The sequence below is a fragment of the Lethenteron reissneri genome, chromosome 27 (assembly GCF_015708825.2).
Source record: "Lethenteron reissneri isolate LAM-NWPU_2019-01 chromosome 27, ASM1570882v1, whole genome shotgun sequence".
Taxonomy (NCBI): Eukaryota; Metazoa; Chordata; class Hyperoartia; order Petromyzontiformes; family Petromyzontidae; genus Lethenteron; species Lethenteron reissneri.
The window spans coordinates 6,445,927-6,590,105 of NC_083805.1; the positions used below are offsets into that span (position 1 = coordinate 6,445,927).

The 144,179-nt window shown below is 41.3% G+C and overlaps 4 protein-coding genes across 6 annotated transcripts; 3 read left to right on the plus strand and 1 right to left on the minus strand.

The window, feature by feature from the left end:
* The first annotated feature begins 990 nt into the window (after positions 1–990).
* PLA2G3 (phospholipase A2 group III) lies at positions 991–11,799 on the plus strand. The gene is made up of 4 exons (XM_061561266.1): positions 991–1,497; positions 4,716–4,848; positions 6,797–6,931; positions 7,600–11,799. The coding sequence occupies exons 1-4, from the start codon at positions 1,116–1,118 to the stop codon at positions 8,369–8,371; spliced, it is 1,422 nt and encodes a 473-aa protein (XP_061417250.1). The 5' UTR covers positions 991–1,115; the 3' UTR covers positions 8,372–11,799.
* Positions 11,800–15,659: 3,860 nt separating this feature from the next.
* Positions 15,660–37,935, plus strand: ERCC6L (ERCC excision repair 6 like, spindle assembly checkpoint helicase). Its single transcript, XM_061561267.1, has 30 exons — positions 15,660–15,866; positions 16,734–16,821; positions 16,957–17,079; positions 17,498–17,685; positions 17,987–18,112; positions 18,276–18,438; positions 19,323–19,451; positions 19,925–20,017; positions 20,490–20,677; positions 21,006–21,123; positions 21,591–21,712; positions 22,208–22,283; positions 23,690–23,815; positions 25,761–25,874; positions 26,107–26,243; positions 27,842–27,943; positions 28,972–29,120; positions 30,658–30,755; positions 32,053–32,209; positions 32,679–32,794; positions 33,210–33,279; positions 33,659–33,748; positions 33,916–34,153; positions 34,251–34,325; positions 34,991–35,054; positions 35,200–35,289; positions 35,990–36,071; positions 36,199–36,672; positions 37,290–37,521; positions 37,815–37,935. The coding sequence occupies exons 1-30, from the start codon at positions 15,847–15,849 to the stop codon at positions 37,918–37,920; spliced, it is 3,954 nt and encodes a 1,317-aa protein (XP_061417251.1). The 5' UTR covers positions 15,660–15,846; the 3' UTR covers positions 37,921–37,935.
* A 12,867-nt stretch (positions 37,936–50,802) lies between these two features.
* Positions 50,803–84,194, minus strand: STK36 (serine/threonine kinase 36). 2 transcript variants are annotated; one of them, XM_061561269.1, is made up of 31 exons: positions 84,112–84,194; positions 81,860–82,089; positions 81,504–81,644; positions 80,750–80,827; positions 80,519–80,649; positions 79,837–80,086; positions 79,610–79,703; positions 73,882–74,048; positions 73,569–73,771; positions 73,113–73,251; positions 71,537–71,680; positions 70,737–70,916; positions 70,299–70,396; positions 69,830–69,935; positions 69,459–69,606; positions 68,508–68,614; positions 67,866–67,973; positions 64,937–65,035; positions 64,050–64,144; positions 62,990–63,053; positions 62,539–62,649; positions 62,122–62,196; positions 61,651–61,822; positions 60,653–60,797; positions 59,826–59,997; positions 59,289–59,500; positions 58,604–58,682; positions 57,441–57,728; positions 56,688–56,888; positions 55,912–56,083; positions 50,803–54,309 (listed from the first exon to the last, which is right to left on the minus strand). In XM_061561269.1, the coding sequence occupies exons 2-30, from the start codon at positions 81,941–81,943 to the stop codon at positions 55,925–55,927; spliced, it is 4,050 nt and encodes a 1,349-aa protein (XP_061417253.1). In that variant the 5' UTR covers positions 81,944–82,089; positions 84,112–84,194; the 3' UTR covers positions 50,803–54,309; positions 55,912–55,924. The 2 variants fall into 2 exon arrangements, with proteins under 2 accessions (XP_061417253.1, XP_061417252.1); XM_061561268.1 differs by having other exon boundaries at positions 83,986–84,168.
* Positions 84,195–85,632: 1,438 nt separating this feature from the next.
* Positions 85,633–100,818, plus strand: RSPH14 (radial spoke head 14 homolog). 2 transcript variants are annotated; one of them, XM_061561272.1, is made up of 7 exons: positions 85,633–85,758; positions 85,889–86,094; positions 87,798–87,900; positions 88,211–88,329; positions 96,036–96,261; positions 98,132–98,268; positions 100,331–100,818. In XM_061561272.1, exons 2-7 carry the CDS (start codon positions 85,893–85,895, stop codon positions 100,567–100,569), a joined length of 1,026 nt encoding a protein of 341 aa, XP_061417256.1. In that variant the 5' UTR covers positions 85,633–85,758; positions 85,889–85,892; the 3' UTR covers positions 100,570–100,818. The 2 variants fall into 2 exon arrangements, with proteins under 2 accessions (XP_061417256.1, XP_061417254.1); XM_061561270.1 differs by having other exon boundaries at positions 85,659–86,094.
* The last annotated feature ends 43,361 nt before the right edge of the window (positions 100,819–144,179 follow it).

A 144,179-nucleotide genomic window follows, 5' to 3' on the forward strand; every position in this document is an offset into this window, starting at 1 on the left:
GGGATTTGGTTTTCTGTTTGTTCGTGGTCCTCGTTTTAGCCACTTACAGGACCCGCTCCCCCCAGCGTCGGATTATCCACAGCGATGGGCAACGTCGTCGTTCAGAACGTAGTGTAGGGCTCGGCTCTCATCATCGTCTGCCGTTTGGTTCCTGCGTGCAGATATAATAGAGGTAGGTTTTTATTTATTTGCTTATTGCAGGTCTGCGCTATGGCCAATTCAAACAGAAATTAATCAAGGTTGCAAAAAAAAAATAAACGCTCAAATCGCCATGTAATGTTAACGTTCGACTGGTTACAGAGTGGCACTCGTTTAAAAAAAACGCGGTACACACGTAAGATAATATAGCATTGTAAAATAATTACACGTAAGGAAAGTACTTCGAGTGTGTGTATATAACCTTCAATAACGAGCCACTTATCGTCGCCGTCTTGTATGAGACGGTGCTTAATGAACAAAGCCGTGACACGCGCAACAGACAGCCGTCCTCACAGAAAGACGTGAACTCCCCGGGGGATTCGCCGCACGAAGTGCATCACGATTCGCCGAAACAATGTCGCGCGCCTCTGATCCGGGCGCGCAAATCGGGGGAAAAGTTTAAAACTTGAGCGAGCTGATCGGGAGGACGCCACGGGTCGAGAGCCCCACGCCGCCGCCGCGCGCGTTTTGTGCGTCCGCGTGTCGTGGGATGAATCCACGGAGGCACTTTCTTCGAGAGTACGCACATCGGGCGCGTCGTGTCGTTCATGATGCGATCCATGCGGTGTTTACGTTGACAAGCCAACAGCACGAAACGTGTTGGGTCAACTCCCAACATTTGTTGAGTGTGTTCCCCCCCCCACCTCCTCGTGTTCCTCTCTCGTCTCTCTCCCCTCCCGCCCTCCCCCACGCCGTGCCCGTTTGACGCATCCAGGAGCTCCGGCTATGGGCAGCTGGGGGAGCCGTCACGGCTATAAATACGCAGAACTCCTTCGCAGCCCAAGACAGACACGTCGCCCGCGAACCTTTGCTCCGCTTCCTCGTGAACAAAACAATCGCCACCACCTTCCATCGCGACCTTGTTTCGCTCGCATTATCAGCAGTAGACAAGGCTGCTGCGGCTGCTGCTGCTGCTGATGATGATGATGACGACTCAGCAACAGCTTGTGCTGCTGCTGATGGTTGTTAGCAGTGCCGGCGTCATCACGCGCACTTCTGCAACATTTTTGCTTGAAAATGCGTTCGGCAAAAGTGCCGCTGCCGATGACAAATTGGACTCACCCGTCCGACCTCACGCTCAAAACGGGAGCGCCAATTATTCCAATTTTTTCACGGCCCCATCGTGGAGATTCCTTGAGGCGTCGGGTTCAGCCGGAGTTCTGATCAGCGGCGGCGGCGGCGGCTCTGATGGGGAACCCGGAGCGGACGCGACCCTACGTAGGGTCAGGAGGGGGTTCATCTTCCCCGGCACCATGTGGTGCGGTGCGGGCAACAACGCCAACAGTTACGATGACCTAGGTGAGTGAGCGTTCGCTTTGCCTTGCGACAACAACAACAAACAAACATCCTCTTCATTATCATCATCATCATCTACATAATAAATCTACAGAGCAAGCCATATGTCCATAGGACAATGGATGTACATCCACGATGAGTCCGTAAATAAAATCATCTCTCTTCTATAAACAACTTCATCCATCATCGATCCATTCATAAACTAATCAGTTTATGTAAAGCAATATATAAATCTGTCATTGGTTTATAAAGCCTGTAATCGATTAGTATATCTACACATGAGTCTCATCGCCATCTATTACACTGGTCAAAAAAAAAAACATTTTTTTCTGGCCTGGACTTTTGCAGCTGTTTTAGACTAATTTCAGGGTGCTGATTCCAAATATGATCTCAGATTTGCTCTATTACATCTCATTTTATGCTATCGGCATACCCCATTTTCATTGATTTTACCCGAAATTAACTCTGTCACTTATGATTGCAAGTTGTTGCGAGTCAGTGACTACTTTAGTGTTAAAATATGGTGCTGTATTTTTAGGATAGTGTGTTTATAATATTATTTTATGTAGATATCCACATTTATTGAATATTTTTCTTCTGCAGTTTTTATTGAAAATGCAATATTTGATATCTCAAAAACCTGATGTGATAGACAAAAACTGATGCCAGATTTGGAATCAGCACCCCAAAATTACATTAACACCGTTGAAATACCTTATGCCAGAAAAAGTGTGTTGACCAGTGTTATCAATGTTCAGTTGTCAAGCTATCATTGTGATCGTCATAATTGTGAAACATCGTTAATCGGTCACCCATCGCTATTAATAACGCCACCAGTCAACATCATTGGACGTGTAACATCATCTCCACCCGTAAATATATCAATGTAAAATTCGATCACTTCTAACGTTAATTTACAGTGGCATATAATTGGATTAAGGTCATTGCAGGATTAAGATATGCCACTCTCTCCTGATTCCATTCAGTTGCACATGTGCGTGGCAGTAAAACCACAATAATAAAATGTTCGTGTACAACCCTTTGCCAATCCACTGCTGGATGAAGGCTTCCCCACGGCGTGTCAGTCACGCGGGTTATTTAGAGCATACTTCACCATACGGATCCGTGTGATGTCAGCCATGGCCGAAAATCTAAATTTAGCAGTAATCACATTCTTTATTAAATTATATTTTTTGTACTCAGCCGTAGCCCTTTTTTGTCTACCTATTATCCAGATGAAAACCCTCTCTCTTCAACTTGAAACTAAATATTTGACTATGCAATATCATCATCAGCCATGATCTATCCATCGCTGGATGAAACTCTCGCTCGGTCCCGTCGCCTTTCCTCGCGGCCTTGTTGGCTACGTACGGTGCGAAAGAAATTCAACATACGTACAGGGCAAGCCGTTTAGCGCCAACGCACGAAATTATTTTTGCATCGTTCTATCTCCGCGTCGCACGTACAACTCGGGCATGTTTCATTATTTGGACCCCACTTGCTTGTAAGTCTCGACTGCCGGGTCATCGACCCTACCAGCGGCGAGTCCTGGCCCAAGTTCACTCGTTACCGTTTTCTAACAAAGGTCGAAAGCGGGGAGTGCATTCGCTTTGTCTGCCTGGCCGTCCTTTGTCGCTATCGCTAATGAAATGCATCAGGTGATCAATTAATGTTGAAGAAGAGTGGTCAGGATTTCCCATCCACGTGTTCCTCTTGTGTGTCTGCCTAATCCCGAAAAGGCACTTCTCCACGCGCACTTGTAAGTCTTTGTCTGTCCATCTTTTAAAATGTTTCCCTTTTTAATTCCAGTGCTTAGTGTCAGCTATCTTGTTGTTACTCGTGTGGACTCGGGTCCGTTTGGGATGCGGGGTGGTGCTGGTGGCATGACAGCTGATATGTTGACCCCGTCATAACAGTGACACACCTCCCAAAAGCAGAGTGAACTTGGGTTGGTCAACGGGACATGTGCTGATGCACAGCCCACTCTACCATCCTCACGGCACCGCCCATGGCATCGAAACCTCCACGCATGTTTTGCTACGGCCGACAGTAACCCGATGCTGCTAAGTTTTGATAAGATCGGAGGACAAAGGTGGTCACCCCACAATACATTCGCCCCCGTGCCGTTTGAAGGTGCGTGCTTTAACTTTACCAGGCGCTTGCGAACGACCATATCGCCAGCAATCGAAGTAGGCAAAAGTTTAACGGTATCTTTATGAGCTGGCAAACTGTGAGCTTTGTTGACACGTGGAAAGTAGTGCACAAGGCAAGAGGAAGTTCAGCAACAAAAACATAAACTTAGAATTAGTGATGGCACAGTGATTAGTGTACTGTGCTGTGAGCCAAGGAGGCCTAAGTTGTAATGCCCCTGTCGAGGCTAACATCATTATAGAGACCTGAACTAATTCCTGCCTTTTCCAACCCAGTGTGGTGAAGTATGGTCAAATTACGCCCACAAGGTGGTAGGGGGGGGGCTGCAGTTTATTATTGTATTAACAGGCAGAAGATTGTCAACCATAAAATCGAATTATTACTGTTATTATTATTAGGATTAATTTCCTACATCATTATTTCTGCAAGTGTGTAGTCACCCCTCGTATGGCAAACGTAGTTTCGCTGTAACGTAACATAAAAATGAAGCATCGAATTCAATTTACGTTATATTCCATTTGTGTTTACGGCATTTTTTATCGAAGATTATAAAAAAAAAAACATACTGGGCGGGGATGGGGGGGGGGGGGTCCCGGGGGGGGGGGGTGTCAAGAAATAAAAATCTGGTCTCACGCCTGCACCCACCTACCGGATTATAAGACGCACTCACGACTTGAGCTTTAATATACACCCAGTATAAAACTGAGATGTGCCAATTTAACTAAATCTGGTGAATATCCAAAAAGTGGACTTGTGTGTTAGCTTGCCTCCAGGTCGTGCAACGGTCAGCGCGCTACGCTACGACCAACACCAGCGATGATGATCTGAATCGGTCCTGGGCCTCCCCTAGGTCGACTCAGCCTCAAATGAGTACCTGGTGCGGTGTGTAAACATCATCACTAGGGAGACAAAGGCGGCCGGGCGTGGTGGTGGCCACCCACCTCCCTCTCGTGTGCCAAAGTGCCCGACCTTCATGGGTGCTCCTCGCTAACAGCACTTGCCCCAACAGTCTGTTACAGGCTACACGGGGGCAGCGGGGAGGTAAATCTTTATCTTTGCCTTGCCTCCAGGTGAACTTGCCGAGACCGACCGCTGCTGCCGTGATCATGACCACTGCCCGCAGCTGATCGGCGCCTTTGAGTACAAGTACAGCTATCGCAACTACCGCTGGCACACCATCCTGCACTGCGACTGCGACGCCAGGTAACCCAAGACCCGTGGTGCTGCTACTGCAGAAATTATTTTTTGCATGCCCCCCACCCCACCCTGCCCTGCCGCGACCCCTCCACCCTGTCCGGCCGTGCCCCCCTTTTAAATAAAAAAATCCTACTGGGCTGACAGAAGGTGATATAGACAAAGGAGATTATATAAACGAGCTTTTTTGCACGTCCAAGGACGGGCGTATATTTTTCAGTTAATCTGAAATGTTCAATAGAAAAATTGTTCAGCTCATGATTATTAATGAGGGGGGGGGGGGGTTTGCCCCATGTGGAGTGACGTCACCCGCTAATGGTTATTGGGGAGGGGTGCGGCACGTGGAGTACGCAAACTTCTTGTGCGTTCGTGTAAATTTCCACGCGGGCATGAATATTAATGAAGGGAGGGGGGGGGCTCTTTGAAGTGACGTCACGTACGGATGTAGCACTGTGCTGTGTAGATTTATTTTTTAACGTCACTTTCTGTAAAGAAACGTCACATTTGAAGCGACTTTGCGTAATAAATTACTTAATTCAGCTCGACCTTCCTCTGCGTTAGTGTAAAAATCCACTCACTCATGAATATTAATTAGGGGGGTGGGCCTCATGTGGAGTGACGTCACGCGCGGGACGGACAGACATTTCTGGGTGATTATAGTCGGTAATTGTAGTGAGGATAAGAGAAATGTAGAGATGTCGTAAGACGAAATTCGAGAGACGCAGACCAGCTAGATATGAGAGATATCCATTGGCTTGTGTGTTTATTCGCCTTATCTTGTTCAGGATTTGCGTTCTGAGCTCATATTTGATGCACCCATAATATTTCATAACTCCGTGCCCCTTGACCCACCCGGGGCCCCTAATCTTTTGCTTGGTTTACTTTGGCCTCATGCTGCTATCGTAAACAAACAACACCATCACCATATGTAGGATGTTTTTTGTTTACCAGCATTGCAAGAGATCAACGAAAGGCACACGTTGAACACACAGTTGTTTTTTTAACTACCCATATTTTTTAAATTGTTGTAACAAACGATGCTTACGCATCCGAACAATTGTAAACACAGAGTAATTACGTGACTGCAAATCGATGTTGCAAATTCAACCATTTGTGTAACGATGTGGTGATGAAGGTGAAAGGAAAAGTCATCGCACGGACAATTATGACCATCCAACAGAGAAACGCTTAATGGTCAATGATGGGATTTCTCTGCTTTTCACTGCTCCGAATGTAATTGAGCACGTGTAAGAGGACTTGCAAATTACTTACAAATGGGGAGAAATCATAACAACATCCCCCTCCCCCACTGGCATTATAATGCCCACCTGCAGGGGGTTGCTGTGTGTACACCTTGCGTGCAGCATAGGGACAGCTGCCACTTGGGGTTCCCTCGGCTAGACTACAGCAGGAATGGCTGAGAGGTGGTGTGATGCACGGTGCTTTGAGCTGCCGAGGAATTTAAGCAGCGCCATGTAAATGCAAATTCGTTATCCCTAACCGGTAAATGCGTCTCTTCTTTTGAAATGTCTTACCTAATTGTGCGTCCGTAGTAAATGTAAACCTTTCGCCAACGTGCACTGATCGGAAGTGGTGAAGGATATGTCGGCAACCCCCATGACCGACATGGCATGTGAGGGGCCTTCATCCAGCAGTGGGATGACAACGGTTGTAAATAAATAAACGATAGTACTTACATTTTACAATCGTGCAACTGAATTTCTGTACGGACTACAACTGTAATCCCGGCCACACATTCATTTTCAGCGCGCACACATCAACGTACTGTGGATAAGATTTTGCTCATACGTTTCTTCCGTGTAATGAAATTTACGCAACTTGAAAGTTGCCTGATGCGAGATGTCAAGCTGAGTTGTAGAGAGCCGTGAAGTGCTCTCTAAATAAGGCGAATGCACTTTTGTTCCATTTTAATGTATTCCTTTTCGTGTGATGGCAGTTTTAAACAATGTCTTCGCGACTGCAACAACACAGCATCCAGGAACGTGGGGCAGGCTTACTTCAACATCATAGGCATGCCGTGTTTCACCTTTCACTACGAGCAGCGGTGCACAGAGAGGATGTGGTGGGGGAAGTAAGTGTTTTGCCGCTACCCGAACACTTTGATGCGAGATATTAAAACTGCATGTTTTGGATACGTTGATTCTCCTGTTGGTAGAAATGAACATCTCAATGGAAACATTTGGTGTCCATCATAGCCAGTGAAATTTTTGTTTATTTACAGTATTCACTCTTGGTGTTTTTTTTTACATAATGGCACTAAATATAATTATGGTCATTTGCAGCCCTTTGTCAATGCACTTTTTATGAAGGCTTCTGCATGCGGTGCCAGTCATGGGGATTGTTTAACCATACTTCACCATGCTGGTCAGTGCGGGTTGGTGGAAGGGCGCCCACGTGACCGGTTCAGAATATCACTGGCCACGATGTTCGTCGCGGCTGACAATTGACCCTCGATTGCTTGGTTCATAGTACACTTGTGCCAAACACATAACCCACTATTGTTAAATAATGATGTGTTACTACCCAGATGTAAACAAATTGATAATCTTATATGTATTACAGTGATTAAGAAATACAATTGATATTTCAACGACCCATTTTATTCGAATGTACAAAATACGCTACTTTACACGACACACGAACAAGACCATGGCCATCAGGTGTGAAATCACCGATTACTGAGTAGTGAAACACTTCAGACAGAGCATTGCTGATGTAACTGATTTCTTTTTTCTCTAGGTGCTTGAAGTATGAGGAGCTACCTGTGGCATCCGTGCAAAATCAGAAACCTTTTGACTATGAAGGAATTGAGGTCAGCGGTGAGGTTGAGAACAACGTTGACCCCACGGATGGAGACACAGCGCCAATGAGTGCCCAGCCACTGGACGTTACAACCACGACCGAACATAACCACCGGTTGCCCGCTACGACCGGCACGACTTCACCTCCCAAAACCACGGAGCCAGAGATCCCTCAGCCCAGTGTCACGATTAAAGGCGGCGCATGCAAGAACAAGCAAAGGCACGGGAAAAATAACCGAAAGCATGGCAGAAAATCCATGAGAGGTTTTGGCAACCGTGATGACAACTTTGTTCATCATTTGGAAACAAATGAGGTGCGGGTGAATTCTACCCTTCGGCAGTACACCGGGTCTAAGCGGCGAGGAGGCGGCGGCGGCAAACGCAGAGGCCAGCAGAGGAAGCATCTTGGCAGGAAGAAGGGCATCGGGAAACATCTAAAGTTCGAGCCGTCGATTATTAAGGGGTTGAGCGTAAGAGGCCAATACGGTGCTGTTAATGCCGGAGCAGTGTCTTTGCATGCAGATGTATTTGAAGAAATGTCAAACAGTATTTCTTTACCGACGGTTCAACCGAAACGCTTAAATAGGTTGCGTACAAGGGGCAGAAGGAATGGCAGAAGGAAGGCGGCTCGAAAAACTGGATCGCTGCTAAAACTTATTGCTTGGGTTAGCTCTGCGTTTTCGGGTTGTGCTGCGTGTTGTTCGCCATGAGGTCCGGCGTTTGCTTCACGTGCTGGGAGTGGAACTGAATAGATTCCCGTAGGACAAATCAAAAACAGTTGGACAACACGCGGTCAACAACCTGCACTTGCGGCAGTAGTTTTATTGCTTGGGTTACCTGTTGCGATATAAACCAATCACGACGCTAAAATACATTGAGCTTAACGTATCGTTATTGCTGCCAGTTTCAAACCGAGTCGATGTGATTTCTATATTTACTTTGTGGTGCCTTCCTGGCAAAGATCTGTGCTATCCAAGGCGCCGTTCCATTGAACGCAGCAGCAACAACAACAAAAACCGGCAAAAAAAATATTTTTTAATATAAGTATAAAAATCCTGAAGGGGGGGGGGGGGGAATGTGAGCATGTTAAAGATTATTAAGTCACTTAAAATAATCACCCACAAATCACCACCGTTCCCACACAAGAAACGTGGTTCGAAGTTAAACACGTCCCATTGTGACGCGATCAGCCATCGACGCTGTCCATGTCACGTGGAGCACGTGTACAACACGCACGTGCTGAGATCTCTAGATCTTCATTGGAATTCGTTCTTAACGTAGACGACTTGAAATGCTTCGAGCCTCAACCGAGGACATTTTTAACAATCGTCGGGCGTGCAAGCGTGAAACAGCATAGATTTGTGCTTTGAATTGGGGCGAGGGGGGGGGGGAGTACATTGTTAAACGCGGAAAAGCGTCGCGTGCTGGGTCGCGAGAAATTGAGTTTGGGAACTCCTGGTCGAGTGGAATGCGAAGGCTTTTTTTGGTTGTATCGACAAGAGTCGTGCTAAAGTAGAGGCGTTTACCTTGCCCCTTCTCTTGTTTGGTGGTTGTTTGTGATGAGTTAAAGTTTTTGCCGCACGCTTTTAGTTTTACAAAATTAATTGCAAGCCATGTTTTGGTAGTATTTAGAGCCGATATTATTGTATGACTAATCCGTGGATCCTGGTGTGATAGGGAGGTTTGTCGTCTGCATAGAGGTGATTGTTGCAATCCAAGGGCAGTTATTTGAGTTTTATCAAAAAGTTAATCGACAGTGGTCATGTGGTAGAGCCCCTGAAGATCTCTAGAGGAAATGTTCAAAATGGGGTGATGTGTGGTTGTTAAATGTGAGTGTAGCGGTGTGAAGTTTTTTTTACGTAATTTGTCAACCCTCTGAGAACTTTGTGATGTAAAAGTCCTTGAGTACGGTGCCAATCTGCCGTTATGTGGTGACGGAGGATGATAGCAGTGGGTGTGGCATTATCCATATTTCTAAGTGCTTCGTTTCACGCATCATGGCTGTTCTCTGTGCAAAAGTTCGTGCGAAACAATCGTGGTTTCAATGTAGAAGGTTTGTTCCTATTGATGTGATGGGGAAAGATGTGAGAAAACAATTTCTCCAGTATTTTTTAAATGGAGGGTAAATTAGATTACAAGTTTGTAGCTATTTGGGTCATTGATGTCAAGTGCAGTTTTTTTATCGCAGTGGTATGCTTTAAACGTGCTTGGAATCTTAGTAGGTGGGTAATGAAATATTCACCAAGTGTGCGTTTGCTGGGGTGAGTGTCGTGTAAGGAAGGTTGAGTAGGTGTTGGGATCTGTGGGTTTATCCTGATTGATGTTGTTTACTGTGCTTCGTATGATATTGGAGCAAAATGCTGAAGTGTCGCTCAGCCAGTTTAGCAGCGGATTGGTAAGTTTTTCCTCGGGTTATAGGAGTTGTGATTTGAATTTCTGATATTGTCTGTTTTGTTTTCAAGAAGGATAAGAATTCTATCTTGATTGGAAGCTTTCATAGAATAAGAATTCTGTGATTTGTTATGATACTGTTTTGAGTAATTGATGGGTTTTGGCTGAAAATAATGTAAAAAAGTATTTTTGTAAAGTGTGTTTTGTCGTTGTTTGCGTCTGATTTAATTGTCCATCTCGAATTCCAGTTTGGTTTGGCATTAGTGTTTTTGTTGTAGAATGAGAGTGCTGAATGACGGTTTACTTTGTCACTTGGCAATTAGGGGATATCCTCCAACAACACTCCAATTTGCAACATTGTTGTTTGAATTTGAGTTCCGGGTTTACCATCTATTTGTGTATTTTGTTTGTGCATGTATGTTGAACTTCCTTTGCACCGTACGTAACCAATCGTGCTAATTGGAGGTGCGGGGGAAGGACAACCAACTAAACACAAAAATAAGTTATGAAGAAATTAGCTTTCAATATAGTTAAACGTGCATAGCTCCAGTTGCTTCCTAATATCGGAAGGAAGAGCGTTCCAGACGGCCGCAGAAGCGGACCTCAAAGCGCGCGATGCTTGTGTATGATTGTAGCAATTTGTATCTTTTTTCGATGTGCGAGAGGTATGAGTTTATTGTTGTGCTTTAGGTGAGATCAATTGGTCGGTTGTGCATTAGGTTGCGTGCGTTCGCTTCGCAGTGATGTGGTGGCATATTTTCGTGCAAAGACTTGGCTCAGCGGTCTCGATGCGAGCCCCATCGGCGTTCTCCGTGAGTCCACGGGAAGCGCTTGACGTTGGAGCGCCATCGGGCGCCCTCCTGCTTGCTGACACGGCGGACGTCGCGACGGATCAGTGGCCAAAACACGGCAGGCTGTGGGCTGGGGACTGGGGAACGGCGCCCACAGCGCCATGGGCGACTGGCAGCAATGGAGACGCGCACGTGGCGCACGGCAGTGCCCCCATCGGGACCACGTGAATGGAAGTCCATGCGGGAGCGGCAGTGCGGAATGTCGCCCGCGGTGCTGTTTGCTGCCCTTCTCCAACCATATAAACTGTTGTCGGCTCCGTCTACTTGTGTTCTTGTTTCTGTGGGGGGTTTTCCCCCCACCCCATCCGCACAAGTGATGGTGTCTCCCTTTTGCAACGATTTTCTTCTCGCTGGCCCCTTTTACCACCCAGCACAGTAGTGGTCACTCGCCATTGTCATATCGCACGGGTTGTACTTTATTTGTGATTTAAATGCGTCCAATGCAAAGGCAAATTAACTTGGATTGCAGCTGCCAAGCATGGGAAAACTGCTTGCTTCGGATGAATTAGCGCTTCATTAAAGCTCCTGTGGTCCTTTTAAAAATGATGATGCTCTTGTGGTAAAGTTGCTCGGTTCATTTCATATTTATATACGGTAGTCTTGTAAATTAGCAGATTTTTGTGTATGTAATTGTTTTTCATGTGTTCATTTTCCCAAGTGGATTGTCAAGTGGTGTATTAAAGTGTTTATTTATTTTGAGTCCTTGAATAAATGACTCGAATACAAAAACATCGGTAAATTTCCAATGCTGCATTTACATGTTTAAAATCGAATGTCTCGCATGTAGATTTGTAATGTTTTTTAAGGCATAAAATACTGCAATGTTTATACCTATTTTAATGAACGGTTTTCTGAAAGTGCATTGTAATGTTAAGATGGCGAAAATTGCTACTGCGGCTCTTCTTGTTGTACAGTATTTAGAATCAAAATAAAATGTAAACATGCAAGATCTCAAACAACGTGGCTGTCGAGTGTTTGGCTAGAACCAATGGCACCTAAATGACCATTTGTTTCTAGACTTTAGTTGAATGCAAAAGTTTATACCTACAATTACATTTGACTAGGGGAATGCTGCTGTTGCGTCCTGGTTTGGCCAACAGATTTGCATTCAAAAGGTTCAAATCTATCATCACTAGTTGAAACAATGGGCTACTTGATTCAATCCTCAACTTCTGCCCATTCAGCAGTTAGTCAATCAGGTAGTCTGGTGTGGTTGGGTAAAGTGTAGCAATGTTCATCTCTTTCATGCTGTCGGGTTAGTGTGAAGAAGTAGGCCAAAATACCCTTTTGAGGGGATGGCTGGAGGGGGGGGGGGGTGCTCTCGAAATCCCTTTAGTGGAGGCACTTCTGCTAGCAGTGACGTTTAGCAAGATATTACAGGGCTGCACCTTAACGTTTTACCTTTAACTCTTGACCACACATACAACGCGTGTAAAGCAACATTGGGCTGGAACATCTTTTGGCTGATTATTTTTTTGCCGATGAGTCAACCCCTTGTCACTTTATTAATACCACTGCCCACATTTACGTCGCTGAAGGCATGATTCGTCCTTTCTTGTATCCGTCGCCTCGGCCTTCTCTGCTACCTACCCTGTAATTTGCTTTGAATTAGGTCGTTTAGATATTTGTCACACATTTCACGAATGCATCCCCGAAGTAAACCGGGGTAATTATTTGTAATGTTTGACCGATTTGGGGGAGGGTACCAAGAAGATCGGAGAACAATAGCAACCCTTTGTTATGTTTGAATGAATATCTCTCAAATTGGAAGATGGTTAAAAGTCAACGACATGTGGAGAGTGGTGATGGCACAAATCACAGCTTACAGGGTGTCCGAAAATAAAGATACTAAAAAGAACGTTGAATATGTTTTGGTTATTTGAGATACTGACAGAAATTTTATATGAATACATGTAATAGACTTATACGTCGTAGTTTTTGAAAGTATGTTTTAGATATTCTCTAATAATTAATGAACTTCTACATGTCGTTCATAATTCACTATGATCAATCTAATTCGGCGTTCAAACTCTGAGAAAACATTTTCCAACTCAGCTGGTTTGTTCATTTCACGCTGGAAACTCATTTGGGCTTGAATGATTGAACCACGTTAATGTACAAAACTCACAATTTTTGCTTTCTCTTGAGGACTTGTTATTATATCATAAAATCTGGCATCTCCTGGAACAGAAAGTAACAATCAATATTCATTCACAACAAACTGCAACTTCTACGTCTAGTGCATATAGTAATATCAAATTTATCTCAGTATCTCAAATAACAACACATCTGATTTAAAGCTTTCGTGACTGCAGGGATTCATACTCTTTGGGTCTTTCGGTAAAATCACGTAGATAGAAAAATAATTTAAAAAATCACGACGTTTCGATCGCAACACAAGCAATCGTCCTCAGGTGAAAAATATAGCAAGAGAGCTGCTGAAGCAGCAGGGTGTTATATAGGCCTGAGATGGGTGCAGCCCAAGGGTAAGTGGGCGGGGTTAGAGACGGAAGATGGAGGGCACCCCAAAGCTGTTAGGCTGGCCCTTGTATTGTGAGAGATTAGCTTATCAATATAGCCACTGCCACATCGAGGAATGCAACTCAGAGAGTCGGAAATAACTGCTAACATCGGAAGGTAGGATGGAAACATCACAGCCAGTTATGACTTAAACTGGTTAATAACGTCCTTCCAATGATTGCTCAGTTTGTACCCATCTTCTCGGTTGAAATTGTGTCTGTGTTTATACATCTGGATGGCTTCATGAACGAATCTTTGTTGATAGCCAGTAGGTTTGCAGAGTATCTTCGTCTTGGAGAAATCAATTTCGTGTGTGCCCACAGCAGTAAAACAATGATCAGCCACGGCCGAGGTCTTGGTCCTACCGTGTTTCAGATCTGCCTTATGTTCACGAACACGGTCCGAGACATGTCGCTCAGTTTCCTCAATGTAACTACTACCGCAGCCACAGCTCAGTTTGTAGACACCGGGGTATTGCATGTCAGGGATCACATCCTTCACAGATAGGATCAGATCACGAATTTTAGGTACTGTGTTGAATCGGACCTGGATCTTGTGTTTGCTCATGATTTTGGTAACCAAAAAAGATTTCCAAAATCATGAGCAACTCATTGTGTCCAGAAAGTAGGGGTTTGCAGACAGGAGAACGTGTCAGAATCCCCCCTCCCCCCGATCTGATTATTTTGGCGTGGAAACCCCTTTGGGTGTGCCAGAGTCATCAACAGTGGCGAGCGAGAGGATGCCTCCAAACCTTGAGGGACAGCTCATTACCCACAGGCGCAATACCTGAAGGTAAGGCAGGTCACCATGACTCTCTTCGTTATACTACAACCAGAGGTCGCAACCGGGTACCCGATACCCGTACCCTACCCGATACCCGGCTACCCGTACCCGGCCGGGAAGGGGTACGGGTAGCCGTTTGCGACCCTGGTGCGGCCGGGTACGGGTAGGCCGTGAGTCACTGGTGAGTAGCCGTTTGTCACTCATTTCGGGTCGGGTACGGGTAGGGAACGGCTACCCACACCCGGGCGGGTACGGGTACCCATTTGCGACCCTGGTGCGGCCGGGTACGGGTACGGGTAAGGAATCAAAACCCGTTTGCGACCTCTGCTCTAAACCTTGAGGGACAGCTCATTACCCACAGGCTCAATACCTGAAGGCAAGGCAGGTCACCATGATTCTCTTCGCTATACTACAACCTGTAGTTGAAGAAGAAATGATTGGAGTGAGGTGGTTCGTATGAAATCGTTTTTGTTGTGTGAATTATGATTTTGTATTAGGTTGCAACTATTTTTGTGTGAATTGTTATTATTGTTTAGTTTTTTTTAAATCAGAAATTTGGTATGTTTATAGTTTTTTTTATTTTAATACTTTATTGTAATTTTTTTCCAATGTATTTTTTCATGAAGGTATCCTAAAGTATTTGATTAACCTTCTTGGTTCTTTCGGTAAAGTCACGTAGAATGGAAATAAAAAATTAATAAAAATAAAACATAATAAAATAATTCTCACGACGTTTCGGCCACAACGCAAGCAGCCGTCCTCAGGTGAAGAACAGGTCTGTCGGGAAGACAGAGTCTGAATGAAACACCCCAGGCTTGGAGCGTATATTTAAGCTGGGTTGGAGGGGGAAGAGCGCCTTGACAAAATAATTTGCATATCAATAGGAATTTAGCATATTTATATGAAATGCAGATATGGGATTAGTACTACTTGTGAAATGCGTAGGAGGTGGTTTTATTATTTTCATTCTACGTGACCTTACCGAAAGAACAAAGAAGATGAATCCCTGCAGTTACGAAAGCTTTAAATCGATATTTGACTAGCATTCAGGTAACCACAACATATTCAGAACCTTCAGTCAATGTTTATCATATTGATTGTACATAGTTCGTTATTATCACCACTTAATTCTTGAATTGTCCATGCCATATTGATCGAGCAATAATAATAATAATAATATATCCTACAACAAAATAGATGGTCTGGAAGAATGTATTTTTCCGGGAATTTGGGATTCATATTCTTGGATTGCCATAAGGAATCGAAATCACAATCGATTCTTCGATCACGACTCCAAACGCATTGGAATCGCCCACCCCGAGTGCTGTTCTCAACGAGCCACGTCACGTGGGGGACGGGGGGGGGGAGTGTTGGTGCCGTCCAATTAAATTCAAACGTTCGCTGCCCCCCCGCACCCCCCAAGTATCGCGATAACTTGGGAGCCGCAGTGCAACGTATGGGGGTGCTCGGGCGCAGTTCTCGCGAGATTTCGCGTTCAACGGAGGAGTGGCCCACGAAGGCTGCGTGACGAATTGGCGCCATTTGTGTGAACTTTTGAATTTGTAAAGCGTCGAGCGCGGTCGTCTCCCTCGTCCGGCGGCTTCGTCGTGGACCTGCGAGGGCGAATTCTTTGACCGGCAATGTCGACGAGCGACTCCAGGTACACGTTAGCTTTTGTTTGGTCGCGGTCCGGCGACGTTTTGGCGCGAAATAAGAAACGTGGCGAGGAGGATGAGGATGAGGTCGTGGGGGTGACTTCGTTACATCGCCACCGTCGTCGCCGCCACGACCACAGGGGGAAGGAAGGATGGATGTGAGGGAGATGGAGCGTGCAGTTGCTGAGGTGGATCCTGCGTCCAGCAGTGGAGTGAACGCGGCCCCGTCGTGGCTGGCCTCGGAGCAAAGTTGGTTCGCTTTCAGATGGCGCTCGAAGGGTCTCTTCCGATACGAGGAAGCCGCTGTGGCAACTTTAATAAACAATCCCGATTGAGAGAGTTCAACGTACATACTCAAAGGGGGGCGGCGGATGGGGTGGTGTGTTGCCACTTTATAATGAGGCCAGAGCGATTCACCGTCTGCGAGCGCGCACGACTCTTTCATACAAATATAGGCCGTAAGAATCGGCTCATCATCACCTTCGGTGGTCGATAAATCGGGATGCCTCTGCGCTGCGTGTGAGCATTTGACGGTAAATGGGACCCCCCCTCTCCCATTGTAAAAGGGGGGCATTTGTATCGCTAAGCCTCCGGTGGTTTTAGCGCTTCGAAATGCACGGGGGGGGGGGGGGAGTTGTGGTGTAAATAATCCATCGTGATAATATCGATTGGGAATATCACCACCACCACTGTTTGCTCCTTATCACATGGACTTGTACGCTGTGCCTCCTAACCTTGTGATCGGCTCACAACGGCAGAACTTTGTGGGCTCTTCTAGACGGTACGCACGTGTTTTGTTGTTGGGATGTTTTGTGTCCTTTGTCATTCCTGACCCTTTCCTCTCTGTGTGCGTGTGCTGTGTGTACGTGAAGCAATGGAAGGGAAAGGGACACGGGTCAGATGTCTGGCCGTGAGATGGAAGAAGAAGAGGACAACCCTGACGCTGTGAAATACCGAAAGGTGGGGTGAAACTGTTTTTGCCCACAGTGGTCAACATGGAGATGACAAATCCACACGCGCGCACACGCAGCCATTCAATGCATTAAAAGGTTAGGGGTCTTGTTTTCAACGTTTGTGTGTGTGTTTTTTTTACAGTATGTCATGCGGTCCAAGGATGCCCTGCGAAGTGAAAACTTGACTGCCGCCGTGCATTGCTTGAAGAAGGCGTACAAGATCTATGCAAGCAAAAAGCTAGAGCTCAAGATAAAGACGTTGGAGGTTGTGGCCGCATTTACATGCATCTTTAACATCAGAAATGCAATCCAGCAGGCCACGTTTTGATGATATAATGTAATTTGCAGCCGTGTTAATCCATTGTAATTATTTTGGTATTGCCTATAATATAACCATTTACGAGGTATTTATATGATAACTTTTGTGCCGTTGCCTAAATATACAAAATAATGTTGTCGACTCAAACTATTTTCGGGCTAACATTAAAACTATTTAGATTGAATCAATAATTTGAATGTTACACATGCTTTTTCATTGTGTTTAATTTTTAAGGAATGCATGCCAGTATTTGTGACAGGATATTACTTTCCTGCACATTGATGGATAGGGTTGTTTGGTTATTTCCATGAATGCAGTGTTTGATGAAAGTTTACAAAATCTGTGAAATGGCTTTACATTCCAGGAAGTTTTGAAAGCTGCTATCAGCAGTGATGATGAAGAAGATGAGTATATCAACGTCCTTGGCTCAGGATTTCATTTATACCATGAACTTCATGACCAGCTGTATTCTCATCAGCTTGTGGGTGTTGCCTGGCTTTACAACTTATTCAAGAATAAGCGTAAAGGTGGTATACTTGCCGATGACATGGGGTAAGTGTACATCCAGTACTCCTGCAAATAAAAAAGTGACCATTTTTATATATAAAGTACCAAAGAATATTAATTCCTGCAGTCACGAAAGTTTTAAGTCAAAAGTGACCATTTCGTATAACTACAAGCAAGGTGTAGTGTAGGGGATTTTCGTCGTTGAAGGTTAAGTTTTTGTATGCATTGATCAAATTTGGTTGTTTTTAACGTTTGATTAATGCAAAAACATTAATTTCACTTCGTACGACATGAATACAATGTGGTGGATGGTATTGACTTGCTGGTGTTTTTTGTTTTTTCTTAGACTTGGCAAGACTATTCAAGTCATTTCTTTTCTTTCGGGCATGTTTGATGCTTCACTTTTTGGCCATGTTCTCCTGGTCATGCCCACCACTCTAATGAGCATTTGGATTTCTGAATTTGATAAGTGGTGAGTTATATATTTTTAAGAATAGGCTTTTTTTTATAACCGGCACTCTTTGTTACTGCTCTTAACAGTAATTGCATAATTTCAACAATTTTGTTTCTTGGTTATTCAGTTAAAATAGTAATGAAGAAAACATACTCTCTACTTCATACTTTCTGCCTCGCAGGGCACCAGGAATCACGGTCCGAGAGTTCTATGGCAGCAAAAATGAGCGAACGAGAAACTTGCAAAAAGTTCAACGGACGCAGGGAGTTGTTATCACCTCATACCAGCTCCTTGTGAATAACTGGCATGAGCTGTCCACATACCAAGGACACGAGTTCATCTGGGTGAGCAGTTGTTGTTAGCTTGCATTGTAATTTTGGCTCTGTTGTTTTTGGGTAATGTTTGGTTTTATATTACGTCATTCATGAAAATTGCATCTTACATTTGCTGAGGAACTGCAGACCGATACAACATCCCCCTGGCAACGAGGCACTGCCATCAATTAACCAAGCGATTCAGTCCTCTTGTTATATTAACATTTATTTGGCCAATTGATGAGTGTGTAGACATGTGTGATCAAACTGGAGCACCTGAAGAAACCCCACATGTGGGAGGTGGCAACACTTTTATCCCACACAGAAGGAACGGACGATATTAGGCCGCACTATGCCGTACCACATTCTACTGGCAACATTTGTTTGATTTGCCAACCCTTTCCTCCACGGTTCTGGATTACAGGCATGCTCCACCACTGCCTGCCTACTTAAAAATCCATTGACAATGCAAATCGAGATGTATTACCTCGTTTAAAGTGACCTCTGTGGCTAGCATATGGCTACTAGCTATTATTGATGGGATACGTGGCAGAAATGCAAGATGCATAATCGTGACATGCTGGTAAATTTACTGTGCCTGAGTAAATGACATTCACAGGTGCAGTGTATTTCAGCTTGTCACAGTAATATTATGTCAGTCACATTCATGTTATCTGAAGGGTTTTTTTTTCCCAAAGCATGGCCAGGACAATTTATACTGTTCACTTTGAAAATGTACTTGAGTAATGCACATTACATTTAACATGATGATATATATGGTTCTATCTGTTTATTTTTATATATGGTTTGAATGCGTTGGTGCATTATAATTCACAAAATATTACCTTGCCCTTTGTTCAGTATTGTAAATATTCACATATTTTATTTTTTTTGCTCACGATGTCATCGTCTAGGATGCAATGTTTCTGGACGAAGGGCATAAAATAAAGACGTCATCAACCAAGACGGCCAAGAGTGCTCATGCCATTCCAGCACATTTCCGTATGGTTTTGACAGGGACACCAGTGCAGAACAACTTAAAGGTTGGTGTGAAAGTGAAAAATAACTCGCTGTGTTTCATCATTACTGCTGCCTTATATATATATATAATCCAGGCCGACGTTTTGAACAATTGTTTTTCAGAAAAATATTACGAGGCAGTATTTATGACGAATGCGGTTTGTTTTGTTTCTCAGTTTAATACCACTGCAAACACAATACACAGTATCTGTATTGTTTTATTTTAATCTGAATGTTTGTTGTTTAAGGTATTCACTGCATGCAAGTTTATTAGATATTAAACACGCCAGTCTTAACAAAACTGTTTTATATAAGCAGCTGCATCTAATTATAATTCTACATTTGCAATAAAAATGCTTCAATCAAATGTTCAATAATTTGATCATGTTTTTGTAAATCCTCCAATTTTTAAACCAACATTTGACATTCGGCATGCAATTTATCGCTTGGCATTTGTTTTCTAACTTAATCTCCGTTTTAACCTTTACTTCTGTAGGAAATTTGGGCATTGTTTGACTTTGTGTGTGAGGGGTCACTGCTGGGCACATCCAAAACCTTTAAGATGGAATATGAAAACCCAATCACAAAGGTTTGTTTGTTTGTTTGCTGTGCAATGCTTCAATTACATGTTGTGTACAAATTGCTAAATTAAATTAACTGAACATTTTAATCTGGAACATGTGTGCTCAAACTGTATAGTTATTAACGATATGAAATAGCCACTTGATGACTTTCCTTGCGGGATTGAGTTGTCATTTTGGGTTGCAATTACGTTTATTTTTAGAACTGGGGTGAATGCAGCAGCCTGTAAATGGCTGGAAGGATCATTTGGACCCATTGAATAAAACATATAAATTAATAAATAAAGTACATGTATTTGCACATTCTTTGGTGAATGCAATGTGACCTTAAGAATTGATGTTCATGGATTAATGCACTGTTATGTAAAATGGTATATGAAAGACGGTCCTGGCTTGGTAATTTTTTATTTCTGGACCGAATTGCCTAACCGCATTACAGATGAGCACATGGACAATGTTGGCTGTGGTGTGTGGATTCAGGCACGCCAAAAGGATGCCACTGTTGGTGAGAAAGCACTGGGTACGAGAATGGCGGAAAACCTGCAAGAGCTCATTGGGCCGTATTTTCTTCGCCGAACAAAAGCTGAAGTACAGTCGAAGGAACTTCATGCGAAGCAGCTCCGGGATAACAAAGAAAATGATCCTACAGTAGGCAACGTGGATCAGAGGTATTAATGCTTTCCTGTAGAAGTGTATTGTTCATGTAAAAATGTCATTGACATTTATGATCTTGAGATTTGTATAATTTAGTGCTATTAGTATTAATAAATAATTATTCTTGGTTCTTTCGGTACAGTCACGTAGAAGGGAAATATTATTTTATTATTTCCCTTCTACGTGACTTTACCGAAATCACCAAGAATATGAATCCCTGCAGTCACGAAAGCTTTAAATCGAAATTGCAAAAAGTATTGCTTTGAAAAATGGATCTTGTTAACGGAACTATGAAAGCTGTATTCAATCGATTTTCCTTTTATATACATTTTTCGATGCCAGAGTTCAAATAGAGATGCCTACCCTGACAAGAAAAAACGACCTGATTGTATGGGTTCACCTAAGCCCAGTGCAAGAACAAATCTATCGAGACTTCCAAAATCTGGACGACATCAAAGAGGTATGTAAGACCTGCCTGCCCTTTAGAACTAAAGACCTTTAGAAATCCTTCAAGCAATGCACCAAGCAATTGTACAACAGACCTTTTTTGTACTTTCATTTCTTGGAATTTCCCTTTGGACAAATAAAGCATTTACTTCAAGAAACACTGGTGGAGATCAGTTGCACAAAGTATGAAATCGATTTTGTATAAAATAAAAAACATGCACATGGTTTTGAAGGAATGATACGTTTTTGTTTTGAGAAATGTCAAACTGATGCTTACATGGATGGAATTATAATGCACGCACTAAAATATAAGATGCATCTTTGCAATCGTGTAGCATAGTAACAGTTAATTTCCATGCATTTGGCAATAGAGTAAAATCAACATTACAATACGAAAATTCCCTCTGGTTCACTGACAGTCGAAAGTAAAGTAATTGTTGCAGACCAGCGTTACAGTTTGTTGTGGTGCTTGTCATTTAGCTGCTGGACTCCACACGCTCCCCACTTGTTGCACTTGGCATCCTCAAGAAGATTTGTGTTCACCCGCGTCTGCTGCCAGAAAGGGCCTGTGCTCAGCTGGGGCTCAATCAGCAGTTTGGCAGGTCAGTGTTTAATATTTAACTGTTACGAGTAATAAAATATAAATGTTGTGCCACTTAGAGTAAAGAAACATGATCAGTCCTTACATAGTGAAGAAAGCTGGACGCAAGCAAAGTAACACATCGCATCACTATGCATACCATAAAAACAAAAAATTAACGGTGCCAATTTTGATCTGAAATCGTTCAAACGGTCATAGTTTTTGTTTTATTGGCAGTTGGGGTGGCCTGTCCGTCAGTGTGCGAGCCATTGGCACAATTTGCACGAGGTCGGCGATGCAGTTTCGAAGCTATCCAGTAATCTCAAAGGAATTCCATGAAACGTCTTGGTTGTTTGACCCTATGACATGCCACATTCTAGTATAGCAAAAGAAAATATCTGAAAGATATCATTAACCAAACTAGCATTTTTACTTAATGCAATTGTTTTACTAATGTGTCTAAATGTTCATAATTTGTAAAGCTTATTTTAAAAGTACCACGTGAACTTTTTTTCAGAATTGCACCGGAGGGTCTTGAAAGTAACTGGTTTTTATCCAGCATCAAGAATGTTCCTCCCAAGACCTTGATAGAGGTAAAGGCTGGGAGCTACATACAATACTTGACATTCATAATAAAGGTTTTTGGGTTAGATCGCGTTATTTATTAATGTGTTGCAACCCTCCGCCACCCGACACGGTCAATCAGTAAAAAATGTGTCACGTTGACAAAAGACTATTTCACTAGTTTAGCGCACCGGTGTGTTGAAGAGTGGATCCACAACATTTAGAATTTGAGTAGTACGACGTTTCACTGGAAATTACATCCAGCATCTTCAGGCGATTTGCCAGAATAGTGAAGCCATCCACCTGCTTCCGGTCTTAAATAGTGCAGGATGACGTCATCATTGTTGAACCCCATCAGGATTCGAGATCAGAGGCGGAGATGAGGGTGTATGGAATTATGTAATTGATCAATAATCAGCCACTTAGCATGTGACTCACCTGTAAGGAATTGCAATGTGTTGTGTATTACTTAGCTATACTCAGCGCAGCCTGGAAGCGTATTATTATCACAGCGATTACAATTATTTTGAATTCTTCTCATTTTCAATTGATTCTCGGACTAATCTTGCCCAGTAATAATTAGTTCTGCACAACACTTAAACGTGATAATAATCAATTGAATGTCCTTGTTGGCAAGCAAGCTCTGCCACCGCTGACAGCTGTGTTTGGGAGAATTTAATGTTCCTTTGGTGTTCTTTTAATCTTACGCTAATGTTACCTCTCGTCTGTCCAATATAACACTTACCGCATAAGCAATTGATCTGTTGCCAACTTCGGTAATTCATCTTTAGTACAAGACACTAGTTTTTGAATTTTGTGTACCGTACCAAATCTCACTTTAATGTTTTGCTTTTGCAAAACACGGGCTAGTTTGTCAGTAACTCCCGAGATACATGGTATTTTAATTGTTTTGATAATCACTTTCAGCAGTATTGTTGTTCGATCTTGATTTGGCATTGAATGCTCTGTTAATTTGAGCATTATTGTAGCCATCCAGCCTTGGTGCTTTAACATGTTTGATCTCTTTCCCTAAACTTTCACCATCTGACACTGTCTTTTCCCGATGTATGAGTGTCTTGAGAGAGGATTTCTGTGCTGGGTGGTGATGTGGTGGATGGCTTCACTAATCTGGCAAATCGCCCGAAGATGCTGGATGTAATTTTCAGCTAAACGTCGTACTCAAATTGTAAATGTTGTGGATCCACTCTTCAACACACCGATGCGCTAAAGTAGTGAAATATTTGTCTTGTCAACGTGACACATTTTTTACCTTTTTATTATGAATAATACTGGTCGCGAAAGCCTACGTGTTAAATACTTGACATGTTAAACACAATTTTGTGATAACATCTAGGAACATTAGTTACATTGGAAGGCCTTTGGTAGTTTTGTACAAATGTGAATTGTGTACGTGTGACGTTCTTGTGAGTTGCAGGAGTCTGGCAAGTTGACGTTTCTGATTGGACTACTTGAGCGTTTGCGCCAAGAGGGTCACCGAACGCTGGTGTTTTCTCAGTCACTCAAGATGCTGGATATCATCGATCACATCCTAAAACATCAGGTGAGATTGGGTTGTGGTGTAATAAACCACTGCGACGACGATCTGTGTCTACTTTATTATTTATTCATTCCTTGACAGCTGGACAGCTCCGCGCTCTTCACCCTGACACGGCTGCACTCCCGTTCCGCGCGGTTAGATGTTGTTGCTCGCGCCGGCTCGCTCACACCTTTCCCTGCTCCTGCGCCGCCGCTGGCAGGCGGCTCGCAAGGAGGAAGCCTCCGGCCCGCCACGTGGCCGCTGGCGTTCTGGAGGCGCGAGACGTGGTCTCGCTCCCTGGCTCCACACACTGACCCCGAGCCCCTTCCGGCTTTCCCCTATATCCCCTGACCTACGTCACCAAGCCCCGCCTACAGCCACGCCCTCTCACGACCCTTCTAGATGGTTACTCCCCGGAGCCTTTGAGCCAGAGGTCGCAAACGGGTCTTGATTCCTTACCCGGACCCGGCCGCACCAGGGTCGCAAACGTGTACCCGTACCCGGCTGTACGCGTACCCTACCCGTACCCGGCCGGGTACGGGTATCGGGTACCTGATTGCGACCTCTGGGATGAAGCCATGTTGCAGGCGTGGGTGGGTTGATTCTAGGAACTTGAATTGTGAGAAGAGACAAGACGTTGGGAAATGAGTGACAAACAGTTACTCACCAGTGACTCACGGTCTACCCGTACCCAGCCGCACCAGGGTCGCAAACGGGTACCCGTACCTGGCCAGGTACGGGTAGCCGGGTATCGGGTAGGGTATCGGGTAACCGGTTGCGACCTCTGCTTTGAGCTCCGTCCTTGAACTTCGGCTCGTCCCTCTGATTAGTTGATGGCCCAGGCGGTGGATCCTATCCCAGCGATCGTCGGTGAACTCTCGTATTAAAGTGGTATGACTATTAAAGCCTAATTATTTGATGGTACTGCTTTGGCAGTGGTGCAAGAACCACAACTGGGCAAACCTTAACACATTGGAAAAATATGAAACAGGTGGTGTTTTCTGCCAATGCCCCTTAAATCGTGGATACCAGAGCACGTAGGAGGCCAACGTGCGAGGTATCTCTGGCCTGTGTTATGGAGAAGGGCCATTACCCAAAATATTGCTGATTGTCTGTTTTCCTTTTTTAAGGTAGTTTTATTGATGAATGTGAGTTTTAGTTGAAGCCAAATGTAATTTTGTGCATGCAGGATTCCCAGTGATACTTGTTCACAATAACTTTGTCACCGACATTTTATTGCAACCACCAATCTTTGCAACAGATTTGTTCTCCAGGACTAGTTTAATTAATTCTATGTTTTAAATATTCGGATTAATAGTCGTCGGTCTTTTTGTAAGTTGCAGCACTCGTGAGGGAGGTTTCCATTTGAAGCGAATTTTGAGGTTGTAGATTAATTTCTATTGCCCAGTGGACAAGTAATTTTAGGGGTTTTTTTTTCATGGCTGGATCATAAAATCTAGTTTTCCCAGATGTGGCTAATATAAGTACTCAAATTGTAAATGTTGTTGCTTCAACACACCGGTGGGCTAAAGCAGTGAACTATTTGTCTTTGTCAACGTGACACATTTTTACTGATTGGCCGTGTCGGGTGGTGGAGGGTTACGACACATTTATAAATAAACGCGATCTAAACCCAAAAATCGTTGATTATGAATATAATTTGTCCTATACTCAGAAGTTTTCTATGTAATAAATGTGCTTACAAGTAAATGTATTTTCTTCACTGGTGGTAATATTTATCAAACCTATTTTTTTAGAGAAGCTTTTTTTGTTAATGTATTACTTGTATCCCTTGGAGAGAAAAAAAACTGAAGTAAAATTACATTTTGTTAACATGATTCATGTTTTGTTTACTGCCAAGACTCAAAAAGCAATAACACGAATTAACATAATGTTGAATATTATATCACATTACCTTTCATCACTTTGAAGTGAATGCTTTTTAAAAATGTTTTGTTATGTTTTGAAGGGCTTTAAGGTGATGAGAATTGATGGAACAATAACGCATATCAGTGAAAGAGAGAAACGTGTCCAAACGTTTCAGAAGGACTCTGCATTCAATGTGTTTCTGCTCACTACGCAGGTAAGTGGAGTGTTACGTGCATTTTTTTCGAATATACCCATAGTTGGCTTCACCTGTTTTCAAGGGCAATACCAATTCACAATTGGTGGTGGGTGGTGGTGAACATCGGCCAAAGCAAATTAACATTTCTTTGTTATTTGGTTGTGTTAGTGATTTGGCACTTATACTATTTAAAATCACCTTAACTTTTCGATATTATTATGACTGATTTTGTAATATCTTTGCTCGCCAGGTGGGTGGAGTTGGGCTGACACTTACTGCTGCAAATCGTGTCGTGATTCTTGATCCGAGTTGGAACCCAGCAACCGATGCCCAAGCAGTGGATCGTGCATATCGCATTGGACAAACTGACAATGTCATCATCTACCGGTAGAGTTTGAGGTCTTGTGCGAGAAAACTTAACATATGTAACCTAGGGATGTTTATTTCATATGGCTTGTGGAAAATAAATGTTTTTAAGCTATAAAAATTTTGAATTTTGATTTTTTCTTAAGGGTAAGAGATATTCTTGACACGTTGATAATTACATTTTTTTTTTATTGTGTAACATTTTAGAGGGTAATGTCCAAGCCAAATTCATACATTTCCAGTATACTATACTCTTTGGTTCTTTCGGTAAATCACGTAGGTAGAAAAATAATAGATCACGACGTTTCGATCACAACACAAGCAATCGTCATCAGGTGGGACAACCACAGCAAGGAAAAACTGCTGAAGTAGGCGAGAGATTTGCCGTGGTATGAGGTTTACATAGGCCTCGGCAGTAGGGGGGAGAGAGAAGGGGGGGGGAGGCAGGGCAGAAAGTGGACTCTGCAGTAGCACCCGGGCCACTGGAGTGAAGTGGGCCACCGCAGCAGCACTGGAGAGGTCGGCTTCAGGGGGGGGGGGGGAGGAGGCGGGGCAGAAAGTATACTATTAATACATTATTAAGATAATCTTAATGGTACTTCATGTCGATCCTTGATTCTCTTGATCTCCCCAGCTTATCCCTCAGTCTACGCAACCTGGCTCTGTATATTACTATCTTCGCCAATGCCTCCATCTCATCCGGTACCATTGTCTTAGCTCTGAAGACTGCTGTCACTAATCCTGAAAAAAAAGACATTTAACCCGAACATCTCTTTAATACTCTGTTTGATCTCAAATCCCACCTTTACTTGGTGAGGTCCTCGATCGGGTTATTGTCTGCCCTTGTAACCGAACGCCTCTTCTAACATGATGAATTTTCCCAGTTCAGTCTAGTTTCTGCCAGGGGTATTTTAATGAAATTGCTCTCCTATGAGTGGTCGGTTATATTTTTTGGATTGGATCATAGTCTTAATTATCCTCAGCCTTTCTGCTGCTTTTGACACCACAAACCAACTCCCATTCTCCTTGATTGACTGAACTCATCTCTCTCTGCCTACCTCCCCCCTCTGATCTCATTCCACTCCAATCTATACACAGTCTACTCCAGGAACCAGACTTCCAAATCCCCCAGTCAACCTCAGAGGGAGGACACTCATTTTTGTCTGCTGTTCACATAGTCTTCTGTATAACTCTAGCTTTCCCCAGCCATTTGTGATGTTGACTCCATTGATCAACTTCTTGAGTCTTTTGGTAAAGTCACGTAGAAGGGAAATAATAAAATAATAAAAATAAACATAATCAAATAAAAATTATCACGACGTTTCGGCCACAACACAAGCAGCCGTTCTCGGGTGGCTTTACCGAAAGAACCAAGAAGATGAATCCCTGCAGTCACGAAAGCTTTAAATCGAAATAAAAATCCATTGATCAAGTTAAGGCTCATGCCCTTAATTTTCCTTTTGCTTATTGATGACTGTCTTTTCATAAATTAAATGTACCCATCAATGTAACGTACCCAGTGTTTTGAAACGCAGTCACATTTGGTTGCTATATAAATCCAAATTGTATTGTACCCAGCATTTTCTTGTGCAATAATGTTGTTTATTCATTGTCCCTAGGCTGATTACCTGTGGGACCATGGAAGAAAAGATCTACCGCCGCCAAATATTCAAGGAGTCTCTGATCAGGCAAACAACTGGCGATAAAAAAAATCCCTTCAGGTAATAGCTGTATTCCGTCACTCGCAGTACACCTATATTTTGACCCAGAGTGTTTTTGTCACCTTGGTTGCCAAAGAATCTCCCATTTCATTCTAGATTTGAGGTTTTCGTGACTGCAGGGATCCATACTCTTTGGTTCTTTCGGTAAAGTCACGTAGGTATAAAATAAATTAAATCACGACGTTTCGATTGCAACACAAGCAATCCTCATCAGGTGTGAAAACTACAGCAAGGAAATGTCTGTCTTGCCATTCAAATGAATCGAATTATTTGACTGCTTAAAGATTGTCCAGTATACCCCTTAAATTTTGAATGGAATGCAATAAAATCACCATTTTAAATAAATGTGAACTTTGGCACAATAGGGCATCGGCTATAGAATACCTATGCAATTCCTGCATCTCCATTAAAATTATGTAACGATTGCCACTAGATGGCATGCTAACCCTTTTAGAATAGTGTACCATTTTTTTGAATGGATAATATTTTAATATTGCTTATAGGAGAATCAAGGTTCCTGTAAAAAATCTCCCACAGTAGAACGTGGTAGAGGAGTAGGATTTCCGCAGGAATAGCTCAGCATAAGCTATTTCAAAGCATTTTTAATCGAAGTTCTTAAAATTACAACTTTTTTGTAACCGGTGAAAGGGCTGAAAGCCTATAAGTAATGAGTACAGGGACTCCGTCTACTTACGAAATGAGTCGGGTTCCAAAGGTTGGTCGTAAGTCCAACTTTACTCCTGTCGATTCCTCTTCATAAATCAGCTTGTAACAGGCAATAGCATTGTTAACAGATGTCAGCACCTGACTAAACCTTTCAGTGTTTGGCTCCTGAGACTCGAAACAAACCGGTGTTTGACACCGAACAATCGCTGCCATTTATTGTGCGGCGGTCGAACTTGCGACTCTCAGTCCGAGCAGGCAACTGGACATACAGACCAGGTTTGTTCATATCTCCTGAAAGTTCGTAAATCGAATGTTTGTAAGTAGTGGAACCCCCCCTGTGTCCTTGTTTTTGGCTGCTTTAGGTATTTCTCCCAGCAGGAGCTCCGGGAGCTCTTCATTCTTGAAGATACAAAATCGTCCAGAACGCAGATTCATCTTCAGGGCATGCATTCGGCACAGCGCAAGACTGACACTACTCTGGACGAGCACATTGCCTACCTCCATACACTGGGTAAAACTACCTTTTGTTTACCTCTTCATGAAGTGACTTAATTCCACTTCAGATTTATTTTGCCATTTTCCTTGCAACAAATATTCATCAAATTGTTAAAATGAGCAGATTTTGAGATGTTTAACTCTATAGGTAATTTAACCAATTCTGATATTTGTGTAAGCTAAAGATGTATAAGCAAACGTGCTAATTCTTTATAGAAATATTTTTGTTACATGTGACCTTGAAAATTCTCGCTTTGATATTGTAATGTGCATGAAAACGAATGGAGCAGTGCACAGTTAGAATGCACTTGGTTTGGCCCATCTTAGCAATGCTCGTTAGCGGCATGGTGTAAATTGTGGGAAAAATGGATGATCAAACGAATCCTTGACATTCACGACAGTTTATTCGGCACAAATATAACTCGGAATAATGCGATACATTTACACTTATTTCTAACAAAGGTTGCGATCCACAAGTGTTTTGTGAATATGCTATTTATTTCCCTTACCTTCAACTCGCATTGACAATATAAAAAAAAAGTAAATGCTAAATCGTTTTTTCTCTAGAACTAAGCACTGCTTTCTTCTCAGGACTCGCTTGTTGAAGCTACCATCCCACCTCTGCTTGACTGCGATTGTAGCCCACAGATCCGCTTCAAACACCCCTTAATACGTTAATGGGGTTTTTTTCCATTCAGCTCTAAGAGTCCCCGTATATAACTCATCACGGAGCTATTTTCTTCAGCTGATGAAACTCGGTATTGCATAGATATCGACACTGGTTGATCTTCATCTACAATGTTCTTAAATCCAGATCGGCTCATTGTGTAACTGACATTCTTCATCCATTCAAAACAAATCCTCGAAACATTAGATGCACTTGAATTCCTTTTGACCATTCCCAGGTCGAGAACTCAGACTGGCTCTCAGGGCCTTGCACAGCACCCACATATTGGAATGTCCTCAATCTTAATATTATGCATTTATCTTGAGCATATGTTAAGGCCCTGTTATAGGTTTACCTCTGCCACATTTTCTAATGCTGTAACCAAGCCCTGTCTGAGGCTGCATATTTGCATATGTCTGGGACAAGATTTTTGACACTTAAATTTGTTTTAAACGCTTGTTTGCATTCGATTTTGGCATTTCATGTACATATTTTTAGTTTCTGCGCATGTTGTTTGCACTTTGGATTATGGTCGTCTTTGTAAAAATACTTGCTCAGTGGGGCTCAGCAGTGGAAATAAATTCATATTTTATGTATTACATGTAGCAAACTTACAAATTTATGAAATTAACTCTTTTTTACAAGCGTTAAATGCTAAATTTGGGAGGGGAAAATGAACAATATTGAATTATTATTTTGGACTCTATGAAAGGAAGATTTTATAAACTGGCTCTTGCAGCTTTGCTGCTTAATGTTGATTGAATAAGTAGGGTTTTTTTACAATCATTAACTTTTCAAAATTAATACCATAAATCCAAAATATGCTATTGGTTTTTGATGGTGTATTTTTGTAATCACATGCTTTTTTCTTTTCTTTGTTTTAAAGACATGTTTGGGATCTCCGATCATGATCTTATGTACTCCTGTGAAGAAACGAATGCTGAGAATGTTGAAGAAGCAGGTGCGGACTACATTGAGAAACGGGTAAGGCACTTGAAGTGAGGGAGGCCTTGTTGCTGTTTTGTGATGAAATAAAAAATAATTTCTTTAAGTATCAGGTGAGAATATAATTTTCCTAAAATGGTAAATACAATGACTGTACATTTACCTATTCAAGGCAAACTACGAAATAATTTTTACAGGATATGCAATTCTTCTGTCAGATGTAAATAGCAACATTTACTCAGGCGGGATCAAGTTTTGATAGAAAGTCAGGAACATCGTCGTATACAAAGTTAACTTTGGTTATCATGCAGGGAAATATGATGCAAGGGGCAACTGTGAACGATATGTTCCATTGTTCGAGATTTGACAAAAGTAGTGTGCTGATTGTCTTTTAATCGCCACGTTTGCATCACATGTTTACATCATCCATGGGAAGTCCTAATGCGATTTTAATGATCACCGACTGCCGCTGGGATAGTGTGAAGCCAGGAGGTTCAACCGAAGGATATTCAGTTTGGTTCTGATGCCAGCAAGGGCCTCTGCTGTTGTCCGTTGGTTGGCATGATTTTATCCTCGCTGGTGGCAGGCGGGCAAGGTCTTTGTGGATGGGTAGTGTTGTGTTTGTAATGGCCTTTTTGTTTTCTTGCAACGTGGCATTCTCGCATCTGTTCAGCTGGGTATCGATCAGGTTCATGTGCAAGCTGCTTCCCCAAACTGCTGCGCAGTGCTTAGCTGGAGAGTATTTAAACTAAAGTATTATATTTGCAGGTAAGGCTCACTGAGCTATATAGCTCTTTTTCAGAAGCGACCTGGCCACAAATGATAGCTCAACAAAGTGGCTTATCACGTGGGTGATCCTCCTCCCATAGAAATGCACGTTTAGTGTGCTCTTTGGACATGGAACATGCAGTTGGACAGCATTGCCCTCGCATTTTCCGCTGCCAGTGCAGTAGCTGAGAGCTTCAGCAGGAGGCCCTTTTGCCAGACGGTGTCATAGTTGGCAGACAGGTCTGCACAGGCCACAGCCGTGTTTAATTTCTTCTCGTAGCCTATTTCAACACGCAATGCGAAATGTAAACACTTTGTCACAGCATCTTTTATTTCGTTTGAACCCAGCCTTCTTGGTGGTGTAACTCTCTCGTAAAGAGGGAGACACTCTTAAGAGCATGCATTGATTGCCATGTGGAATACACATTGGATATTTTTTTCAAAGGAGCCAATGAATTTGGCCACTTTATAAAATGAAGTCTAAAAAATAACGCCATCAGAAGGGCATGACCTTATCAAATCCACTATTGTGTGACTGTGTCGTTTGTTCATCTTGGTCACGGAACAGGTGCGCAAGGCACAGGAGATAATGGCAGCAGAATCCGAAGTGAACCAGCAGTTCCGCAAGCAAATTCTGGCCGGTACTGAACCGCCACGAGGCCTGGACACACATCAAGGAACAAGCAAGGATCGTACCAGAAAAAACAAAACAAAACCTGAACCAGGTAAGTCCTTGGTTCTTCTTGTCCAGTTGTACTATTGTCCAACACATTATACTGGTAGGAACCTCCTGGTTACACCAGCCCACAGGGGATTATTGTGTCCATCTGTCATGCATCCAAAAATGGGTGGGGAGGGGAGGGTGGGGAGGGGCTGGTGGGGAGGGTTTGGGGGTGGGAGGGGTGGGGCTGGGTGGGGAGGGGCTGGTCACCCCGTGGTGCCCTTATAAAACTCAACGTTTAACCTACTCACGCCGGCTTGTGCCCGCCTTCACAGTCGGGCATATTTGCGGTATACACCACGCCGCCGTTGACCCTGGCCATTGACCAAGCAACCCAACGTTCCTACCAGCTCCCTCCGCAGGAATGTGTTTTTATTGAGGCTAAATGCAACGATCTTAGTCCCATGGATGCACGACTGACAAACAGCTTTTATTTGAAAAGTTATTAATGACACCGTATTTTATCTTAACAGAGTTTGAGGATGAAATGGGATCTTATGAATCTCTGAAGGAGCCAAGCCACAAGCAGGAAGAAAATGACGTTATTGTAATCAGCCAGGATATGGTGGACTTGACTTTGGAGGATGAGGTTAGTAAACCAACAATGAAATCATGGATCCAGAAGTGTGCTATAAGGGATAGTAACTAATATAAGAATATTGCAGATGCATTTTATGAAAATGTAATTAGTTGGATAAAATGTTGGAAACTGAGAGACCTTTATGCCTCATCAACTTTGTAAAGTAGCTGACAATGATATATATTTCTTCAAGTAATTTTTTGCGTGTCAAACTTAGTTCGCATTGAATGTAGCCAACCATGCTAATGGGACGTTATTTCAATGCACATTTTTATTTGTTTCAATGCAGAGCCAGTAAATAAAATACAATAAAAATCTTTTTTTGCAATTGTTTGGAATAATGTAGGGGTTTAAATAGATATTTTTTGTATATCAGTTGAAAAGGGACATCATTGAGACTTTGAGCCTGTGTGTTGTCTGGCAGGTTGATCTGGCGAATCCGAACATCTCAAATATCGGAGCGCTTTCTAAAAAGTCCACCATAGAAGTTGAAGGTTTGTTGTGTGCTTCAAGTTGAACCTCATTTGTTGTCTGATGTATTTATTATCTTGTATTGGGAGTACTTACGGTCTCTCTTAACTATGGGTGTAATGGTGATGGTCTCAGAAAAAATCGTTAAATACTTGTATTGGTTATGATAAATGCTCATTGAAACCAATGCATTTCGATTATTTTTCAACCTGGGAACACGCTAAACTTTAACCAGGGTACTAATGTGAAAGTGCCAAAAGAAACACGCAGCCCTAAACTTGTTTCTGCTTTTGTTGGAGGATGAGAATGAGTCCCCTTCTCAGTTAATGGACCTGCACGTGAATCGGCTTGTTTGGGGACTTGATAGGAAAACCCCTAACAAAAGCTCTTTTGTTTCCCCAGCAAGTGCATTTAACCTCATCCTTGATAAAAGTGAGGAGGAGGAGGAAGAGGAAGAGAAGGAGGAGGAAAATGCTGTGGATGTTTCTCCAGGTACAAATTATTACATGCTTTGTGTAGGAATATGTTATCTCTTCAGGAAGCTTATATCACGTAAAAATGATTTTCACAATGAATATTAATATAAAATAAACTTTTACTTGACATCTTATTACGAATATTTGGAACAGAATGTAATTCGCTTGCGTGTTTTTTTTTAGCACATACCACTGGAGATGTTCATTGTGATACTGAAATCAACTCTATCTCCATGATAGAGGAGGAGTCCCAATCAGTCAAAAGCCATGCCAACTCGCTGTCCCATGTGGAGAGTGACATCCAAAGTGTCGCTTCGGAGCTGCGTTTGGCTGGACACAGCAAAGCGTCATTTAGTTCTGAATCCAGACATGAAGATGAAGATGACGATAATATAGTTTGTGTAAAAAAGACACGAATAAGGTTGGAATTGTCTTTTTTTTCCCCTTTGCATTTAAAAATTATGTTTGTCACCCTTAATATTTTTACATGTCCATTTAACATTGCTTTTCTTTCACAGGATTCTGGAAAGTAGCGATGAGGATGATGACGTACAAGAGGTTATGTCTGCATGCTTGACGAATCGTGAAAAAAGGTGCTCTTTTTAGATTACCTTGGGTCAAACCATGTACAGCACTAGGTAGTTGCTGACAGGTTGGATTTTTTATTTTTGAAAAAGTAAAATTGTGAGTTATTAAAATGGACCTTTTTTAAAGAATTCATGCGACCAGGAAACATTAATATTGTACTGTTGTAGGGAAATCCTGCATTTTCTCACTATCTCCTTGATTTTCAAATCCGGAAATAACAACCCCATGTCGTGTCATGTGGGTTATGGCTCATACTTCATTCACCATGGCGGTCAGTAAAGGGTTACCAAAGGGGTTTGGCAGGGACAAGATTGGTTCAGGTATTACACCTTACTAATAGTAGCCATGGCCGGTGATTGAGCTTGAGTTTCTGGGTTATAAATGGAGTGTGCTAACCACAGTGCCACCATGTTCTCCCACAGTTAAATACATAACAGTACCAAAAAATAAAACGTCTTTTTTTTAGTAAGTGTCGAAATGATATATGCATTTGAAATCATTGAGACACTTGGTGTGCTTAATGTGAATGTCACTTTTATTCTTGCTCTAATATCGCTGGGCTTTTTTACATCAAAAATTTGAGACGTATTTTTTGCGTGTTTTAAATTAAACTAAACATTGTTTTGACTGCAGCTTGACCCGATGTTAAGGTACTTTTTTCCATTTACAGACGAAGCCACACTTCGACTCCCACACGAGCAAATGTTCATGGGAACTCTTTACCTGCGTGCGAGGTTTGTTCAAACCAATAAGCCATTTCTTTGTAAACACATGGAATATCCAAAATCTCTGTGTATATTCATTCGTGGTGTAACAATGCCCTTAACACAATGACAACTATTGTATTATTTGCGTAATATTTTTCATGTTTTCATTCAGGTTTTGGCAGCTGAGCTTTCCTTCAAATTAAATCGACGGCGCTCAGTGTCATCTAATCTGTCCGTCTGCAAGATCTTAGATTCTGACCAGGTACAATCTTTGACAGTGCCTATTTAGAAGAAGTGTAGAGATGCGTCAACTGAGATTAGCTTCCCAACTATGTAAATTAACAGCCCACCATATTAAATGTGTATTAACTTGAGTAACATTTAGACAACTTAAATTTCGATTTAAAGCTTTCGTGACTGCAGGGATTCATCTTCTTGGTTCTTTCGGTAAAGTCACGTAGAAGGGAAGTAATAAAATAATAAATATAAAACATAATAAAATAATTCTCACGACGTTTCGGCCACAACGCAAGCAGCCGTCCTCAGGTGAAGACCAGGTCTGTCGAGGAGACAGCGAGACAGCGTCTCCCCCGACAGACCTGGTCTTCACCTGAGGACGGCTGCTTGCGTTGTGGCCGAAACGTCGTGAGAATTATTTTATTATGTTTTATTTTTATTATTTTATTACTTCCCTTCTTCGTGACTTTACCGAAAGAACCAAGAAGATTTAGACAACTTAATGCTGATAAAATGTTTGCAATGGTGCAAATGCACAAGTAATACAATTCAACATTTTTGTTAATAACATTTTCTAAAAGGAAAATGTACTCTATTTAAATGTATAATCACTTGTCTGGGGAACACATGCGAGTTAATTAGCAATTTTAGTTGTCGGATTATAATTTGGAAGTGCATTTAGAAAGGTGCATAGGTAATGCTTTTGTGTTAAATTGTGTGTTTAGTTTGGCAAAGCTTTGGAAGTCTCTTCTGAAGATGAAGATTCTCCAATAATGAAGATGCAGTTGTCAAACGATGTATGCAAAGGTGACTATTTCTATTTTAATTTCTATCGGTCATGTCAACCAATGATTTTAAAGTAGTTGAAAGCATTAGTTTTATTAATTTATTTCACTAGGTCTATAAAATCCATGTTTGTGAATTCCCTTTCCAGATGAAAATAATCTCCACCCATGCCACCGAGGAAATGTGGCGGAATCACCAGCTATTGACACGAATGATGACGTCGTGAGCTATCAAAGCAAAGACTTAGAATCTTCTGTCAGCGATTGCGAGTCTCGGAAAAATGGTTCCGCTACTCCTGTTGATGATGAGCCGTGCTCATTAAAACCAATGCAATTAGATGATACATTTTCAATGGAGAAAACGCCAAACTTTAACCAGGGTTTCAACGTGAAAGTGCCAAAAGACATTCACAGCCTTGGACTTGTTTCTTCTTTGTTGGAGGATGAGAATGAGTCCCCTTCTCAGCAGCTCATGGGCCTGCAAGTGAACAGGCTTATGTCTGAGACTCTGGAAAACACACCTCGCAGCTCATTTTCTTCCTCGGCAAGTGCATTTAATCTTGTCCTTGATGAGAGTGAGGAGGAAGAAGGAGAGGAGGAAAGTGCTGTGGATGTTTCTCCAGGTACCGATAAAAACATGCTTTGTGTAAGGTACATTTTCTGAGAATATTCTCGGAGTCCTAAATTGATAACAGTTTATTTTGCTCGCACTCTTCGAATGGTGTGTGTAAGAATCTGTTTCAATTTGTGTTGTATGTAATGGGTTGCTGTGCTTCCTACAGCTACTAGAGGTGCTACCATTAACCACGTTAACCACGTTAATGGTAGCACCTAGAATTTGCGAGGAGGAAAATTTTAATATATTGCTTGGTGCAGCATACTATTTCGGCCAATTTCATGTGCATACCCATTTTCATGCGTATTTGTTTACACCACACAACAAAATAATGTTTTAAAGTTAAAATCCTCCCTAATCAACTGCTCGCTGAGGTCTCCTGTAAAATCGAGTAATAATTCGAACGTACTGCTATTGATAATAAAAAAAAAGTGAAACAAAGTTATTCGTTTAATATTCTAAGTACAACTAATCTATTGATCAAGAATATCTCATTTTTTCAGGGAGACTAATTCTCTTAATTTTTTATAAAATAATTACATCAATGTAAAAAAAATTGTACTTGAGGTCTTGTTACTAATATTTGGAATGAAATGTTATTCTCACGTGTGTTTTCTTTTTTAGAGCGTACCACTGGCGACGTCAATCACGATACTGAAATTAACTCCATGATGGAAAATTCCCAATCATTTTTGACAAGCTATACAAGTTCGCTGTCCCATGTGGAGAATGACATTCAGAGTGCGGATGCAGCTTCGGAGCTGCCTTTTTCTGGACAGAGCCAAGGACCATTTAGTTCTGAATCCAAACATTATGACGACGATAGCATCGTTATTGTCAAAAGGACTAAAACAAGGTTGGAATTTCGATTTAAAGCTTTCGTGACTGCAGGGATTCATCTTCTTGGTTCTTTCGGTAAAGTCACGTAGAAGGGAAGTAATAAAATAATAAATATAAAACATAATAAAATAATTCTCACGACATTTCGGCCACAACGCAAGCAGCCGTCTTCAGGTGAAAACCAGGTCTGTCGAGGTGACTTTACCGAAAGAACCAAGAAGGTTGGAATTGTTTTTTTCTTTTGCATATCAACAGTATTTGACATTCTGAGTATTTTCGGTGTGCGTTAACTTTGCTTTTACTTTACAGAAGGATTCTGGAAAGTGATGGCGATGACGATGATGATTACAACGATGACGTAGAAGAGGCTACGTCTGCAATTTTGAAAAGTCCAATAAAAAGGTGCTCTATTTAAGATTACCATTAGGTCAGGGGTCGGCAACTAAAATAACGAGCCGTTTTTGTTATAATTTGGAACAAAAACCCCCTCTATCTAGAGCCGGTGGTCCTTAATAATGTCGTGAAGCAGTCCTTAAAGAGCTGCATGTGGCTCCGGAGCAGAATGTTCCTGACCCCCTACCCTAGGTCAAACCATGTACTGCATTATCCATATTCTTGGGTCTTTCGGTAAAGTCACGTAGATAAGTTGAAAGAAAATGACAAAATAACAAAAAACGACAACGTTTCAATCGCAACACAAGCAATCGTCATGGTCAATAAACCACATGGCATGGAGTTATGCTACAATATACATGTGTCAGGGTAATACATTAATTACATAACGATTGCCTGTGTTGCGATCGAAACGTCGTAGTTTTTTGTTATTTTCATTTAACCTATCTACGTGCCTTTACCAAAAGACCCAAGAATATTAATTCCTGCAGTCACGAAAGCTTTAAGGCAATGCATTATCCAAAATATAGGTTTTTGGGGATATATTGGTCGCGAAAGCCTACGTGTTAAATATACTGCATTAGTAATGCTGACAGGTTGAATTCGTTTTTTTAAACGTTAAATTATAAGTTATTAATGTTGATCATGTAAATATTTTTTTACCCTGACACATGTATATTGTAGCATAACTCCATGTCATGTGCCAGTCGGCGCAAGGTTCTTGAAAAGGGGTTGGGGGAGGACCAGGATAGGTTCATGCTGTTAACCCCACGGTGCTTACCGCTTTTTCCCCAGTGTTAAATATTTAACGCTGATTCACGTGTAGAGCACCAAAAGCATGCTTAATTTATTAAAGTGTCACTAATATAATATGGAGATGAAATGAATTGGATACTTTTGGTATGCTAAAAAGGTGAATGTCATGATTGTATTATTGCTGGAATGACTGGACTTTTATTTTTTAATTTTTCACATCCATTGCATGTTTTAAATGAAATGCAACAATGTTTTGACTGCACCTTGATTTTATATTAAGGTACTTTTTTTCATTTACAGACAAAGTAAGTGCTTCGATTCCCATACAAGCAATAGTTCATGAGAACTCTTGGTCTACAAACGAGGTTTGTTCAAGCCATAAGGCACTTGTTTGTAAACACATGGAATATCCAAAAGCTGTATATGCATCAGTGATGAAACAATGCCCCATATTCTCTATTTGCACCTTCCTTCAGTGCTAATAGACATGTGGAGCAAATACCCTTTTGAAAACAGGTCCTAGGATGAGTTTCCTTAGTTATGTTACGAAAAATATTTTGTCTCTTCCGTCAGCACTGCTTGCTGCGTGTTCTCACTTGTAAGCGCTGTTTATATTTTTGGATATTCTTGTTTTTTTAGTGAACACTTTCTCCAGGACAGAGCGCTATAACGAATTGGCGTTATACATGGCCTATGCTTGGCAAGGCTTGCCTGTATACAATAGTAAAAAAAAAAAATCATTTATTAAGTTCAGTTTTCCAAAGAACTCAACCTTCTGTCATGGGCCTCTTCATTTATTTATCTTTCTCTACATTTAGGTGTTTACAAATTTTTTTGGTGTTTTTCCAGTGGTCCTTCTGACAGAAATCTCCAATTTATTGGCAAACTTTTATTTTGCTCCTTTATCTTGAGCCCAACTTGGCAAACTTTGTTAAGGTCTTACATGTTTTCCTGTTACATTCGAACTGGTCATGACATCTTTTTCAGAAAATTTTAGATGGTTAATATTTTCCTAATTTATATGTATGCCTTCTACAATTTAATTTCCATAAAATATATTTTGTTCCTGACTTAACTTTCCTGACTGCAGGAATTCATATTCTTGGTTCTTTCGGTAAAGTCACGTAGATAGAAAATTAAAATAAAATAAAATTTCATTAAAAAATAATGAATTGAAATTAATAAAAGCAAAAAAAACACGACGTTGCGAACGCAACACAAGCGGTCTTCATCAGGCGGAGAGAAGAGAAAAAATATTTTTAAAACCCATTATTTTTTATTTTTTGTTTCAATTTTATTTTATTCTTTTAATTTAGTTTTCTATCTACGTGACTTTACCGAAAGAACCAAGAATATATTTTGTTCCTGTAAATAACTTCAGCTAGTGTCTTCTTGTCTAACTCTCCGATAATATAATAGTTTAGTAAGCATAAAGGTGTTGAATTGTCATTTTTATGCTGGTAGTTATTGTGCATATATGCCATATTTAAAGGTTATATGCAGACTAATTTATAATTAAATATTCCTCTGTAATAGTATTATATTCCAGTAAACAAGTCAGCAGTTCTCCTGCTGTGTTGGTGTCACCTGATGACGATTGCTTGTGTTGCGATCGAAACGTCGTGATCTATTATTTTTCTACCTACGTGACTTTACCGAAATAACCAAAGAGTATGGATTCCTGCAGTCACGAAGGCTTCAAATCAAGTTAATCTCAGTAAATATGTTCAGCATGAGTACCTAATTTAATATGTAATTACATTTATTAAAGTAGGTAAGTGGGGAATATTGTCAATTTTAATTTATTAAATTAAAGTGAGATTTTGTGGCCGAGTGGGCTACAACGTCCAAATTTTGAGCTGACATTGAGATCCTGGATTCGTATGTTGAAAGCTGCTCATTATTACAACGGTATTCAGCTGTAGACCGTTAGTTGTCTCAGCCCAGTTGGCAGTGACCTTTGTCGTCTTCCTCTGCTAAAGTGACCTGATCCTTTTGAGATTTAAAACAAAACTCACTGACTTACTACATTGCACAGGAAGACCCATCACTGTTCAAATGTGTTTGGAGTCATACCAGAATATGCATTTGTAAATTAAGTTTTTGTGTCCTAAATCCATGCATAAAGGCATTGTATAAATGTAAATGTGTGTCGTGAACTGCAGACCACCTGTATTTTTTTTCTAAATTTGAAAAAACTTTTTTTCTGACAAAAAAATACATAAAATCAACATTTTATTGAATAAAAATGTTTAACATTTTTGCGCTTCAAAAAATATGCTTAAAAAAATCCGGACAGAATAACAGACAAACTCACACTTGCTCCATTATCGTACGATTTAAAAATGGGTTCTATTCGAAGGGTAAATGAATCCAGAAGTAATTCAATTGCTCAGGTTTGATTGCTCTCTTGAAGAACATGTTCTTAATGAAAGCACTGTGATAGGTTCTCAATTTAATATCAACCTAATGTGAACATTTTTTACTTAAATCATTCGGGTACAGCATCCAAGGTGCATCCATTCCATGTAATCTCCCTGAATACAAGTACTTGGAAACAAAGACTGTTGGGTGTCGTGCTGGCCACACCACCCTCTCTTGCACTGTACCAATATTAATAGGTGCGAGTCAAGGGCATTTTTGTCCCAGCAGTCTATCATGCTATGCAGGGGATCATTCCCTGTTGCTTATGGTATGGTGTGGGTCTGTATATAATGCTTTTTTAAAATGTACCAGACCAAACAGCCTCGTACAGAACTGTCTGAATCTAAGACTTTTTTTGAGAAATAAATACCATCATTAGAGTTATGGTATTATCCTAAGCACCGTTTTATAACTTTATACACATTTGATAAATCGACTGATACAATCATATATTTTTTACAGGAGACGGAAGATAGTAATCTTGAAGAAGATAGTGCGAGTAAAGAGGAATTTTCAATTGAAGAATATACAAAGATTGAGCCTGAAAAGAATCGGACTGCAGAGTCTAAAGATGCCGAGGCATATGCGACTTTAAGAGACAGTGATTCGAACTTAGATTTGTCAGACTTTTCTAGCGAAGGTAAGCCCATTTTCTTTTGATGTTCAAACTGTGTCATGGCTTTAGTATGACCACTTGTGTTATTGCACCTGATTGGCAGTTTGCATTTCCCTTTGCTGGAGGGGTATGCATTTTTGCAGATTCATGTCTTGTATAGTGGACATTTTAATTGCTTTACAGGGGTGTCATAAAGTCCCTATTTTATTGAAATCAAAGCCGTTTAGGGTAAATTATGCAATAATATGATCAGAGGTATATTTATTAATAACACTTAAGCATTGGATTCTACACGAGCACCATCAATATCTCTGCACGGATAATTTGTCAGCTGCATTGCGGAATACAATTTGCAGCATCTGTCACGTTATTATTTTTGTAACTGTGCCACTCTCATCAGATCTTGCCGATCTGTTTGATACACCTCCGACTGGATAAAGTTCCATGCAACGAAAATCCGAAGGGGTTGAATCCGGAGATGGAGCTGTCCCAGGGCCAGTTGCCGCTGCATCCAATCCAGAAATTTGGAATACGTTCATTAAGCTACTCCGGAAATGTTTTACCCCTATTACGCGTTCGTGTACATTTCATATTAATAGGGTCCTGAAATGAAAGATATACCATTTAAAATAGATAGGGACTTCATGGACAACCCTGTATTCGTGTTTAAAAGTTGTCAGTACAGTAGTAATTTACAGTGAATAATAAACAATTATAATTTCTAGTAGCTGATTAGCAGGGAAAAGTATTTGCTTTTTGAAAGTTGTGGAGCTGTGTTGTCATTGTAAAGAACACCACTTTAGCTTCACAAACTGCACAAGGTAACGCATGACTTGCTGGATTTCTTCTACTTTTAATGAGTGCTTATTTCCACTTTGTGGAATAAACCCGGCAAGTAATGAGTCTCAAAATGTTTTACCTTCATTTAACGTTTTGCCATTAAAAGTGTGTGAATTGATATTTCACTGTTATTAGTGGAATGTTGTACCTGTGTGTCGGTGATGGTGCCTGGTGTAATACAAATAGAATGTTAGAATTATTCCTTGTAGGATTAGCTGCTGTTTGCAGAGAATTAAACACAAAATCACACGTGCCCCTTCTGGCAGAGGTTGCCTCGTCTTGTTATAAGATGTAGCCATCACAACATAACATAGCTGTAATGAATTTGGATTTAAAACTTTCCCTTCTACGTGACTTTACCGAAAGAAGCAAGAATATAAAGCTGTAATGGTTAACCAACTGTTTGTTTATTATCTGTGTTTCAGGCTAGCGAGAGGAACAGGTGGAGGTTGCAGAAAAAGACGACGATAGCTCTGCTGATTATTCAACCGATGTCAGCATGTTACACATTTCATTTCTTAACTTATGCGTGGAATAATTCCCCCCTGCACTAAACGATTAAGTATACTTGCTGTTTAGAGGTCACGATTTGGGGTAATTAAAAGCGACGTTGCATCCAATTACTCTTCTTGATGATGTTCAGTTTACTACATTACTTAGTTATTTTGTAGTGAAAGGTCTGACGACTTTGTCGAGTTTCGTTTGGCAACTTTCCACTGTAAGAAGTTGGCCACAATGGTGTGCATTTATTGAAACTCGGCACTGGCATGTTTGTCTTTTATTTTGAAGATTGTATTCTCCTTTATTGCAAAACTTACATAAATAAACGCATGACGGTGAGTAAAAAAAGAGCAGGACCAAGGCAGCACATACTTGGCATTGTGAAGCAATGAAGAGAAAATACTGATGTACCAACACGTTTAGTGCAGCAAACCAAACACTGGCAAAACTTAATCAAAATTCCTTCGCTCAAAGTAGAATATACCGTTTTCTATTCATTACTGCTTAATCCTCTGGCAAGGTTACAAAGAGGCAGAGGCGTGTGCAGAAAAGGGGTGTTACATCCGACTGAAGGTAGCATAATATAACCCTGTGGTTTTAGTACAAAACGATTTGTGCAATTGACAAAATTGTGTAAGCTAACACTTGGCCTAACTGATTTACCGAGGGGAGCAATAAAACAAACTGCCTAAGTTAGGAGAAAACTTTGGTGGGGTGGGGGGTGTGTGATTGGGACCAGCCTTAAGTCTGTCATTACTCAGGGCCCACACTTCTCACGCGCACGGACACGTGCACTATCGCAAGGACAGACGCATGCACAATTGCATTCAAATATCCCCCCCCCGCTAGCACGCGTTCATCGATACAAGCACACAAAACATGTTCTCATTCCCGTAAAGATATTCCCAATGCAAGTAACGCACGATTACGTCCAATTGCACAAATAAATGTACGTGAAATCATGCATTTTAAGGCAGTCATTTGTAGAATTAATACTGGAGAACTGACCGTTTCCATATGGGTCCCAGGTTTTTGGGTTAGATCGTGGGGTAGTGGGTTAAAAAACGTATATTTACGCGTTCTAACAAAAAAAAACATGGATAATATGCACGACTCACTATTATTTTGAGTTGCGGATGTAAGCACCATGCTTATTGCCTTGTCCTCAAGAGGTGTGTAACACATTGCCCTTGATTGTGGTTTTGCGAAGAAATTTTGGATTGAGATAGTGATTGAACCGCGAAGCTGTTATATTGAGGGTGTCCCGTTAATAAATGTTGGAGTACCCCGACCTTACCCCCCACGCTCCCAGGATTTATGTTTTGTAAGTTATTTACACCCCCCTCCCGCCCATGTACAAATACATACTTCCTTGGTGGGGTGGCGAACCCACTTTCGTCTCCTGCTTTAAACCCAGATGCATAAAGTTCGGGAATGGAGTCCGCGGATTTCCTGCATCCCCCTCCCCCCTGCGGCACGTTTTGTATGGGATCTGGCAGCATCCACCTTTCTGTAGAACACCCCCTTTTGGAGACTGGCTGATTTCATCCCAAGGATGTGTGAGAGCTTTGAATGGCCCAACAAGTTATTTGCACTATAGGTAAGGGCAGTGGGGGGTGGAGTGTTTTGAATAATTTCACCTTCAGTCAGGAGGCTGTAAAATTACCAACTTTGTGTAAATACCGAAACGCAAAACATCTAAATTGTTCAATTAATGTTACGCCTGTATGAACTGTCGCTCGAGCACCCACCACGGACTGTGGCATCACAGTTTAGATAAAAAAAACATTTTAATTACATTGCCTGAATTAATATTTATCCTACACTTTTTAAACAATTGCATGAATCGATCGTAACCTTCAATCGTGGTAATTGCTATTGAACAATAAAATCAAACGTTTAAAACCCTTGAGCAAACCAAGCTCCGTGGTTTTCTAGAACAATTTTTCAGTTGCAGGTACAACATTCTGGTTGAAGCGAGTCTACGGTGTTAAGTTCAAATGATCAAATCCTCCATCGCGCATGTCCAACGGTTGCTCACGGAACAACACTCGTGTAATTGATTAAACGCATTTGGCTTGCGTGCAGACTAAAGCTTCTGCTGTGAGGAATTGCGTTAAGAGAATCTAATCAACAACACGGGCGCTGACACCAGAGAATAAAATACACACTTATTTTCCAGAAAGTAATTTTAGAAAACAAATTGAATACGTCCAATGATGAACAAAGCGATGCATTTTCAAAACGGGTTCTGCTAGAATTTGTTTCGGCACTTGGAGGCGTGCTTTGTTATAAATTTGTCCATACGAGTGGTAGTTACATAAAAAAAAGTCCATTTATGGTTGTCTACCAAATTTAGAAAAAAAGATTTTGCTGGCTGGTCATACTCCGCCCAGCGTGCGTAGTTAAAAATGTTTGCAACATATTCGAACTAATAAATTCAAATGCAAATACATAGTAACAGAATATAACGTAAAAAAATCAGGAAGCAACGTATAAGTAAATGTAAAGCTTTCTTTTTGACATTTCTATATTTAAAATGGGATTTGTATAGCAATTGCCTTTGATAATGTCAAATTAAGTGAACTTTTGCCTTGTGGAATGACAATAGAAATTGGGATTTTATTTTGAGGATCACTCGGGATCAAAGGATGCCGCTGTTTATAGGTTTTTTTTCTGGCAACAAAACGTTAAAACACCAAACTGAAACATTTTACAAGGAATCTTGTCTGCATTAACCACAATGCTTGTGGTCAGAATTCAATCAAAAATCGTACTTTGATAATATGTGCATTGTCCTTGAAACTGATTGGTCCACACCAGAGACGAACGGTGTTAGACCAGAGGACGCCAAAAAGGCGTCCTCTGGTATAACACCGTTTGAGACGAGGCTCAAAAGAAAGCTATCTGTGGTGTGGACCAATTAGTTTCAAGGACAATGCATATTATCAGTGTGTTTTTTGTTTGCATTCTGACCACAAGCAAAAGGGGAAAAACCTATTATCATATTTTGGTACTGGCAAAGAAGGTCCCCATGATGATGCCGCCGTTGTCTTATAGTTATCACGCTGCACTTGGAATCCAGAGGTCACTGGTTCAATCTACTGGCGTAGCAGTTGAAACTGGGAAGGTTTCTTAATGCATGTCCACCCAGCAGTGTAAATGTGTGCAGCAGAGTCGATCGGCCGCTCCTGTGTGATGGGGTAAGGTATGGGACATGCTTCTTCCAAGCGGGCTGTATCGCGTGGAATCGTCGGCCAAAAAACCTTCAGGGCTGCACATTTCCTTTTTGTCATTGAGGATGAGACTGTCAGTCATCTTAGATATACATGGTTTATCTTTGAACGTTATGGACATGCAGTTCAAGTCTTGATTTGAAGCTTTCGTGACTGCAGGAATCCATCAAAATAATCTATCTACGTGACTTTACCGAAATAACCAGAGTATGCAGTTTAAGATTTAAAATAGCAAAGATTAATAAGCCGTTCATATTCCGAAATGTTTTTGCATGCATTTTTAAAATCTTATAATAAAGTTGGGTTCCATTTTTAGTCGTGCATATTTAAAAAGGAGTGTTGCAATGTGCAAATTAAAGTCGGTTTAAATATCCATAGTAGAGGTTTTTGGGTTGGATCGCGTAAATATATAAATGTGTTAAAACCCGCCACCACCCGATACAGCCAACTATAAGGGTTGTCACGTAAACAACATGCCAATTCGTCACTAGTACAGCACCGGTGTGTTGGAGAGCCAAGCCACAACATTTAGAATCTGAGTACGACGTTTCGCCAGTAATTACCACTAGCTTCATCAGGCGACAGCCAGATTTGTGAAGAAGTCTTACTGTTTCGTTCCTTAGAGGCGTAGATGTGACCACGCGAAAAACACATTTAAGCGATCTAACCCAAAAACCTCATGGATGACATTGGTCGCGAAAGCCTACGTGTTAAACGGTTTAAATGTCTTAATAGTTCTAGATTTGAAGCTTTCGTGACTGCAAGGATTCATATTCTTAGGTTTTTTCGGTAAAGTCACGTAGGTAAAAAAATAAAATTAATAAAAGTAAAAATAATTAATTTTAATTTTTTACCTACGTGACTTTACCGAAAAAACCTAAGAATATGTCTTAATAGTATACATCATTAGCCATGATATATCCACTGCTGGATAAAGGCCTCCCCAAGCCACCACTACAGTCCTGTGATGTAATGATCCACTTGGCATCTGCACATTAACTGGTTTTATTGCTCTATATCTGCAGTATACGGCCTCTTGGATGTGTTTCACTCCTCGGCTGCCACTCCTTTATTATTATTTGCCATTGGTCATCACATCTTGCGACATTTGATGCCCAAACCCAATTTTCTGAACCGATTAAATTGTGCCATTAACCTGCATATATTTTCTACCATGTATTCCTCATGTCTGTGTATATATACAATTCTATAACGCGGTGGTAGAATCACAAAGGTAAAATGCACTCCAGTTCCCACAGATTCTGGGTTTCGATTTAAAGCTTTCGTGACTGCAGGGATTCATCTTCTTGGTTCTTTCGGTAAAGTCACGTAGAAGGGAAGTAATAAAATAATAAAAATAAAACATAATAAAATAATTCTCACGACGTTTCGGCTACAACGCAAGCAAAATAACCAAGAAGAAGATTCTGGGTTCATTTGATGGACTAAGAACCAACAACAACGTACGTCCTGATAGCCAAATGGCGTATTGATTGCTTCTTGTGTCTGGTCCTGCAAGCATCCCCTTTTGTCGCGTTGATAAAACCCAGCAAATGTTGACTGTTTAGCCAATAGTGCACATTCTGGGTGGATTGTTCGGTGCCGCCGTCCCACTGAAGCTGGAAGAGGTGCTCTGGCATTGTTAGCGGTGCTGAAAGTGGCTTGGTGTTCGTCGATGCACGACTGCTGCCTTGTAAAGCTGAAAATGTCTCAGTGGCACTCTGCCACTCTTCTTTCTTGACAAGGCAAGGCTTTGGATTTAGCTTCCAGAGCGATGCGTTCTTTCATGTGGTGCATGGGAAAATGCGGATCAATAATAGCCACGCACTTATATTTACTTAAATCTTTTGATGGTCATTGAATCAAGTATCGTAAAAGGTTCATTCCAAACGTGTTTGAAATGTAACATTTCGATGCTCTATACAGTATTATGTACAAAACATTTGTTTAATGAATGCAATTATTATTTGGTGAGCAAGCTACAGTAGTTGAATCGTTCATTGTTGTCTTCTTCGGGTGGAGCGGTGGCACAGTGGTTAGCACAATGCGATGTGAACCCCGGCCAGATACCCAAGTTCAATTACCAGCCACGGCTAACATCAGTGGAGAGTTACATCTGAACCGGTACTGCTTGCTTCGCAACCCCTCTTCATCAACTCACGTTGACTCGCATGGTGAAAAGTATGGTGGGAAAAAAACACGTGGTGTTGGAAGGCATACATCATCAAGCAGTGGATTGCAAATGACTACGCGATATATTGTTTCTTGCCTAATTGCATCATTGAGCTGTGATTGATTGTGAATGTGGCGGCGTGTATGGCGTCCATTTACATATAGAGCAAAAACGGGGAAATGTTGGGAATTAGATCCCACTGCGGTTTCTAGAAAGATTAGATATTGCATGCAAACATTATCTTTCATATGGCCATTCTGCTATCACTGTTGTACTTCAATGAATATAAATTAATTTGCACTTCGAATGTACATAAGGGATGTGACCAATGATAAAAGTGTACACACAAGTTTTTAATAGTCCACTCCCTCATAGTGTGCACAACCACATTAATTGAATGCAGTAGGCAGATAAATGCAATGTACACATGAAAATTGCATGAACCCAGTTTTTTTTATATTAATTACAGTACTGTACAGCATTCCATCGTTTTTCACAAATCACATCAGGAACTCTACACGACTGTATCGAGAGAGAAAGTGATTAGATGTTTATTATAATGTATTTATGAAGGCAATTCAAAAGGCCAATATCACCTGCGAAATGTGCTAATTACGAACATCTCGGGAACGTGTCCATCGCGAATAATGGGTGCAATCCAAAGGGCTTAGTATGAGAGTGCAATCCAAAGGACATGTGAGCATGAGAGTGCAATCAAAGGCATGAGAGTGCAATGCAAAGGACATGTGAGCATGAGAGATCTAAGAGAGAGGCATAGAGAGAGAGACAGAGTCGGAAATAACAGCTGACATCGGCAGGTAGGATGAAAACATCACAGTCAGTTAAGACTTTACCTGGTTAATAACGTCCTTCCAATGATTGCTCAGTTTGTCCCCTTCCTCGGTTGAAGTTGTGTCTGTGTTTATATATCTGCATGGCTTTATGAACAAATCTCTGAAGGTAGCCGGTAGGTTTACAGAGTACCTCCGTCTTGGAAAAATCTATTTCGTGTGAGCCCACAGCGTTAAAACAATGATCGACAATGGTAGAGGGATTGGTCCTACCGTGTCTCAGATCTGCGGATTGGTCAGAGTATCTGTTCATCCTGAGGGCTTGATGTACGTGCTCCAACTCACTGGCTAGGTGGTGCTGGTCGGAGATGCAACGGGCCCTATGGTGTAGTGTTTTGATGAGGGAATTCTGGGCTGGATGGTGGTGGGAATCAGGCTTTAGATAGGCATCCGTGTGGGTGGCTTTCCTGTAGACAATGTCCCAACGAGCCATCAGGTCTCTTCTCGATCAAAACATCCAGGAATGGTAGCTTGCCGTCCTTTTCCACTTCCATTGTGAATTTGATAGACGGGTGTATGGAATTGATGTGGTTGAAACATTGGTTCAGTGCTGGCAGGCCATGTGGCCAGATGACGAACGTGTCATCCACGTATCTCTTCCACAAGGAAGGACGTAGGGTGGATGTCTGGATGGCATCTGTCTCAAATTTATCCATGAAAATATTCGCTATCACTGGCGATAATGGAGAACCCATTGGGGTACCCTCATTTTGTTTGTAGAATGTACCATTCCAGGTGAAGTATGTGTTGGTAAGGCAGTGCCTTACCAAAGTTGGTACATCTGAATTCAGTCCTTGTTGGATCAAGTCTTCAATGATTGCAATGGTGCCAGATACAGGTACATTGGTGAACATAGAGACTACATCGAAACTGACAAGCAAATCATCTGGAGACAGTGAGATGTCCTTGATTAGAGAAGCCAAGTGAGCTGAGTTAAGTACAGCTGAGGTGGACTTGCCCGTGAAAGGGAGCAGGGTCTCGGAAAGAAATCGGGCCAGTTTGTAGGTGGGTGAGTTAATGGTGGAGACGATAGGACGGAGCGGGGTACCTACTTTGTGTATTACGTTTGTTTCATAGCAAGTGCCACGTAATAATATATATGAAATGTACTCTTTAAATGTCTGAATTAGTACTTCGCGATCTTTAAAGTGAAAGCATTCCCATACTCCAAGGAGTCTTAGCTTTAGTCTAATCTTGGTGACAATATTTTTGCAGAAATGTTTAATACTTGTTGCAGAGGCCAGTTGGCCGGTTTCATAAAATGCCTCCAGTGAAATTTCCCGTGAGTTCACACTGGTATACATTGCAAACTCCGGGGTATATAATCACGAAATATATTGAAGAAAAATGACATGTGTTTGTGGAATCGGCATGGATTCCTCAGAGGTATTGATTCGTTGCAGATGAAGGGAGAAACAAAAATGCTTTAATCTGTTTTAAGCAATGCCACAGAAAACACGCTTTCAGTTTTCACCAAATAATATAAAAATGACAAAAAAATGTTGACCATTCATATTGGTATTTAATATTTATTAAAATCAGCATGTAATGTACAACATTCAATGCAAAAAATTGGCAATATTAATTTTTTCCCACAAACCTCACGAGCAAAAAATATATACTGTATGTAGGAGAATGTTTGCACATATGGTGTTGCGATAATTTATTTTGCTTCAACTGATAACCTCATTTGCTCTGTCTGGCACTGTGAACCATTGCATCAGTTGATGTGTATGGAAATTACAGATCTTAAGATATTTTAAAATATCACACAAGTCACCACGTTTATAATTAATGCTGCCTTGCAACATAAAAACATATCAATTTGAAAATATCAAGTACTAGCCCTTAAGACATCACACGTTATAGTATTGTATCTTAACCCAGGTGAAGAAAGTTGACATGGACATTTAAAAAAAGATCTAAGGTAAAAACGTAAAGATGCAGTCCTGGCATTACTGCTCATGCCACTGCTGGCAGGCGGGCCTCCACTAGAGGGAGCTCTAGAGTGCTGCTCTGAGATAACTGGTCGACACCTCCATCATAAAACAAACATGTTGGAAGAGCTTTAAACAGATGAGGACCAAACATCCACAGTCCAAGATGAAACAAGCTGGTGTAAATTGAAATTATGGACCAATTTGCATAATTATATCATATTGCCAGAGTGGCAGAGGTATATATTGCCTTTGAGTCCATTGTGAAGCCACTTTGTAGATAAAACCACGAGCTAAAATAGGCAAGGCCCACAGATGGCGCTTTTTCAGAAGCGACCTGGCCACAAATGATAGCTCAACGAAGTGGCTTATCATGTGGAAATGTATAGCAGCCAAATACTCTAAACGCACGTGTCTAAATGTGGAGAGAAAAACCGGAGGACCTGGAGAAAAGTTCACACGACCACATGCAGACGTCGGGGTTGGGATCGAACCCACGCCCTCCTGGACACCAAGACTCATTGCAAATACATTTTTCTACAAAATCTATATTGGTAAAGCTTCACAGGTTAAAACCAGCGTATCTTTAAAACCATACACATGCATTATACCTATACAGGCCAGGAAGAAAAAAACATTTCAATTCAGTTTACCCAAGTCATCTTAATTGAAGATAGGCTCCTAAATTTCTCCTGGAAGTTCACGCCGACCTGCAGAGAATTAAACAAAAAACACAACACTCCCAAGCTCGTCACATTAGACACCAACTGAGACCGTTTCTAAAGCCATCGCGTTACTTCTCTGTCGCTTAATTTTAGTTTGAGCCGTTTTAAAATCTTTTTCTAAATTAATTCTCAAGTAATGAACCTGGATAATCTTCATAGCAGCCAATGTATTCATGTAACTTTTTCAGATGTTTTCCAACAGAGAGTGGGGGGGGGGGACGTGATGCTTCTCACGAGTCTCCCGCAGCCAAATGTATGTACAGGCACCTCGCAGTCCCCCCTGATCATCACCGAGTCTGTACATGCGAACGTCCGGTGATATAACTGGTCAAGGAGCAGATGCTGTCCCCGTAGGTGCAGTATGCTGGGCCCACCGGCGTGTGGACATGTCCTGACACTCAGCAACAGCTCCCTCTGCTCTGATGTTAAAGGAGCAGCTGGGTAGTTGGCTCAAGAGAACCCAACATGAAGTCTCCCAGCTAACTACCCTGGCCTCCTGGCAAGAGACCAGGGGAATATAGCTGCCAAGAATTCCCCATGAGTGACACTACCAAGTACGTATTCATACCGCATCGCTCGTCGCGTGGGTTAATAAGGAGCACGCAGCCTGGTTTTTTCACCGGCCAGCTGTGACAAGTGTGCTACGGTGGACATGACCGAAAACCTCAAACTACGCAAACTATCTCGCATCGGCACCTGGAAGATCACAACCCTCTGCCAACCAGGTGCAATACACACACACACGTCAAAGAACTTGAGAGGGTGAAAATCCGTATCATGGACCTCCAGGAGGTACGTTGGTGTGGCGCTGGTGAAACCACTGGAGGAAACCACCATCCTGTGGTCGGGGCCTTCTGATGGTTCCCCCTCTACTTGCTGGGGTGGCTATTGCCCTTGAACCGACAGCCAAGTCAGCCCTATTAGAATGGCACCCTGTCGATGGCTAGAATCAGGCACAACCCTAGGCGATTTATCCATTGCCGTGGCATACGCACCAATGAACGAAGCACCCGACAACATCAAATTCCACTCCTACCAGCCTTTGGAACAGTCTGGAAACTTAACAAAACGACCGGACCTCATTATGTACCTCAGAGATTTCAATGCAGTCTCTGGCACTTTAGAGATTAACTCCAGATGGCAAGCTATGATAAATTGCAGAGTTTACTCGAGCTTGGAGTTCGACACAGATCATTGCCCAGTTATCGCAACCATCAGAATCAGACTAAAACGATTGCCGAGCAAGAAATTGCGAGTCTCCCCGATACTTAAAAAAAAACTGTCAGACCTGGCATTTGAACAGCAATTCAAGTGATTTCCCTCAATTTTTCTAGCAAGTCAAAAATACACTTTCAGAAGTGTGCTGCATGGAACAGGGTGGCTTGACACCCAGATGTTCCACCGTAGACTGCATCATCACATTGACCTCTCATACAAATAAGTGGAGTTTCGGTGTCCGTTCTGGGTAGCCTATGTATATCTCAAAGCTGCTTTTGACTCTGTCGACCGCAAAGCTCTTTGGATGTTCCTCACAAACATTGGATTAACGCAGATTGTGAATCTGAAGGAGCTCTACACAAACACAATCAGTTGTGTTCGTGTAGACGGAAAGTTGTCCATGTGGTTCAGCATCCAAAGTGGCGAAAGGCAAGGCTGCACCTGTTCCTTGCCCCACCAGATTGGATGCTGCAGTGCATGGTCCACAAGAGCTCAAGTTATTTATATTGTCAATCTCAGGGGGGAGGTGTGCGATGAAGAATGCCTGTATCTTTTTGACGTACAATTATCTGCACGTTGGCACAGGCCAGGAGGAAGGAAAGCGCTATCCTGTGTTCATTTTAGAAGGTTGTGTGGGAACTGACAATTCTTGGGGAAATACCATATTTATGTAAATACGAAATACTCAGTTCACCTAGCCCACCATAACATCTGCACAAGAAAACTTTTCAATACAATATAAAAAGGGTCTGGTCAAACTTTTGTGGAAAGTCTTACATCCATAGGAATTTGGCTGAGTTTCTAAAATGGGTCTCCCAAGAAATGGTTTCCTTCTAGACCAGCAATCGTATAGGTTCTGAAGGCCGTCCTGGAAGTTAAAATGTCTTTTATTTGCCCCATCACATTGGCTTTAATGTCCTCGTCTTCAACATGAGTTCCTTCCACGGCGAGTTTTGTGAAGCACGTTCACTGCGTAAGCTGTGAATTAACTTGGTTTAGGGGTTTGGATGACAACTACCCCATTTAACACACATTTCATGTTGCATCATTGTTCCTTGTACATTCTAACTGACAAGGCGCTTAATGCACAGACAGATCCTGCTTGTGCGATTGCCTTGCTTGAATTACTTGAATCTGTGTACACACAAAATTGCAGAGAGAGGAGCATGCATTACCGTAGGTCAGTGACAACACGAAGCTCATTATGTCTTTAATTGTAATAAAGCAATTACGTAAACTCTTTGACTAGAGCTCGTACTTGTACATACAGTAAGTATAATGATGTGTATATGCTATACAAAACATTCAAATGTGTAAGGAGGTGGGCAAGTGTATCCTGCATGTTGATGTATTTACGAGTTCCACAACAACAACACAACTAAACGGTTTGCTTTATGCTCAGCAGTCTAAGTAATTTAACTAAATGCAAGACACATATTCAACCCTGTGGGATGAAGACTACGCAGCTTTTCCGAGGCTCGTTTCTACCTTAAATCAGAGTTGACACCTGACATGTGATATGTCCGCGAGGCAAGCTGACCAGAGGTGTTGGGCAGAATGTGGCGAAATGTATTGTTTGATCCGTGCTTGAACACCCGTGCCACCAATGCAGCAGCTCAAATTTTCTGTGATATTTTTGACAGCCATTTTGCATGGGCAACCATTGCTTTAAGGCAATGTCCAAGACAATGTATACGAACCGTACATATAGATAAGTGAACATCCCATTCTGAGTGCGTTTAGTCATATTTTTGTATCACTATTACTATCACCTCCGACTTCATTGTCACCACTATATCACAATCATCGCTAAGTTCATCACCATTATCATAAACATGATTTGCTTGCACTATAATCACCACACTTATGGTAATGGTCACCACAAAAGCAACAACCAACATGAGTATCAATGCCAAAAATATCACCACTATTATTAGAACACTGTCACAATCATCACCACCACTATCAGTCATAATCAGGACCACTGCCATCATCACTATCAGTACTTTCACCATTAGAATGACTCTTACTTTCACAACTGCCATTGCCACTATAAACATTCCATTACCATGACAGCCACCACTGTGATTACCAACACCACCATATTCACCTTTACCATTATATTCTTGGTTCTTTTGGTAGTCACGTAGATTAGAAAATAAAGACTGCTTGTGTTGCGATCAAACGTCTTGGGTTTTTTGCTTTAATTATTTAAAATTTTATAATTTTTATTATTTTATTCTATTTTCTATCTACGTGACTTTATCGAAAGAACCAAGAATATTAATTCCTGCAGTCACGAAAGTTTTAAGTAAAAACTATCATTATCACAACCACCATAACTTATGTATGTTGAATGTATTTTACACTGCACGTAGCCAACTGTGCTAATCGGAGGTGCAGTGGAAGGACAAACTGAACACAAAAATCAGTTCTTAACAAATGAGTTTTCTATCTAGATTTAAAAATGCATCACTCCAGTGGCTTCCTAATATCGGATGCTACCATCACTGCAACCATCACCACCATCATTTCTATTTAGGATGGAAATGTGCATTGATTCATGGACGAATATCAATGTTGAAGCTCACGATACACGTATTGCATCAAGTGTGTAAGAATTGATGTTCCATTTGTGAATGTTGCATGTTTTGTCATGAGTTAATGTAATTAGAGGAACCTTGGAAGTCATAGATTGTGATGTCACCGGTATAATCTCAAGTTATGAACACTTACTTAAGAGTCTCCTTCAGGCTTGCAGTACGTGGATGAGTTTGACACAGTGATGCGATACTGCGAGAGCACTGCTTTGGTCAGCGACAAAGCCACTAGCCGGTGCCCTGGTAATGGGCCGCATGCTGCCCATGGATGCAGAAAGTTTGTCTTGAGCTTTTATGTTCACCAGCACCTACAGTAAATGCACGTGCAGTTACATTTGGTATCAAAACACACAAACATTTGGCGATTCATATTTAAGTATGGCCCATATTAAAGTGACTTGCCATTTTACTCATCACAAATCTGTAAACACTAGATTTATCAATCCAGGATTTGTGTAAAGTAGAGTTCTTACCTGTTCTATGGGATATGTTTGATGTATTTTCAGGTTATTGAATATACTATTCCTAATAATAATTGAGAGCCCACTGATAGATGAAGGCCTCCCGATGCTGTGTTAGCCATCGGAGTTGTCTGACTATACTTCACCACAATGGTCAGCAAGAGTTGGTAAAGAGATACAATTTATGTAAAGAGATCAATTTCAGACTCTAAACAAAGAAAAAAAACCTACACTACTTTACCACCCTCATCAATGATGAAAACTGAAACACAGAGGTTACATGCCTGTAATTTCTGTACACGCAATATTATTCAAGGCTTTACTGCCCAGATACGTTTTCTCAATTGGACCCTCTTCTATATTTAAACATAAGTCAGTAATTGTCATTGGAAACGGCAAAGAAGAATAAAGGAAAATTTCCACAATCTGATAACGGTTCTTGAAAACAGACCTCTCGGAGCTTCTGGCTTCTGCTCATGCTGCGCAACGCGACGAGAGCAGCCTCCCGCACAGATAGGTGGACGTCATCACAGGCCAGCGACACCAACTGCTGGGGCGCCCGGCAGGACACCAGCTGTTCGCGTAGTCCCTCCACGGCTCCCAGATTCCCCAGCGCGGCTGCAGCATTGCAACGTATTCTCACCAGGGGGTCCTCGCACCGTCACACAGTGGACATGGACGTTAGCTTTTGCTTTCGTTTACAGATGTTAAAAGATGCAGTGTTAGAGAGGCCTTAGCTATATTATGTCCCGATGATTTATAATGTCTGTCCATCCATCTATCCATCGATTTCCCATGAACAGAATAACGACAAGGTTGTTGGGACACTGTATGAGCAACTGTGGTGCTGATCTCTCTCCATCTTGCCTTCAACCTCCGTCGTGGTGTAAATGCCCATCCATTCTCCTGTATGCTGAATCCAAGTCAGGCTCGGGTGTGATATTTTTTATAGTCCCCTCAATAATGCCTTAGAGGATGGGTTTTGAATAGTTTTGCTGACTCTATTCACATGCCTAAAAGCCCTTCAGTTTTCTTTGTTTAATGGCAGCAAGCTAAATCGTTCTGTCTGTCGTGATTCGGTGGTAATTATGCCAAATACACATTGTTAGTTATGTGTGCTGTCTACGGGATTTATAGTAACATGACATATAATGGGCTATCACAAGGCTCAAAGATGTGATATTTTTAAGTCTTGCCGAACCACCTGCAGCAGTCTGGTGATGTGGGGCACAGTTGGAGCCAGAGCTGACGCATCCAGCCCTGCTCCGTGGTAAGCAGCATTCCCCAATGCCAGGCTGGCCGAGCGCCGCACTCCATCCTCGCCGTCCGCCAGACAAGCCGTGAGCTGTGACAGAACATCACTGCCGCCCACCGCCAGGCTCCCACACGGCGCCGCAGAGTGGCGCAGCAGGTTACCAACGAGGCCGCATGCTTGTGCACGCACCGTGCTCCTCTCGTGGCTCAGCACGCGGAGCAGCAAGCTGAAACCAGACTAAACAGCCATACGGTGACAACCTCTTACAGTCCCCGCATGATGATGTATGCACAGAGTGAAAGGTACATTGCTTGCTCAGGCCCCTGCCTTGTAATTGCTTGTTTACATCCCTGGTGGTGGAAATGCCTCCGGGAGCTTCCCCATCAGAGAGTACTTTGGCCTATGCTTCACCGCTGGCCAAACGTCTTGGATGATGTTGGGAGTAAACATGCACTACTCCACCATACGTGACCTGCAGATTGAGGATCTGTGGTGTACCCATTTATACTGCTGGGTGGGCAGAGATGGGAGGCTTTAAGACATTTCTCATTGTGCCATTGTGATGCACAGAAGAGTGAACATAATTCACACCTGGGAATTTAGATTTACACAAAGCCAAGGCATATTTGACAATAGCCTTCTCAAAAAGATAAACTTATATATGGTACAAATCTGTGATTCAGGACATGCAGTTGGTGGATTACACGGAGTATGGTTGTGTAAGACACCAGCGGGCATAAGTGGTGGGTTGCCTGTAAGAGACGGTATACAAAGACCCATCTGTGTATAGGCAGAGCCAAATATCACAGGCTGCACCCTTCTGAAAAATAATCCTCAAGACTGTGTAAAAATGCAATTACACCAAATGCCATGTTCATCAAATATCAAGAACTGCAATGAACCAACAATTACCTAAACACCACATGCATATGAGTGTCATTGATATGTTTTTACCTCAAAGTGATATATTATCATCTGCACATAATTGTTAAATACGTTATTTGTTTTAACAATCACAGATATATATTACGACAGTGCTGGAATAATTTTATTTCCTGTAAAGTTACTGCATTAAGTTTATATTGAGTTTGTTAAGCTTTATGTTTTCTTACCATTTGTGACAAAGAACCAGTAGACAATTCATTTCCAGAAAACAATTTAAGGAGCCGGTCAACACACTCCGGTGTTGTTCTGTTAAAAGACATTGCAGACAAGGATTACAGAACCCTTCTAAATACCCACGTAAAAATCATCACTGATATGCAACTATTTAAACCAATGTTTGCTCTACTTTTTTTATGCAATCATAATAAATGCTGTAACTCAAAAGTGGTAACTTTACCTCCCTATAAACAGATAAAATATGTATAAGATTTACATGTAGGCTAAAATATACTACACATTTCCCAAACCATTTATGAAAATATAAAAGCATTACCTCAGGTCAGAAAATGTAATTTTTTTAGTAACGTCAACAGTTAGTCTCAAATCGACTACCTCATATTCGTTCACTCAAAAATAAAATAATGCAAACTAAACCCATCAATAAAACATTTGCAAAAATTGTGATAAAAATACTCCAGGAGATTTCCGTTTGGTATTTGTCATGATTTTAAATAGTAATAAAAGAGAAAGCATGCTTGCTCTGTGCCAGTGTATACTGTCAAAAAAAAAGTTATTCTTACTGCAAAGGGATATGTTTTTTGCCCAATTTAAAACAAGTCGTTTAGTGGTGTACAAAAATGTACACGTTTTCAAGCCGGCACTTTTGTGGGTTTCTAATGAGTGCGCCCTTACCGTGCAACATGACTGAATATTGAGAGGACGTCAACAAGCGTAGCAGGAGGGCAAGAAGGCGATGCCAGAAGGCGAGACAAATATTTTGCAGTCTCCTGTTCACTCATTAACCTCACAAACTCTGTCAAAAATCCAGCATTACTGAGCACAAGTCGAGATACTAGTCCTAGAGGAACCTCCAATTGCTTCTCCGACAGCTGGTGCACGCACACCTGCAATGGTTACAAGATTTGATTACATGAAATGCCTTATGGTGATTATAGTAAAAAAATTAAGTTGAAGAAACTCTTCCAAATATGCAATAAACAAGCATCGGCTGCTGTTTGTAAATGCTGTGCTTTAAAAATAAATGCAACTTACAAATGAATTATATTCCCACGATTTTGGCTAAGATTATTTTGTAACTACATTCGCAATTGTAAGGTAAGAAAATACATACACAAAATAATATTTTTCTCAAAAAACAATGGCAACAATGGAAGCTTAAAAAAAGTCACCGAAAAATATGCAAGACCTAACGTGATGTGAATGATGTACCTGCATCAGGCGAGTTAGAATTTGTGTGTCACGCAGCATGGTCAGAACATCCGTGAGCATTGCGTCTTCCACGTCCATTGCAAAAGGGAAACAGAGGATTTGGCAGGTGAGCAGCACCACTGATCCAACAAGTGAGCTCAAACTCAGATCGTATTGGTCCTTTACTTCTGGGCTGAAGGGACAAATATGGAGAAACAGCTGTTTCGTTCGGTCATTAATTTCACATATTAAGCCAGAGGATTGCATGGTCTGTTGTGTGAGAGTATACTAATGCACCTTAAACATGTTTTTTTAAATCTGCAAAGTACCTTCTGCTGTGCCAAGCCTACATCTGCAGTTAAATTTGAAATGCAATTTGCAGGTGAGGTCTGACATGACTGTTAGGCATGGAGCAGTGATTGATTAATTGATTGAAATGTGTTAAAATGAATACATGCGTGGAACCACAAAAATAATGTTAACATTTCGCATTTAGGCTGATGGGGAAAACAAACTATACAAAGGTGATATAAAACACCAATAAATTAACATGACATTTTTGTTTTTATAATTGCATCGAATTGTGACCTCAAACGGTGGCAAGTCACGTGGTTATATACCTAATGGATATCGAGGCACGTGGCTCAATTAAACACGTGAGCACATATGAATCGATGATGTGCAATTAAATGTAAATTATATATGCTACTTAATGAAATTATAATAAATCCTGTTTACTCATCATAGCCTTAATATGATGTAATACATAATCTGTATCCTAAAACAACTTGGGGATGAGGCAGAGGTGATATAATTTGCATTGGCAAGCTAAGTGGTATAACACGTACCTGCTGAGATGAATAAGGAAATCCTGAGTAAGAAGCTTGAGCAGTACGGCCGCCACCACAGAATTGGACCGAGAGAGCAGGATAATGCAGTGCTGTGGCTCTTGAGCAAAAACAAACTGTGCCAAATTCAACAAGGCCAATGTCCCTGAATGGCAGAAGTTAACACTGGTAAATGCAAGATTATTGAGAAACCCGAGCATGTCTGCATATTCACCGAGATGAAAATAAAATGAAAAATATGCATATTTCCATGAAAGAACAAAGACTAAACAAAATAACATTTATTTCAGAATTTTGACACAATGGGTAAATACTTTTTTTTTTTTTATAATTTTCCTAACTGATATAAAACAAACCTTGCAAGATTAAAATATTAAACATAGATTTTTTTTTTTTAGATGGCAGAATTTTTTTAGAAAGTGTCCATTTATACAAATATTAATTTAATATATGGAGAAGAGCATGGCAAAGAATGCCTACCAAATTAGTTATTCATATTTAAAAAGTACTTTAATCTGAGCACTAAACATATACATTATGGTATATAACAACCAGGTTGTGGTATGTGTACTTTAACATCTCTGAAATTCATATTTTTCTCAATGACAGAATACAAATAGTAGCTCTGCATATTAGGCATGTAAAATTTCCTCCCTCAAGACACGATAAGGTAAACAAAAACAGCCAGGATTGTGGAGAATATTCAACCACACTACAACATGCTGATGAGTGCAGGTTGAAGTCGGGGAATACAGATGTGGAAGGACAAGAGTACAGAATAAAGGCCTTTGCTGCACTGCCCTATGCTGACCACTACATAGCCACGCAGTAGCCTATGACAACGTCTCTGTGTGTGTGTGGTGGTCCCACCATCCAAGCACTATCAAGGTTTAACTGCGCTTAGCTTCCGAAATCTGAAGAGAATGGATGCAATTCCAGGTGATATGGTCATTGGCATAAATATAATACAATGCATTAAGGTTAGTGCCATTGTATACCGATAGGAGAGATGAGGGTCCAGTCAGGAACCAAGCCTGGGGCATCTGATCGTGGCGTGTCACCTTCCATCACAGGGCCACACACTGAGAGATGCAGACCGACTGCCAATTGGTGCCACATCAGATTCCACACTTCAGTTTCCGCAAAGCCCTGCACCAACTCCCTCTCACCCTGGAACAAAATGCGTAAAAAAAAACACTGAATTGCTAAACAATTTTCAGAATCAGATATCACACATGTATAAACCATTACAGATTACTTTCTCTCTTTCAAAAAAAAGAGAAGAAAAATATGACTGGATAATAGAACTCTCCCAATGATATATTATACATTCAATATTTGGCAAACACTTTCAAGGGAAACCTAACAACACATATATAGCCAGACTAATTGCGCGAAAAATATGTGGTAGTTTGCCAAGCGAAGCAAAGGCATGCACTCTTTTTGTAACGCCCTCGGTCATTTTTTACCTCACAAAGGAACTGCAAGAGGAGCTGGAGGAGGCCGTCGCAGATTCCAAATCCGTACGGGAACCGTATAAAAAGCTGAAAGAAATTAACTTTTAGTTTATACATCTGTCCGACTTTAAGTAGTGTAAGCAATATTGTTTCCTCGCCAAAAAACTTTCTTTTTAAAAGCATTCATTTTTAATGTAGAGTGGATTATTAACTTCTAAAAGTAATAAATTCCAACCTCATAAACGTTAGTTTTATCCAATGTTAAGCTTGTGCATTATAATACATTATAATATTCACAATCAAAAAGCAACATATCTACTAACTCCACCATGCGCTCCTTCAGAATTACCAGGATACCAAAAGTATAATAAATGACTTGTGAGCTGCACATAAATATGTAGGAGATTGATCTCAAATCCCACCGTGTACCTCAATGTGGCTGGTTAGAGCAGCCTTGGAAGAGTTGAGTAAATCCTCAAAGTTGACTTCTGCAGCTGAGCCCAGGCTTGTCATCTGGGAAATTAGAATTCCTGTGGCACACTGTCAAATGTAGCATACCATGGTGTTGTGGTTTTAAAATACATCCACGTAATGTATTCCTACGTACGCAAGAAACAAACCAGTAACAGAGAATGTATGACTCTAAAAGTTATTTTAAAAAGAAAACCAATGTATTTTGTAAGAAAAAATGTTAGGCACTTTCAAAATTGTTCCACATTCCTACACATTTAAGACGAAACCAAAATACGTGGGAAAAAGTTCCAATGTAAAATAAATTATAGTTTTAAAGAATAATCCAAAAATGTTACAATATTTCATTTACTTTAATGTTGTATTATCATTGCATTGTTAAAAGAATTAGAAATTAAATGTTTCTTACAATGTGGGTGATCAATTGTGAATCAACAAATATTGAGCCAATATATTTCGCCATTTCTTCCAGCCTAAAAATCAACCAACAGTGATTTAAAAACAACAATTGGTTTATTTCACATCAATGGTTATGCAGTGAGGTATAAATTGCCCCCAATTTTATTCACTGTTGCCAGCATACAAAACCACTTACACCAGTTTGCATTGATCTTAATGCACACGATAACTGCAAGCATTTAAAAAATTACCAAATACTATGCAATTTCAACATTTAATAGAGAAAGGTAGCTTTAATTGTTCATGACATCGCAAACAATAAGCTTATGATTGAGCACCAACATGCTTAACATTTGTGTAGCTTTGGTCCCAATGCAATAATGCAGACATTACTGCCTCAATGCTTAACTAGCATGACTAAATTGTATTTTTTTTATTTTAATCACATTATAGTGAATTTTCAGCACACTAAAATTATAATACTAATAATAATGTGCAATGATACAAATACCAATGAATAACAATTGAATGATTACCAATCTATATCATTAAAATACCCTCCCGCTCCCCGCCTCAAATCACTGCACCTTATTGAATTAAATGATGACGTCACCCTGCTGCTGCTGCTCTATTTAAGACTGGGAGCAAGAGACCCTCACCATTCTGGCAAATTGCCCGATGAAGCTGGATGTAATTACCAGCGAAACGGCGTACTCAAATTTTAAATGATGTTGATTGGCTCTTCAACACACCGGTGGGCTAAAGAAGTGAATTATTTTGTCCTTTGCAAACGTGACACATTTTTTACTGTTTGGCCGTGTCGGGTGGTGGAGGGTTACGACACATTAATAAAGAACGCGATCTAACCCAAAAGCCTTTATTATGAATACAAATTATACTACAAGGCATTCCAATGATTTTCCTGCCATCTTGTCAGCTCTTATTCTGGCAGTCACTTGTGCTCTGTTGCAGAATATTTTTTTGCCACGCTCAACCACTGTGCTTGCAATGCACCAAGTAATTGGCTTGCCACACACAGAGTTTGGGAACCTCTACACAGCGGTACTTACTCTGGGGGAACTTGGCCCAGCTGTACGAGCAGCACAGTGAACAGATGCAGCACCAGCTCAAACGCCTGGCTGCTAACAATGTCGGTCAGTTCCATCTGTGCACAGCAATTATTCATATTTGTACAAGGGCAAAATGAAGACAAACCCAATACAATTGTAAAATAAATCTGTCGGCCAAATATTTAAAGTCAAAAGCAATAAAAGGAAATTCAAAAGAGCTATTATCTCCCGCTCAGCCCTCATCTGTTAACATGTAGAGGTAATTTTATATTGATATCACAATATGAGATTATTACGCGCACAAAATTTACTCATTCTCGAAGCGAGAAGACGACTCAAGAGGCAAGAGGAACCACAGGCAAACAGGAAGGCAGTCACGCGGTGAGCAAGCATCAACAACTGCACAAGCATTGCGGTTCTTTATAGAATGTGCTATTGGCCAATTAACGAGTGTTTACAAATGCAGTTTGTTATACAAATTATATTTAAAAATTACCGACCGCCATGACAGATCTAAAAAAGAACAAAGTGTACGTTTTTAACTGTACATAGAAGTCAGATACATTGGGGATGCGTTCCTGACAGGTATGACGAATATCGAAATTACATAAATCAGAGCAATTTACAAGGTAGGTGGAGGCGAAGGCTGAGGCGACAGATACGAGGAAGGACGATGCTGTCAGCGACGTAAGTGTGGGTTGAAGCGACACGAGTAGGGTAGTGGTATTAATAAAGTGACGAAGTATTTGTGAAATGATGTAAAAGTGAGGGATGTAAATCAGGGTACTACTGTATTACATAAAAACATTTCCAAGTTATTAATAATCGAGTATTTTTAAACAAAGAGAGTCTAAAATTATCCAAGGAACTCAGCTGTTTAAGGGTACCTTTCCTTGCAGAATATGCAATGTGGAAATGAAGAATTTGGGTGTATCAGCCAGCGCTTTACACATGGATCCACTCATTTGACAGCAAGAGTACAGCACCTAAGGAAGAGAGATCATAAAATATAAATGTAACAAATTCTCCTACAAACTGTATTATGATCTAATAATTCACTGCGTAACAATAAAAAAAAAAATGTTCCTGGGTAGTAATTGTTATTTCCTAATTGCTTATGCCTCAAAAGAACAGAAAATGGCTATTATACCCCACAAACTTTGCTTTTGTGACCAGGAAAGTGTTATTTTGAAATTTACCTATTTTCCAGAACATTCCAGATAAATTCAGTGCTGAGTAAACTTGGAGTAACTTAGAGAACATTCTAGAACTTTCCAGTAATATAAATAGTAGTATAAATACAGGGGCCTTAAGCCCACCAACTCAGTTTAGTTCCAGCTGCCTAAGTAGATACATATCTGCATTTTTCTGAGATGGCATCAAGAGGCTGCAAGCATCCGACAAACGCATTTTGCTATGTCTGCGGCCAATTTATTAGGACAAGAGCAAAAAAGTACTCTGTGGAAGCAGCTGCTAAGATGTGTGAGGCCGACAAGGCATATTTCGGCATGCCTGTCAGGGATCAAGACAAACCCTGGGCACAATTTCACCTGCGAGCAATGCAAAAAAACTCTGGAAAGGTAAAATTGTTACTCGGAATTTAATGTTTTAAAATTTGTAAAAACTTTTAAATTGTAAAAGTTTTAAATATTAAAATGTTTTAGAGTTTTCAATGTTATTGAAAAAATATATCATATATGAAAAATATTGTGGGAATCTCTTACACATTAGTCATGGGTGAAATAAATGTATTTTTGTAGGATGGTACAGAGGGGAAAAGAGAGCCATGAAGTTCGCTATCCTAAGAATTTGGCGGGAACCCACTGATCACTCAAGCAACTGCTACTTCTGCATGGTGGACCCTTACAAACGTCGAACCGGCGAGAATGCACCTGCTATCACGTATCCGGACCTTCCTTCATCCATGGCCCCAGTGCCACACTGCCATGAGCTCCCTGTACCCACTCCTCCGAAGAGAGGGCAGCCGTCTTTAGAAGAGAGCAGCAAGTCAGAGAGCGAGGAAGACGTAGATCCAGATGACAATTTCAGAAGTGGAGCTGAGGAGACAAACCTATACTACCCCAACCAAAAATACCTCAATGACTTGATCAGAGAGCTTGGTCTCACCAAGTCCAATGCCGAGCTTTTGACGTATAGGCTCAAGCAGCGGAACTTGTTGTATAAAAGTGTGCAAGTCGCAGATCAGAGGAAGCGTCACCAACCTTTTTGCAGCTTCTTCACCCGTCAAGATGGGCTCTGCTTCTGCCACAATGTGACCAGTCTGTTAGAGGTAATTGGAATCGCCTGTAACCAGAACGATTGGCGCCTCTTCATTGACAGCTCACCCAGGAGTCTCAAAGCCGTGCTGCTCCATAATGGTAACAAGTGCCCGTTTCTTCCCCTGGCTCACTCAGTGCACCTCAAAGAGGATTACAACAGCATCAAGACATTGCTGGACACCTTGAAGTATGATGAGTACGGCTGGGAGATCATTGGAGACTTAAAAATGGTGGCATTTCTGATGGGTCTCCAAGGTGGTTTAACCAAGTTTCCCTGCTATCTTTGCCTTTGGGACAGCAGGGACACCAAGGCACACTACCACAGGCGGGAACTGGCCACAGCGGACCGAGTTCTCTGTGGGGAGTAACAACGTCATGTGGGAGCCACTGGTGGACCCCTGGAAGGTGCTGATGCCACCACTGCACATCAAATTGAGCCTCATGAAACAATTTTTCAGAGCTGTAGATAAGCAGTCGGCAGCCTTCAAGTACCTCCAAGACTTCTTCCCTAAGCTGTCTGAGGCAAAGGTCAAAGCCAGTGTCTTCGTCGGACCACAGATAAAGAAGATCCTGGAGTGCAATGAATTCCCCAAGAAGCTCACTAGTAAGGAGAAAGCTGCTTGGAACAGCTTTGTCGTAGTGGTTCTTGGCTTCCTGGGCAATCACAAGGTCTAAAACTACGTGGAGCTGGTTGAGACTTTGGTGAAGAACATTGGGCTGTAGGATGTCCCTCAAAGTCCATATCCTTGATGCCCATCTTGATAAATTCAAGAAGATCATGGGGGCGTACTCAGAGGAGCAAGGCCAGCACTTCCACCAGGATATACTGGACTTTTAACGCCGCTACCAAGGACAGTATAATGAGAACATGATGGGAGACTACATTTGGGGGCTGATTCGTGAAAGTGATTTTCAGTGTAATCGTAAATCTCGAAAAACTACTCACTTCTAAATCTTTAGTAGTCATTTTTGTATTACTTTAGTATAAATATACATGTAAATTTAGATTCATGTTTTTTTTTCTGACTTTATGTGAATGAAAACACACATTCGCCCGTTTTCTCACTGAAAATAGGGAAATTTCAAAATATCACTGTCCTGGTCACGAAAGCAAAGTTTGTGGGGAATAATAGCCATTTTCTATACTTTTTTAGGCATAAGCAATTAGGAAATAACACTTACTACGGAGGAACAAAAATTGTGTTACATAGTGATATATATAATGGACACCGATAGAAAATGGAGAGAAAAACAAGTCTCTTTTTCACACAGAATGAACAGAAGGATATCCAGAAGTCATCTTAAGATAACCATATCCTACGTAAAAATAATTGTCTGTGAATGAAACAAATAATTATATATTAAATAATGTCCTAAATTCTACATTAGCATGTGATGAATCCAATTTCCATCTCATACAAATCATATGGAAATCAAACATCCTCTCTCTGGGTCTATCACCCTGGGTGGAATTGTACTTTAGAGGGTATTTATCAAAAGAGCAATTACAATGCTGGCAGTTTGGGATTGCACTAACCCGTAGAGCATTTGAGGCCTTCAGAGGATGGCTGAGGTCATTCACCAAGCCCTCTATCAGGTGATGCTGTGTTGGCTCCATCAGGCTCTCCACAATAAATTCTACCACCTGTTAAAGGAGATAGAAAAATACATGCATAAACATTGCTCAGGCAGCCTATATAAGTGACTGAAATACAATGACATGCAAATTCTAGAAGGGAAAAAAAGACTCTGACAGCATTGATTGATTATTACAGGGCTCATATAGGATGAATTATAAACGGAAACCATTATAAGACCACGTTGCCTCTACTGCCATCGACATATGCAATACAAATGTTTCATTTTGGACAGCATTTATTTAAAAGGTTGATTTAAAAAATAAGATGGTTAATAGGGTTTGATATATAATTTACTAAAATAATAGGTTTCGATTGTAACTAAATTCATAGCCATTAAACATATATTGCATTTGTATCCTTCACCAATTCTTTCCAAGTCACTGTTATCCATTTTTTAAGCCATTCAGAATAGTTGCGTAATAAAAACATTATTTGCCAAAAAACCACACATCTATATCCATTAAATACAACAAAGAATGTTGCAACCTATCAATCTAAAGCAGCACATTGTACAAGGGAATTTCGAAGGAATGCCCTACCTTGGTCTTGGCCACACAACATGGTTGGTTTTTAAGCGGAAAGTTCAGCAAAGCTGCCATAACAGCCATAAAGGCTCCAGAAACCTGGTCCAATCGAGCATGGGAAACTGCGGGTGCAGACAATTTATCACGTCACCACAACGTAGCCAAGACACGTATCAATACTACTATAATATGTTGCCCTGAAAGCAATTCATCCTACTTTTTTCCTTACATGACTTTTTATTGAACAGAAATAAAATGTTAGATATTCATTCATCGCAATGTCATGTCGTGAAACAAATGGCAAACACCCTCTTTTCAACATGACAATGTCAGACCACAACAATACCAGGTCATACGTGGGTGTGCTGCCCTCGCTCGCTACTACAGTTTAAATCTGGCAACCTCAGATTTTTAATCTGATTGACCCTTTGAAGGATAGCCGAGAAGAATAGCATTTACAAATTACACTGAATTTCGAATGTTGTTCACAAATGATTGCGATGCTCGTGAACCCTTCCACAGTGATGCAATTCTACCTGTGGTCACACTGTTGACACAAGTGCACAGAAAAGGATAGCGGCCTTGCTGAAAAAAGCCAGATAACCACATTCTAATGAATAACCAGTTAAGTAATTTTTTCATGTAATGAGAATACAAGGCATTTATGTTTGTGTATCCCTTATATTTTAATAATACCCCTCGCATTTAATAACAAATGCATTCTTACTGCCACTGTGTCAACTTGCGCTGTGAAACTAGGCAATATACAAATTTTAATTCAAATATTAATCCCACAACAATGGTATTTTTCAATATTTGGTTAAAAAAGTTTTTAATGAAGTGGTTGCATTGTAAAATACTAATAATATTTAGCATTCAAACTGCTGTTTATTGGAGAGTTGGTTTGCGATTCTTTGGAATGCGTATATGTTTGTGTATATATTATGTCCGTGTAAAATGGCAAACCTATTTTTTTCTGCACAGCTGGTTGAGTTTGAGTACTAAGCAGCAGAACCTGAATGAGAGCGGAGTTGTTGGAAAGCAAACTGGAGTAAAAATCTGCAGACACGGGTGATGAGTTTGCATCCATACCCTCGCACAGGTACACCAGGCACTATGTGTAGGGAGGAAAAAAAAATCAACAAAGGTTTCAGAATTAGACGGCCAATTTTACTTACTGAATTACCTGCATTGTATTAGCCTATACACTATGCCCTTGAGTTTTCAATTGAGTCAAGAGAATGATTATAGAGAAAGTCAATATAGATGCCTTTAAATCTATGTGACAGCAAAGAAAAGGCATATATCATATACAATTAGAGTAGAAATATTCGTACTAGCATGGCTTGTTCTGTGAGGCGAAGATCAGTGTCGATGGACTGATTCATCAGCTTCTGCAATATTTTAATGTACTCTTCAGCAGACTTTCCAAATCTCTCATAACTGCAACATAAGAGGATATCACGGAGGTTGAGGGAAAACAATACAAGTTAACGATTGCAAATGTAGCTTTAAATGTGCAAAATTAGCGAGAGAAAAAAAATCGTTTCTCCTTGACAAATCGAAAATAAAACATACAAAAATAGTATTCGTATTATCAACAAAACATTTACCATACTTTAAAGATACTTTAATAGTACTGTGGGTCTCCAACAAATACATGCCTGACAAGAAAACAATACTAAAGTAAAAATTACGTTTCGATTTTAAATAAAATTACGCCATAAACAGTTTACAATGAATGGAGTTCCTTCCAAATGACATGTGCAAAAAGGTTGAAGTGATATATTTTTTTAAACGGCTTACCTCTCTGAACATATATTTGGATTAGTGTTGAAATCACTGGCAAAGTAAGCAATGAGTAATGCGATTAGGTCTAATAGGACAGCTAGACACCAGGGTTGCTGGAAGATGATAGAAAACCATACATGAACAAATGCACAAATACAACACACGCATAATGCTCTTTTAATACTGCATGCATAAAACGGCAATTTATTTCTTGGATGTTGCAAGAGTTTAGATTGTTCACGTAAACACTGTATTTAAACAACGTAACTATTTAGGGATAGGATATGACATTATTGCAAGAGCAGCAGGCATCTAATGATGAAATTAGTTGATACAATCACAGGGTCAATGAAGGCATCAATTTATCTGGGATTTACGAAAATAGCATCATGCCGTCCATCACGACTGCTTAGCGAGTTACGTAAAAGCTGAAAGTGAAGATGCATTATGTACTTGTCGCACACTTGTACTGGCCAAGATCTGCTCCAGCAGCATGAGGGAGTGATGTGGAAGCTCGAGAGAACAACAGAATGTGTACAGCAGCTCTGAGTCACACTTAGTGGCTAACAGGTTTGTAATGACATGGAGCACAGGACGCAGTCTGGATGCTCCCTCCAGCATACCATCTAAAACCTGAACACAAGCCAGCACAAATAATAAAAAAATACAAATTAAATTTATGCACGTTTATATCTACTACCTAATACGCCGTTACCTCGTTATTGCATACTGAGATTCATGCTAATATTCTAATTGTAATGCATTGTTGATGCTAACATGATGTAATAAACAAAGGTAAGGGCATAGTGAAATTAGTACAGTAAATATATTGTTTATATGTTAGTAGTAAAATCACCATCTGTATGTATCCAATATTTCAAAATATTTTTCGAAGTAAAACGTGACAGATATGATCTGCATAGACGCTTGAAAACAAAAGCACATATATGGAACTAAATAATAATGTCATGTTACTATTATGAACAGAGCTAACACAAATAAATAACAGCTCAACAAACTAATACTCGTGTTTACAGGTAGGAACAACAGTTCCACACTGCCCACCAGGGATTATTTGTCTGTCTGTCGTGCATAGCCACGCCCTCGATTTGTATTTCATAGAGCGCTTCGAGCGGACTCAGCACCACGTGACGCGCCGCCCCACGCAGCTTGCGCCGCATGACACGAATCGCACGAATGCGCTGTCCAACCAAGTTCCTACCTGCCCACTCCGAAAGAACGTGTTAAATTACCTGAGTGGATGAGTCTCTCAGCCTGGCTCGAATGCGAGTCAAAAACTCAGCATCTGACAAAAGTGTCATGGGAGTGGTCAACTGTAGGTTGGTAGGATCCGTCGCTTCAATGAAATGCTGCCACTCGTCATCGCTGTCCATCTCCTGCGAAAACAGTCATTATTATAAGCACCTTTGTCCAAGACAATAAGATACAAGAGACTGTGTGAAGAAATAAAAAAAATGTAGTGGAATATCCACTTTGTAGGTCTTTGCTTATCAAGCTCATATCTGTATTGTGTAAAGCAAAAACGTGCAATCCAAATAAAAACATAGCTTTAACGTATGAATCACATAAAGTGTGATTCAATGTTATTTGAATATTACACCACTGACTTGTTCACATGGATGTAGGATGTTTCACTATTTAAAATGGTCATATTAAACTGTGATGCCTATGGCATTATTAACATACTCCAATGTCAACATAGCAGGGGTCATAATAGGTCCTTACAAATATTACCTCAATGGTGTCAATGTTATTTTGAGCCATCCAGCCGTCCAAAAACAATATATTAAAGGTGTTTCACACTGGGCTCAATCAAATTCAATTACCATCAACCAGGACTCAGCACACTGATTAATATGTATGTGAGAAAAAAACGAAAGTGGACTGAACATGATTTTTGCCAATTGTTATAGTACCACAACTACAAGTGTGTGCACACAAAGCAATGTCACAGCTTAATTTAAAACAAAGCTCTAAATGGTCCCAATTTTCGTGATTTTGCACAACATTGTGAAGGACAAGTGCTGTTTGTGGCCTATGGATTGGCACAAGACAACCTTATGTTTATTTGGAATCCATAAATTAATGTATTAATTGTATAACATATAAGTGTGTTGCGTCGTATAACCACGCGGAGACGGAACTTCTTGTAAGGGCTTTCGCCGTTTATTAACACGGTTTAAACACTCGGCTCACACCAGGGGTAGGTGTTCTCTATACTCGGTCCTTCCCATGGACCCCCAAGCTCAACTCGTCCTAACCTCGGCTATCCCTTTGGCTCTCTCACTCGGGCCGGGACGGGGGTTCATTCAACACCGCCCGGCCGAGGAGAGAAGAACCCCACTCACTCTCAGCCGATTCTCACAGACTTCTTCGAGCCCTACCCTCGGCTATCTCTTCGGCTCTCCCACTCGTCGACCCCGGACAGCGGTTCAGCCAACACCGTCCGGTCACGAGCGGGAGAGACCTCCTTCAGCCGACCCACACTCCGGGCTCCCACAACGATCACGCCTTCGTCACGGGGTCCCCCTTAAGTACCCCTTGGGCGGCTCCTCCCCTTCACTCGGACCCGCCCCTGTTCTCGAAGGTGTCTCCTTACAGCGCCCATGACATGACGTCATCACACTACTCTTCTACAAGTGCATTGGTGTAATATGTTAGGCCTACTACACAAACAAATATAACTTGTACGTGTTTAATAGGTTATGCTATGGAGATGCACATTATGTAAAATTCTCAATAAATGTTTGCATTACGAATAAGGAAAAAAAAAGCAAGTGTAACAAAGCTCTGCTTGTAACCGTGTACCTCATTGTCAAGGTCTACATTGTCGATGCTTCCGTTGGCACGTCCTGGCACGGCGCTGGGGTTCTGCCGTGTTAGAGTACGGCTTCCGACCTCCACCTCTGGAAATTCTTTTGCGTAATCAGCACCAATTCGATCTACCCTAGAAAAAAAAAGCGATTCATACTTTTTACATGACTATCTTTGAAAACAGATATTACACTTTTTTGCATGATCATCTTTCAAACAGAGATATCTTTGCAAATTTGCAAGTTAAAAATAATAAGATTTTACATTTGAAACTGCAAAGCATAATGACTGTTGAATATAAATGATTTTGTCTGGATTTCACTTTTGGCAAGCACACTAGAATTGTTTTTAAATCGTTTAAACACTGCTGATGATTCAAAATGTTAACCAAAAATAAATATTTATTCTGGAAACAAAACTTCTCAAAAGAATACCAATGTGTGCACTTACTTTGGTGTGGGTGGCCTATTTTCCATTTGCCAATCATCCTTTCTTGCATCACCAACCTGCTTCACAGCTAAAGTGGCAGCAGAACTTACAGCTTGTTTGGCCATTGATTTATGTTTAGAGGCTAATGCACTGTGTGAAGAAGCCTTTTTCTCCAAAACACCTCGTTGTCTTTGAGGTGCGTTTCCACATTGATTATCTTTTTCCTGTTATTAGCATTGAAAAGAAAAAATAAGTGTAACCATCAATTTCTTGAAATGATAACATTTTTCAAAAGTAACCATTTGGGGTGAGAAATGCATCCTAATTTAACCACCTTGTTCTTTGCTACTTCTGCCATCTTTTGCCGTGCCTTGCGTAGAATCTTTGACTGCCCACTGGTAGGTGCCAGTTCTGCTGCCTGTTTTTCTTTTTGTGCCTGAAGTTCAGGGCTGAGGTCCTCCGTCAGTGGATTTGTTTCCTCGGCAGAGATGTCATCCAACACTGCAATTTGATCAAACTTTAGTAAGAAAATATTTGTCACATTAAGCATATACTCAATTCCACACTCATAAGGGATACTTTATGGTGGTAGTGGAGAATAAAATAATATTGAATGGATAACCTTGAACTTAGGTGAGCAATTGCCACTGAAATTATTAAAAATTCTTTGTTAGACCATGCAGTACGATGAGGTACGAGCTGCATGCAAGATGCTGTGTGGTATGATAAGTGCATGCGACTTCTTTATAGAGCTGTATGCAGCCCACTGGATGTATAAGTTGCCTTAAAAGAAATATGTGGAGCAAGGATCCATGCAAAATCCTCGTGGATCACGGCTGCATTGAGTTGCCGTCGGGCCGCCGCATGGCTTTCTTGTCATCACCAACTTTGTTTGCACAGCAAACGTTTCGGTCCCTGCCATGGCAAACCAAACGTTTAAATTTCTCTCCGGGGCGCAGATGCTGATCCCCTTGCGGTTTAAAAAGCACCTAGATTGCAAAACGGCTTCGCACGGGTTGTTGATGGTTCCCTCCACCAGGGCGGTTTCACGCACAAAATTTGGTTTATGCGCAGACTTTGGTTGCAACCTTTTATTCAGGTCCTGAATGTCGGTCCGGACACGTCGGTGTTTCAAGAGGGCACTGTCTCAGCTCACGTGTCGGCTGCAGGTGACGTTTATAAAAACGGTGGGAATATAGGTGTTTCAGCGGCTACGGGGCAGGGTGAGGACGTTGACGAGGCATGGGTAAACACGCTCTGTTCCGAGAGCAAGGACATGTCTGAAACACAGAGGCTCGAGCTGCGTGCGCTCTTATCGGAATTTGGCGATGTATTTAGTAAATCCAAATTCGACATTGGCTGCACGCCTTTATTGCGCCATCACATTGACACGGGAAATTCGGGCCCTATTCGTCAAAAACCGTACCGCCTGAGTCCCGCGGAGAAGGACCATGTGCGCTGCGCGGTGGATGAAATACTGGCCGCAGACATTATCGCTCCCTCCAACAGTCCATGGGGTGCACCCATCGTTCTTGTAAAGAAACAGGACGGTAGTTTGAGGTTCTGCGTGGACTTCCGTAGACTCAACAAAGTCTCTGTGGCGGATGTGTACCCGCTCCCGCGGACGGATGACTCGTTAGACGCGTTGTCAGGGGCGCGGTTTTTCTTTACGCTGGATTTGATGTCGGGATTTTGGCAGTTGCCCATAGATGACAGCTCTTGGCCAAAGACTGCATTGCACACGCCCCAGGGCCTTTTTGAGTTCGACCGGCTCCCGATGGGATTGCACTCAGCCCCAGTCACATTCCAACGGCTGATGGAGCTATTGCTAGCGGGCCTACAATGGAATACGTGTTTGATTTATCTCGACGATGTCATTGTGTTTGGACGCACGTTCGAAGAGCACCTTCAGAAGTGGCAGGCTGTTTTCCCCAAATTCGGGCTGCTAACTTGAAGTTTAAGCCGCAGAAGTGCTGCAGAGATCGGTCAAATACCTGCTGAGATCGGTCAAATACCTAGGCCATATCGTCGTCAAATCCGGGATTTCGACGGACCCTGACAAAACTGCGTGCTTTCTCATGTGGCCAACCCCCAAGTCGGCGGGTGAGGTACGTAGTTTTGTCGGATTTGCCTCTTATTACCGATGCTTCATCCCCGGGTTCGCCACGATCGCAAAGCCGCTCCATGTCCTCACGGCCAAAGGCCAGAAATTTCGGTGGGGGGCGGAGGAGGCCGCGTTTGCCACGCTGGCAAAAGCCTGGTCAACGCGCCTCGCCTTTGGTACCCCAATTTTTCTTTGCCTTTCGTCCTTGAGACTGACGCTGGCAATACTGGTATTGGCGCCGTTTTGTCACAGGTGGTGGACGGAGTAGAGCGTGTGGTCGCATACGGCAGTAGGGTGTTTTCTACGGCCGAGCAACACTATTGCGTTACGCGCCATGAGTTACTGGCAATTGTTTATTCGTTCAGCAGTACCGGCCGTACCTCTATGGGTGAAAATTCCAGGTGCGATCAGACCACGCAGCCTTGCAGTACACACTGCGTGTTGAGCAGCCGTCCGGCCAGCTGTCCCGTTGGCTCGAGGTCTTTCAGGACTATGCATTTGAGGTCTCGTATAGAAAGGGCGTCCGCCACTCGAATGCTGACGCGTTGTCATGTCTGCCAACCGGTGAAGATTGCGCGTGTACATCGGGCGCGGGACGGTGCAAGCCCGCCAATTCAGCTCCACCCCGGGAAATCGTCGCTGCGGCCGATGTCACGCACACGGACACAGCTGACACATGTGACCACACGCTCGGTCTCTCCAACTCCGAGTGAGGACGCCTCATTGTTAGCCATCAGACTCCGGGTTCGTGACTCCGCAGAGGGTGACAGCTGACGACCGTTAGCCACAGTCATTCTGAGAGGGGGCCTCCTCATGCGCTGGGACGCATAATTACTAAAGTATAACGTCGTAGTTCCCACCATCCTGCGGGGGAGGTTGGCTTAGGCAACGCACGGACATCTTACGCATTTCAGGGGTCGCAAAAACCCTGTCCACCCACTGCCTGAACTTCTTCTGGCCCCGCATGGCGGCGGACGTCCAAAATGTGCTTAGAGGATGCACTGCATGTGCCCGCCGGAAACCTACACCGAAATTGGCATGACCCCCTCTCCAATCCATTTATGTATCGTGGATGAATGAACTCATCGCACTCGATATTCTGGGTCCGTTTCCCGCCAACCAGCGGGGTAACAAGTATCTGCTCGTGGGGGTAGTGTATCTTTCTTGGTGGGTGATGGCCTGGCCGGTGCCGGACCAGTCGGCAGCCATCATTACGGATCCCTTTCTCCACGGGTACGTTCTGAATAAGGGGGCTCCAGAACGACTCCTTACGGACCAGGGCAGAAATGTTTCGTCAAAACTACTTAAGGAGGTGTGTGACCTATTGGGCACTAAAAAGATCCGCACCTCGCCCTATAATCCGCAGACCGATGGCATGGTGGAGCGTCTACATAGGATGTTCACATCCATGCTATGTCATCAGGTTAACGAACAACAGACCGACTAGGACTTGCATGTTCCAGGGGTCCTGGCCGCATATAGATTGTCCCCCCATGCGTCCACAGGCTACTCGCCTTTTTTTCTTATGTATGGGAGGGAGAAAAATCCGCCCATTGACGCACAGCTAAATCCGGATCTGGCTCAAAAGAAACTTCCCGACTCCGTACGGGTTCCCCTACAGTGCCTATCGGAGGCTAGGGAGGCCTCCCGCGGGAACTCGGCCTTGAAGCAAGCTGCCAACGAGCGGCAGGTGGGTGCCTAGGAGACTGGGACCAAATGGGCAGTTGGGGATAGGGGTGTGGCTTCATTGGCCCCAGGTTCCCGTAGGGACGTCCCCTAAGCTCTACAAACCGTGGCGGGGGCCTGTGGAGATTGTCGAGGTAAAAAGCCCACAAAGCGTCCGCATACAATTCGGTCGAAGGTGCTAGTTTGTTCATGCGTCGCGCCTCAAACCGTTTTGTCCGCCGGACGAAGCTCATTCATCATCTCAAATCTCTGGGTGCTGTGTGTCCGGTGTGCCCGACGAGCCGGGGCGTGCGTCCACAGGAACGATGCCTCAGAGATGCTCCGCCTCTTCTCCCTCAGGGTCCCAGCTACTGAGGTCTGGGGAGCCGCCGAACTTGTTGCCGGTTTCGGCGCAAGTCAGGGGCGGACAACCATTGTCGGATCTTTTCTCTCCGGTTGAGCGGCCTCTTCCTTCGCCACTTGGAGAGGGGCCGCGGGCCTCGGGCCAGCCTTGTCACACGGGTTTGAAAACTGGCCGCTTCCTGGCTGCCGGGAGGGATTGATCACCCCTTGAGATTGCCGTCCCTTCTTCTTTATCTCACGGCTCTTGTTTTGTGTCGTTGGGGCGCGTTGGTCGGGGTTATTGTTACACTTACCGTTCACATTACATTGGGGGCCGCGCCTTGCTGTGAAATTGGCTGTGAGACTAGGAGGTTTTTTTTTGGGTTGTTGGAAAATTTTCTCCTCTACTCTTTCCATTTGGGGTTTCACAGCCGGGTCGGCTGAAATTTTGTAAAGGGGGGGGGGGGGTAATGTAGAGACACAGTCAGATGTCTCTGTGGGTCACGCCAGCCAGTGCTAGAGGAGCGCCGGGTGCCCCGATTGAACGAGCTAAGGGCACGTGGCCAGAAGCGGGCCTCGATTGGACTAGCTAGGGGCACGTGACCGGAAGCGGTGCCCGATTGGAGGAGTCAAGGGCACGTGACCTGAAGCGGTGTCCTCAATTGGAGGAGTTAAGGACACATGGCCGGAAGCGGGGGCGCCGTCCTTGATACAGCAAGGGAGGGGGATTCAGGGCTCGTTCAGGGATCAAGCTAGTTAACACATATAGTGAGCCAGCATAGGGAAGTTAGCCACACTTAGCAACAGAATCCGGTGTATAGTGAATTGTTTAATAAACGCGTTGCCTCCAACAACAGTGTGTGTGCGCCTCAGTTGACATACACTACACTTGCACCAAAGCTGGTGAACTGCCAGACCCGCTCTTTGAGGTATGGGTCCGAGTTTATAATCAATTCAAATTATATGTATTTGGAGAAAATTCCCCAAGTTATATGACAACACTAATAGCAATTACGTAAATAGAAAATTGAAATGCAGTTTAAAGTATATATATTTTAGTTAATTAAATACCTCTACAGTGTTTTCTATGCAGTATTTACAATTCTTAAACCAATGAGTTGACCAGTTTCCTACATCATATCGCATGTATTATGTATGATATTATGTATTACTTGTGGGCAGCCTCTCCTATGGACGGGGTGACGTGACACTCGCCTGAACCCTCGTCAGACTTACCAGTTCAAACTAATATAGTAGCAAGCTAGTTGATTTTCAATAGCTCCCCATAAGCACAATCATCTCTTCCCAATGGAACACACCTATCGGTTTGTATGATTTTGAAATGTGGTTGTGGGGATTACATCATGTGCCGCACTCTTAAAAATGGCAGACTGGATAAGTAGCATTGGGGCCAATAAGTCGACTTATGATGGAAAAGGTAATACCGTTTTATAATACAACTAACTTGCTGAATCTATAGATCACAAACCATCAAATGGCACCTCATTCAGTTAATATGGTGGAGTGATATAGGATATTTTTTCCAGACAAAGACCAACACTTGCATACAAACATACAGATTTGGCTCTTATTATACAGAATGTTTTCTAAAGCATGACTTGGCACTATGAGACCATCTCCACCACTTGTAATTGACCTTTATATTATGTTTTGCATGCAGTATATTGCATACAGCATTCATTCTGTACCGTATGGCATAGCAGGGTGAGTTACATGCAAATAGAAAAAGGGACATCACAAACATCACAATGCATGCAGTTACCGATTCCTGGTCCTGCAACATATAATAAGGCTTTGCGGTTATTTCTGACCAAAGTTTAATTATTGCTCATCTCAAACTGTTCAACTAAAGTATTAGGAAATGTTTAATTTACTTCACAATAAACAAGTCCCTCATCTTATTCACAAAAAATGTAAGCAGCAACCATACCAATAACTTTTCCAGCCACAAATGGGTGGTGAAGGAGTGCTGGCCAGGAAAGACGTAATTTCGGTTCCTTTGTCAGCAATCCCTGCAAGAAGTTCTGAAACAAACATTTAAGTGAATATTGTAAAACCAATGCTATTAAAGCACACCATTGTTTTTAGCATAATGTGCCCTCTATACCAGTGCCCAGATTCATTCAAAACATGATTTTAGAGTAAAAAATAACCTACCCTGAACTCTGCGCTCATGTTCTTAGGCCACTTGACAGGATCTTTGATGATGAGGCTGACCAGTTGAAAAATGCTGTTGGTGTAGAAGGGTGGCGTGCCAACAAACAGCTCGTAGAGGATACAGCCCATGGACCAAAGGTCAGCTGTATGGTCATATGGCTTCTCCTCCACCAACTCAGGAGACATGTACAATGGCGTTCCTTTAATGGAGGTCAGTACAAGGGTATTGATGCTCATGGCCCGGGCAAACCTGCCAAAACAGCAGAAACAGGTAAGATGAAATCTTTTTTCAATAACATGTCAGACCTCTCCAAAAAAATTGCTCAGATGCCATAAATGATCCATGAGCACTCTGGAGACTCCGAGTCTCTTAAGCCCTTCTGCAATAAATCAGGTAAGCACCAAGGAAACAGTGAGGCGGTGTGTGTGTATCATGCCTTTCATCCCGATTGATATTCTGACTGACATGGATCACTTTTTATAAAAGTATTCTAAAGTGTTATTTGCCTTTGTCATTACGAGTAATATATGCTGTCTGTAAAGACCTGTACGTTTAAAATGTCAAAAACTAAACTTTAAACAAAATGCTAGACTGTATACATAAATGTACAGTAATAGTCAAAAGTATATATTCTAGAAACACAGATGGCCACATAAATGTAGTGAAAGTTTTAATACTGACCCAAAATCACAGAGCTTGACAACCCCTCCTTTTCCGAGCAGTATGTTTTGAGGCTTCATGTCCCGATGAAGGATGCGATGAGAGTGTAGATAATATAATGCAGAAACCAGCTGACATGCAATCTCACGGACCTGCAAAATTAACTTGTATCATTAGGTCATCGAGACCATAACCAATGTGCAGTGCCAATACATAATTCCCGTGATATTAGCATTACGACACAGATATTACCTGCTCTTCAGGAAGGTTTCCATCATCTTCCAAGATCTGAAATAGCTCTCCTTCTGCATAATCTGTTACAACCACCACCTGCAGGAAACAAACCATGCCAATGTACAATCCCAACTTTTTCGGTCTCTGTCACACAACCATCACATACTTGTGTTGTGGCAGTTTTTTTGTAATACACATCTACTTCATAAAAAAATGCACTGCTATACATCGATCAGGTACTTTTCATGACAATTGTAAGAAGCCACTTTTACAGCAGCAACAAAAAGCGTTTATAAAAAGCCAAGGTGTCAATCACCACTTCCTCCAGTATGAACGAGAAAAACTAATTACAAAAATCTAACCTTAAAATAAAAACCACTGGTTGCTAATTTATTTGTAAAGCACAGATGTTGGTTGCATAATGCTGGCACAAAGAAGCAAATGCACACCCAGTGTGAAAATGCAATTATGCACTTGCTTCAAATTCTAATTTTGTATCCAAAGCAATGTTTGAGATATATCCAGATTATTATCTAGTCTCTGCACAACGGCGAAATAAACACTTTGACCAAAATTGCACTTTTGTTGTTGGGATTTGGTCAAAAACTAAATTTATTTGGTTTCAACTTTTCTGATTAGTTCTAAAGTAGTATAAACACAGCCATTTGTGCAAACAATTATCACATATCCCATTTAAAAACACTGTCTTGAACACTAGTAGTGAATCGTTTCTGTTATTGTCAAGACAAAAAGTGGGTCCCACTGCATTTACCTCCTTATCAGTCTCAAAGCTGTCCAGCATCTGGACAATGTTCGGATGTTGAAGGCCTCGCATGATATCAATTTCTCGACGCAGGTTTCTCAGCTCCTTGTCTGAGCGACCAACCTTTGGGATGAACTTGAGGGCTACAACCTGAAATATTAAGAGTGTTTGCCTTACTGATCAAATACTACACAGCTTGAAACGTTATAAATCAAATGTTTTGCATGACAAACTGGAATTCAAGGTCAGAGAAAAGCATAAACTTTGTTGTAAATTGTTAAAATGCAGTTCAGGTTTTTTTCTATCTGAAACAAACACCATGTTTGATTTATAATTATAACCCTGGGTCATTCAAAATTACTTACTTGGCCAGTATATCTTTTTCTTCCCTTGTATACCTTCCCAAATGATCCCTCTCCAATCATCTCCAGCACGTGGTACTTTTCCATGGTCCTTGGCCAGAAGTGCTCCCAGGTTTGTGAATTACTGCTGTTCTTGAAAAGGTGCCGCTGTGATGTACTTCACACGACTGCGCGAAGGAAGTTTGCTTTCTGAAGATGCGACATCACAGTACCCGTGCCTGCATGAACAGTGCCTGCAGGGATCAACAAAGCTCATTTATGATTTTAAAAGACAGCCACTGATGTGATTTTGAGTATCAATTAACTTGATAACTTTTCCAGTTATATTTAACTTGTATACGTTGTAATAAAGTTGAGAGATACATCGTAGTTGATTTAGTTAAGATCGCACAAGTGAACTTGAAAGGTGCATTGAAAAGTGTTGATGCTCCTGCCGATACTGCTGTTATGGAGTGACTCATGCTGCCAGCTATAGCAGCAAAGTTTGGTCGTGCACGTTATGTATATCGTTTATTGTTAAATTTGAATCACAGTTCCTATGATCACCGTTACATTGTTTTTATAGCTTTATTTTTGTGATTTCGAAAACGCATGGTTAAGCCATGTTTGTTGAAGTACGGAGTTAGCCTAACTTCATCTAAATTGTCTTATGGTTATTATTAGACTTGCGTCCCATTGGGATTTTTGCACACAGCGCTGATATACGGTGCTTTTTTCTGGAAGATTTTACTGTTTTTTCCTGGATGTTTCTGTTGCGCGTCGTCACTTTAAGGTGTTCTTTGTTCACGTTTTGTTTGTTGCGGTTGCACCCGAGTCAAGTGGGCCATGGCTCACAGGGCTATACCTAATCAATTAAACTGAAGTAAATGCAAATGGTGTGTCATACAACCCTCATCCGTCTGACATGGCCGAAAGCCTTAGTATTATATTTGACAAATGAAACTAAAACCGTTTTCTTGTGTGAAGTATGTGCAATATCTTTATTCGTTTACTAAATCTGCACCATGTATCCTTGCGAATGCTGTACATTTCTCATTCAAAGCGTGATTGTGGTGACACTCATAATGGTTGACAAAGGCGCAAGGAGAGATTGTGATGGGCGACATTTGTCAGCCGAACACTCGAACCACAGCACGATATCGTGCTGTGGTACACACAACAGTATTAGATCAATCCAGTACAGCTGATTAAATCGGGATCATATGCAGCAGTTTACATTTTTTCCCTTGATTTTTTTTGTACACATTTACCGGGCGACATTCTCCAAATCGCGTGGATTTGTGCACGTATCCTTAGGCTAATATGCATGCGATAATACAATAATGTTGTTGTCAGTAATCGCTTGATTTAACACGGCTTGCAAACGCCACACTGCACGTGGGCTCTGAGACTCAAACCACGGTCGTCTAGACAACGCTAAGAGGGCCAACAACGACAGCAGCAGAGTTCGTATGGGCGACAAGCTTGGGGCCTCAAAAAAATAATATAAAACAATAAAAATTGTCACGACGTTTCGACTGCAACACAAGTAATCATCATCAGGTGTGAAATCCACAGCAAGAAAATTTGATTCTTTCCCTTATACGTGACTTTACCGAAAGCTTGGGGCCTCGTTTATAATAAAACGTTCGTACATGGAAACTATACGTACACAACACACTCTCTCTATAGATGATACACTATATTCACACTCACACATCAGATATAATAACGCAGTCAAGACACCTTTAGAGAGCTCCGCTTCGTTGTGCGAGGCTCGCAGAAACAGACCAAAGCACCTTCGTAATTAGTACGTCCCCATTGCCTGATGACCACAGGCCACACACACATCGAGGCACCTTGATGACCCTCCTGTGAGAGTCCACGACACGTTCACAAGCCTCAGGGTGCAATGTCACATTTGCTACGACTCGGGGGCAAGAACTGGAAGCCGCGTCGTCCTCGCGGCTATCGCCTCACGAGTACAGAACCGAAGGCAACTTTTGCCGCCCCCCCCCTTCTCCCAAAGATATCGCTGTTAATGGCACGAGGCTCGATAATTATCGTAGCGATAGGCTGGGGGGGGGGGGGTGACCACTCGAGAACGACACCGGCGAGACGAACGCAGCGCGAACCACCCCACCACACACCTCTCGCGATCACAATCATCAGCGCGACTTCTCTTCTAACGGTGTTAATTAGCAGTGTAATGAACAAATGTGTGTGTGGCAGCACGGAGGGGTTTTGTTAGGGGTTAGCGGGCAGGAGATGTTCACCGATGCTCTCCGAAGCGGCGGCCGCGAGTTTCCTTCCCCTCCCCCCACGCGCCAATGGCGAAGAGTCGCCGCCAAAACCATAGGTGTCCGAGGAGCGCCTGTCAAGATTTTTTTTATTTTTAATAAAAAATATAAATTAATTGTAACTTGCATCTTGAACTATTGTTGTTATTGTAATAGGGGTTTACCCTTGTATCTGGTACAAAAACTGACACCTTTATACAAGGGATCATGTTTGGATTGACCACAACACAAGCAGTCAAAATGCAAACAAAAATAAACAACTCTGATAATATACACCATTGGAACCTCATTTGCCAGTAACAAAATATGCTAATTGTTTTTTTACCCTTTTATATGGCAACAAAACTGACACCTTTTTTTTACAAGGAGTCATGTTTGCATTGACCACAACACAAGCAGTCAAAATGCAAACAAAAAAAAACAATTCTGATAATTATATGCACTGTCCTTGAAATTGTTTGGTTCACACCCGAGACAGCTTTTCTTAGAGCCTAGTCTCCACTGGTGTTGGACCAGATGACGCCAAAAGGCGTACTACTCAAAAACAGCGCACTATCAGAGTATTAAGAGCTCGGGGTAAGCATTTACACTATGAGACCTCCTTTACCAGTATCAAAATATAGTAATAGGGTTTTATCCTTTTATCTGGTACAAAAACTGACACCTTTATACATTTCCCTTTATAGTACAGCAGTAGTATTCCAGCATTGTTATTACTGACAATGGTTTTGAGTTTTGACTTAACTGGATCATACTTTACACAAATTAAACAATGACTTAGCACCAGTTTGATTTGACCTCTCAACACTTTCCATGTCAAGCCAATGGTAAGATGTTTTTTTTTCCTGTATATATTTTCAACTACGGTGTCTCCACCTATGTCAACGTTTACTCCGAGGAGGAGTTAGCGCTTAAAATGCTCACTTATAGTATATTTATATATTTTTTATGACAGATGTCGTGAGCTTTAGTATTCATTCCGAGCTTGCACTCTGCAGTCCCCTGTCATCATCATTCATGAGCCATAATCAATTCACTTGCAGGATGAGGGCCAGGGGTTGGGTTGCATAAGACAACTTTAAGTGAAATCATCCATTCGGATGTTCCACTGCAAATCAGTGTAAAGTAAGAGCCATTTCAACTTAAGTACATAAAATGAAAACTTTTACAATAAAAACTTTTTTTATGATTGGACTTATTGTGAATAACATTTGTCGCGAAAGCCTACGTGTTAAATTCAGCTCAAGTTGTTTACGCAACCGGCAGCGGTCCCTTAAGCACTTTATAAAAACATAAATGTTTCCTTGAGTGAATCAGGCATCTCGGAAGGCACCTAAGCACCGTAGAGGGGAGGGGTTGTCGTGTGGGGGAGGGGAGGGGTTCGTTGGGGGAGGGGAGGGGCTGTAAGGGGTGCTCAATGCTGATTCGTTGGGGGTCAAGGGGAGGGGGCGGAAAAGGGAACTCAAGGACCCCCCCCCCCAAACCACGACCCCCACCCTTGGCCAGGACCCCTCGGTTGCCATCGCAACGGAGCGTAAACAACGCGGAGGCGAACAGACGCACGTGGACGTGACGCTGGGGGCAGAGCGGTCAATTTTTGTCGTTCTTGTCGTTCTTTTAATGGTATATTATTTTTTATATATATACAGATTTTAAAAGTATACGATCCCCGGCCACGGTTGGTAAATAAAATTTACAAAACGTCCATAAGTAGAGTGCAAAGTTTGGGCCGCGTGTGTGTGCGAGCTTCTAGCAATATGGCTTTATACACGAGGTCATCCGTTCAGATGCCACCGGACGTGGACCCGACCAAGGCCACCTTGGCCTTCGGGGACAGGGCGCTGCCCAGGTTGTGCAGGGAGTTGCAGGGGCCCGAGCTGCTGACCCGGCAGCGAGCCCTCATGGCCCTGTGCGACTTGGTGCACGAGCCAGAGATGGCTTACGAGGCGGTGCGTGTCGGTAAGAGCCTCCTACTCCTCGCGGGTGATGGACCTGCCAGTATTTTATAGGTTTGCGTCGAACTCAGACCCAACTTCGAATAGACATTGCCTTGACACATGGGGAATTTCATCAGCAGTGACTTTAAGTAAGTCTGATTTTGCTGACGAGACGATGATTGTCAATATCGATCCAGAGTTTGTATTATTAAATCAACGTTTGCTGCAAAAAGATACACTTCCAGAAGGCGGTGTGGCTCATAGGATGTGTAATGCATACTTTTGTAGGGGTGTTAGGGGAAGGATTCCCACCAATAGGAGGGGGAGTGGGACGGTGACAGAGGAGGGGGAGGAGCAGGTGAGGAGATATCAGGGAGAGAACGGGCAAGAACGAGATTGGGACGGCTGGGGACAGGTGTGGATGGGAGGAAAGGAATAAAAGACAAACCCCCTGCAACCTTGTGCCGGCTCTCCTTGACACTTTTTATCTGGAGAGAGATGTGGGAAGGAGCTATGTCTGATGGTTTATTTTGTTTCCCATTAATGAGCCTGTAAGGGTTCGAGGTAGGGTTAGTGTTGTACTGACAGAGGTTAGGTGAAGATGGAGATGGAGTAACCTATGAAATCAGCTTGCGTGAAGGTGCTAGGTGGGTGTTGGTGACGGCTTGGGGGAGGAATTCATCCATGACTGGAATGACATGGCTGCTGAAGATCTAGAGGTCATAGGTCAACGCATAATATGGAATATCGCCAACGAGACACCGGCAACTATAGAGCTGCCACGTTTTGATGATGCACTTGCGGGAGACTCACCAAATGTTACTATTGCATTTAGTTATATGGAGTGAAGGCTGACTGAGGTTTGAAATTACACATGAAAGGGTGTAAACTGTAGAGGCATGGTTTCATCGTGCGTGGACACAGATTTTTATGTTCTGAAAGTTACATTTAAGCCACCACTGACAGCATGGACGAAATCTTTAACAAATTGGTAAATTATCACAGTTCTTGGTTCTTTCGGTAAAGTCACGTAGAAGGGAATTTTTTTATTATTATTTTATTATTTCCCTTCTACGTGACTTTACCAAAAGAACCAAGAATATTAATCCCTGCAGTCACGAAAGCTTTAAATCAAAATTTATCACGGTACCTGTATAAACTTCGCTATTGCTATTGACCAGCGTGGTCAAGTACATGTTGTATGTCATGCTTTATCCCAAACATAACTTTTAAGGGTCCACGTTTTTTTCTCTCAAAATATTGTATTCTTATTCTTTTTTACAAAAACACCAGCACTATCCATCACTGCTACCTGAACAATATGGTGCAGGAGAACATGCCCTTGCCTATATGTTCTCTTCTGTCTGTTTCAAAACAACCAAGTTTAAAACGTCTTTTACGAAAGAGTTTGTTGGACAGACGAGACATTAAAGTGCTCATATAATGAGCCAGGGAAGGTCAGCCTTAGAGGGGGTAAATAGGCTGAGCAGCAGGAAGACATTGTAGGCCAAGATAATGGCAACACTGAATAAAAAGCAACAGACACTTTCACGAGAAAGCCATCAGAGTGCAGCCTCATTTGCTCTCAGAACATCAACGTGAACAAAGCCTGCATCAAACACACTCTTAATGTTCCCCACACAGCGGTGCCGTATGTGGAAATAGAAAGCTAAACCATTAACCTGTGTTTTTGCTGTGGTGGGAATGAATATGTTACGTTTACAGGTTGTCTAGAGTGTCTGAGGTCACTGCTGGTTGACGAAGATGCCACAGTTCGTTGTAAGACGACAGAGGCCCTATCCATTATGGTCTCGCACAGCATTACCAGGTAAATTTGCATCATATACACAAAATATTTAGCTGGGTGGAATATTGGTTTGAGTGTGTGGCTCACAGTGTGAAGGCTGTGAATTAAAATCTCGGTAGGGGGCCAACTGATTAATTCAATTTGTAGAAAGACAACCATATTACTATGGTTAGACTCATTCTATAATTGGAACGTGTAAACAGATTATGAACACCATGTAATGTATGCTTTTTTGTCCTGCATAAAAACAATGGATGAAAATTATTAACCAATATTTACCAAGTTTGTAATGTTTAACATGTCTTTTTGTCCATTATTATGCTTCTAACAGGACAATGTTTTTGTCCATGGATTTGATTTTGCCGCTGTCTCATCTCTTTGACGATGATGTAGACATCTGTCGATTAAATACCCACAAGACCCTGGAAATGCTGTCTGAAATTCCTCACGGTACTGAAATGACTACACAATACAGCACTCTGTATGCACATACATGCATACACACTTGCGAACACTCTTAAGCTTAATTAAACCTTCCTTCTGTTTGTTGAGTCAATATTTTCCAAATGTATATTATTTTTAAATAATATATACATATTTATGTACATCTTAAACCTGACACGTGCTTTATTACATAATTTATTAAATATTCCAGTCCCTACAGAGCAATATTGAATGCTTGTATGTGTTCTTACAATACATAGCTTATTTATATAACGGCAATCCATGTACAGGGTTGTGAATTATCCACTTATCCAGTATGTGCCTGTTATCTAGAGACATTCAGCATTGCTGCTGATGAATATTTAGTGATGTAACACAATGGTGTGTGTGCTGCTCATATTCTGAAAGGGATTTCAAGTTCCTGGTAAATTGTATGTCACCACAGACCTGTGAAGTCAAGTTGACTATGAGGTTAATAATTTAAGTTGAAAGGGGCAACCTTGCTTGTGGACATCCGTGATAGGGTGTCGTCATCGCTGTTATGGACATACTTTGCATTATCTCTGCCATGCATTTCCAAGGGTTAGCACTGAATCTGTCAATACTGCAAAGTGAAGGGATTCACTGTGGTCCCACAGATGCCTATATTCCAAGTGTTATAATTAGAGTTGAGCTATTGGATGAGTAAAGTAATTTGCTATACTAATTTTTGCTTATATTACTTGCCTAATCTAATAATACGAAAATAGTTGGGGAAAAAAGTCTCACCCCAGTTCCCACGTGTGGCATTTAATTACAAGTAAATAGTTGCATAAGGTAACTGCAAATTAATGTCAGGGAGAGTGTATGATAGGAAAGTCAATTCTAAGTAAAACCTGGGCATGAGAGCAAGTACAAAGTAATCGGTGCAGTTATGACAGCAAAATAAAATTTTCCATGAAAGTAAATGAAAAATAATTTTGGAGCGTTTCATGACCGGAAAGTAAATCTCACATTAACAAAACAATGAATCTTAGGATTGATTTTTGCTAGGAAAGTAAATTCCAAGCAAACTTTGGAATAAAAGTAAATCCTCTATGAAGCAATGATAGTGTATTTTTGCAAGAGGAAATCAAATTCAGTCATGCACGTATTGTAATTCTTGTTGTGTCTGTAGTGACATATGTGGGGTCACTACGGCGCGTGGCGTCAGTTGCAGTTCCATGGAGAACCAGGGTGTAAATGGTTCTTTCTGTCAGCGGCGTGTGCTGGGGCACCAAGAAGAGTCCATGAGGGACATGGCTCTGGTGAATGCAGAGAGGGGGCATGGAAGGACGAAATAGTCTGGGTGAACCCGAGAGGGCATGTGGCCGGACAGAAGAGGTAATGGGACACGTAGTGTAGGGTCCTCGTTCTGAAATGTTATTGTGTTTTATATGAAATTTATTTAAATATATCACATGTTAAAAAATTCTAATCTCACAGATTATATCTTTTTAGAGGCATGAAATAGTTGTGGATTTTATGGTGGCAGGGAAGGCCACTGTAGAGGATTCGGAACAGAATGTGTGTGTGACAGTTTTACATTGTTATGGAGCTCCAGGCAGTGGGACTTCATCAGCTGGATGCTATAATCATGCTGCAGGCTGCCATTGGTCATGCTGAACATGATATAGCTCTGTTGGTCAGTCAATAATATTGCACTGAACATTTAGAAGATCAATAATTCACTCTGATTTTAGGCAGAGGCAGCGCATATGCTACATAAAAGCCTATGGGTCACCTACCTGGGCGTTACCACCTTTGTGAATGCTATTGGAAGAAAACCATCACGTTTCAAGGACTTTTGTCTCATGGTCATTTTAATGAAGGTTTTCTCCCAACATAAGTTCAAAGGTCTGGAAGTTAGGAGTCAGCATGGCAATAAAAGAGCGTGATTTAAAATAGGTGAGCAAGAGAAGTAGAATGTCAGCCAAGAGGGCAGTTTGGTTACTAGAGGGAATAGTCTCATGCTCACACACATTACACCTTTTCTCATTGCGCTAACAAGCGTGCATTGTATTGCCTTGTACAACATTTTCTCCAATTCTTCCACGATACATTTGCCTGCAGTGTTTATTTAAAAACTCACTTTTGCATTGTGGTTGAAACTCCACCAGTATCGTGATTATACCAACTATAGTAACAGATGCTCACAATGTGCTGAAATGCCATAAAAAAATTCGGTTGAATTAGAGCGTTCTGCAATAAAAGAGAATTGATATTTAGAAAGGAGATGGGGATGTTAATTTATTTAAGTAAATATTAACTGAACATTTTAATTTAACGGAGAATACAGATTGGATTATAGCAGACTGGGAAAAGAATGGATGAATACAACCATATCCGTATTGCTTATTTATTATTAAAACATTCCAACATTATCATTCGTGTCCTAACTACAACATGCTAATACGAAACTGTTTTAAATAACCCATGCGCCGGTAGTTTTTCATGAAGACAATTTACATGAGAGCTTTGCTGAAAAAACCCCAATCCTGATTGCAGAATTTACATTGCAATCTTATATTACACCAAGTCTATAAACTATTTGCTACACTTTTAATTAAATTCCCATACAATACTTGTACCTGTATCTGTAACAACCTACACATATGCATAGAAATTATCCTTGAGAAACAATATACGGTGAACAAGATGGAAAAAGTATGTGTTAGCTCGTCAATAAACGTTAACTTTGCTTATAACAGAAGCTGTTTATTGTCATATATGTGGTATACTATGTTAGAAAAAGGGATTGGGCAAGATACAACTTTAGAAGGGATGGTGATCGATCGTTGTGAATTGGTATGATGCATTTAAGTAAAAAAAAAAATCTCCAGCCTGCTCTCGGCCATGCCTTGATATTATTTTGATTCTCATCCGTTCTTAACAACTGCCCTCGGTATACATACTCCCGTGTGTTGTCCAGTTGCATTCCTCCAACAGATTTTTGGCTCTTTGCAGCTCATACTTACCTTGAGCCACACTTGGTAGCTTCGTTTATTAATGTCTTTTATAATTTCCTGTAGTTTATTTACATTGGTTTTATAATGACTGTATCAGAAAATTTTAGATCGTATTTATTTTCTTCGTGTATATTCATGCTTTTATTATAGCGCCAAAAATTGCATTACCCTTTGGGAAATTAAAGCTTTTCGCCCCCCCCCCCCCCCCATTTTTACTGATCAACAGCATACTAATTTACGTGATCCAGTACGCTTACGACTCCACCACAAGTCTCTTTTAACTCTGCTGTGTTTTAGAATAGGCTGAATGTCGCACCTGTTCATGGCTCCTTCCTCTTATTTGTGAATTGTGGATAAAAGGTCGATCTGCAAATATTTGCAATAATTTCAGATACATCAGACCGTATGGATATTTTGAATTTATAGTTTAGTTAGTTACAAGATCTATGGGGAGGCCCCCCCCCCTCCCCACATTGCCACGGATTAATGGAGTTTGACTGCATGTAAAATTTATGTTCTAGCATGGTTATGACATTTCACTTGGTGTATATATTTTGAACACTTGCAAACAAGCTCATATTTCTTTGTTTGTGAAGCACGTTGGGTTAGTATATTGGACAATAATATATGTCAGGGTGTTTGTTATCGTGATATTTCAGGCATACTTGATTACATAATTGCGTACCGTATATGCTTCTGATAGCTTTTCAACCAGTGCAGTCGCTATTACAATGGCAAAGAGTACACTTATGCTGTAATTGATATGCATTTACTTAGATGTTAAAGCAACAACAACAAAATCCTGCGTATTTTTTTTTACTCCGCGAGTTTATTTAATGATAAACATTTGCAAAATACCAGAGGCTGGACTGTGACATGTTATTTGCATGTTTTAATACAATTCACTCAAATATATCAAATATACTACAAGCGTTGCTTGCAATTTAAAAATGACTCCCCTGGAGCACTGGGTTAGAGTTATTCATCTTAAGAGAAAATAAACAAATCAACTTCAGATAGGAAAGAGTATCTGAAAAGGTGTTCGGCCAATACCAATCTTAATATATTTATAAATAGCTTTACTACCCGGCTTCGCCCGAGACTTGGATTCTTGTCTTGGATTAATACACAGCCTACACGGAGGGTGGGGGGGGATGCGTGACGTCAACAGGCACACTGTGTGACGCTGCCGCATGCGGGTGACATGTGACGTCACCGCTCACTTGTCGTGCAAAATAAATCCATTATTGCGCCCCCCCCCAAAATACAAAAGTAAATTTTTATACTTGTGTGCAGTCTGGAAACTACCCACATGCCAATTTTCAAGTTTGTTGCATGTCGGGAAGTGTGCTAAATATTTCTAACAGACACACATTCACAAATTTCCCTTTTTTATATATATAGATAGCAGGGGCGGTTTCTTCATTAGGGCGATTGGGCGACGCACCACCAATCTCATCCAACCACAGAGTCACGCTAGCCGTCACTGTCAGCCTCTGGATATAGTCCAATCAGCGTCATGTCACGTTCTGTGGAGTACCGCCTCTTTTGGGGCGATTTCACTCCAGCTGAGAATCGCCCCGAGTGGCCCCATAGACTTACATTGAAAGATGTTTTTTTTCGAACGGGGGCGCTGCAATGCATTCTCTATGGCTTCCGGGAGGGCTCGCCCTAACGTGCTAACGTCATCATACGTAAGCACGTTTCATCCAACAATATAATTTATCGCTACCTAGTGGAATCTTTAATAAAATAAACTTGAGTGGTTTGTTTTAATAGTGAGTATAGAAACAAACAAGATGTATTGTAAGAGTCACTTTATTTTTCATTAATATTAAAGAAGTGAAGTTGCCTTTACATGCTTAAGCTGTTAATTTATCCATTGCATGGGTGGACCTTATCCTTATCAATCATCCAGACATTTGCCCCCCCTGAGAGATTTTGCAGGAGCCGCCACTGATAGATAGAAGATAAACTGCAATCATCAACTACACCTACTAACAATATTTAAATGCATGTATGCATAATTACATAATCAATTGCACCGGGTAGTTATGTACACACACTGTGAATTGTCTTTTTAGGCATAATTATTTACATTGTATTGATATGCATATTTAATTAAACTGTTATTATTGGCCATTTATATAATTAAAATACAATATAGAATATTGAATAATATGAAATCAAGTTTGCACAGCCTGCCTGCACTGCAGGAAGCTACAACGTAAGTCGTTGAACAATTGTTCCGTTTCCATTACTATGACATGTTCATGAAGAAAAGGTGTCACCTCTTTGAGTGGCCTTTTATGCTCATGGGTTTTGAGAAATGTAGATTTAAACCAAGAAGCTCAATGCCTACTCTCATATACAATCCAGTCGACATTGATCTGCTCTTCATGCTTGGGCGCAGTAGACAAAAGACTGATAACAGTTGTTATCTTAGCCACCCTGAGTTTCTCACTTTTTTGCGCGCCCCATTTGAAGTACATTTTTCAATTGTCATAAGGTTAGCCATGGTTAAGGGTGTCTGTGTTGAGTAGTCGAGACCTTAATTCTCAGCTTACGCATGCTGATTATTAATTGATTAATTCTGCCTGTGCTTACCAAGCAAACATTCTGGGCTTCAAATGCTTTACATACGGCAGTGTGGAAATATATATCCTATTTTTTTTCATAATGCTTACATAACCGCCTCTGAGCTGCCCAAGAAGGTAATTCACGATTGACCTTTAAACACATTTTTTTTATGCTGTGAACATCAACTCTTTGAAAGTGAACATTGTTGTTCTCCACTATATCCGTGGTTATATGGGCTCAAGAATGTCAATGAACTTGAGGAATATAAGCTAATGCACCAATACAGTCAAAGGTCTTTGAGGTAGTCAGCTTTTGTCCAAATGATATTCACCGGAGCGCTGAAAGCTGTCCAGACTGCAAGGTCATTGCGCAGTCCTGTCATAATGGCCGGCAGACCAGGCAAGGTCTCCCCTTTGTTCTCTCTTCGCCTCCTATGAGCGCAATCTGCCACGTGTGATTCTAAGGTTGCTCAAAAATTCCACAGCGAGCCTTTGGCGTACATGATGTTTATAACCGAGTCTGTGCCATTGGAAACGATGACGGGCCTGTGGCGGCACAATTCTTGGCTATACTGTGGACAATCACCATCTTTCTCTTCCACCGTACCCCTTGCTTGAGCCGCTGGTATCCATGTGTGCGGCAAGCCTGAAATCTTGACGGTGCCTCTGGCTCTGAAGCGCAAAATAGAGACAAGTCAATTCGATAGGACCACTTGGCAAGCTCGAAAATGTTTCCTACTTTGCTTGCAGCATATACAATTTGATGACAGAAAATTGCGTGCAGAGATATTTCACTTCACGTTTCTAATCTAAAAACTACCATCTTAAAGATTCCCGCAATACAATTCTAGGATTACATATTGAGATCTAAAGAAAAGGAGTCTGTCAATTAATGTGTCAGCATTTGTAAGGCACTTGCCAAGCTATCATAGACACCTATTATATTTGTCATCCATTGTATATGAAGAACTATTCACACGTCACATTTCCTTAATTTATGATTGACTTTGCAAAGTGACATTTGCTGCATGTATGGGGATTTAAGCGTTGCATATTGTAAGCATCAACATTTACACGCGGATTCAGTTGAGTTTATTTACGTGGATTCCTGAAACGTTACAATTTCCAGCTTTGAATGTGTTTTTATTGCTCCTTACATTTTTTCAAAAAGTTCCTTTGCCACTGCAGTTACTGTATAGACGAGGACGCTACACTAGGTTACAGAATGTTTTACCACAAGAGTCCCCACGGCAAATTCCAGTCAGGAATAAGACTGCTTTCTTTTCCTCCCCCTCTATGAATTTGACCATGACACCAATGTACGATGGCCTACCTATTATTGCAAAACATAAATAAAATTAAAGGTAAAGAATGAAGCGTACACAGCAGGATGATCAACGTCCTTCTGTAGGATTGTGCACATAAGGCAATGTATCTTTAAGACATCAGCAGGACTGAGGTGAATGTGCTTATTTCAACAAGTTTTAGGCCTCAGAGGCTCGAGAAAACATGCTGTCGCCAAGCCCAACAGTAATGGAGAAACACAAAAAATATATATATTCTCAGCATTCTTTGTTTCATTGTTTCCCTTGAGGCTTTAAAAAAAAAAAACAACCCAGTAAAGTAAACCTCATGCGACGGTAGATATGAGACTTATTTTTCTGAAGTCTGTCACGAAAAAAACTTGAGAACCCTATTCATGCAGTGTAATGTTATGGAGCGGCTGCAATTGATTGTGCACGATTTTGAGATAATTAACAGTGGACGGGCCTCATTGGATTTTGCAGCGTCGGTCACGTATCGTGTTATAAAGCAAAACAATAAAATACTGTACCTTTAAACATTTACGAAAATTCAATTTTAGTTTTTCAATTGCTTAAATTAGTTTAGTTTTAAGGCACAGATTAATGTGAAACTGTGGCAGATATACACTGCCTATAATTAAGCTATCTTGTCATTCCTGGAGAATAATTGACATGCTGCACAATATAGAACTCAAGAACAAATGCTGCTCTTGTAGATGCACTATAAAATATTAATGAATTATTGTAATGGGTCTCTACTTCCCTCTCAGACAAGGTCCAGATGGAGGTAAGTGCAACCCCACATGTAGGTTAATGAAGACATCTTTTGTTGTTGTTAACAGGCGCGCTTGGCATAGTTGAAGCTGGGTTGGTGCCTTGTTTGGTTAAAAAATTGCGCTCGGAGTTGAATGAAATCTGCGAGCTAATTCTGGACACGCTGGACTTCTGCTTGGCCGTGGATACGAAGCAAGCGCTTGAAGTCGGGGCCGTAGATGTGCTCCTCACATTGCTTCTTCATGAGTCTGAGCGGATACGTGCCAAAGCAGCCCGTGCTACGATGAACATTACGTAAGTGCTGTGCAACAACGGTGTTATATATTGCATTGAGTGCATTTCAGACGCTGTCTCCCCGACAGACCTGGTCTTCACCTGAGGACGGCTGCTTGCGTTGTGGCCGAAACGTCGTGAGAATTATTTTATTATGTTTTATTTTTATTATTTTATTACTTCCCTTCTACGTGACTTTACCGAAAGAACCAAGAAGATGAATCCCTGCAGTCACGAAAGCTTTAAATCGAAAAATTGCATTTAAACCGTTTGCGTGCACGTGTGTCTGTGTGTATATATATTTTCTAACGGTGAGGGCACCGCGTCTGCGAACCCAGCGAGCCCAGTTCAATTCCTGCTCACGGCCAACACCAGGTGCCTCCCCTCGGTCGACTCAAATGAGTACCTGGTGTGGTGTGTGAACATAGTAAAATGTTTTTTTTTCTATAAAAATGATTGTAATGGGCACTAAATTGGTAAAGATAACAATAACGAATGAATTTACAATTGAGATGCTAACAACCACGTCCGGGAACTGTTGCAATATGCGTTCTGAAACTCAGTCTGGACAAGCACAACATAAACTTGAGTTCACCTCATCTAATAGATTTCATGTTTGTTGGTTACAGCCAAGTCATAGACGATTTTACAAAGAACTTGTCAGGAGTACAGGAGCAGTACAAAAATAGACTTTGCAAAGCAGAAATAGCTGCGAATCCAGCAACACATGGTTGGAAGATCAATGATGCATAGGCGGAAAGGTGCATGGATATATACACTATATCAGTACACAAAAGATAAATGATAATGCTGCATTTCAACCATAAATATTTCATACTTGTGTTATGATGTGTAAATGTGATTTAATAAAAATAGTGGTAATGCTTCGAGCACTGAACTGGCAATGAGGAGATCGCGGAATCCAATCTACAAAGCCACCTGTGATTTAACCGGGTTTTCAAGTGTAGCAAATTGATGGGCTCATCCAGTTACCAATGATTGCACGAAAACAAAAAAATTGTAATATAAAATTGGGATTTTCACGTAATTTTGCAAAATAAATTCTGGCGCAAGGAAATTTCTTTTTTTCATCAATTTCACGGCCATTGCAATGAATCTTTAGTGCAACTAATGGGGATATAAAGGCCTTTTTAAAGGATCTCAGAAGTAGTTCTCTGATGGCAGCTTCAACGGGTTGTTCTATAACACAGAATAATGCATTACTTTGCGAGAGATCTGAATGGATACCTTGCCTCATGACATAATACCAACAGCACAATTAGAATAAAATAAAACAGGGCAAAGTAGACAGAAGCAGCCGTAATGAACAATTGTATTAATATTATAAATGAAACACCTACTAATGAGAGTATATTGGAAACATACACATTGTTCACTCTATGCAGTGGCCGATGTCTGGTGTTGGCAGGGTAATTTGTTTTGGGGTACAAAATGGCAATATATATGTACACAAGTATAACCCTTTGGAAGAAGGCCTTTGGAAAAGGGCTACGGGGATAATTTACCATACTTCATCACACTGGGCAGTGAGGGTTCGTGAAGGCGGAGAGCACAGAAGTACAGTACAACAATGCATTTAGCTGCACTGTTCTCTCTCTGCTGTCCACCATGCAGATCCACATTTCATCACCTATAACACCAGTTATGCGTCGTTCAGACCTGCTTAGCTGCTGAAATCTGATGAGATTGGGTGAATTCTGGATTATTTGGTTGCAGTCTTTCAAATTACTATGTAGACATCATATGTAACGCATTTTACTGTCGTTATTACATATAAAATGCTCTCTATCATTAACAAAGCAATACCGATGAAATACTGTATCTGGATATGAAATAGCAATATTTAACTATTGCTGTCTGTATTTCGCAGAGTATCTCTAGAAGGCAAGAACCAAGCTTGTGATAAACAATTGGTGCCCATCCTCGTTGGACTTCTATCTGACTCTTCGACTGATGTGAGGGGAAATGCAGCTGGTGCTATCATGAGCATAGCTGTCACAACTCAAGGTGACATATTTCTCATTCCTTGTTTTGCCAGTGACACATCTCTCTTTAAAATTGTCATTGCACCGATGCAATTTGTGCTCTTAATTTCCTCATCCGATTTTTGGTTCAGCTATTCAGTGGCACTGCCTTGAAATCCCCAGTTCCTTATTATGATTGCAATTCCAAAATTGGCGTGGCTGCCATTGGTTCTAAACAAAAAATACATTTGTGTCATGTGTATACTTATGCAGTATATGCTGTACAGTACGACGTTGCATATCCAAATCACTGGGAACTGAGGTATAGGCAGACATAAAAGAACAGTTTACTTCGTGCACGTATTTGTTACTAGACAATAATGAAGCACAAATTGTGTGAAATAGTTGGATTTGGCAACGTCTATAGAGAGTGACAATCCTACCAGGCAGATACTGAATTAGTTGTGGGAGGTTAATTGGTGAGGGTGCATTTGTGACGGTTAAAATGTGACATTGTAAAGCATATACATTTCATAATAATAGGTTTTTTCCCCTTTTTTCTGGCAACAAAACTGAAACCTTTTTACAAGGAAAGGCAAAGGAGTACTGGAAAAGGAGGCCTCATGATGTAAATGCTTACCCCGAGCCCTCATTACTCTGATAGTGCGTTGTCTTTGAGTTGTACGCCTTTTGGTGTCATCTGGTCGAACACCGTATGAGACTAGGCTCTAAGGAAAGCTGTCTCTGGTGTGGACCAATCAATTTCAAGGACAATGCATACATTATCAGAGTGTGGGTTTTGTTTGCATTCTGACCGCAGGTATTGTGGTTAATGTAAACATGATTCATTGTAAAATAAGGTTTCAGTTTTGTTGCCAGAAAAAAGGGGAAAAAACCTATTATTATATTTTGGTACTGCAGGCGGTTGTGGGTTCAATCCCAACCCTGACGCCTGTATATTTGGAGTTTGCATGTTCTCACCGTGGTCGTGTGGATTTTTCTCTGGGTCCTCCGGTTTTTCCTTCCACATTTAGGAACATGCTTTGAGAGTGTTTAGAGTATTTGGCGACTATAAATTTCCATGCAATAATCCACCACGTTGACTAGTGATTTGTGGCCAGGTCGCTTCTGAAAAAGGGCTATATATAGCTCAGTGGGCCTTACCTGGTAAAATAAAATCAGTTTAGTTTTTGTTTGCATGTGAAACAGCTTGCGGTTTAGTGTATTGTTATTGAGGAAGCAGGTTTCAAAGACCTTATGCCACACACCACTTGCTGCTAATCAAGGCTCCATTTTTATTTCGAGCTTGTCACATAGATGTGGGTAAATCTGATAAATTTGGAAATATTGTGTAAGTACTAAATTATCTAATTAGTAAATTATGATACATGGTATTGGTATCAGTGGTCTCTGCCCTGCATGCTTGAATGTGTAATTGGCATACATATATGTTTCAATGTGATAACACTTATACAGTGTAACATATGGTTGTTTCAATAAAAACAATGCAGTACTATTAGATAGAAAAAAAATGGAACATGTCAACTGACACTACTTTAATACGGATAATATTCAACAGAAACTGGCAGCTACACAAAAGTGCAGATGTGGTACCATATGTGTATAATTGCCTCCCATCTTGCCAATTCCAAAATATACACACTGCATGTGTACAACTGTAATTTGCCTATTGTGAACATCCACAACAATAATACATCATCATTTACATTAATGGTTCATAAATGCCAGACCTCATATGCCACTTAATTTAGATTTTTTTATGCCATTTAATTTAAAATTGCCTACAAAATATTACACAACATATTTTTTTGTATTTGGATTGGTGGAATAGGGTAGGATTATAAAGTATAAAGATGATCAGTTGGGATTAAAACAAGAGCAAATATAGATACAGCAAGCGAGTGGTGCCACAGTTTGATAGACAACACCGTCTTTTTTTACTCACATTAAATTATTGCGATAATACACAACAGTACGACTCTTCTCTTTTGCGATTAAGATTCAAGAGAGATACTACTTCTACACTCACGTTTCTGATCCGGACGCTAGGTGACTGGCTTGACTGACACATTGTGTTGTTACAGGCAAGTATGCAGCCCTGGGGGCCGAAGCAGTGCATCCACTTGTGGAACTGGTGACAGATGGACGAAGTGAGGTGCGTCTCAACGCCATCAAAGCCATCACGGCCCTGGCAGAGGCCCCAGAGGGACGCGAGGCTTTGCTCCCCAGCGTGTCCTTGCTGGGAGGGTGCCGGAGCGATGCGAGTGCTGCCGTGGCGAACGCGGTCGACATTGCTCTTAGAGTCATCACCTGGAGGCCTTAGCTGGCCCAATGATGGCGCCACGGGTCCTTCGTTTTAATTTGTGATGTTATATTTAGCTTTGGTTTGTGAAGAAAAAAAATCTTGCGTTGAAATTCTTAAGGGTTCAGAACATTGCGTGAATTTTTTTCGGTGCAAGTCAGTTACAACTTTTTTTTTTCAAGTAAAAAAATGGGGTTCTGGTTTGTTTACTTAAATTTTTTGACAAGTGTTCCGTTTACCCTATGGTTACATTAAAATGTACAGGAATTACCCAGTCGTTTGCATTATTTATTGGATGCAACTGAAGATCAGAGTACAAAAATGCATATCATTTAATGTCACAATTTGAGGCATAAAGAGTCTGCTGGCCTTCAGCGATTCACGCTCAAGACAGCAGTCAATGCAGTCAGAAATGCTTTTATACTAATTGCCTCATCAGCAGTCTGCACGAGCTTTATTTTTTTCAATGACTCACCCAGCCATGACGACCAGAGGAAATTGCTTGGCTATAGTGCAGATTGTGGAGGACAGTAAAAATAATCATGTTTGGGCCAAGAAGGAACTGCAGATTTTCATTGGCTCTTTGGACTGCTCATTCCTATGCAAGGACTTTGCTCTCTCTGCATGAAATGATAGCCAGGATGAGCACTTCGGAAATCTTGCGAACTCTTACAGAAATGCTGTATGTGAGTTGCATATCGGATGCATGGGAGCACATCGCTTCAGCAAGCCATCTGCTGCATTGCTTGTGAAAAAGCAATGCTTTAATCGATTCAGCGAAATATCCACAAGCCATGTAGAGCTGTATTATAAATTACTGATATATGCAGTAGCTTTCAACGTTGCTGTTTTTTTAATACACCACCTGCAGCTTTACTATAACTTTATATTATTTATTGAAATTCTATTTGCTATTTTCTAGTGTTTTCAGAAAAAAGGGATAGGGCAGTTGGAGATTGAAAATACATTTTTTTGGCTTGCCTTAAGCCAGCCCAAGGCTATCAGTGTCCAAAGCATGGTGCTCCCTCTTGGGATAAAATTAAACAACACAGTACTTTGATGCGTTTTATTTTGATTCCTCCGAACCCACCATTCATGTGATAATATGCCTACAGTACTTCATTTATTTAATTGGCACGTGTGTTAATGTTTCGTGTTTAAACTCTATAGGCATATTTAACGAACTCTCAAACATTAAATTACTCATGGAAAACAGAATTAAATCTAAGTTGGCAATATGACTATAACTAATTGATTATTGTCTCACAGACATCTGTTAACAATCACTAATAACAGCCAAATTATATATTGCATATAAGGATTACAAAAACGACTCGTACAAACCATGCATTCAACTGTTGTAAAAGTATGGTCGACAAATCACAATATAAGTGTGACCTTAAGGTAAAATGACAATTTGCTGTTCTCACCTGTGTCAGCATGGCAGGTACAAAGTTGTTTTGGGAATTATTGTTCTGAGGTAAGGGTTTTTTTCCTTCCAGTTTTTTTTCCATAGCAAGTGACTATAAATCCATTCTAGAACTTCCGATAGCAACAGAATTGTGCCACACTCTAGGGAATTACCCCCCCCCCCCCCACCAAAAAAAAATGTGAGCACAATCTTCAAAAAGTCTACATCCACTATATATCAACTGTGAGGGTGAGTAGTTCCTCCTGAGTTATTGTGACGGTATTAGAGGAGTATTTTGGAGCAATCATCGTTAGATGGGCTCAAACCATTCAAGGCTTGCTTCCCATACATGTTAGGTCATAACTCTGACATTGACATTCGCCTTCCTGAGCCACCCAGCTACCTCATCTTTCGATGTTTAATATTGAGTCAATAGCTCAATGCTATTGATTGCTTGAATGAATGCTGTGACACGTTACATGACATACATTTTTTGGTATTTTGGGCGTAAAAAGTACATTATTCATTCGCGGTGTAGGTTTATTATTGTAATACTGTTTAAAATTGCGTCAGGCATGAAAAATGAATACCACGGTGACATTTTTTATTTAAAAAAAAGTCTTAGAAGAACCAAAATAGCATTTTTCGAATTCTCATTGAAGCCTCTAAAATACAGCGGCCATTGTACTGTGTATATATATATATATTTATGTTTACTCACTCGAATATATGTAGTAAGGGATTTCTCCTTTTGGCGTGTATATTTGATGGGGGAATTGTGTGCAAATTACAAGATGAACTGAATTGGAGGCATAGCTTAATCTAATAAGGCTGTCTTAACACTTTAATGACGTTTGTAATAAAATAACATTTTGCAGTGCGAGAAACATCTCTTCTAGACGCAGATGGTGGTCTTCTGGGGAGTGTAAGCTACACAAATGTTAACATAAATAAAGCTATAACAGCTACAGCAACGACAACAATTGTCATTAAGACTCCAAATGTAACTGAAACTCGAGACTGCACAAAGCAGAAGGGACACCAACTGTAGACAGAAACCATGGAACAAACGAGGGAAGCATGGGGGAAAAAAACAATGTGCTATCTGGCCAAGGGGATGCGGTGTGAGAATGGGGACGCACGGCAACACAGGGTACGATGCAGGGTCAAACAACCCACAAATGAGTCTCAGAGGAGGCCACAGGGGCATCTGGATTGCCGGGGCCGATAATCAACGAGTCCCAGGGGAAATTAGGGTCAGGGTGCAATACCAGTCCCAAATCCAGAATCAGCGAGGCCCTTTGAGTTCCAGGGAAGTCCAGGGGTGCCAGAGTCCAGCACCAACGAGACCAAATAGGAGTCCTTGGGTACCATGGGACTGTGTTAGTGAGCCCCAAGGGAAACTTTGGTTGCCAGCTCGGGTTGCCCCAAAAATACAGCACGTATCATGCGAAAGAGGAATATCACAAAAACGAGAGGGAGAGCCACATTTAAATGTAATTACATTGTCGTGAGTAATGTATTATTCGGCAACTAACAAAAAACTGGCACTTTTAATATCCCCGGGAAGACTTCCCAGCACAGCTACCTCAAAAACAGAATTATCCTGGGAAAACCAGGACAAGTGACAGTGATATTGTCATGGCCCAGGACCAAAACACCCCTGGGGAGCAAGAGTGACACAGGGGATTGCAAACACCGATGGAAGTTGGGAGGAAACAGGCACAGCCAGAATGTGGTAATCTTGCACCCCAATGTTTTTTGAAACTGCGTCTGTGTATGCTCTTTTGTGCGTGAGTTGGTGGTGTGAGTGTTTGCATGCATGCATGCGTGTGAGAGCGTGGTGGTGATGTGAGAGTGGTCCTTGGATTTCCACTTATTGACCCTGAACTAAAAAATAAATCATTATTCTTGTTACATGGCTGGGTGGTAGTGAGGTTGGAGGACCTAACTCTGAATTGGAAATCTGTGAGTACAAATCCCACTCAGGGGTTTCCTTAGCCTATCATCCCTCTTTGGGAAGTGAACAGTGATTTTCCAAATGGGGGACTGACCCCCACCATGGGAATGTGGAATTTCCAACAATGGCTCATGGTCATTCATCGAGATGGGTGCGTCTCCATCGTTTTTCGAATTGGATGCGATTCACATCGTTTGGTGGATGTTTGGAGGATCTGTAAAAAACGTGGCCTACTCATTCCTATTTACAGCTTCAACTTGGAGCAACCTTGACAGATCCACCTGAGATTCTCAAAAGGAGTTTCAGCCAATGGGGTCGTGGACATCGGTACATCCCAGTGCCAAAACGAGCGCATTAAGGTGGGGCATGGAACATCCAATGGGGCAGGGCTTGTGCTAACAAGGCTTTATATTGTCACATCCACCGTAGTCTCACGTGACACTAATAAAACACAATAGTGCCATATATTATAACCTGGAAAGCTTCAAAGAGTGTCAGGACTTTTTGGACACAAAATTTCAAGGGAGTGTTTTTCCTGCTCTCGTGCATTTTAATTGTGCCTTAGTCTGGCTTGATGAGATCTGAAAAGTAGTATGATTGCATTTGTCTCTCTGCTTCTACCTCATTGTCTTTATTTTCTCCCGCAGCCTTTCTTCCTCTCTGCTATCACCGTGTGCTCTATGCGTTTGTGCCTTTTTTACTCTATCACATAAACTCTAACTCTACCACTTTGCTATTGAATAGTGAGTTACACCTTGCCTGCTATTCAAGCTACAAATCCTCTAGCTAACGGCTGGAGGATTTCCAGGATGTAAATTGCGACTACATTAAAGTTGAATCATTCTGTCAGGTAAAGCGCCTTTTCGCGTAGTGACCTTTTATATATATTTTAAATCCAACAGCTTTAACTTGGGAGATGTAAATTAGGCACAGCTATTACATGCCCTTTGCCGTGCCCTTTCCACACCCACCTTGGCTGGTAGATCACAAACGAATTCAGCATCACCTTCTGCCGGCAGTTCTAGCCGATACATGAATTCGGCTTACATTCACCTGGTGGATATGATCCCAATTCACACCCTTGCACCTGTGTTTGGCTGATTCATGTCAGAAAGGAGCGAGCTGCCAGATCTCTAGGGCCCTCTATAAACGTGTGAATAGTGCCCTTTGTCTTTGATTTGATTTATTTACAAGTTGAGTAGCAACAATAAACACAACAATATGTACTACCGGCTATCCATGCCGTTCTCGTAGCACAAGGTTGTCATGTAGGCGCTATGTTTCACAGACGGGTGTAATCTGTGGGAGATTTTTGCCAAGGACTGTTAGCCCAGTGAAGTAATTTGTGGGTTATTTCAAATTTGGCATAATGTATACCCCATTCTCCCAGTATTGTAATCATAATAATACAATTTAGTATTTTAATTACTCAATCATGATATAAATAGAGATAGATCCTGTATCAAGGATAATTTGACATCACCGGAAGCACCCTTCCAATGTTCAGCAACTATTCTTACTATATATAAGTTTAATTCATTTGAACATTTTTATATAAATATATTATTCTAATCATGCTACTGAAGCCAGAAAACATTTCAAAAGTGGTGCTATTTTAAATCTGTCTTAAACAATAAAGCACAACATAACAAAAATATAAAGAGTGTCATAATTTGTTTGATCTTAAATAATAATAATAATTATATTCCATCTTAATTTAACCGAAAGTGGTATATTGGCACAGAGTGAAAAAAAATCTACCTTTTCCATCATCACTATCTTACAACTGGAAAAGAAAGAACAGCTCTCCAAAATAGTGTCCTATTACTGCGTGTTGAATATGTTTTTATTTAGACAGTGGTAATGACAAAGGTGTGGATATTTTTTATTTTCCATCTGTACATTTTGTACAGTCTAAAATATATCTCAGACTATCATTCAATACCAGATTGCCTTTGCGATGCAAGCCATTGTGTGCATGCGGAATACTCGTGATTTAAACAAACAAATATATAGACTTCTGATATAGTCCTTACCTATTACTGTTATCTGGAAACAAGACATCTTCATAACAGTTGGCCTCAATTGCATGCTAGTATAGCCTCAATGTATTCAAGTCATTTACTCGAGGATGCTTGTTTGGTTCATACGTCTACATTTTTTCCCACTAAGCTTGATGACACTGCAGTGTGCTGACAGGAGCAAGATGAGACTGGAACTGAAATCCTTTCTCTTTAATGTCACCTGCAAGGCATGCTCGTATCTCATTCTACCAGATAGTGTCGCTGTAATTAATGCTGCATATAAAATGAGCAATTTAACAAGTAGATCATAAAAACGGCTGTAAATAAAAATATATATACACGATGATTTTTAAATACTTCAATATCTGGATTTTTAAAGTAATAACTTGAAACCACCGAATTAATATTTTATGCATACCACATAACTGATCCCATGGCATTTCAGTAATAATGCACAATTTCGGACTAGGGAGGGGGCTGGGGGAGAAGTCGACTGTATCCACCATCCCTCCATGGAAGATAAATGTAGTACTACTAGATGTATATGTGAAGTCAACACATTGGTTGTTATGTGCAGTGAATGGCCACGTCATGGGAGTTTTGCATTTCTACTCCGAGCTCGAGGGTGCTGCCGTGGTGTTCATTGTCAACACACCGGACGTTGCAATCCAGAGGTCTCCGGTTCGATCCCTGGGTGCGGCAGTTGAAGCAATGGGTCCGTCTCTTAATATCACCCTGCCTCCGTGTACCCAGCAGCATCAACACGTGCGCCAGAGTAAGTTGATTGTCAAGTCGCGCGTGGTGCGGTCAAGTGTGGGTACTCACATTTCTTCCGAGACATCTGTGCGCATGTGTTCACATTGCATTGCGGCCCTTGAAATATTGATTTCTGTACCGAATTCGAAAAAAATGTCTCATCGTGTTACTTTGGTTGTTGAGCCCTTACTCTCGAAGGTCTCTTGAGAAGTGGTGTGAGCAGCAATTGTAGGGGCTGTACCTTTACCTGACCTTTAACCCGGGCTCAGGGCAGAGCGCTTAAGTTGTGAGATGGCAAACGGATGAAGAGAGAGAGGAGTGGCCGGTGGGAGCGACTGGTTGTCCATCGCTGCGTGAGAGTTGATTGAAAGGACGGCAGCGAGGGTACAGGGGAGGGTGTTTTGGTCTCATGGATCCGATCGGCCAGCTGTCAAGAGCAGATGGGTCGCTGTCATTCGCCTGCAGCTTGCACTTTCGGGTATCCCAGATGCAGGTGTGGACCAGTTTTCTCTTGTATTGGGATAAGCGTGTGCGAGTTTCGTGCGTTAGCACGAGAGCACAGGAAAAAGCCGCAAATGCGTGAAAGCTCACACCAGATGCATGAGACTCATTGGCGCCTTCAGGGCAGCACTGCCGCATACTCATTTGAGAAGTGCATGTAATATGCATAAGACATCCCAATGCATGACCTTCCTGGACACCATTTTTTGCCTAAGCCTCAATGAAGCTTTCCTGGATCAACAAGAACACTGCAGTGTTGTTAATGTTAAAGAAACCCAAATATAAACATATTATTTTACAGGGAAAATACCTCGGTTTGGCTCGTTATGTGACGTGTGAGTTTTAAAACCTCGTTAATGAGCAAAACTAAGTTGAAAGTCAACGTCGTGTGATTTTCTATTCATGTTGGTACTATATCCGTGTCACGATGGGTGGTGCGTGTTGGGAATTATCTTTATCCAATGCGGGTCTGCACATGACTGGGTCTTTAGAGTCTGAGATGGCTGCACTTGTTCTGGTACTGGATAAACATTGTTTCAGAGGTGAATCACACAATTGCTTTAAGGAACAGATTTAAACTGCCACACTGCTGCGGTGGCTGGGTGTCTTAGAAGTCAGAATGATGAGCTGGCAATCCTGAGATCTTTGATTCAAATCTAGGCTGTCCCTTGTAATTAAGCCAGGTTCTCAGGTGGTGTGAGTTGATGGTCTCGGTCCTGTTGCCAATAACTGCACACACCAAAAAAGTCATCACCACTTAAAATATTTAGGATCTATTCCGAATTTGGCCACATTCGGTTTGAATGTCAAACTATTGGTTTGTCTGTCATGTGACTAACATTACTCTGATATGCAGAGCAGGTGGGCAATTGCTTGCCTCTATTGTGTAGTCCAGAGGTCACTTGAAGGAATCTCAGATGTAGTGTCTCTTGCACTTGCATGGGCCATTCTCTGACACATCTGGGATGCATTGCCCTGGAAGAGCTCTGAATGGATTCTTTCATCTCGTGACGTGACACTGATAGCAAAATAGGGATACATTTGTGGGGGAAATGACAAAATATTAAATTGCCAGCAAAATACCGTGGATAGATGTTGTTTTGGTAAATCAATGCAATAGCATACACTTGTGTTATAAGTTTATGCCTCTGAGGTTAATTTACAAGTCCGGTTGAACTTTAAATGATAAGCTTTGTAAAATAACAGATAATGGGTAATTATGAACACATTCATTCACGTGCAATATTCATATCCCATTCTCAAAACCTTGTGTCTGCCTCTTGTAGATAGTTACAGCACACTGATTTAGTGTCCGTGATGTATGACGTAACAAGTTACATAGTCAGTGGAGCTGCATTTCTAAGTCACCCCAATTGTGTCTCAGTCAAAATGAACTATGTTAAAGCTAAATTAATACGTGTAAATTCGTTTCGAATTTTGTGTGAGATGACAATATGTTATATAAATAATACATTTTATACATTGTATGGAGTGTTATTAATTCACAGCCCTCTGTCAATCCACTTCCAATAGAAGGCCTCCCTGCATCACGTTTGTCATGAGGATCCTTCGACCACAGTTCATCACGCTGGCCAGTGCGAGTTGGTGGTTAAGAGGAGTGCTCAGAACCAGTTCAGATACAACTTGCCACTGATGTTAGCCGCTGCTGAGAATTTAACTGAGATCACCAGTTTAATAGTGCAGTATGGTAACCACTGTGCCACCCCATTATTTATCGAACGGTATACATAAAATACATGACAAAAAAATGTGTTTCAATCGAAATTCAATTCACTCAGATGACCACAAACACTTTGGGCTTGGATAATACAACATGCCGAAATGAAATCTCAGAGAAAAAATATATTCCAGTTTTCCTCCATCGCCATACTCTTTTGCCAACGAGTCGGGCATTACAATCGATATTTGCGATGTGTCTTAGGTGTGACAAAGGTGGCACGCACAGAGCGGTCGAGTTCCATGCCAAATAGGTATGCTGAAGGAAATGATTTCAACACATTTTCCAATCTCTGGCCTAACACTGCAAAGGCTGCCTAACTTGTATAGAAAAATATATTTTTTTACCTTGCCTGACATGATACTAAACTGGGAGTAGATTTCTTAAACCAAGCGGGTATAACATAACTGCGACAACGCAATGCATCAATATCTCCCTGACACTAAACACCTCATTTTGTTACCGGAGTGACTCTGTCGTGTGAATATTTTTTATTTACCATTATATGTGTAAAAGACCACTTTACATTTCCATCAATATTTAAGCAGTTATGTGTAAGTTTTCAATTGTAGAGGTTCATAGGTCTCTGCTAGAATTTCATGAGATTTAAAATGGTTTGGATAAGACTTCGCTGCCGAGCAAATCCTTTTTTGTTGTTGTAAATTTACTCAACTGCACAATTTTGTTTATTTTTCTTTGTAAATCTGGGATGACACAGTGGAGCCGAGGCCACGAAAGTGCCAATAAACTAATTCCACCACGATTTGAACCTCTGGACCGTGTCTAAATGTGGTCACACTTAGATTGTGTGGAAAGCCTTGTTGCAAAAAAAAAAAGCATGCTTCAATATACTGTCCATCAAAATAAATGGGTGCTACTGCTGCTCTTTTTTGGAAAGCATTTATTTTTTATTTTCCTTGCTTACGTATATCACATTTTGTTTCCTTAATCGTACAAAACAGGCCATATTTCTTTTTTCTCCATTTTCTTAAGCAAACATTTGTATTGCCATATGTATTATGGTGGTATGTACATTTGAGCAGACTTTTTCATTGTGAGCAAAATATCGAAGCTCATGCCCATTATTTACAACAGGTCAGTACCACCACATATCTGCGTGACCATTCGAATAACTATTAGTAGTACGATTTTCATATTAATTTTGGATATAGTAACACTATATGTAATTAGTTGTAAAAATCTTGGAAGATGCCCTTAATCATATTACACCCTCATGGTTGAGTAGATTCATACGTAACACTGTGTAACACAATTTTTGTTCCTGGGTAGTAAGTGTTATTTCGTAATTGCTTATGCCTAAAAAGTATAGAAAATGGGTATTATTCCCCACAAACTTTGCTTTTGTGACCAGGACAATGATATTGTGAAATTTACCTATGTTCAATGAGAAAACGGGCCAATTTTTGTTTTTTCGTTCACATAAAGTCAGAAAAAACAACATATGAATATAAAGTAACATTTATTTATACTAAAGTAATACAAAAATTATTACAAAAGATTTTGAAGTGAGTAGTTTTTCGAGATTTACGATTATACTGTAAATCACTTTCACGAATCATCCCCCAAATGTAGCGGTGTTCAAAGTCCAGTATATCCTGGTGGAAGCGCTCGCCTTGCTCCTCCGAGTATGCTCCCATGTTCTCCTTGAATTTATCAAGATGAGCATCAAGGATATGGACTTTGAGGGGTATCCTACAGCCCATTGTGCCGTAGTTCTTCACCAGAGTCTCAACCAGCTCCACATAGTTTTCGACCTTGTGATTGCCCAGGAAGCTATGAACCACTGCGACAAATCTGTTCCAAGCCGCTTTCTCCTTACTCGTGCGCTTCTTGGGGAATAACTTACACTCTAGGATCTTCTTTATCTGTGGCCCAACGAAGACACCGGCTTTGACCTTTGCTCAGATAGCTGTGGGAATACGTCTTGAAGGTACTTGAAGGCTCATTATCTACAGCTCTGACAAATTGTTTCATAAGGCCCAATTTGATGTGCAGTGGTGGCATCAGCACCTTCCGGGGGTCCACCAGTGGCTCCCACTTGACGTTGTTCCTCCCCACAGAGAACTCGGTCCGCTGTGGCCAGTCCCGCCTGTGGTAGTGCGCCTTGGTGTCTAAATCTTTTGCAGTATTTTTTCGTATTACTTTAGTATAAATACATGTAAATTTAGATTAATATGTTTTTTTCTGACTTTATGTGAACGAAAATAGACAAATTCGCCCGTTTTCTCATTGAAAATAGGTCAATTTCAAAATATCACTGTCCTGGTCACAAAGCAAAGTTTGTGGGGAATAATAGCCATTTTATGTACTTTTGAGGCATAAGCAATGAGGGCATAACACTGACTACCCAGGATAAAAAAATGTTTTGTTACACAGTGTAATTTATACACTCAACAGATTATTTTCATTCAATGGAAAAAAAGCCAAATAAACTGATTCCATTAAACTATAGTTAATGGGATTTTGAATAGATATTCAATAATTTATTTTCTTACATCATTACAAAAAACACATTCAGAGTAGTGATATCAGCAGCAGGCATATGCTAAATTACATCGTTGAGTAATTAAAGATTTGAATATATGTCCTTATGGTGTGAAATTGACTGCACAGTGCACAGAGATGATTCTTGTGACAGCTGTCAATTGGAGACATTTGTCACACTGCCACTCATGAATACAGGTGTAATGCACATCCAATCTTCGTAAGCACTTTGCATGACACGTATTTTTTTGCTCATATCCCTGGATACATGAGGGAAAAAAACATCCATGTATACTTTTACTCAATATTTACAACGAAGTGGCTTAGAAAGTAAGTTGCACTTGCAACTATCATGCATTTAAAATAATCAATGAATCATCATGGGACCTTCTTTGCCAGTACCAAAATATGTAAATAGGTTTTCCCCCAAACTGAAACCTTTTACAAGGAATCATGTCTGCATTAACCACAATACTTTTGGTCAGAATGCAAACAAAAAACATACTCTGATAATATATGCATTGTCTTTAAAACTGATTGGTCCACACCAGAGACAGCTTTCTTTTGAACCTCGTCTCAAAACGGTGTTAGACCAGAGGACGCCTAAAAGGCGTACACAGAAAGATATGTGTGTGTCTCTCTCTGTATGTCTCTCTGTGAGTCTCTCTCTGCTTGTGTGTCTGCCTGTGTGTCTCCGTGTCTATGTTTTGTCTCTCTCTCAAATTTAGCAATCTTTGGAAGAACGTAATCAACCAGGTGGGGTGTTGACTGTTTTGTTGGCCGACTCTCTGTGTTGTATTGCACTCTATTTCCAAGTTTACTGTGTTTGTTTTCTCATTCATTTGTACCTGATGATGGTTGCTTGTGCAATCGAAACGTCGTTTTCTAGTATTATTTAATTAGATTTATTTCTACGTGACTTTACCGAAAGAACCAGAGTATGTTTTTGTTTGCATTCTGACCACAAGTATTGTGGTTAATGTAGACATGATTCCTTGTACAAGGTTTCAGTTTGGTGTTTTAACATCTTAACATCTGTTTTGTTGCCAGAAAAAAGGGGAAACCCTATTCTCATAATCAATAAACCTATAATTGTTTCATTTAACCGAATGATTGAATAAAATGTGCACACTATTTCACGTGAAAACTTCTACATATGAGATTCAAACCACTATTAACGCTGTAATAACTGTAGCGCCAACAGCTAATTCTCTCACGCGAATGACGACTATGGGGCAGAGTGGTGGCGCAACGGTTCACACACTGTGCACGAAATCCGTGACCCGATTCATATCCCATGTATGCTTTCGGCGTCATATCATGAAACAAATAATTATTGCATCTCTCATAGAACAATCCAATACCCCGTGTTGGAGAATGACCCATTGAAAGTGGATGCAGCATAACTACTTCTGAGATACCTTCAAACGACCTCCGATCCGCACAGTCGGGGGAAGCAATTTTCTGCCTGCCCTGTTACAGAGCAATGATCTCTGCACGACAGCCAAACCAATATTTTTAATTCTCAGAGTTGGAATTTAACTAATTAAGGATATAACCAAATGGTTATGTGTTTATTTATTGTATAATCAAGTAACCCATTTAGTAGCTTGATCGTTGCAAGCTCAAGTATTTTACAAATAGCGTTCTTATCAAAATCATTTTGTTATTCGTATAGTTTATATCGGTCCTGTAGATTTGAAACATTTGTTCAACGATATATTTATGTTTTAGAATCTATACTGTTATATTTTGGCAAGCTATTGTCCATTGAAACAGATATTGGCAGGACTACTGAGGACATGATCAGTGTACATATGTTGCTCTGTATGTGCAAACACGTACTTAACTCTCTCCTGTACAATGATGTCATGTAACTGTCATCACTACATGCCTCATTGCAATATGCCGCTGTGTTAAAAGAAAGTTAAAGCATTGAGACGGAGAGGCATTTGTGTACATGAGTGGACCAATATTCACCAGTCAAGTGTCACCTTTTCATATTTAGTATTCTCGCCGTTAAGAACGAGTATATGTGAACTACAGTGAATTCCAATGGACATACGGAGCTATTTACACAAAAATAATATTCAGGGCCTACCTTGGCTCCTCCTACCCTCAACCAGTATATATATAAAAATACGGTTTTCTTGGAATTTCTCTCACTTGATACAGCTATCGTGCTGTGACTGTTCCACCTGCAGACGGAAGCTTGTGTTGCCTCCGAAACGTCGTGATTTTTATTTTATTTTACTTTGATTAATTTTATTTTTTTACCTACGTGACTTTACCGAAAAAAAACCTAAGAATATGAATCCTTGCAGTCACGAAAGCTTCAAATCTAGAACTATTTACACTTCGCTACCACTTCCAATTTTTGAACCAAAGGTAATTGCAAAACCATATGAACTGCGTGCAAAAAAAAACCGTTCGCTTGTGCTATAATCAACATTGCAAGACTCTAGTTATGTTTACAGAAAGCAATTATCAACTAATGTTTCGTCGGAGAGTGGCTCCATTTGCAAGAACGGTATGAATATGATAAGCTACAAGTTAATTGTATTGTCTCGGTACATTGATGATACAAAGCAGAGCACCGACAGCATTTCGAATTAAAATTAAGTAACGTGGAAGTGTTGGTCAATATAAGAAGCCCAAAGGCTTAATCTATCAGACGCTGCAACATCTTGAATAGTCAGCAGTAATGTCTCTTTTGCTTAATGGGACAGAGAGCTGAACTGTAACAACGTAATGAGAAAAGAAGCTCTTGGCCTTTAAATATTAATGTATTTAGATGTTCTTTTTTAATTTGCTTCCACACCCTCCCCTCTGCAGATATCAGTGTATCACCCTGTGTCAGAGAACAGCCCCAAAGAATATGACATTACAGAACTACCTTGCAAGTCAGGTCAGTTAAACAATAGGCCTCTTTGCCCACACCGCAGGTACATCTTTTAATTTTCTACACAGAGTTTCGGTCTCAAAGCTGGAATCTTTTTCCAAATCAAGTGAAAAAAACCCTACATTTTACGTGATGTTTGTGTGTGTGTAGCGGTTAGAGCGCTGCGCTACGAACCTGGTGACTCGGGCTCAATTCCAGCTCACGGCAACCACCAGTGACGATTATCTGAACCGGTCCTGGGCCTCTCCTAGGTCGACTCAGCCTCAAATGAGTACCTGGTGCAATGTGTAAACATCGTCACTGGGGAGACAAAGGCGGCCGGGCCTTGGTGTTGGCCACCCACCCCCTCGTGTGCCGTGCCGGCCTTTAAAGGTGCTCGCTAACAGCACTTGCCCCTACAGTCTAAGGCTATACGGGGGATATTTGTCTTTGTGTTAATTTACTGGTGATTAGGCTGATACCACCATCAACGCGCTGCACTTGAGGACCCCTGTTTTATTCAAGGACATCGACCCAAATTTGAACCAATAATCTCAGCGGTGCTGGCTCAATGCTCTGAGCCACTCGGCCACTTCTTTTCAATTTTCTTTCATTTCTTTATTTAGTATTTGTAATACGGTTATGTTAGAACTGTCATGGTAGGATAGGGTAAACAACCTAGATGTTCATATGTATGTATGTTGAACTTCTTTCGCACCGTACGTAGCCGACCGTGCTAATCGAATATAATGTAATGGGTTTGATTGATGTGCACACTCAACTTGAGAGTCAGTAGTATCTACTACACACCCTACACACACTAGAGTCAGTAGTATCTACTACACACCCTACACACAATAGAGTCAGTAGTATCTATTACACACCCTACATGCAATAGAGTCAGTAGTATCTACTACACACCCTACATACAATAGAGTCAGTAGTATCTACTACACAACCTACATACACTAGAGTCAGTAGTATCTACTACACACCCTACATACAATAGAGTCAGTAGTATCTACTACACACCCTACATACACTAGAGTCAGTAGTATCTACTACACACCCTACATACAATAGAGTCAGTAGTATCTACTACACACCCTACATACAATAGAGTCAGTAGTATCTACTACACACCCTACATACAATAGAGTCAGTAGTATCTACTACACACCCTACATACAATAGAGTCAGTAGTATCTACTACACACCCTATATGCAATAGAGTCAGTAGTATCTACTACACACCCTACATACACTAGAGTCAGTAGTATCTACTACACACCCTACATACAATAGAGTCAGTAGTATCTACTACACACCCTACATACAATAGAGTCAGTAGTATCTACTACACACCCTATATACAATAGAGTCAGTAGTATCTACTACACACCCTACATACAATAGAGTCAGTAGTATCTACTACACACCCTACATACAATAGAGTCAGTAGTATCTACTACACACCCTATATGCAATAGAGTCAGTAGTATCTACTACACACCCTACATACACTAGAGTCAGTAGTATCTACTACACACCCTACATACAATAGAGTCAGTAGTATCTACTACACACCCTACATACAATAGAGTCAGTAGTATCTACTACACACCCTATATACAACAGAGTCAGTAGTATCTACTACACACCCTACATACAATAGAGTCAGTAGTATCTACTACACACCCTACATACACTAGAGTCAGTAGTATCTACTACACACCCTACATGCAATAGAGTCAGTAGTATCTACTACACACCCTACATACAATAGAGTCAGTAGTACCTGCACACATTGGGGGGGGGGGGGGAAAGGAAATCAGTGGGGGCGATGGGCGAGGTACGACGCGCCGAGAAGCCCTCCACAGCAGCTAGAATAATGTGGCCACAGCCCGCCGTAATTCTCGAGCCGTTATACTTGCACACTCTTTTTTCGTGTTTTATCTTTTTATTCCTTACATTTATATTCCAATCGTGCTGCCTGCCTCGTCTCGTGAGATGAAGAAATTCAAATTCAGACATTTCCCAGCTATCAGTTTGCCACTTAATGTGAGACGGGTGCCCCAGCAGTTAACATCACGTGACGTATTTTCCAAGTCACTCGGACAGACCCCTTTTGCGTACACTTTTATTCACTCCATAAAGTGTATACAACCGAAATTCTTGATTCTCAGAGCTGGAATAAGACATTAAGATACATCGCAAAATGTACATGTGTGTTTGTGCAAGCATTGGTAAACAGGACCGGACCATAAACTCACTGCATTTGCAAACCCAGCTTAATCATAGGTGCTTGCTCATATTCGAACTCAGGATCTCACCAGTATCAGCTTGGTCTATTGACATGGTACGAGGCTCCTCTGCTACACAGCTACCTCCTTTGTTAAACAATTTGGAACTTGGAATATAACCTGGCAGGAAGGCCATGTAGACATAAAACCACAATCATATATTGATGAAATTAAAACATTTAGCAAATCTTGGCATAGTGACTATAACAACTGGAATAAACGACCGATGTTAGTTATGAAGATTGAGGCAGGTTTTGACAAATTGTTTTTACAAATAGGAACATTCATGAAGATGAGAGTCTGATGGGTGGGGTACATATGCATGAACGAGGGAGGGGAACAGGATTCTGAGACAAACAGTGCATTGGACACCCACTTGGGTCAGAGACCACCGATCAAATTCCAATTGTGCAGCAGTTGTAGAAATTGGCAAAAAGGAAGAGAGTGAAAGTAACATTTTGGTGGCGTCAACAGTACAGGTCACAATGCCCTCTCGTAGTTTATTACAAACTAAAATAAAAAAAAATGTTCTACAAGTATTCAATTAGCATATTATACGTAGCTTTAAAGAACCCATTTGTTATGTTTCCGTTGCCTGATTACAATTGAAAATATGTTTGTCAGACCCGGGTGATTTGATGTACCCAAGAGTCTGAGTGCTTAAGAAGCAGAGGGGCACAAGCAGTGACAGTGGGGAAAGGCATTGGTGGCACGGTCATGAGCAAAATCTTAGGGCCTCAAGCTTCTCGAAGGCTTCCAATTGATGACAAAAATATGAATGCACCAAACATCGGCTAATAAGCATTACATATTCAATGAGTATAAAACAGTTAATTAATTGATCTCATCTGTCTCTTGTCTGCAGCCCTCTTGTCTCATCTCACCACGTGGTCTCTTGTCGACATCTCTCACGTATCACGACTATATTTCTGTCTGATCTGCATATATCTTCTCTCATCTCTAGATTTGAAGTTTTCGTGACTGCAAGGATCCATACTCTTTGGTTCTTTTGGTAAAGTCACGTAGATGAAAAATAAAAAAAATTAAATGAAAATAACTAAATTAAATCACGACGTTTCGGAGGCAACACAAGCTTCCGTCATCAGGTGAAACAGCCACAGCAAACTTACTGTACTCTCACTACAAATTACTGTACTCTCACTACAGTAATTTTGCTGTGGCTGTTCCACCTGATGACGGAAGCTTGTGTTGCCTCCGAAACGACGTGATTTAATTTACTTATTTTCATTTAATCAATTTATTATTTTTATTTTTCATCTACGTGACTTTACCGAAAGAACCAAAGCGTATTTCTCTCATCTCATGACACTATCATCTGTCGTCCACATTTCTCATCTTGCTACATGTCTATCTCTTGTGAATATCTCTTCTGTCATCTCACTAGAATTTTACAAATGCATAGGAGATGGGGAGTTAGGGGGTGGAAAAAAATATCTGCTAATGACACCCAATGGGCCAGCACCACCATTGGGTAGAAGGGTTGGTGTGGAGATGGTGATAAACAGTGAGTGTGTGGTGGGGACCGAGGCCTCTATGTGAGAAGACATTTGGATACGTGCATTTTAAATGGAAAATGCATTTAAATGTCACATTACATCATTGCCAGCCTGCACACAATCACTTTCATCAATCTTTAGTTTTGATATATGATGTCCTTTGTTTCACTTAAAAGAGATTGTATTAATGGCATCTGCATGTTGTGCTGCTTCTGATGTAATTAAAAATTTGTAGGGTGCAAAAAAAAACCCACTATGCACCTGTCAATGTCTATGCTGAACCCAATAAACCACAAAATACATCGTGTGTTACGAGCCTGATGAATAATCCTTCACGTGTCGTTGGTACAAACATCCTGATGGACTCGAGTGTGATCACTTTGCTTCAACTCTGCCAGGAACATTGACTGAATGTAAATCACTTATCATTTATATTGATATAAAACCTACACTTGCAATGTGATATAAAAACAAAAGGAAGCCAAGCATCCAAACAATTAATCCTGTATATACAAGCAGCTATACCCAAGGATACTTTTAATATAAACAGCAGGACTTAACATGACACACTCCTCGTTTCCACATTTCGTCCTCATGTATAATCTCGGCCAATATATATGTATTAAAAAAAAATACGCTGATAGAAACTGTCACAGCGACATTGAGTGAATTCTCTTTGGGAGATGAATGTAAACATTGGTTAGCGTGCTATCCACGTGGCTTTGGTGACGTTCATAAGCACCACAAGCCTTCTTCATCAGAGTAGACAAGCTGTGGTTAATGTGGTTAATGTCCTCGCATAAAACCCTCACGTTGGTCAGCTTTGCCGTTTGTGTCAATGCAGTTCGATTCAGTGCACGATTCTTGAGCATTAACAACAAACAACCAATATTGATTAGTTGAAAAACATTGATTGATATATCGTCATACCGTTAGTCCTGATACTACTTCTAAAACACACACACACACTATGGTAATAATAAAACGTTTCATAAGCCAAAACAATGATGGCTATTAAGTTTTTGAGTTAGGCCACGCGGAGGCTTTATGCAAAAACACAACTCCCCCAAAATATGTATCGCTATAATGTAAGAACAAAACTTTATAGAGTATGACACTGGAGTGAGTTAAGTCATGCAAATGTTTCAACAGACGGCGCAAGGATATACAGTCCGTTTAACTTACGACGATCCGCATTGAATGCAACATTTGTGTCACCGTTACTTTTAGCTAACGTAGACTATGCCCGTTGTATAATAATAATAATGTCACCCGGGCCTCTGTACAATAAAACAAGTAAACCCGTAAAAACAAAGTTTTTCACTCTAAATCCTTTATATGCGTGGCGGCTATAGTTCTCTCGTCCTCTGGCTTGAGATGGCTGCAATCTATGGGTCAGATGATTGTCTGCCAGTATTAAGCAATTGGTAATTAAATATTTAATTAGTTTTCTTTAAACAGTGTAAAATTTTGGAAAAAAATTTTCACGAAAATTAATTGTCACACACAACGAGTCTGTGTGGAAAATGTCAGCTCGATTGGATCACGGGAAGTGGGTTAAAAAACGAGCGAAATATTTGCACGGTCCTAAGCAAGCAAGCGAACTTAATATAAAGGATTTAAAAATATGTTCGCCTGTGGAGGACGCGGGGATCGATCCCGCGACCTTTGGCATGGGAAGCGAGGGCGCTACTAACTGCGCTACTCCACCACGGCCTGTGGAGGGGTTACGCTCTGGGCTCTTGCACTGTGATGTTCAGCCAAAGCCATGAATGCGTTCTATTTGAATATATGTAAAATAATTTTTTTGCCTAAAAAGTGTAAAATGTTGGGAATTTTTTTTCACGAACAATAATTGTCTGGCACAACGAGTCTGTGTGGAAAATGTCAGCTCGATTGGATCACGGGAAGTGGGTTAAAAAACGACCGAAAGATTTGCACGGTCCTAAGCAAGCAAGCAAGCACACGAACTTAATATAAAGGATTTAAAAAAGCACAGAGGCATTTGAGAGCTCCGTTGCATTGTGATGCATGATAGCTATTTAGCACTACCCCCCCCCCCCAAACAATTAATATTTATCTGAGTCACTTTTGTTTTTGAGAATATACCAGCCAACAGTAAACATCCATCAAATTCAAACACACGGTCGCTCGCAACATTGTTATACAAGTGTGACTCTTGCATTCTCCGTGTATTTTGTAAAAAAGGCGCATCATGCATGCGGCACTTGCAATGCCAACAATTATTGGGGGAGATTTGGATCAAAATTACGGAAGACCATGATTATGGATGGATTTACATGTATACTGTATGAACAAAAATATAAGGTAATTCATTTACGTATTAACCTGACCTAGTGACGAGCAAGAACCTGTTTGCACTCAGAGCGTAACGATGCATCGGTTAATCGGCGAATATAAATTCGTAGGGCTAGCGATACACCCGTAGAATTGCGTGCACAAGAATACATGTTTTTTCATTTCATGCAAATTATTTGCAACACCCTCCTAGAGAGGTTCTCTGAAGCTCCCTCTTTCGCGAGCAGTGGCACAATTCCAAGGCTGCGCCTTTGTTACGTTAATGTCACGTCTATAGGTTAACGGAGCGAGAGATAAAGAGACAAAGTAAAAAAATGAGTTGGCAAATGCGAGGCAAAAAAAACCCACGGAAAATTCACTCAAATTTCAGCGCACGAATCGCAACAATGTATTCGACTCACCGACGGAGGGTGAATTACCACCTCCAAAAACACCACCTACGATTTGACACCGTGGGCAAGGCCAACGTGTGGCTTCGGCTTGAGGGATTTGCTTTCAAAAGCAGACGTACGCTGCCTGCGACCGGGTGTGACTGCTGCAGAGTCGATGAGAGGGAAAAGCTGCAGTTTCCCACTGTGCCCAAAGCCATCGTGAGATGGCCCCTGAAACGCAGCACAATGCCATTCAGCAATCGCCAACACTCTCGCCACAGACATTCGTGAACGTTTTAGACGACAAGGTTGCCAACTGTGCAATTGCACGCGAAAGCATGACAGCATGACAGGGTGCAGTCAATGTCGTAGTAATAATAATATTCTACAGCCCTTTGTCAAGGTCTCCCTGTGCCCTATCATTCATGGGGGGGGGGGGGGGGGTGGGTTATTGTCGTTACCATACTTTACAGTGGTCAGTGCAGGTGGTGAAGGGTCGGGGGGGGGGGTGAGGAGTGGACAGGACCGGGTTCAGATGTCACTCACCACCGATGTTGTCCACGGCCAGGAATCTAACGGAGGTGGCCGGGGTTGTGTATGTTGAACTTCTTTCGCGCCGTACGTAGCCAACGGTGCTAAACGGAGGCGCGGCAATTCGTTAGCGCAGTGCGCTACCCAGGACTGTGCCGCCGCTGCACCCCTGGGGTTGTCCGTAAACAATATTCCGTAGACATTCTTCTTCTCTCGTATGACATGGGGAGGGAGGGGGTGGGGGGAAGCAACCGTGTTGTATAGATGATGTCATAGTTGAATGTTAAGGTCCTTCAACCAATTCAAGGTGACAGCAGACGCTGTGCACATTGCAGCGATACTGCCAGGACGTGCGCGCGCGGATGGCACAATCATCGGTGGCGCGCTTGATACTTTGGGCTTCACCACGGCCGCAGTTTTGGCGATTATTTGATTTCCCATTTTACGGAACCACGTGTTACGACGACGCGCAACTCCCGTGCTGCGTTCGAGCGCGGTTCGGCGAGGTCCACGGCCATAGTGAGAAGAGAGAGTGGGCGATGGAGGAGGCCGTGTGCTCGGTGGCAGATGACGGGGAGCTCTGCATGCTGATATGAGCTACCCGTCGGAGGCCGTCGGACTGCGAGAAGGGCTGCGGGCAGAACGAGAGAGAGCGAGAGAGTGACCGAGAGAGTGACGGAGAGAGTGAGCGAGAGGTGGGGGTTTACATAAAGCAAAGTTTAAAAAAAAATTACGAAATGATGAACGAAGCAAAGTGCCGACTACACCGAGCATCTTTTTGTTTCCACTGATCGTAAAAAAGAGAGAGAGAGACTTTTGACTTTTAAACAACTTTTATGGCCGCCAGCAGCAACAGCATTGGAGGCGATTTCGATTCGAAATACAGTCACCAGCAAACAAATGAAATATAAACACTACAAAGCCACGCGCTGTGGCGCTAGAAGCACCGCGCACGAGAGAGGAATCCGGTGGCAACGATTTTTTTTCTGTTCGTCACGTTCGTAGCCAGCCACCATTCAGACCATCGGGTCTGCAGTGTTGAGCGTATTAGAACAATCGCAGCACTTGGCTCATTAATTGGTAAACTTTGAAACCCACACAATGTACATAAAAGGGTACCTAAAAATACTTAACATATTTTTTAAAATATCCGTGGTACTCCATTAATGAAGTTAAAATTATTTAACGTGACTTTTGTTCTTTGGTATATAGCGTTTGGTGTTTGCTTCGCCCACAGTACAAAGGATCCTTTTTCATATGAAAGGCCCTTAATGCAATAAATATTTTCTCTGTTCTCGAACAACAATGGAGTCATTATTTTTACGGCTTGAAATGAGAATTTTTCCCATTCTCATTCACCGCACTCGAGAACAAGTCAAACAACCACAGAGTTTCAGTAAAACTGATAATTATATTGCAGCTTGCTTTGGCAAGAGGGCAAGAAATGATGTGGTCTGTTGAATTGACGTTAATAGCGTCCGCCACTAATAGTACTGAGCGACTGCTCGGTTTGATTCCCACAACAATGGGAAGCTGAAAGAAATACACAATTTCTCCAGCATTTCAGTAAAAATGTACTCTTCGTACATACAATCATGTACTTTTTCCCCTTTGATACAATTAAAATAATGTTTATACTTTGACAAAATTACCTCGAAGGCACCCAATATCTTAAGGTTTTGGAAGATAAGCAGGATTGAGCATAGATAGTGCTTGGATGGATGAGCACCATTGCATAACAGATTTAAAAAAAACCTCAATAAAATTCGTCAACAAACACTGCCTCAGAAAATAATTTTAAAGGTGAAGGTTCGAGCAATGACCCTTCTTCATAGCACATACAATGACCACTGCCCAAAACGTCACCGATTATAAATATTTCCTTTTAAGGCAGCGCTATTGACCAATGTGTTGAGCATTGACGCAGCGTCACCGTACAATGTGCAGCAGATATAATGGATAGGCTGTGGTTCTGTGTAGTGGGTAGGAGAGCAGAGTGCTGGAAAACAACCCATAGTGCAATTGTAGCTCTATGCTTGCGCGTCTACGCACTCCGCCTTCACCAACCCGCACTGACCAGCGTGGTTGGTTTATGTTGAAATATCACCCCCATGACCCACGTGGCACAAGGGAAATCCCTCATCTGGCATTTCCCCTATTCTTTGGTTCTTTCGGTGAAGTCACGTAGATAGAAAAGTGATAATGATAAAGTGAATAAAAATAAAAATTATAAAAATGAACTAAAAATAAAAACCACGACGTTTCGATCGCAACACAACCGGTCGACCGCTTGTGTTTTAAAAAATATTTTGTCATTCACTTCATTATTATTTTTCTATCTACGTGACTTTACCGAAAGAACTAAAGAATATAAATTCCTGCAGTCACGAAAGTTTTAAGGCATTTCCCATGTCAGGAAGACGTGCTCCTACAAAATTGTGCAGGACATGGCCAGAGATGGGAGGTTGGGGATCTGAGTTATGTGGCAACCCATGACCCGCTATTGATGTCAACCCAAGAATAATAATGTAACAGCTCTTTGTCAGTCCACCACTAGATGTAGGCCTCTGCTCAGTGTGTTGGTTGTGGCAGTTGTGTTCGACCATACTTGACCATGCTGGTCAGTGTGAGTTGGTGAAGGGGAGGCAGGACTGTCCCAGATATCACCACGGATTGTCAAGCGTGGCTGAGAATTGGACTCAGATTTATGGGTTCATTGGAGTACATGTGGTATTCACTCCATTCCTATAGCACCAGGATATCACGAAATCACTGTTTCGCAGACGAGCATAGACTGCCATTCTAGATGTGAAGTTTTCGTGGCTGCAGGGATCCATACTATTTGGTTCTTTCGGTAAAGTCACGTAGGTATAAAACATAAAATAAAATCACGACGTTTCGATCGCAACACAAGCGACCGTCATCAGATGTTGCGATCGAAACGTCGTGATTTAATTTAATTTTATGTTTTATACCTACGTGACTTTACCGAAAGAACCAAAGAGTATAGACTGCCAGTAGGGGGTGATGTCCCTATATGGTTTTACCCAACGAAGTCATTTGTCGGTACATTTCAACTTTATCCAATTGATACCGTCACACCTGACCACGTGGTCTACTCTTTTTTGAACGTCAAGGGATAAACGTCGCATCTACACACTCGGCGGCATTAACGAGGGGTGCCCATCGCAACTGTGAACAGATAAACCCCACTGCCTACTACCGCAAGTCGCTGCCTATTGCAGAAAGTGATCGATACTACAAAATATAATAGGTACGTGAACATGGGCAAGCGTGCATCTATGCCACATTGCTGCTTCCCATCTGAACACCATCCGCAGATGGTTGTCCAGCACTTACATGGGCAGGCGTGCAGCTATGCCACATTGGTGCTCACCCTCTCAACGCGATCCGCCGAGGGTATCCCAGCACTGAGCAGAACAGCTCCCACGCATGACAAGAATGCACCCGATCCAGCGATGGAGCCATTGACACACGCGTGCACAGATGATGATGATGGTGCCTGTGCGTGAGCCGGATTCGGATGCCCGTGATTGTTGCCGTCGTCTTGTTTGTGGGCGCGGATTACGCCATGCATCACGACCGCTCGCAAGGTTGAATGGAACAACTTTTGTTCAAAGTGTCCACTCGCAGAACTTTCTTCTAAAGCCAGAAATCACTTCCCTTCCAATTCTGTAGACGCCCATCATTCTTTGTGTTTTTTGTATTCAGAATTAACTGGCGAAATGATACAAAAACAGACTTCTCCGTTTCGAGTGCTTGTGGGATTAGTGTTGCCTTGTTGTTCCCATGTTCATCGTTTCTTTCTTGCTTCAAACAAACCAACGTGGTGTATTTCTGTACAACAGTCCTGTGTATTTATGGAATTGTATTTGCCAGAGTTTTAATCGACAACACAGCACCACAAAAAAAACGTATGGTCACTGCCTCAGGGTTCTGCACACAAAACAAAATATGATGATGATGATATTGGGGAGCCGATGAACTGTGGCCAGGGCTGACATTCTCAGTTGATGCCGCGATGCCATTTCTAGGCAGCAAAACTCGCTCACCCCCGAGTGAGCAATTTCAGTGGCTGTGGATACAGCGATTGGAGTGTGTGTTATTTTTGCCATTTTGTCGGGTGAGCGCAATTGGTTGAAAACAAAGCAGACAAAAATAAACAGCAACATGATTTCAATTTCTTTGTACATTGTGGCGGAAAAATTGTGACGGATTCTAATCCTAAGTTTATTGTTTTCCATTACCCCTACACTAATGCTCTTGACATAATTATCTGGCTCAACAATTACAGAGTGGCATTATAGTTGTTGCTCTATACCAGGGGTGTCAAACACGCGGCTCGCGGACCAAACCCGGCCCCATAATGCCCTTCCTGTAGCTCGCCACGTGTTTAAAATGTAACGATATATTTATATGTATTTTAAAACTTTTACCTAAATTCAACCTGAATTTAAAGAGGACATTGAAAATGTGGGATTTGGCGTGCGCTGCTGCAAATATAAAAAATAAAATAATCAACTCTCTTTTCCCAGCGCTTTGGGATTTTTAATCGGTAAATTAATACCGTATTATTATTATGCTTTTCATTTTCATAGGCCCCAACCGTGTGGCCCGCGGGAGGTGTATTGGAATCCAAACCGGCACCGCTGCCTGATTTAGTTTGATGGCTCTGCCCTATACCAACGTCAATCGTACGAAGAAAAAGAAGAAGCAGTGTGAAGATATGAGGCTTTTTGTATAATCTTCAACTAGAGGGTGTAGTTACCCTATTCACAAGACACGTTGGATGGGTAATAATACCATGTCGTAAAGTAGAAGGCGAACTGCGCTACGAACTCCCGCTGACGGAGTTCGATGTCTGCAATGGATATTAACATCAGTAGGCACGGGATGACTGAACCGGTCCCCGGCTCCTCACCCATCATACGTCACCAACCCGAACTGACCAGTGTGGTGGTGAAGTATGGTCGATAGAATCCCAACGACTGACGTGGCTTGGGAGAGAGCTTCATCCGGCAATGAATGCAGAAAGGGCTGTACATATTAAAGAGTCTGTTGTAAATCAAATGGTCTTGATTGGATCAATTCGCTATTTGAAAATATGACACTTAAATGCGCCTTTGAAAAATTGTTCTGGAGAAAAAAAATCGCATTAATAAAATGAGATAACACATTTGCTCAACTTTTTTGTTGGCGTTCTCGATAATATCTCGCAATTTGATAATTAACACTTACAAGCTGGTCAAAATGTTTAGATGTTTTATTCACGAGCAAATCTCAGAAGCCTCAAGTGCCGGAGTAATTTTTTAAGCGGAGATTATTTACCATAGAAACAATATTAATGATAAACGTTGACGTCTCACTCAGAACTCCGAATATATCGCTCGAGGCATTCAAACAATTATGCACGTGCGTCCACTTTGATTGCCCCGCTGTCCCTGATGGCCGCTCCCTCGCCTGGCTGCCATGCCATTGGTCAGTTCCGCTCGCGGGCTGCCACCCGTGCCGTTGTGACGCTACGCGCCCAGGTCGTCAAATGTTGACAAAACTGTTTTGAGTAAGAGATGCAAAAAAGCAGTGTCGGATTATCCTAGTAGCAAAAGTAGCTACATATGCTACGGGACCCGCACTTTCAAGGGCCCCGAGCTAAATGCTTTCAAGCTGTTAATTCCGGTTCAGTGAATCTTGCGCTTGCTCTATTACTATAGTACTATACTGCTTTCAACGATTTGTCGTATTATCTGGCTGTATAGCAAATGAAAAAAGATACAATTACTTTACTATGCAAGTAAAAAATTAGTGTTTTAATATTTACGTGTTTTTTTTTATTTAGGGCCCCTTTATAATATATGCTACAGGCCCGCACTAGCTTAATCCGGCACTGATAAAAGGGGTTTAGGACATGACCACAACGGCTTGAGTGGTAGGCGCTTATAAATCAGCACAACTGAACCGAAGTGAATATCATAGCAGAAGCCCCAACTGTGTGTCGACATTATGCAAAAACTGTATTGATGTTTGATATTGCAATACCGTATATATGTTGTTTATATGGCATTTTCAAAGATTTGGGTTTACCCCTCCTTGCACGCTGTGTTACAGCTGAATAAAGCAATAAATAGAAAATATAAATAACAGAATACATATATTGTACTGTGTGGGTTAAAGGGGGAACTGTCGTGGTGCAATTGTTAGCAGACTGCACTTGTAATCCAGAGGTTTAATTCGCAGAAATTTCACGACGCAGAAATTTAAACATAGTGTTATATTAAAATGGATAAGGCAGCAACTGCAGCAGCAGCAACTGCAGCAGCAGCAGCAGAAACTGCAGCAGCAGCAGAAACTGCAGCAGCAGCAACTGCAGCAGCAGCAGCAACTGCAGCAGCAGCAACTACAGAAGCAGCAACTGCAGCAGCAGCAGCAACTGCAGCACCCTTTGATGCTGTTAATCCTGCATAATGCACATGCATATGTAGTACTAATCACATTCCTGCATTTCCCATAAATATGCTAAATTCCTCTTGATATGCAAATTCCTTTGTCAAGGCGTCCCAGCTTATATATATGCTCCAAGCTCGTGTGCTGTTTCATTCAGACTCTGTCGCCTCGACGGACCTGGTTTTCACCTGAGGAGGGCTGCTTGCGTTGTGGCCGAAACGTCGTGAGAATAATTTTTATTATGTTTTATTTTTATTATTTTATTACTTCCCTTCTACGTGACTTTACCGAAAGAACCAAGAAGAAAAAAATGGTGCAATTGTCTTAGACCACCCCCACCCAGCCTCTGTACCACCCAGTACAATAGCCTAGCCGCATGTGGTGGGGTAAAGAGTGGTTGCTCTCACCTCTTTCACGATATTTGACTACATGTGTATGAGGTAGTCTAGGACTATCTCAAGCGGAGGCCATTCTTCCATCAACAGTGTACGCTGAGGGAGTAATTGCAGGGCTGCATCTTTACTTTTTACGATCGTTAACATGTACTAAACAAACCTATATAGTGAGCCGACATGATATTTAACATACTGTCCTTCAATTCATATCCAACCGTTGTAAACCACTGTGGGGGCGTCACGGTAGCAAGATGTTAACCACCTCGCCTGGTATACAGGACGTCATGGGTTTGATACCGACCCTGACGCATGCTGCTGTATATTTCGAGTTTGCATGTCTCTCTCCCCTGGGTTTTTCTACAGGTCCTCCGGTTTTCCCCTCCATATTTAGAATCAACATGCGTTTCGAGCGTTGAGAGTCTTTGGCTGCTCTCAATGTCCACGTGACAAGCCACTCCGTTGAGCTATCATTTGTGGCCAGGTCGCTTCTGAAAGAAGAGCTATATAGCTCAGTGGGCCTTACCTGGAAAAAAAGTAAAAATAGTAGTTAAATAGTTAAATATCTTAAAAATGTATAATCCTTAAACAATTAAGAATTGTATCTTAATTTGGAGCTTTCGTGACTGCAGGAATTATTCTTTGGTTCTTTCGGTAAATTTAATGTATTATTTTATCTTTATACGTGACTTTACCGAAAGAACCAAAGAATAATTAAGAATTGCACAAATGCCAGTAGCATGTCCTGAATGCACAATCCCTAATTGTCCACACAAATTGTGCAGCAAGGTAAACCTGAACACTTGGAGCTCTCCAAGCACAGAAACCAAACACACAGCCAACACACATAAGGGATTCTGCTAAACATGTGAGTGCTTGGAATTGATAAAAAATAAATTGTCAACAATTTTTGAAGAAATTGACTCAAATCCAATGCAATCTCAATTCAATTTTCCGCAGTGATTTGTTTGCGATTGCACACGCTGAATGAAGTAACAAAAAACCTAAACTCTCTCGGCACTATGCCTTTTACCACAGCACAACAAAGGCCATAAAAGCTGATTTTGGCGGATGACGTGCGTAACCTTTGCACCCATAAAACCTACCCACGGGGCGGCATATATCCTTAAAGAAGAATGTTTTGATCACAAACAATGTATTTGTTACACAGGGGGAGTAGAGTACATCTTACGGCAATGCGGTGTCAAACCTGTCGTTTTACACCTTACGCTCACTTATGTTTTGTTCCCGTAAGTGGAGGCGTTTATCGGCGAATCATCCACATTTTTAAAGTCGCTTTGGCATCACTACATGTTTTCTTTCTTTAGCCTCTTGGGAATGAGAGGCAGAAAAAAACCTGCCCACCTAAGAGTTGAACCGCACATGGGGACAGATGGGGGCCTAACTTGTTATGCAACTAAACTTTGACTCGCAATTGCATTTGACATATATCCTTGTTTGTTTATCCTATACTTGTTTAACGTTGCATTTTTTTAAAGCTACATTTTGTAACGGTACTTATGATCAGTCTAAATATTTTCTGCCTGAGCCGATGTTCGCTGCAGGGAATTTAATATTTATCTTTGATTTAACGTTTGTTCAATATTTTCAATTTCGTAACATGATACGGTTGTACTTTGATTCTGTGTTTGTGCTTTTCATTGCTGCATTTTCCCTTTGTTTTCCTTTTATTATTTCGGTGCCCCAAGCCGCCCTTGAAAATTAGATCATCGCATGGTCTCTGTGTTCTCACCACCTGGCTTTACAAAATAAGCTGAAACTGAACTTTTATAAAGGGACTTAAAAAGTAGTTTTTGTTACAACTTAACACGAATGTGTCAGCACAGCAAACACTTAATACTAATCGGGAACACGTTCCTGGAGAACGGTGCGAATATTAAAACTTAGAAGGAAAATATGGTTCGGGGGAATACTCTTTGGTTTTTTCGGTAAAGTCACGTCGGTAAAAATTAGAATAAAATAAATGAAAACAACTAAAACTAAAACACAGGCGGACCGAGAGGCCTGTTTTAATTTTTTTTACGTAACTTTACCGAAAAAAACCAAAGAGTAGGAATCCTTGCAGTCACGAAAACTTCAAATCTGGGGTTAGGGAGCATTAGCATATATTTTGTTTAAATATAAACATATATACTGTTTGTACATATTAATTAATATATTGTATCGAATTTTTGCGTTATTTAACTTACCTTGAATAACCATGACCGTAAACACATTTAAAATACAAACATCAATGATTGAATGATTAAATAAGTAAATTGTCAAATTACACGGTACGTAATTCCAAAACATTGCAAAGCGAAGCACGCGTGTGTTTATGCGAGCGGCAAGACACAGTCGGACCGAGAGACCTGGGGCAGCTTTCGCGGCCTCACGATCCACGCAGCTCCAATGCCTCACGACGAGTGGTCGGGTAACAGCGAGTTCACGGGTCATCCTCACGGCAGAAGCGGCTCTTAACTCACCATCAAACACACGCGGTCGCCGACTGCATCGCGCGCTTTCAGATGCGCTTCTGCGGGGCCGTCTGGAACGCTCTTCCTTCCAATATTAGGAAGCCACTGGTGGTGTGCATTTTTAAATAATAATCATCATCACCATCTTGATTGAAAAACTCATCTCGTGAGAGCTGCTTTTGGTGTTTAAGTTTGTTGTTCTTCACCAGCACCTCTGATTAGCGCGGCTGGCTACGTACGGTGCAAAAGAAGTTCAACATACATACATAGCTATGGTCACGAATATTTAAATACAACCCCGCGAAAGTGAAAATATTACTACAATAAATGTCGCCAATATGCAAAGCCGCGAGTATAAAACCCGCGAACGTTAAGGATTGTACTATGCATCATGACCATGAGCCATGATTTATCCACTGCTGAACAAAGGCCTCTCCAAGTCATTGCCATCTCTTACGCTCCTGCGATGCAACGCATGACATCTTGCACCTGCACATTATTAGCTTGTGTAATACAATATTGTACTAAAACAGACGGATTATGTTTAAACAAATGCTACTGGAAACAAAAAAACCCATGTGGAAGACGATGAAGCTGATGGATTAACTGTTTTAATATAGGTAATTGATTTATGCAGTCCTCGAGCTGTTTTGAAACATATATTTGTATTTATTGCTTCGATCTTCCAGCATGGCTGGTGAAAAAATGGGGCATGTTTGAACAACAACAACACATTCCTGCGGAGGGAGCTGGTAGGAACGTTGGGTTGCTCGGTCAATGGCCAGGGTCAATGGCGGCGTGGTGTATTCCGCAAATATGCCCGACTGTGAGGGCGGGCACAAGCCGGCGTGAGTAGGTTAAACGTTCAGTTTTATAAGGGCACCACGGGGTGACCAGCCCCTCCCCACCCAGCCCCACCCCTCCCACCCCCACACAGCCCCACCCTCCTCACCCAGCCCCTCCCCACCCTCCCCACCCAGCCCCTCCCCACCCTCCCCACCCAGCCCCTCCCCACCCAGACCCTCCTCACCCTCCCCTCTCCACCCAGCCCCACCCCTCACATTTTGGATGAACGACGGACGGACGGACACAATAATCCCCTGTGGGCTGGTGTAACCAGGAGGTTCCTACCAGTAACAACAGATCCTCTTCTCTGCCAGCAACCAGCGCTACACGCCATTGTGACCCATTCCATGTCACTACACATACATTACCATGCTTTGACTATTTTAATTATGAGTTCATATTAGTGATATATATGGTATTATTGTCAATTTAAATATTTCACATATTTGCATTATAAAGACTGTTCAGTCTGCTGTTGATGAAGGGCATAATATGCAGTTTCCGTTTTCGAGGAAATTCTGATGAAAGTGTCTATATTTAACGTTATGATTAAACCATCGTCATATAACAAAAGTATACAAAACTAAATAAAATATGAATGCCATCGATGATTGAAGTTTAATTTCACATTCCCCACATATATTGTGGCTGTAGATAATTATATTATTAGCGATTTAAAGCTTTCGTGACTGCAGGGATTCATCTTCTTGGTTCTTTCGGTAAAGTCACGTAGAAGGGAAGTAATAAAATAATAAAAAAATAAAACATAATAAAATTATTCTCACGACGTTTCGGCCACAACGCAAGCAGCCGTCCTCAGGTGAAAACCAGGTCCGTCGAGGCGACAGAGTCTGAATGAAACAGCACACGAGCTTGGAGCATATATATAAGCTGGGCGCCTTGACAAAGGAATTTGCATATCAAGAGGAATTTAGCATATTTATGGGAAATGCAGGAATGTGATTAGTACTACATATGCATGTGCATTATGCAGGATTAACAGCATCAAAGGGAGCTGAAGTTGCTGCTGCTGCAGTTGCTGCTGCTGCAGTTGCTGCTGCAGTTGCTGCTGCAGTTGCTGCTGCTGCTGCAGTTGCTGCTGCTGCTGCTGCAGTTTCTGATGCTGCAGCAGTTTCTGCTGCTGCTGCAGTTGCTGCTGCAGTTGCTGCTACTGTTGCAGTTGCTGCCTTATCCATTTTAATATAACACTATGTATTATTCTACCCACCCTAATGTGTATCACACTGCTATATATTTACTATACAATTACGACACCATACATTACTCTGCACACTGCACCATGCCAGTGAGTGGAACGCGGTCTGAAAGTCACCGTAAACGTGAACACAATCAGTTAAGATCCGAAATGGTTTATTACGTCCTTCCAATGATTGCTAAGCCAGAATCCATCTTCTCGGTTGAAATTATCTCTGTGTTTGTATATGTGGATCGCCTCATGAACGAATCTCTCATGATAGCCAGATGGCTTGCAGAGAACCTCTGTCTTGGAGAAGTCAATGTCGTGTGAGCCCACTGAATTGTAACAGTGATCTGCCACGGCTGAGGTGTTTGTCCTACCGTGTTTCAGGTCTGCTTTATGTTCAGACCTGAAACACGGTAGGACAAACACCTCAGCCGTGGCAGATCACTGTTACAATTCAGTGGGCTCACATGACATTGACTTCTCCAAGACAGAGGTTCACATATGAACATAAAGCAGACCTGAAACACGGTAGGACAAACACCTCAGCCGTGGCAGATCACTGTTACAATTCAGTGGGCTCACATGACATTGACTTCTCCAAGACAGAGGTTCTCTGCAAGCCATCTGGCTATCATGAGAGATTCGTTCATGAGGCGATCCACATATACAAACACAGAGATAATTTCAATCGAGAAGATGGATTCTGGCTTAGCAATCATTGGAAGGACGTAATAAACCATTTCGGATCTTAACTGATTGTGTTCACGTTTACGGTGACTTTCAGACCGCGTTCCACTCACTGGCATGGTGCAGTGTGCAGAGTAATGTATAGTGTCGTAATTGTATAGAAAATATATAGCAGTGTGATACACATTAGGGTGGGTAGAATAATACATAGTGTTATATTAAAATGGATAAGGCAGCAACTGCAACAGTAGCAGCAACTGCAGCAGCAGCAGCAGCAGAAACTGCTGCAGCAGCAGAAACTGCAGCAGCAGCAGCAACTGCAGCAGCAACTGCAGCAGCAGCAACTGCAGCAGCAGCAACTGCAGCAGCAGCAACTGCAGCTCCCTTTGATGCTGTTAATCCTGCATAATGCACATGCATATGTAGTACTAATCACATTCCTGCATTTCCCATAAATATGCTAAATTCATCTTGATATGCAAATTCCTTTGTCAAGGCGCCCAGCTTATATATATGCTCCAAGCTCGTGTGCTGTTTCATTCAGACTCTGTCGCCTCGACGGACCTGGTTTTCACCTGAGGACGGCTGCTTGCGTTGTGGCCGAAACGTCGTGAGAATAATTTTATTATGTTTTATTTTTTTTATTATTTTATTACTTCCCTTCTACGTGACTTTACCGAAAGAACCAAGAAGATATATTATTAGCGATTATAATCATACATTTAAAGTTAGATTCATTTCATTTATATGTAATTCGGACAACTATTTCCTCCCAGGCATTCATTAATTGGTAACTTTAAAACAAAATATTAAATTATTTCAATTAAACACGTTGCAGTAATGCGATTCGACGAGGTCATAATAGTTTATTTTGACAAGTGGCAGCAGAAAGCCCATGAGCAGATCAGTGCACGGTGGCTTTACACCAGTTGGGAATATATCTGTAGGTGATATGGCGCGGTTGACGTGAAGATAATGGATAGGAATTGCAATGAGCTGGTTTGAGGTATGAACACTCTACAATGCTGTTGAAAACAATAAAAGCAGACGTGTGCAAGCAGTAGCAATACGCACAGGTCACCCTCCTTTAGGCTGTGCTCTGCGATGGGCAATGATGACACTTCAGCATGCTATCCAAAAGAGGTGCCTTAGGTTTTCTTTCCCTGATTTGACATCTTAAGATGAATGTCAAGTAAAAATGTGCGATCGTGCTGCAGTATAATGGGCACATAAAACTGATGATTTGTAGACACATACAATATTCATTATATAAATGTGAGGAGAACTGATGTGGTAGTGAAGTGGTGACACCAGGGCAAGTGTAGGAAGTGACATAAATTGGAGATGCAAAAGATTGCAAACAATTGTACCCGTGTTGGAATTCTTTCAGTGGCAGGTTGAGAAAAGCTTCTAATGGTCAGTCGCTATGTTCATGGATTCCGATTATTATATATATGGGAAGGTAACTTTAATTATTGCCTATTTATCAATCTCATTCAACCATTTCATACCAGGCATTTACAGAAAGTTTTTTTTAAACATGATTTTCTAACATGGTGAATGTTTTTATTTTTTTCCAGAAAAACGTTTCACTTAGAGAGAAATACAAAAGCATTTTAATAATTTGTTCCATAAAAGCTAAAGGTAACAGCCGATAGAAGGGGTTTCAAGAGGGGGCACTAAAGAGATACCGTCTAGAGGGTATTCCGTCTACTCTTCTATGCTGGCCAAATGTCATGAAAGAGGTGGGAATATCCGTTACTTCACCTCACTGCACGTGACCTGCCAATCCACCGACCTGTTACACACCAAGGCACGTCTCTCTTGTTTAATCTTATTGCATATAAAAAAACACATCTTGTTTTACATCACATACTATTGACACAGTGTCACTCGTGAGAAGAGTGAGCAAAGCGTGGAGTAGTTTGGCCAGCACCGCACAGAGCTGCTTTTATTTTCCCAGTACAGCTGTTGACATGCCACACCGGGGTCGCTTTATACCCTGAAAAGACATAGGGGAGGCCCAGACCAGGAATCATATATTTTTACGGGCATGCATAAGCCAGGAATTATACCTAGGTCACAGGGAATGTATCGTACATGTACTCGAAAAGCTTGCCAAAGGCAAATATCCCCTGTACAGCCTTAATAGGCTGTTGGGGAAAGTGCTGTTATCGAGCACCCACCAAGGGCGGATTGGCACACGAAGGAGTGGGTGGCCAGCACCACTATCGGCCGCCTTTATCTCCCTAGTGGCGATGTTTACACAATGCACCAGGTGTTCATTTGATGCTGAGTGGGCCTCGGGGAGGCCTAGGACCGGTTCAGATAATCATCATTGGTGTTGACCGTGAGCAGAAATTTTATTCGGGTTGTCGGGTCGTAGCCACCACTCTTTCCAAAGTCACATTGTTGCCATAACACCGCTTCACACACACTCAGCATCGTTAACAAGTACCGACGGAAAAGCAATTACATTGTTTTGATCTGGCCGTGCAATTTTTTTCAAACGAAATAATATTATATTACATCATAATTAAGTAAAGCACCATCTTCCAATGAGAGCATGAAACCGGAATGCTAATCGCAAACGTAATATTTTAAACGTCACACAAGGGCTATGTAGTTTGTGAGTAATGCAAATATGGAATACAATGCTTTAATGCATTTCCTATGGTAACAATGGTCGTAAGAGTAATGGCAATCGTGTAATTTGATGAAGTAGATACTGAACGTTGTTGGAATTGGATGGTTATATACAGTTGAAACTTTATGACGTCGCGCACATGGAAAATGTTTGACTTTTGTGTCAACATTGTTCAGGAGTTACATTTGAATTTCAAAAAGATCGCACGTTACTCGGAGCAAATATAAGAAAACAAATCAAGGAAGGTAATATCCATTGCAAACAGTGAGATGCATACCCACGTGTCAAATAATCTTCATAGAAAGATGTTGATATGTCAGACTAAGAATGATTTACAATTTGTAACGTGCACATTTTTTTTTATTTACCGTACATCTGCTCCACGTGCCAAGAACTCGACTCTACACCTGGGGTGATCAAGCCTTTGCATGCCCTGCGCCGAGACGATGGAATGCGCTCCCACGAGTGGTTAGACGGGTAAACTCACTTGCTCTATTTAGGTCTTTTCTAAAGACTCACCTGTTTCGCCTGGCCTGCATTTCCCATATATGATCCAGTGGACTCTCGAATTTGTAGTATTTATATTCTCGCACTGCGATCCCTGTATGAATTGCGCCTTATACATGTAAATTATTCGTTATTATTACGATCCATTATGAGGCAGTCGATACAAGTATTTGTTTTCGTTTTGAGAACCAGACTTCCTGTAAGAATATTCGATTCTCATGTATGGCAGTAATATGTTCAGAAGCTAAATGTCAATATCGAGATCTGCTAGCCACGACGAGAGGGCTTCAGAAGAGAGTTCGTGTCGCTTTGCTATTCCTCTTATATTGAAGGAGCGCAGACGACATTATCTTACTGTACGGACCAGAGTTTGTGTCGCATGACCACAATCGCACTGCCATGGCCTTGTCTTTAAATTTCGATTCACGAAGAACATGTGCGCATCGGCCTATTAATGTTCTGATGCGGTTGATGTTTACAGCAGTGTTTCGATGAATATCAAAGCCAGGAGGTGTTTGGGGTCTCGAGTGAGGTGCTTATTCTGCCAAATACAAAAGTGAGAATTCGCATATTGAAGGAGGAATGCATAGTTTCTCATTCTACAAGAAATAGAAGAATACAAGAAAAAATATATATACAAACAAACAAACATCAAACAAAGGTATATATTTTTTTATGAACTGTATATCTTCTGAAAAAAAGCCAGGCATACAATAAAAAAAAATTCAGCTAAATGTTATTGTCATTATGATATGAAAACGCACGACTGAATGTACATCAAAGTGGTGGGTTTTACGCTTTGTTATAGTTAACGTAATTCCAAAATGGTACGTAGGTTACAGTATATGAAATATGATATATATATATAAAACCATTGTCATCTCCAACTATCAACATTATTAGTGTTTTTATTCAAAGTGATCAGTTTCCCATCGCTTAAGAGTCATGTTTTGACAAACATTGACATGAATGAGTGACAATAAACAGAATAAATGACAATAAGGTAGACTGTAGATATATGACATTCGTAAAATCTGCATTAGGATTCCAGCTGTAGCTTGACACGTGGGAATCAATTTACATCAGTTACCTTGTAACTTTTCTGAACAGTTGGAAAGCTTTATACACCTCCTCAAGGTTGCCTGTCACCAGTAATGCATATAAATATAAACGATGAAAACTAGAACTGAAAAAGATGATGCAGCTTTCTCTTTTTGAACTGTTGTTGGCAGACGTTTGGAATGGCTTTTTGAGTCAAAGCACTTTACCCCATGCAATATGTTAAAAACATAGGTTAAAATCTAATAATACATGATCATATTCTTTAGACAAAGTGTCTAATCAGCTGTGTACTTTGTGCCTAGTTATGCATGCAATTAATTACATGCATGGGGAAGCTTCCATGGCTGATGATGCCGATAAAGATGGCTACATCTTTTTGCAAATCTAGTGCAACATCCTACAGCATGCCATTTAATAACTTTATATTTTTTGCAATAAAAAAACATATAAAAGTGAATACACCGTGCACAATTATGTATACACAATGTCAAGGTATTTTCACAATTTAAGTCACACTTTAACGACGCACCAATAAAGCCAAGCGTTAACTTTGTTGCGTGACACAAAACGAAGCGTCTGTTTAAGCAACGGTGCACAGCCGACATGAGCGTGAACCACGCATCAGTGAGCTCACATTTCCAGTTGAATACGTTCACAACACATCCACATTGTTATTCAGAGGAAACTCTCACTATCCAGTCCTGGGTTTAGTTCACTACAGTGTACGTATAAACTACACGCTAAAAAATAAGGCATTGTTAGGCACAATGGTTGCTTTCTTTCTACAATATTTTCGAGTGGAATGACTTTGGATTTTTTTCTGCCTGCTGCAAATTTAGTAAAAATTACTTTCCAGGTTCAAACAGAAATAGCACACAGCCCGCTGCATAATAAAGAAGAGAGCCATAATCTAATCACGTTGATACAGAGCACATGCCTTTTGACTTCATGGGAGTGACATCGAGATGTCTAAAGGAATGTACAGCAAAAACAAATCATTACATTTCCATCAAATGAATCGCCCTCTGGTCGTAAAGTAAAAGTAAACTTCGGTGCAGAGAACACTGCACCGAAGTGGATGAGCAATTTCAATTACAAATTGCGAGACAGTGTATACATGTTGACCCATGATGGAAACATTTAACTGAAATACAAACGGGCAAACACACCTGATAATAGACGTACCACAATCAGTTACTTACAATTATTATTAACAATTCTACCCATGAAAAAATAGCGCTGAGAAATCAATCACCAAACATTCATTCATAACATCCACGCAATTATCCGATTGAAAATAGTACCAAAATGTTGGTAAGTTAAGTGAACTCCCAAGAAAGTAATGCAAAAAAAAACATAAAAAAAAAAATTACATGACACCAAAATGTCATTTATATGAATGTGTGTGTGGTATAAATATTACGTGATAAAAAATGAAATTCATGACAAATGGTACTTTGAAATTGTTTTATGAAATAGTTGCAGATATTCGAGCAGTCAAGCTTAATAATCACAGTGCCTAATGAGGCTTGTGAATGTTGTTGGAGGAAAAAAAACAAAATAGAGTATAAAAAATCTCACGCTAACGAATACATTTGCTTGTGTTATAATAGAATTTTGTGCATTGGTGTTGCATCGCTGCATGAGTAAGCACACACATTCGGGGATTAAACAAAAAAAATGATAATCTCTTGCATGCCGCTCAACCACAATTCCCTGAAAAAACAAAGCGGAGATTAAATTATTACAAAAGTGGATCTTGTGTTCAGTTACCCTGAAGTGGTGCTCTAAGCTGCATCTATGAAATGGAACCCAAGCACTGTGACTCTGAAGCAATATCAAATGTTTAGCTTTATTACCAGTGGTTTTATTTTGTCTAATCTACATTTTTTAAAGTTATTATTTGAAAAAAAAACATGGCTTTTTAAAACACTGTAGTCGTTCCACACATAACGCAGCATTAAATAAAAATAAACGATATTCATTAATTACTTGAGAATTAACTTTTAGGTAAAACATCTATAGGAGCAATTGCAAATTTTTCTTGCATATTTTCCGTCTCGGAACCAATTAATATAATTCTAAGAATGCATATACACTCTGCACATTCTTGACAAGGCAAGGTAAAGTACTATTTATGATGGATAAATAATATATCAATTGCCAAGCTATAAAAGAGACCACAAGGCTATTCCAAATTGATGGAATATTATAAGAATGTTATATCACATTCTATCGTGGATTTTTTTGTGTGGAAGTGATTGCCAAACATTATTTAAATATTTAGTGAAAACAGAGATAGCCTAATGCATAGCACAGTTTCTGATAAAATGAAATATGTATATGACTTATTTAATTTTTGATGGTGTAATATATTACCAATTTACCAGTAACTAATATTTAAACGTGGAAATATTTTACTTTCGTGGCAGTTTACAGAACTGGATCAAATGTTCAGAAAATGTTGCAAGTACAAAACTGTCCACATTTGAAAAAGTCACCCAGCTAGGTTTGACAACATTTTATTTAAATAAACAGTAGTTAATGTTTTAAGTGGCAACTACACATTGTCAAACACACTACATTCGAGATACACTATGTAAATACCTCATGCTAGTTTATGTACGATGAAGAAGGTGCCTGAAACGTTACCTATAATGTTTATTTCCATTTAAGGCCACAGTGCTATTGATGAATGTGATGTGTTTGTCATAGTATCAATGGTCGATGTAGATCCCACGTACATATCCTTTGCTGGTAAGGGATGCACAATTGGTTTATGTCCTAATTTCCACGGACAAAATATTTGTTACGGCTTTTGCCGACAAATATTTCTCACTCTCTTTGTTTACGAGCGGATGTTTCTTGGAAAACAAATGAAAAGTCGCCAGTGCCTCGGCGTTAATCCAACACGCTTGCATTTATTAATGCACCTGTGCAGACACCATGGCCACATGGTGTTGTAGATACAGTTCCTATACTGCGTTGCCCACGTAGAATTCAGTCATGAGTCAAGCTGCAGGTGTTTATAGTTTTGTTGTGTAATGTAAGGCATGTTATTGATTACGCCTGCATGCATCTTCAAACTTCTGTACACACCTAGAACTCGGCGCAATACACAGTAAATACTCGCGAACAGTGGTCAAGGAACAATCTATATGCCCACGAGTCCCCTTTATTAGGCTGCGGGATAAGAATAATACTTGCCCATGTATTATATATAATTACATGCTATGCAGAATTTACCATTTAATTTTACTTAAGTATGATTTGCGGCCCCATCAACCGGAATAAATTATCACCTCTGAAAGAGTCAGACACTGTGCATTTCACACATGGCGCATTTGTCCAACGAGTGATGAAATAAAATAAGATATTTTCATATTCTATTTTGAAATAAAAATCTGAAAACACGTTTTAGTTTTATTACAAAAGTAGCATAGGTTTTACAGCTATGATACATTTCTCCACATTATTTAAAATATTATTATTTTGAGACATTTGTTATAAATTATAATTAAACTGGCTCTTTTTCCCCCTTCGGGGGCAATTTATTGTCAGATAGCAAGCGCATAACAGGCACTGGGGTGAATGCCAGGGATTATAATGATCACAGCTGATGCCTACATACCACGAGGAATAAAATACATGCTGATCACGAGAGCTGATTGCACCAGTGGGTGATTGCTTAAAAGCCTGGGTGACCAGCACAGAGGGCAATTTATATTCATGAACTCATACTATCACCGTACGTTTTTTTTCCTCTCTAAGAGGATAATATATATTTTTTTTATTTTATCTTGCCCGTCGCTTGACAACTTTGAAAAGCTAGAAAACAATAAAAAATGAATTGCCCAAGCATATAATTAAAACTTCACTTTTTCCCATGGACTGCAATTCCGTCTGAAGAAAGAATAAAGACTTCTTAGTGTTGATATTCCATAGTAGCAGGCGACTGTGCAGTACTTGACAGATATGGCAATTCATTTCATGTACCACAACACGCGCTGTATTCGGTCTACCTTAGCAAAAGAATTACCTGCCATGAATACAGATGAGTGTATCTGTATTTAAACTTCTGGCAGTTTCCTGTGAAGCGATGATAAGGTTACATTGGTACTTGTTCTCCTTATATTATTAAAGGACAGGCGCAAAAGCCATGGCATTAAAATGAAAGGGCAAAAATCAAGCAGTTGAAGACTAGTGGAGGATAATAGAAGGGTTGATTGCGAGAAACAATTTGTAGAAATGTATATGTTGGCTGTCAAACGGGTGTCATTCGCAAAAAAAAACGAAATCCTCTCAGCAGACTCAGAATATCAGGCAATTAAACATGTTTACGGTACAAATATTTTGATGCTAAATAATTTTGCTTCAAATAAATGGCAGATTTTTTAAATAATCCAAGAATGCTTTAATAAACCATTAAATCTTGATTTGAAGCTTCCGTGACTGCAGGCATCCATACTCTTTGGTTCTTTAGGTAAAGTCACGTAGGTAGAAAATAAAAATAAAATAATAATGTTTTACAAGCTTCTCCTAAACTCGTCTGATTTCCCAATGAAGCTGATGGTAATTGGGAGAAACAATTATATACCCAATTTGATACAATATAAAAAAAAAATCCAGCTAGTTATAATGTATTTCATAAAAGTACTGGTAATGGTTCGGGGAGGCATTCGTTCAGCAGTGGACAAATCATGGCTGATAATGATGATGAGCATCTCGAGGTCAAGAGGTCATCATTGCTGTTGCCGTTGATGTCACAACATCTCACCACCACTTCCATCCTTCCACAGCCCTTCTAGCCCCGCCCACCTCCCCCCGCCCCACCCTCCCAGTGCCTGACTGCCACATTTAGATAAGCTCCTCCCCCCCTCCCCTTAACCAGTATTTAAGAACTAGTTTCTTGGATTTCTCTTCACTTGATACAGTAAATTTAGCTATGACGGTCCCACCTGAAGACGGATACTTGTTTTGCCTCCGAAACGTCGTGATTTAATTGAGTTATTTTCATTTATTATAATTTTATAATTTTATAATTATTTTTCCTACGTGACTTTACCCGAAAAAAACCCTAAGAGTATGAGACCTTGCAGAGTCAACACTAAACCGTACAAGCTGTGCTCTCACAGTATCCCACTATCTGCCTTCAGGCACATTGCCCATTTTGGGAAGCTTTACTCCTCCACATCTTGACAACACTTCCCCCACCCCATTGCAACTTCCCTATTCCTGATTACACCCACAATCCTTTCACACCATTTCCCCTAACCTCCAAGTTGCATATTCTATCCTGCCACTTCATTCCAAGCATCTTCTCATTGAATGTGTTATTCAATGGCATTCCCTATCAAAAGCAAATATCATAAAGCTTTAAAGCTTGCCTCACACTTTACAAATGAATCTCGTCCCGAAGGTGCGTTGCCAACCATCCTGTATATACAGTATATATGTATATACAGTATATATGTAGTGACGTATATTGGGTCACTACGACACTCAGCACCAGATACTGATAAAGAGGGTCCTTGAGGGGAATAGCTCTGGTGGATGGCAGGGTGAGGGCAGGTGCGGACGTAGCAACCCGATTGGCTGGCGCGGACATGTGACCAGACAGAGGAAGGATGTGGACTAAGGGTGAGGTAATGGGACAGGCGGCATAGAGCCCGGGACTTCTGGTAAGTGCCAGAAGGGAGGCGTGGCCAAGGCAGAGCGCGGCCACGCTGGGGGGCATATAAGCCGGGTCCCGGGTCCGATCGGGGCTGTTGTGGGAAATGGAACCTGCCGGGCTACGTCTCTTCGGACTTCGCGCTCTGCATCGTAGGTCAGGCAGTGTGTTAACTGGCCTGGCCCGTATTCTTAGTTCTTTCGGCAAAGTCACGTAGAAGGGAAACAATAAAATAATAAAAATATAAAACAATAAAATCTCACGACGTTACGATTGCAACACAAGCAATCATCATCAGGTGTGAAAACCACGGAAAGAAAATTTGAAAAAAGTGGCGGTTTTTTCTTAACGTTTAGCACCACGGACAGCGATTTGGCAGTTGTTCAGATGGACGAGTCCATCTATGTTCGGAAAAGAGGAGGGGGGAGAGGAAGAGAATGGAAAGCGGTCTGAAAGTCACCGTTAGCATGAGCACCATCAATTAAGACCCGAAATGGTTTTTCAAATCCTTCCTGGCCCGGTTAAATAGTTACCCTGTGGTGGTTACCACTATATAATATCCCGTTGTGTGGTTATGTAGTGACCCCGTGGTGGTTACCACCTATATAGTTAGCCCGTGAACTTTTATGTAGTTACCCTGTTGTGGTCAGGAAATCAACGTGTTGCCTCCGAAGTCAAGTGTGTCTCTCAAGTGAACCCACTACATATATATAAACGATCTTGCCTATGGTGGTCCTGCCTTTAGAATGTGGAATTTCCACAACTTCTTCAGCACCGCCAATGGAAATGAGTATCAAGCAATGCCAACACGATACACTATTCTGTTGTTGCACACCTATTGTTTGGGTCTTCTTCCTCC

Bases quoted from the DNA above. Each gene is read 5' to 3' on its own strand.
- RSPH14 (XM_061561272.1), top strand. From the start codon at position 85,893: ATGGCTTTATACACGAGGTCATCCGTTCAGATGCCACCGGACGTGGAC. The intron at 86,095-87,797 runs GTAAGAGCCTCC...TTACGTTTACAG, and splicing joins TTACGAGGCGGTGCGTGTCG to GTTGTCTAGAGTGTCTGAGG. The intron at 87,901-88,210 runs GTAAATTTGCAT...TGCTTCTAACAG, and splicing joins GTCTCGCACAGCATTACCAG to GACAATGTTTTTGTCCATGG.
- PLA2G3 (XM_061561266.1), top strand. From the start codon at position 1,116: ATGATGATGATGACGACTCAGCAACAGCTTGTGCTGCTGCTGATGGTT. The intron at 1,498-4,715 runs GTGAGTGAGCGT...CCTTGCCTCCAG, and splicing joins CAACAGTTACGATGACCTAG to GTGAACTTGCCGAGACCGAC. The intron at 4,849-6,796 runs GTAACCCAAGAC...GTGTGATGGCAG, and splicing joins CACTGCGACTGCGACGCCAG to TTTTAAACAATGTCTTCGCG.
- STK36 (XM_061561269.1), bottom strand. From the start codon at position 81,943: ATGGAAAAGTACCACGTGCTGGAGATGATTGGAGAGGGATCATTTGGG. The intron at 62,650-62,989 runs GTAAGAAACATT...TACATTTGACAG, and splicing joins CACAATTGATCACCCACATT to TGTGCCACAGGAATTCTAAT. The intron at 60,798-61,650 runs GTATACAATGGC...TCTGCCATTCAG, and splicing joins GACCCTCATCTCTCCTATCG to GGACATTGGCCTTGTTGAAT.
- ERCC6L (XM_061561267.1), top strand. From the start codon at position 15,847: ATGTCGACGAGCGACTCCAG. The intron at 17,080-17,497 runs GTTGTGGCCGCA...TTTACATTCCAG, and splicing joins TCAAGATAAAGACGTTGGAG to GAAGTTTTGAAAGCTGCTAT. The intron at 20,678-21,005 runs GTATTAATGCTT...TTTCGATGCCAG, and splicing joins GTAGGCAACGTGGATCAGAG to AGTTCAAATAGAGATGCCTA.